Raw genomic sequence first — 144179 nt, forward strand, 5'->3', positions numbered from 1 at the left:
AGCAAAGACATTAAAAGGCAGTACCTAGTACTGGTAGTCCCTAACCCAGTAGAAATTCAATGACACAAAACTTTTAATAGCCAGGAGAGGGGCAAGATAGGGGTAGGGGATTAAGAGGTACACACTACTATGTATAAAATAAATAAGCAACAAGGATGTGTTGTACAGCACAGGGAATATAGCCAATATTTTATAATACCTTTTTAAAATAAATTTGTTTTATTTATTTATTTTTGGCTGCGTTGGGTGTTCGTTGCTGCACGCGGGCTTTCTCCAGTTGCAGTGAGCGGGGGCTACTCTTCGTTGCGGTGCGCCGGCTTCTCATTGAGGTGGCTTCTCTTGTTGCAGAGCAGGGCTCTAGGCACGTGGGCTTCAGTAGTTGTGGCACATGGGCTTAGTTGCTCCGCGGCATGTGGGATCTTCCCGGACCAGAGCTAGAACCCGTGTCCCCTGTATTGGCAGGTGGATTCTTAACCACTGAGCCACCAGGGAAGCCCTATAAATACGTTTAAATGGAATATACTCTATAAAAATATTGAATCATTACGTTGTATACCTGAAACTAATATAGTATTGTTCAATACTATAAAAAAATAAATTAAAAATAATAAATTAAAAAAAAATTTAATAACTAAGATTCTTGCTACCTGCTGTCTCTGATTGGCTGTATTGTATATAAAAGTGCAAGGAGAGACGTAAGCCAGAGGTAATTTAAGGTTTGAGACAATGGTGATACTGCTGGCAGAATTGAAATTGCCTTCACAGTAGGTTTGGTGTGTTGGGGGAGGGGTGTTGTGGAGAGGCAGAAGCATCATGAGTTATAATTTTAATCTGTTCAGTTTCAGAGGATATTGTTGTACATATTAACCAAGTGCTAATGTCCTGTAGTCAATTTACTTCTTCAATTAATTACACAGTGGGTAACAGCTTCAACTCTCTAGTAAGACTGCCTGGGTTTGACATCCAGGCTCCATCATTTGATAAGTGTGACGGCGGGTAAGTTACTTGGTCTCTTGAACCTCAGTTTCCTTATCTGTAAAGTGAGGGTAATAATAATAATAACAGTAAGAGTAGTATCTTCCTCCTATACCCAATGTGAAGACTAAAAGAGAAAGTAAATGCAAATACCTTGGACTAGGTCCTTATAAGGTAAGTACTCAAAATGTCTTCTTGTTTTTATGATTTATACACTACCTACTTCCTATACAATAGGTTGTCATATTAAAACACATATAAATAAGACTTTAAATAGAACAAAATCTAAGTTAGCAAAGAAATAGAGAAATTGTTGCAATTCATTACTAACTTTAGCTAAGGCGATGCATGTAGCTCCCAAAACAAGACAATCACACTACTTGTACAATTCTTCTTTTAAGGAAACATGCATTCTGCTATGTCTGGATAAATACAGAATGCAACCCTTCCACCCCAATCCAAGTTGAATTAATTAATCAGTTAGGTGTGGTTATTTAGCATTATCCATTTAATAATTTGCCAGTGTCTCACAAATACAATTTTAGTTTCAGCATAATGAATACTAAATTTTTAACAATAATCAAAAAACATTTTCAGCAATTTCTTTAGGCCATTACTAGTTCAAGATAATAAATTATTTCTTCAGATTAGAATAATGCTTGCACCATCTCTCTAATGTATTTTTGATGGAATCTGGACGCGCATGACTGATCCGTGAGCAAAATGGAAAAACTGCTCATTAGCAAGGCTTTGAGATAATCAAGACTGACACAGGCTGCAACTACATCTCTTAGACTAAGGTGAACATCTTGTACCTGACATTTTTTTGCCCTCTTTAGTGGACTATTTTTGTTAGGTTGACTTCTAGTATGAGTGGGCAGAAACATCCAAAAGATCCTCACAGAAGCAAATTCCTTATTACACATGTATACACATCCTCTTGGTTCTGTTTCTCTGTAGCACCCTGACTAATACATATTCATATACATTTTGTTTCTCCATTCATCCATTGATGGACATTTGGGTTGTTTCCACCTTTTGGTTATTTAGAATAATCCTGCTATGAACATGCGTGTACAAAGGATATTCAGTTTTTATTTCTCGTAATTTAATTTTGGTCTAATTGTTATGGGCAGAATAGTTGATGCCACTAAGCTAAAGTACCTACACGAAGGTGAAGTTTTATACTTTCTACCTCTCTACTAGTCCCTTCTCTGGTTCCCCTTCTCTTCCCTAATCCCTAAATTTAGATGCTTCCCAAAGTCCTTGACCCTCGTTTCCCACCAACTTATTTCCCAGGGCAATCTCATCCCATCTCATATAGTTGTCTCTCAGATTCAGCTTGTTTTGCCCACTTTTCTGCATTCCAGTCACAGATTTCTAGCTATCTTCTGGTCATATCACAAAGATTCCTCACTAGTAACATTTCAAAAACAAACTTTATCATTTTCTTGGTAAATATGCCCTTTTTAAAAATTTTATTTATTTTATCTTTGGCTGCGTTGGTTCTTCGTTGCTGTGCGCGGGCTTTCTCTAGTTGCGGCAAGCGGGGGCTACTCTTGGTTGTGGTGCATGGGCTTCTCATTGCAGTGGCTTCTCTTGTTGCAGAGCACGGGCTCTAGACACTCGGGCTTCAGTAGTTGTGGCTCACGGGCTTAGTTGCTCTGCGGCATGTGGGATCTTCCCGGACCAGGGGTCGAACCCGTGTCCCCTGCATTGGCTGGTGGATTCTTAACCACTGCACCACCAGGGAAGCCCACAATATTCCCTTTCTTTTAATGGCACTGGAGTTCTCCCAGTCCTCCAGTTCAGAATCTTGGTATCTTCCATGACTTCTTTATAGTTAACTGGTTGCCAACACCTACAGATTCACCTATATTCCACCACCCCCACCTTCCCTTTTTTCTATTCTCTAGATCTCTATTCAGGCCCTTACTACCTGGTCCTTACCTTCAGACTCTTGCCCTCCCAATCAGTTTTGCCTACCATTGCCACAATAATATTCTCAAAGTGCACTTTTTTCATATTATTTCCCTGTTCAAAACGCTTTCAGTGTTCCTTCATTATCTTAAAAATATAGTCCATATTCCTTTGTGGCATTCAAGTCAAATCATTGATTGACTTGGTCTCAAGTTACCATTTTACCCTTATTGTTCAATTGTTTACTTTATATTCTGATAGAAATAAACAATGAGCCCTGCACTTCTTTAGGTTAATTTTGCTCATATAGTTTCTGTTTTTGAAAAATTTTATTATGAAGAATTTCTAACATACACAAAAGTGAATAAAATAGTATAATGAATCTCTCATGTACTCGTCACAAGGCCCCAGCTATCATCAACCACTGGCCAACACTGCTCTATCCAGACCCCATCCACTTTCCCAGACAGCACGTCATATCACCCACAAATATCTCAGTATGACTTTCTAAAAGTTAGGGACTCGTTTTGACATAACCACAACACCATTAGAACACTAAAAACATTAACATTAATTGATTAGCATATTGCATTAAAAATCTGTTTTAAAAACACAATTTTGACATTTATGAGACAATTGAAAATTTTAACAATTTCAAATTTTGAATTGTCTCGTAAATATCAAAAAAAGGGGATTTTTTTTACAGTTTTTAATGCAATATATTTCAAATGGAATGCATTTCTCCATTTCATCCTGCTGTCTTGCATTTCTAAATTCTACCCATCAGTCAAGGCTCGGTCACTTGCCACCTCCTCCACAAAGGCTGCCTTGATCTCATAAGCTGAAAGTTAAATCTGCTTTTCCTCTTGTCCACTTACTCTATCTGTTAGCCCCTAAGGACACAGCAGTATGTCATTTACATAAATATCTTCCCTGCGAGACCACAAGCTCCTTGAGGTATGAGTTAGCCCTGTCCTGACCAGTACAGGTAAGAATTATGTCTTGCACCACTAGTGCTGCCTAAAAGTGATGTTCCGCATGCACCCAACAATATCACCCTCATCTAGGAATTTGTTGGAAATGCAACTTCTCAGACTGATCTCCATTCCCACTGAATTAAAAACCCTGGGTGTGGGTCCCAGTAATTAGTGCTTTAGCAAGTCATCCAGGTAATTCTAATGCACACTGAAGTTTGAGAATACACATAGTAGGAATTCTATTTTTTTTTTTTTTTTTTTTTTTGTGGTACGCGGGCCTCTCACCGCTGCAGCCTCTCCCATTGCAGAGCACAGGCTCTGGACACACAGGCTCAGCGGCCATGGCTCACGGGCCCAGCCGCTCCGCGGCATGTGAGATCTTCCCAGACTGGGGCACGAACCCGTGTCCCCTGCATCGGCAGGCAGACTCTCAACCACTGCACCACCAGGGAAGCCCACAGTAGGAATTCTTTAGACCATCTACAAAATATGAACCCAGCTATAAAGTATCTTAACTCTACTGTTAAGAAAATGAATAGTATTGTCCAAGGGTAACTCCACTGGGTCCTTTGGTGATCCAGGAAAAAGTTTATAAATGTATAGTTCATGATCATTTCTAGGGAAGAATGCATAATGAGACTCATGGAGGGGGTACCTGGAACAGATGTAGCTGGGTCACTTATAATAGTGTCATTATGGAATGCCAGTATTCCTGGGATGCTAGCCAGAGTGGAGGTAATTATTTTCTGAAAGTCACTAGGGTATAAACTTGGTCTGAAATAAATCCATTTTACATTGCAAGGTGACACTGGAGAGATCTTAAATACAATTTATTTTGCAGGAGGTAGATAAGCTTGTGGTAAAAGGATAACGACCATGCACAGAGACATTAAAGGTCAACACCTCCAAAAGAAATTTTTGTTTATTGCCTCTGCTCCAGTGACACAAGCTAAAATCAAATATCTCTGAATGATGTTGAATTGCAGTGAGTGCTATAACTCATAGATGAATGGTTCATGTTATAAGAATATATCTTATGGTTATATAATATTTGGCATGGCAAAGCATATTGAAGAAATTCTAGCCTCTGTCCTACAGGTTGCAATCTAAGTAAAACAGGCAAGATTTACTGAAAATCAAAACCTCAGGAAAATCTAAATGAATCAGAATAAGAATGTTCTGGGAAGAACTGGAATCATTCAACTACTGGAATTAACTAAAAATAAGGCAACAAGTACAGGGTTTTGAGACTGGCTATCGGGTTAAAAGATTTTTTTTTAATTGAAATATAGTTAATTTAAAATGTTGTGTTAGTTTCAAGTGTACAGCACAGTGCTATGTTCTTTTTCAGATTCTTTTCCATTATAGGTTATTATAAGCTATTGAGTATAGTTCCCTGTGCTATACAGTAGGTCCTTGTTGTTTACCTATTTTATATATAGTAGTGTGTATATGTTAATCTCAAGATCGTAATTTATCTCTGCCCCCCAAACAAAAGATTTTTTTTAATCTAGTTGTTAAGAGGAAAAAAGGCATTAAGACAAACAACTTGTGCTGAGGAGACTGGAGGACTGAAGATATTTCTGAAGAGACTGAGGAAATGAGGGGATCCTGGGCATAAGCACCACGGACAGTGAGTGGATGGGATCCCAGTGAACCTTATGTTCTACTTAACTTGTCTGAGTCAGGGATGCCGTTGAGAATCTTGTGAAAGCTATGGCCTTCTTCAAAGAAATGTGCACATGCACTAATATTTTGCATATGATTTCAAGAAGTTCAACGACCTCTAAATAAATCAAATTCAGGTAAGGGACTCCTAGCCTACTGACCAGATTTGGCTAATATTAGACCCCAAAGCACACGCTCCTAAAGATTTCTTTTGTTCAGACATGCTGTTACTGGCACATGTCAGATGACTAGCAGAGTTCTAGTCATCGTACAAAACATGAACAGAACATGTTAAATGCAGAGTTCTACCACAGCAGGAAGAAAAGGTATTGATCCTAAAGGGGATGGTGGTTGGCTGTACAATTTTCTGAAGCCCCTCATTATGTGGAGCACACCTGGCTTGATTCCGAGATACAACGATGAACAGTACGGATTTGGGTCTGCTCCCTTCGAGTTGTCTTTGCTCTCAGGCTATAGGAGAAGGTTGACGTTTGTGACCGATTCAAAGAGTGAGCTCAATAAGTATTTAGTGTGAGGGTGGGACAGAGGCAAGGAGAGAGAGAGAGGAAGAAGGAGAGAGGGAGGAAGAGGCAGGGGTGTCACAGTGCAAAGGAGAAGCAACAGAGGAATTGAGTGGAAGACTGGAATTTTATCACTTTGCCCTACTTCTACTCTACTCTGATCAAGAATCTCACAATTGGAAGTCAACTCCATTTATACACATTATTTGGGAAAATAAGAAAAACTAATGTTAATTATAGGTAAGATTTTTGGGGTGTCTACCATGGGCCTTAGATAAAAAAAGAAAGAAAATGAGATTATAAAAGGATGAATGCCAGAACACACTAAGCCTACATCCTTAGTGTGTAGTATAGGCCCCAAATAAGGTAATTGAGAGAAAATGCCTTAGGGTAGAAGTGAGAAAGTTCTATAAAGAAGGGTAAACTACACATAGGATGCAGGATGTACAGGAAGAGTATGGTGTCTTGTATCAAGGGAGAGGTGAATTAAGATGGAGCTTCTAAAATTTAATGCGCATAAGAACCACATAGGAAGCTTACCAAAATGCACATATCTGGACCATGTTCCCAAAGAGTCTGATTAGCTGATCTGGACTGCGCCTGGTAATCTTCATGCAGGTGGTCCATAGACCACACTTTGAGAAAGACAACCTGAAAAGGAGGAAGAGGAAACTATCCATTTTTGGATCTTGATCTACAGAGCTTAGAAATGGCTTTGCTCCATCACTTGGTGAATCGATCTGGGAGAAACCTTGAACTCTACCAACCTTTACTTCGAAATGACCCAGCTTGTCAGGCAGGCTCTGTTATTGGTGGGAAAAATCCACTCGAAGATTATTAGTACCAAAAAGAACCAACCTCCTGAATCTCCCTCCTGCTGTGACCCACATAGGAAAAGTTCTGGGGAGCATCTCCACCCCAAGCAACGGGTGGCAGATGGCAAACTGAGGAGGACCAAGGAAATGCTTTAAAACAGGGTTCCCACAGGAACAAAATCATAAACACGTATCAGTACTCTAGAGCTGGAAGTGAATAGTTTACAGGTACAATGGGTCAAGTAAGCACTGTTCTCCTTTTCATCATGTGTTCCATTTAAAAATTTTTTAGGAATTGCTTTTAAAATTGAATTTAATTTTATAATTATGTAAACTATTTACATGGCTTCTAATTCAAATCTAAAAAATAAGTGTATTGGAAGAAATTTAGTTTTTCCCATTCCCTATACTCTATTCCCTTCTCTCCTTTATAGATAACCTTAAAACATTTAAAATTGTTTATTCTTCTATTATCTTTAAACATAAGCAGATGCTTACAGATATTACTCTTTTCTTAGATAAACATTTTACATAATTTTCTCTACCTTAAAGGAGCTTTCCTGATTGGACACCTTATAACATCGTCTCTGTGGAAAAATGCATTCGAGTTTAGATTAACTGCCTCTGTATAAGTTAGCAGTCATATCAAGTTTTGTGACTTAATAAATCCATTCATTCAAGAAACATTTACTAAATAACTATAACAGGCCTAGGGTTAGTTCCAGATCTTGTGGGATCTAAAGCTTCTCTAATATTGGGTCCTCTCTTTAAGAAAAAGACTATAAAATTAGTATTACAACTTGCAGCAGCTCTCAGCAACAACCTGCCCTGCCAGGGGCCCACGCAAGATTCTCCAGCATCATGGGAAATCAGCCCCTGCATGGGCTTGTGCTAGGGACTGTACTGGTGATTCGTATACACAGCAAACATGATCCCTTATTTTGTGGAGCTTGTACTGTGGTGCAGGAGCGAGAGATTAAACACATAAGCTCAAGACAAATATACAATTACAAATTGTAATTAAATTCCTGTTATGCGCTAAATTGCATCCCCCCAAATTCATATGTCGAAGTCTTAACCCACAGTACTACCGAATGTGACTATTTGGAGTTAGGGTATATAAAGAAGTAATTAAGTTAAAATGAAGTCATTAGGGTGGGCCTTAATGCAGTACGACTGTTGTCCTTATAAAAAGAGATTAGGACACATTTGTACAGAAGGAAGACCGTGTGAGGACACAGGGAGAAGATGCCACCTGCTAGCCAAGGACGGAGGCCTCTGAAGAAATCAACCCTGCCAACACCTTGATCTCAGACTTGTAGGCTCTAATTTCTGTTATCTAAACCAACCAGTCTGGACTTCCCTGGTGGCGCAGTGGTTAAGAATCTGCCTGCCAATACAAGGGACTCGGGTTCGACCCCCTGTCCGGGAAGATCCTGCATGCCGCAGAGCAACTAAGCCCGTGAGCCACAACTACTGAGCCTGCATGCCACAACTACTGAAGCCCACGTGCCTAGAGCCTGTGCTCCGCAACAAGAGAAGCCACCGCAATGAGAAGCCTGTGCACCACAACGAAGAGTAGCCCCCGCTCACCACAACTAGAGAAAGCCTGCGTGCAGCAACGAAGACCCAACACAGCCAAAAATAAATAAATTAATTAAAAACGAAAACAAAACACCCAGTCTGGTACTGCATATATTAGCCCTGGAAGACTAATACAATCCCTAAAAGAAAAGAGTGTTGGAGAGAAAGCACTATTACAGGAATGGTGAGGAAGCTGATCAGAGAAGGCAACTCTGAGAAAGTTCTTATAAGCTAAGATGTGAAAAGACGAAAAATGATGAACTATGGGGAAGAAACCGATTTTGCAGATCCTGTTAAAAGGCAAAAGAAATCAAGGTGCTTTGCTTTGGTTAATTATCCCACAGTCTACAGAACCAGATGGTCCCCAGGCGACAGTCTTCTAAAATTATCCACCTAAGATGAAAAGCTAATGTGCAGCCAACTTCCATACAGTCCACAGACTCTGAAGGACTGAATGAGCAGGAAGTTGAATTTTTAATTATAAGACACAATGTATTGATATCATTCACACCTTGATTTAAGGATATTTCTGAAGAAAATGTATATGATGAAATATGTAGCTCAAACACTTCTTAGAAAAAGAATAAAACAATGTCCTTCCTTCTGGTTCATTAAAGAGATTATGGAAATTATAGAACCTGAATATGCAAAAACAAAAAAGCCAGGAGCACAGACTCTGATTAGTCAAGGCTAATGCCTCACAGAGTAGTGATATACTTGAAAAAATTGATTTCCTTGGCAAGGAAGTGTATGTCTTCATTTTAACTCAATGAATAATAAGAATTACAGAATCACAGGATAGATATGGGAGTCCCTTATTTCTTGGTGGGATGCCACATAAACTACTTCTGACATATGCTTATTCAATTTGTCTTGTGAAAGACTGAATATACAAACGGACAATGGCTGGACCAAATATGACAACAGAACTTTGACCACAGCCTCTGAAGCAAAATGCCAAGAATGGTCAGGACTTGGTCAGTGACTGTTAGCTTCCCTATTTTTTGCCCCTGGCTTCAACTCAGGACCAACCAGAGAAGACAAAATATGTTTCCCAAACCAATCACCTAAGATGCTCTGTTTCTTGTAAACTCCTCTCTAGCTTGCCCATGCCAACAACCTCTTATCAGAACATACCTGAGGCCTTCCTTCTTTTCACTATAAAGTGTTTCCACTCCTCTGCCCATTTTTGAGTTTGTGTCAGATGCATGAGATGGTGGCTGACTCTTGCTATAGTGAGCAGAATAGTAAATAACCTCTGTTTGCTCTCATTTGGGTGGCTTTAATTTATTTCTATACATGACTGTTCCCAGAGAAGAAAATGTGTGCTGGGTCCCAGGGCCATCAGTAGAGGATGGGAATCAGAGCCCCCTTCAAGCCCTGAGGTGCCCACCTTCATGCCGCTTGATATTTCCTTCAGGGAAGATATCAGTGACTGGGAAGGTAAGAATAGCCACTGAATCCCCACTGTGTCCCTGCTGTCAAATGATGGGATAAGCCAGCCAACAATTCAAAGTGGTGAATGTATCTGTGAAGTTCTTAGTGATCAAGCAGCTGGCCAGATGTGCTTCAGTGTCAACCAGTCATGATCCAGGTAAACTGGAGTTCTGGGTGGTTGAAAGCATTTGAAACAAGCTGGTTATAGCATCAGCTTTTATTCATTTTGCAGCTGTTTAAAAATCTCACCAATGTTGGCCTTGAGCAACCCAGCCAAGGCTTAGACTAAGAAGAAACATTGCTCTGGAAACAAAATTTCATCTCCAAACAGGGCTCCTGCACTAAAGAAATGACCTGGGGCAGGTTACGTGTTCATTTCCTCATCCCCAAAATGAGGATTACTAGACCTCTGTGAAGTTAAACTTGGATAATAAGATGGAGTATTTTTAAAGGTAAATAATTGGCAGAGCATAAACGCAAGACATTCTAAAGCACAAATGAGTTTTCAGCACAATTGATTTTATCCCAGCGTTTACATCACTCGGATTCAGATTAGCACACTACTGGCAGAAGGAGGGTGAGTGTAATTCATGGGCTGCCTGAGGGAAGAGCAAAATGTGGGGAGAGCCAGGGCTGGCTGACTACTCCCTGGTTCTCCTCCCACTGCAATAAGAATAATAAAGGAGACTGGTAAGGTTCTCACTGTGGACAGAGATTAATATTCACTTCCTGGAAGCCTTGTAAAGTCACTTTCTGAAAAATGACCTGGTGCCATTTGCCATCCCACTTAGTGACTATCAGACCCGAGTTCTCATCCACAGAAACCAGGCTGTATTTTAAGCTCCTTCCAGGTGAGCAGCCCAGGAAACTCAGTGAGCAAAGTTGCCATCATTACGTCCTGTTTTATGAGGAGTGCATTTCAACTGCCACCATTGCTTCACCTCTTCTGGAAATTAGGGTGGTTTATTCCTTAATTCTAGAGATAGATTCTCTGAAGCCTTGATAACAAGATAAATCACTTAGTGCAAAAATCGAATTTGACAGGAAATCCAGTTACACCCAATAGCTGACATATTAAATGTCACTGAAGTTTCTTTCAGGTTGACTTTTGGCATAGAGAGGGGCTTAAGATCAAAAGGAGAACAGGTTATATATGAATGCTTTATTCCAGTGATTCTTAACCCTGACTGCACATTGCAATCATTTGGAAAATATTTTTAAAATGCCAATGCCTAGGTCCCATCACCAGAAATTTAATTTATCTGGGGTAGGACAAAGACGTGAGATGTTTGGAAGCACCCCAAATTGACCCCTTGATTAATGGTCAATCAAGACATTTCCTCTAGGAGAAGCCACAGAGCCTGGGGAGGTACCTGTAGACACTGGATCCCCGTAGCAAGATGCCGTTAAATGATGGGGCAGGGCTCCAAGAGAAGCTCAAAGTGATACATACAGCCTGTGAAGAAGATGCCTAAGTGGCTGGGAGTAGCAAAGACAACACTATGAATGGTAAAATAAGTCAGGTTACCTACCTCCACCTTCCGCCACCTGGTGGGGCTTGATAGCTTTCACAGGCATCCTCGCAGAGAAAACTTTGCTCTCTGAAATCCAGCATCTCATTTCTGACTTGGATTCATAGTTCCTTTTGAGCTGCCCTTCTGTTTATTCCAAATCTACGTGTTTGTTTTGGTGCTTCCCAGGTACTCGTAATGCACGCTCTGTTTTCAGCAAACCATTTTCCTGATTGGTCAAAAGCCCTTTGAAATCTGTCACGTGAGCAACTCTCCCGTGCTCTCAAGTGTATTTTCTAGTCAATAAAAATATGCCTCATTCCTAACGGTTCCACTACCCAGGAGATCTACTACCCAGTGATCTCTAGCTCTGCTTTCTGGCATCATGGTCAAAAAGCAACACATTTACTTCCAGATTTCATATATTCCATGTATTTCCTTCTCTGTTCCATATCCATCATATTATTCTCTTTGCTAAAGAAATCTCAAAATATTTTTTATTTAAAAGTCTGCAATCAGAAAACAATCTGTCGTATCATATAAATTTTTCATGCCCAGATATTTACTCATCCATTTTCCTGAAAGACCCAATAAAATAGTCAAAGAGCCACAGTCTATTTTAAATTAAAATGCATGGCTTTAAGGGCTATTTGACATGCAGTAATTATTTGCATAGTCTTCTAGCCAAGCATAGAAATTGCTAATGTCTCTGCCCTTGAAGGAAATGAGCTGTGCAAAAAATTTCAAGCAAACATGATCCAACTGTTCACACAAAAGAGAGATTGCATAAGAAATGCATTGTGTCTCTACCCAAATTTCTCCTCTACTTGTCACAGATCAGCATGTACTTCACCTCTCTGGCACCAGTTAAAATCATAAACAGATGAGCTTTTCCGTAGAGGAGGGCAGACATGCCCTCTCCACAGATGGTCAGTATCACATGTTGCAGTAATGGCTGGACACGCCATGAAGGTACCATATAAAAACAGTGGGACTCAGAGAACTTCGGCTCCACTTGCTCTATGTGTAGAATTGCCTGTCTTTCAAGATGGATTTCCTTCATAGGAACGGAGTGCTCATTATTCAGCATTTGCAGAAGGACTACCGAGCTTACTACAGTTTTCTAAATTTTATGTCCAATGTTGGAGATCCCCGGAATATCTTTTCTATTTATTTTCCACTTTGGTTTCAACTTAATCAGGCAGTTGGAACCAAGATGATATGGGTAGCAGTCGTTGGGGATTGGTTCAATCTTATTTTTAAATGGTAAGCCTTCTGTTTTGTTTCATTTTTCCTAAAGCTTATTCTTAAATTTGTAGCTTGGTCTTAATGATCACATTTCAGATGTGTATAGTTTTACTTGGAAAATCTTTCAAACATACCAGTTAACTTGAAACACCTATTCCTAAATAGAATGTACATAAAGGCATAGAAATGTATACTTGATCTGACTTAGAAGAAAATTCCAAAAGCCTGTTACATATATGATGTGATTAACCAAGAAGTGAGTTAAACGAGCAGCATCATAATGAACAGATTGATAATTCCAGGAACCACTCTGATATTTCCAGTCTAAGTATCCTAAGCACCCAAGGACTTCCCCTGCAAGGAAAACTGTCCCTGTTTTTATTGGAACCTAGGCTGCCCAAACTCCAGATGACTGTCATCCTCTGTATTGAGACACAGGCCAGAAAGCAAGTTCTTTCAAAGTCTTTTAATCACGAGTTTTCCCCATCAATGTTCTGCTTGACTCATTTTTATAGGAGAGAATCGTTGGTCTCCAATTAAGTAATAGTTGTATATTTAAATATATATGCATATTTATATTTCTTTAAATACAGGATATTATTTGGTCATCGGCCTTACTGGTGGGTCCAAGAAACTCAGATTTACCCAAATCACTCAAGTCCATGCCTTGAACAGTTCCCCACTACGTGTGAAACAGGTCCAGGTAAGCAATTATAGCAGCTGCAGGTTAATTAAAGATATTCCAATAGAGAGCCATTGGGCATGATGATCAGCTAATAACTGTACGATATCATAAAGCGTACTAAAGAAAATGTCATGCATGAGGATGCTAAAAGTTCATAAACAAAAATTGCTAATGAAAAGGACAAAAGTTTTATGAGTAAGAAAATTTCATTTTTTTATTTGTAAAAGGGTTAATTAAGAGAATATTCCCCAAATGATTTTTTTTTTTTTTTTTTTTTTTTTTTTTGCTGTACACGGGCCTTTCACTGCTGTGGCCTCTCCCGTTGCGGAGCACAGGCTCCAGACGTGCAGGCTCAGCGGCCATGGCTCACCGGCCCAGCCACTCCGCGGCATGTGGGATCTTCCCGGACCGGGGCATGAACCCGTGTCCCCTGCATCGGCAGGCGGACTCCCAACCACTGCGCCACGAAGGATGCCCCAAATGATTTTATAGTTGGTGTTTTTTAGAAAAATGTCATGGTTTGATACTGAAACAAACAAAAAACAATTAGCTAGAACAAATTACCCCAAAACTATATTAAAATTCTAGAAATGTAGCTTTATCTGCTGCTGTGCAATTTTAAAAGTTATTATAGATCTTCTGAGAATCACATGAATGAGGAGACAATAGACACAGTTTCCGTAAGAAAGATAAGGACTTCCTGGTATTACTATTGCCTATAGAAATTCTCTCTAAGCTTATAATTATTTCTTTTAAATTTCTTTTTTCTCTTGTGTATACAGTATATAAGTAGACTTCTTGATCCATTTTCTTTTTTATTATAAGATTCTGTATGAGTGTAAAGTCTTTACTATGGGAGTTGAGTTTAAGATTTTTAAAAAGGTTTTTAAATATATATAAAGGTAAACTACACGTTGTTTTAATTTCTAAGACTGTGTTATATTGTACCTCACCACAATTTGTTACATAGACTAAAATTCTTGGCATTTGACATCCTGAGACTAACCCTGAATACAGTCAATGTGTAAGTTCCTAATAAGTTTTCTGAATATCTTTATTTTTTGCTCTCATAAGAGTAGACATCCATCTGTTATAGTACTTATCAAACTATATTATAGTTAATTCTTTAATATCTGGCTCCTCCAATAGACTGTGCATTCCATCATGTCAGGGTGGTGTGTATTTTATCTTTGTGAAAGCAATGTGGGATGGATGGATGAATGGATGGATGGATGGATGGATGGATAGCCTTTCAGACAATTGAAATGGTACTTTGGTTTACCCCAGAACTTCCCAGCATGTGTTCTGTCTTATGAGACATTTTCTGAAAAAAAGAAAAGAAAAGAAAAGAAAAGAAATAATACGTTTTACATTCACTCCTTGAAGATTTACAAGTCATGAAGCATATAAAAGGCTCTGAAAATTCCTGTTTAAGAAATAGACTTGAAAGAAACAGATCTATAAGAAATAGATTAGTCTTTATTTAACTTAGTGTTTTTCACAGAGACTGGTGTTGGGCTTTCCTGGTGGCGCAGTGGTTGAGGGTCCGCCTGCCGATGCAGGAGACGCGGGTTCGTGCCCCGGTCCGGGAGGATCCCACATGCCGCGGAGCAGCTGGGCCCGTGAGCCATGGCCGCTGAGCCTGCGCGTCCGGAGCCTGTGCTCCGCAACGGGAGGGGCCACAGCAGTGAGAGGCCCGCATACCGCGGAAAAAAAAAAAAAGAAAGAGAGACTGGTGTTTAACCTGAATGAATCTCCCCTTGGTAAAAACTCAGGGAGGACATCAAAGTAAAGTGATTTTTTGAAAAAGATCAAGCAACATGGGAAAGGCATTCTGGGAATAGAAAGGCTACCTGTCTGCTGATTTCTTCTGCCAGGATTAATACCCCTTTATAGCTTCCCTCATCCTTTTAATGACAAAGACTCCTTCTGCAGCGGCCAGCCAAAAGATAGGCATGGGGGTAGCTGTTGGTACCCAGTAGTCAGTTGGTAAATCAGACATAGCAATGATAGCCTTTAGATGTTTGACTTTTCAACCCAAGGAAAATAAGCTGATTCAAGATCCAATCCAAGTACTCCAGTTTTCTCATCAATTAAAAACAATTAGATATGAAGAATGACTAAGGATGTGGCAGATTTTCTGATACAACTGCCTGAGTTCTTACTTACCCTTGAACATTTTGATTTCTGGACTTTGATGAACTTGAATAACCTGGGGAAAAATTTTGAAATAGTATTTTGAGGCTCAATTTGACTCAGTTTTCTTTATTTCTACCTATTTCTAAACCTTACATAGAGCCTGTGCCCTGTGGCTTTTTTTTCTGAGTTATTTGTAATTTTCATGGCTAATGTGCTATTCTATTGTCCATTTCTGATAGTGATACTCTATTAACCACCTTTCAAATGGATTGCCACTTTCTTGTTGCAGGAAGTCCATCTGGCCATGCAATGGGCTCATCATGTGTCTGGTATGTCATGGTGACAGCTGCCCTGGGCCACACCATCAGTCGGATGGATAAGTCATTCCCCACTCTGCACAGGTCAGCTTTGCTCCAGTCTCTGTAGCCCTGGAACATGACAGTTTCAAACACAGAAAGTCTTTTGAAAAATTCAGCTTAGTGTATTTTTAGTTATTGAAATGTGCTTATTCAATTCTGTCATATCCAAAATAGCAAAATTAATAGAAAATTAAGATTCTGCTTTAAGATAATACCTTAATTAGTTCACGGCAATTACATTATAGGGTTGGATATGTTTAATTGACTAATGACTTTCTAAATGTGCCTTTGGGTACATTAATACAATAATCCATAATACAATAATCACTTTGGTAGCTCACAAATAGATCACCTAAAATTATATAATGATGTATTTTTGCATGCACATTCCCTTGCTTTAAGATTAACTAGACATTTGAGAAGCATCATTCCCCTTGAATGTATCCATTACTTTCGTATAATTATGCTTTCTTCTTTGAACAGCCAATGATTTTGAAGTCAATAAAATATATTCTAGCTTTAAAGACTATGCAACCTTTTTAATTAAAAACATTCTAGAGACAAACTTAAATTTGAATGTTAGTAGATTTAATGTTAGTAGATTAACATTCCGAAAGGCCTAGACCTGTAAGATTATTCAAAATTTTTGTAGAAATTAGACTTTTTCCTTCTTTTCTTTCCTGATATACTTTATCATTAAAACAATTCTGAGCACCACTTTAATCATAAATTATTAGGCTACCTGAGATAAGATTTGTCAGTTAATTGCATAAAAAATACTGAAACGTACACCATTATATAAGTTATTTATAATAAAAAATTTCCAAGATCCATCTCATATTCTACTTTTTAGAGTAATATTGGGTAATATACAAAACAAGTAACCAAAGGAATTTGGGTATCTTTAAAGTTTATCCTGATGAGACTGTGACCTGTATGCCTTAAGGTATTCATTATCTCAAACAACAACAGTAGAGAGTTGTTGTAATTTAAAGAAATTAGCATTTTCTATCCGTAGACAGTTTTTCAAAGTAGGAATCTAGCTAAGCCTCACCTTTTCTCTGTTAGTTCATTTGCTCCTCCAATTCCCAAACCTGGAAAATCATTTGTTTCTTCTAAAAAGAAATTCTCTTGACTCCTCTTTGATTCTTATAACTGCAACATCTCCTTCAGCCATCAAAATGTACTGAGTGCCTACACCTTACCTAAACATTACCACACCCTTATTGATTCTTCTTCCATATGGATAACTCCTGCTTACTTTCTCTTTGAAAGTCTTGTTTCTCTCTATTCCATAATTTTTCAGTAATCAAAGTTTGGTCCAATTATCAGGAACAAATCATTCAGAACACTCAAGGATTCCTAGAACTCATTATTGCTAACTCTTTTTTTATTAAAATGATGAGCATTGCTTGGATTTAAATATTTTTATAAGTTTTCTGCACACTGCTGCTTCTAATCCAAGACATATAACCCATCGGTCACTTTTCTGTTCCTTATTTTCTATGTGTCAAGAAACAAGGAGCCAGGACTCTTGAGAGTCTGTGAAATTAAACCCAGTGAAAACTTGCCCTTGATGGAATGCTCATGTGTTTCCATCAGCGTGGCAGCTGCCTCTCCAGTGAGTTTTCTTCAAGCAAAGAGAGGCTGAGAGAGGAAAGAGGAAGCACATATGACAAAGAGCAAAAAATATATATAATTCATTCTTGATCGCTGTGGACATTAATAATTCCCCCAAACTTGAATTTCCCCTACTTCATTAAAATAATTATCAGGATGCCAAGTTGGCTTCCTTTTATAGCATTTATTAAAATCTCAGGATATAGCACTGGTTAAGTTTAATGCATTGATGAATGTAGAAACATCTGTTAAAGCTTTTCAAATCCTATGGAGTACATAGAAAAAATTTTTGGAAGAAAAAACTCCAGAATCATGATATTATATCACAGCTAGAAGATTCCTCTGAGAAAGATCATCTGGTGTCACTTCCCCCACCCCCCGCATTTTTATGAATGATACAATTTCTTTGCCTTTTATGCTTGTATCTATTCTTCCATCGTAGACTCACCTGGTCATTTCTTTGGAGTCTTTTTTGGTTGATTCAAATCAGTGTCTGCATCTCCAGAGTATTCATAGCAACACATTTTCCTCATCAAGTTATTCTTGGAGTAATTGGTGGTAAATATGATCACTTACCTTTAGTTGTGTCATTGAATGCTTTAGTGTCCTTTGTTTTATGTTGACTCTCTCTGCTAATGTTCCCCAATCTCAGGTAATCCTATCAAGCCACTGATACTTAATGCTACCCTGGGAGCTTAAGGGGTTCCACACACCTCTCAAATTCTCCATGGACACAATGGCACATTCTCACTCAGTAGGATAAACCCATTACCTCTTCATGAGATGGGCTTCTCTGAAGTGTGGCTAGAGCTGAGTCCAAGTCTTAAACCACCACTTAGGACGGCGTGCTTGTGTCTCGGTCTGGGGGACTTAATAAGGCCTTCCAACCTGCACACCATGCCGTTCTCTCTGAAACACCTGCAGCGATTATTACCTGACCGTGGACTTCATTCAGCAGCTGCTTTGTATTTCCAAGGCAGCGTTCACCATGACTGAGTTTACACTGTTCAGCCCCATGTACCTTTTGAAGGCTCTCTACGTTAATTGGCTGTGGCAATTGAAACATGAATTGCAAGCACCTAGATCAGTGCTCTGCCTGTGAAGTGGTTGTCACTCAGTGCCCTGGACTCCTGACCCATGCCCCTGCACTAATGTGGATGGTGAAAAGACACGGGGCAAGTGTGGTTTTAGTTACTGCCTTAAAAAAAGGCTTTGGAAAATGGATAGAACCTAGGTTTCTACAGCCCTTTATCATTGAAAACTATGGCTAAATTCTTTAATGCAGAGAGGAATAATTCCTGAGAGGTTCAAAGGCAGACAGTTATCTTCAGTGTCTCTTTCCAATCCCCAGGCATGCTTGTGGCAGAGGCCTTTGAACACACTCCAAGGATCCAAACGGCCAGCCTGAGCACATACTTGAAGACCAACCTCTTCCTCTTCCTGTTTGCACTTGGCTTTTACCTGCTTCTCAGACTGCTTGACATTGACCTGCTGTGGTCTGTGCCCATAGCCAAGAAGTGGTGTGCCAACCCTGACTGGATCCACATTGACACCACGCCTTTTGCTGGACTCGTGAGAAACCTTGGGGTCCTCTTTGGCTTGGGCTTTGCAATCAACTCAGAGATGTTCCTTAGGAGCTGCAGAGGGGAAAACGGCTATAGGCTGAGCTTCCGGCTGCTCTGCACCCTGGCCTCGTTGACCACACTGCAGCTCTACCATTTCGTCAAGATCCCGACTCACACGGAGTATTTATTTTACATGCTGTCTTTCTGTAAAAGTGCGTCCATCCCACTGACTGTGGTTGCCCTGATTCCCTACTGTATTCATATGTTAATGAAACCAAGTGAAAAAAAGATTAATTAGAGTTGTGCGGAGGGTTAGTGCCGTGTGGCCCCAGGGTGACCCTCCTCCTCCATCCTCCAGTGAGACCATAGGGCAGGGAGAGACTGGAAGCTTCCATTCGGAGGTCACAAAATGGCGGCCATAGGACCCAATCCATTCACATGTATGATTAGTTTGGCCTTCGGGGTGGTCTTTTTTTTTTTTTTCCTATTTTAGATCAGTTGCCAACATTTAAAACCAGGATATTTGACACAAAAACCTGAATTTCTGTATTTTCCCAAAAAATCTGACAATATGGTAACACAGGGCCTGCATTCCTACCTGGAGACAATCCACTGTTGCTGACTGCCCCCAGTAGGAGACGTGCTCTTTGCAGGCTGTCACAGTTTTCAGTACCCTACAGGCCCCCCAGCATATCTTAAAGTCAGGCTGCTTCTGGCTCCTGTGGGCATTTTAACGGCAATCAAGCCTGATCCCCTCAGTGTTCAGATAAGGAAATAGAGGTTTATTCAGGTGAAAGAGCTCACCGGTATCACACCACCGTCAGAACAGGAATTAGAACCCAATCTTCTGACATGTATTTCCATGACACCATGTTTTGTTTCTTCAAGAGGTAAAAATCTGTAAGAATGAATGCTTTTACATAGGTTCTATAATGTTTGCCATGTAAATCAGCTATTTTTTCAGAAATGACATTAAAATACCATATGCTGTTTGACTTAGACCATGCAAGCAGGGTCTTGATGGGGCCAGCAGTAGCTCTAGTTATGGTTACATATCCACAGGAAAGGAAACAGGCCAGGTTACTGTCTGGACTTGAATCTCTGCTTAACTCCTGGTCTCTGTTTTATGGTAGTGCTTTCCAATATTTTAATAAATTCTGCTGAAGATGTTCGGCTTAGAACATTATTTACCCCCCAAAGGGTTCTCTCTTCACTATGACATCCTTATACTTTATTTTTAGGAGCTAATCTTTCAAAACCAGGGAAATCAAGTGCCTTTCTTAAGGTCATGCTCTAAGCCAGGAAAACTATGAAATGCTTATATCTATTAGCTTGGTTCTGTGTGTACTGAACTGTGATGAAAAGCCACAGCTTTATTTCAGAAAATTATTATTGATGGAATATTAATATACTAAAAATTTTTCAGTAAAGTTTTTTTCCCCTCATTGGACCTAGTAATTCTGGACTTTAAGTTGATAACTAGGGAATTCCCTGGCAGCGCACTGGTTAAGAATCCACCTGCCAATGCAGGGGTCACGGGTTCGACCCCTGGTCCGGGAAGATCCCACGTGCCACAGAGCAACAAAGCCCGTGCGCCACAACTACTGAGCCTGTGCTCTAGAACCCGCGAGCCACAACAACTGAGCCCCTGTGCCACAACTACTGAAGTCCGCGTGCCTAGAGCCCGTGCTGAGCGACAAGAGAAGCCACTGCAACAAGAAGCACGCGCACGGCAATGAAGAGTGGCCCCCGCTCGCCACGACTAGAGAAAGTCCACACGCAGCAACGAGGACCCAATGCAGCCAAAAATAAATAAATAAATAATAAAATAAATTTAAAAAAAGAAAGAAACCGCTTAGGCAGCAAGAAGAAGAGCTTCTCACAGCCTTGGCAAAAATGCCTGCCTTTAATAATGATGGAAAAGACTCTTCTGCTTCCAATTTATTTGCCAAAACTAAGTGGAATTGAGCTTATTTGACTTAACTGTAACTATAACCATATTTTCATAATGTCCACATATCTACATATTCAGAAGAAAAATGTCAATATCATGAGCTTTCAAGATGAGAAAATCTAGACAAGTGACTTGAGAAACATACATTTGAAAAGATATGCAAATTAACAAGAAGAGTGTGGAATCCCTTCCCTTTGACAACATTTTGAATGGGTATCTGCCTTAGCGGGTTAAGTTGATGCCTTCTCTATGCCTATTTCAGTACAACAGAAGGGTGATTTAAAAAATTACTATAAGGTGCCCTTTAAACTCAAAGTTATATCTCTAAATGCTTTATATTTATTCACACCCTGTAAATAAATTCAAGATCAAACTGGTACATATACATACAAAAAAAACTTGGTATAAGAGAAAGTCAAAAGACTTGGTATTTAAAATGTGAGTCATTTCTTAAGGATATGAAGACTGTATATTCCAGCACGTCAATTGAACTTTCTGCAATGATGGAGATGTTCTGTATCTGTATGGTAGCCACAGCTATTAAACTCTTGAAACACAGCTAACACAACTGAGGAACTGCATTTAAAAATTTTATTTACTTTTAATTAATTTAAAGTTAAATAGTCATATGTGTCTGTGGCTACTGAATTGGGTAACACAGATCAAGTCCCAAAGTGCTTTCCCTAAAAAAAAAAATTTTTTTTATGTTGTCACCTGTACCACATTCCTGTGAGACAGCATGAATCGATGTTAACTGCTTTATTCTATATGGAGAAACTGAGGTGTCAGTGGTTTGTTGGCGGAACATGGACAAGGTATGTTTATTCCAACCAGGAGATCTTTTGATTAGCCCATGGATGTTACTTTCCAGATGAAAAAAATAATAGTTACTGTCAACAGGTTCAAAACATGCATGGTGATAAGTAATTCCCATTGTGATCTTCACACATTTTAAAAGAAATTTTAACATGTGTGGTAACTGACACGAAACATTTCTGGGGCTCGAAGGATTAAAGTGACCATAAAAAGTTAATAGTAAACTCTGCTACATTTTCGAGAGAAATCCTCTGCAGATCTGGGAGTCTCTCTCTGTGCAACTCTCTTGTCTTACTCTGTCCTGTGAGCTCTGACTGCTTTGGTGTCCCAGGACTCTTAGCTCTGTCACCTCAAATCAGGGAGTCTGAGTTCCCCCTCCCTGAACTGTGCCCCAGAAACCCTTGAAGGGTGACAAAACTGAGTGGAGCTTTATCCAATATTCACATGGCTGGATGACTTTCTGACCAAGTTTTCCCGTTTGTCTGGGTCTCTCATACCCATATGCTGGATATCAGTACTTCTGAAGATATTCAAAATCTATTCAAAAAGGATCGCTGGTATCTAGTTGCACCTGAGGATTTGGCCCTTGTTGACTGACTGTCCTAGCCTCTCTGGAAATTGCAAACAGCTTTCTGGAAGAATGGACCTCAACGCTGCCAAGAAACTAAGGTGGTGTTCCTAATTTTTCCTTCCCCTTACCTTTAAGGCTTTCTGATGGTGATTCCACACTGAAGGTAAAGTAGTGCTACTTGTTTATTTTTTGAAGTCTTCATTTTGTTTTTCTTAAAAAAAAAAAAAAACAGTTAACAACAAGAAAGGTCTGTAAGAAGCAACACTCCAGCAACTTCTGCCAAATGACAGCAACTCATAAGAAAATTCTAAGAATTAGAAACGCTTCCTTTTAGCTCTGCAGAGGACAAATGCAATTTATGTCAAATGTGAGGCTGATGTGGTGTGGAGTACTAATTACTGTCTTTGCTGTTCTTTGATGGAGATCACAGTAATGACTTGGAAGAAATCGCATCTCATTTCTTTTGGTAGCACAGATGTGATTGCACTCAAGGAGGGAAGAAATTCAAAGGTTGGGGTTATAAAGGTTAACACAAAGCTGACTAATTATTTGGTTTTTAATTTCTTAGAATCTTTTCTTCGAACATTTTGCCAGGTGATTTCTGAATCTATCTTCTGCTTATAAACTGTGATATTTTCCCCTCAATACACTATGTCCTGAAGAAGCTGCTGGGACCCAGGGAAGGTAATGAGACGAGTGGCAGCTGTGGTCCTGCCGAGCGGGATTTGTGGCACAGACCGGGGGCTGCCAACAGGAGCGATTGCTCTCACCCACCTTGGCCCATTTCCAGTGCTGGCCCAAGTGAGAGCAGAAACCACTGCCCTGGGACAATCTGGCCACTCCACAGGAGGTGCAGTCCACATATGTGCCTGGGAAAGTAACCCAGAGCTGATTAAGATGAAGAGCTTCCTTCTCCTCTAGCTCCCCGCTGCCTTCCATATCAGTTGGGCCAATCATGCCCCAACTTCTGTTCAAAGACTTGACTTCTTCTTGAATTCAGTCTTGGGAACAGTACTGGCCAGACTGTCATCCCTGCTCACACGCACTGCCATTAATGGAAGGGGTTTTCTAAAGGTGGGCATTGAGTTCACCCATCACTGCCTTTCTTAGATGCCACCCTTGCCCTCAAACTCAGTAATTCTTCATTGAAAGCATCTGATCCTCGAGATCTCTTTTTCTACAGAATCATTCCAAACTCCGCCTTTTTATAATTTTTTTGAGTGAAAGAAATTGTAGTGGCCCTGCTGCCTTTCTATTTGAAGATTGCATTGACTTAACAAGGGGGAAGTCAACGTTCCTGTCTGAGTTTGTGAGATTTTTGTGTACATCTTATCCTTTTAGCGTTGGAGTATCGGTGCCCTGCTCATGCTGGCCAATCAAGAGATGGTACCGCACATCCCTATATGGATCCCGAAAGGTGTCAGAACTCAAGGGGGCAGGTGCTAGAGAATTCACAGACAGATAGATGTACAAAAGACTTCTTGGAGTCTGGCAGCAAGCACCCGGGATGGAGTCCTTAGACTGGGTTCTAACCTGTCTCTGCATCTAACCACTGGGATACTGGGAGTCCATTTAATGTTAGTGGATTCAGTTGACCAGTTTCTAAGATGAGGGGCTTAAAATGGACTTAGAATGAAAGGTTCCTTCCAGCTCTGACATTCTGCAACTCTGAGGATTTCATTCAATAAAACTGGAAGAAGAGCTAGAGTACATTAAATTTTACTTACATGCAAATGAACAAGGCTGTAAATTCTAAAGTGTACTCCATTTTGTAATTTGCTACTTTAATAAACAATTTTAGACTTATGTAATACATTTAAGTCTTTAAAACACCCTATTCCTATTAGTATCTGAATTGTATCGCTATGAAAGGAGATGCATGGAGACGTGAAATAATGTAACTGATCTTAGAGGGCAAAATTATTCATATGAAAGTATTCACAGACTTCCTGCTCGAATATCTTAACAAAAGAAATCCTGTAACTAAATCACCAGCTCCATTTCCCCTTCCTTAACATCGTAAAGAAGAAATTCTTCTTGCTGGAAGAGATACTAATGGGGTATGTACAGTAACAGGCTGAGTGAGAAGGGAAACAAGAAAATTCACTCTGTGGGAGGAAGGGTTTAACCAACTTGCTATGTGAGGAAAGTGCTAGAACTTTGAAATAGCATTTTAGTAAGTTTGTTGTGGACTAATTGTGGATCTCTCAAAGAAATAAAGATAATATTTATTTTTTAATTCTATATGGCTGTTGAAATGTACTTCTTGAATACAACAAAAATTCTAACACCAAATTTTATGATGCCAAGGTTTCTGAGGATGACCGTGCTAAATTAAATTAGAGATTCAGTTCCACGTAGCTTCTAAAATCTTCTCAGACTCAAATAGGGCCCCTTCGGTCTTTGCTCTTTTTTCTCTCTAACCCCCTCTGTCCACTCACCTGACAAACACTTATTAAATGCCTTTAGGTGCTAGAGAATCAAGGATAAGGTTCAATATAGGCCTTTCCCTGGGGTAGATCTCCACGGGCTCCAGGCTCTGGGTAGACTCCAGGGATATCTCTGGCTTGTGGGCTTGGAAGGTTTTGGATTGACACTGTCTCCAGCTACAAATTAGCTGGTAACATTATTCCCCGTCTCTTCTAAACCCCTGCCTGCCCCCCTTTCAAATTCATCCTCTTCTTGAATCACTTTCTTTTCGACTCTGGCTATATCTTGCCAATGGAATCCAGATCGTTCCCAGTCTGAGACCAATTTTATAATGGGAGAGGATGAGAAAGCATAATCACAAAACACTAAGTTTCTAAGTAAAGGCCTCATTCACTTAAAGTGTAATAAAGCAGGGTATATGGTATGTTCCCGAAAAACCACTAGAATGAGCTGCAAAGGACATCCATCCAGTGACATCTCCTTCTCATAGCAGTGACTTTTGCAAAAAGACTGAGTAATTTCTTCTTTCACTCAATGTTTTTGGAATACTTCTGGATATAAAAGTCATACTTTGAGGTCATTTGTGCACACATCAATACTTCAACATTGCTCTATTGTCTTTATACTTATGTTTCAACGTTTTTTATTAATAAAAATCTAAGTGTATCTACTGAGTGTGTTAATCCATAATCAACAACAAAAACTACAACTATGACAAATTACTTCAGTAGCTTATACAAGTGAGAGGTGTTTTTTTCTTGTGTAACAGGTTGGCTGGAGGTGGGCAGTCCAGGCTGCAACAGCTGCCTAAGGATGTCCAGGAGTCAGGCTCTGTCTTTCTTCCTGCTCTGCCATCCATAGTGTGTGGCTTCTATCCAAATGGCCACAGCATGGCTGCTGTGCATCCAGGAAAGAAGAGAGGGGAATGCAAATGGGCTTTCTTAACCCAGGCTTTGTTCCAGAAGGGAAAGCCTCCATAGAGACTTGTGTCTATATTTCATTGACCAGAACAGTCACATGGCTTACCCTAGCTGCAAAGGAGTCTGGGAAGGTAAATATTTTACTTTCCAACCTCTGAGACAGAGGCCCCTCTATCTCAAGGGGTAAGCAAGGGAAGGGGTGTAGGATTGGGTGTCAACCTACAACTTCTTACGTCTATAACAATGAATGCAACTTACAGCTGCCTTCCTCCTCTGCAACCTACTAAATGGTTTCACAATAACACACAAAAATTATGAAGGCAAGATGCTTTCTAAATAATGAAATGGTTTGTGAATGTTACTATGGGGTATATTTAAATGATTAATTGAATTTTCAAACTCTAAGGTTTTTTTTTTTTTTTTTTTTTTTTTTTGCGGTACGCGGCCCTCTCACCATTGTGGCCTCTCCCTTTGCGGAGCACAGGCTCCGGACGTGCAGGCTCAGCGGGCATGGCTCACGGGCCCAGCCGCTCCGCGGCATGTGGGATTCTCCTGGACTGGGGCACGAACCCCAGAGAGAGTCCCCTGCATCGGCAGGCGGAACACGGCAGGCACGAACCCCAGAGAGTCCCCTGCATCGGCAGGCGGACTCTCAACCACTGTGCCACCAGGAAAGCCCTTTAAGGTATTTTATGAAAACATTGCTCGTCTCTTACTTTGATTCCATACTTGATATACCAGGAATATATACTCTCAACCAGTAAGATAGCACAATTTTCTTTCTTTTCTGTAGTCATTCTTAACTGTAGACACTAGCTCTGGGTCACCTTCAGTGAACAGCTCCCTTTCTATCTCCAGCTATTCTGTTCTTCTCACATCTATCTCTTTGTATCTGAGAGTAGGAGCTGTACCTGAATTACAGGAAGGAAGGAACTGCCAACTCACTGGCTATATATTCTTCCTTTTTCTACTGCACAGTTTGTCTTAGGACTGATTTATTGGGTTGAGTAGTTGCATCCAGACAGCTACATGCCAATCACATGTACCCTGGTTACTCATTATGAGCCTTAGGATACCATACAACTCACTAATGAGCACATTATAATGTTGGCCAGTGCTAATTAGATGATAATCATGTGCATTGCTTTATTTACAGTCTACCCATTTAAATTAATTTGACATTTAATTGAATACAGTGTGAAAGAAATTGGAATTGTGTTTCAAATTTCGTTTAAGTTAATTTCACCTGACGTCTCTTATAGGCAGGTGAGATTATTCACTTGATCTGGAAATTTTCAGCAAATACAAATGGACATAATGCTTATTTTATAATGGCACACACGCATGTGTAAATTTATCTCAAAATGTGTTTGGAAACAGCAACCAAATTTGCAATTTTTTATCTCCACTAATATCCTTATGTGCTCTGACTGCAGAGAGATTCTGCATGCATAAGAGATATTAATAGATCCAACTCTTAGTTGGAAACATGAGGCAGGATCCTAAAACAACCTGAATAGAATATTCTGATATTATCTTAGGATAGGAAAGTTACATTTAATTCATGAATAAATATGTGGCAAACTATACCTAATTATGATCCTATGTATTTTCCTCTTTCAGGACATAGCATCAAAAAATTAAAGGATCTACCTTTTTAAGTGAGTGTATGATTGCCAAAAAATTGCATGCATGACTGCACTACTAAATTCAAAGTCTTTTTATTGAAACAATTTCCTAACAGCACATGTAGAATAGACTTAGAGTAACTGTATGAAAAGGTGTTTCTATACAAAAGGATCTGGAGGCCAACTCTTCTATTTTTTTCTCAAATAGTAGCATTTCTGGTTCATGGGTATCTGCTTTCATGCAGTTTTGAGACACTTACATGACAGAATTTCTTTAGGCCTCTCTCATTCTTGAGAATAGTTTGCTAGGTATACAATTCCAGGATGGAGATAATTTTTCCCTCAGAATTCTGAAGGCAAATCTTTATGTCTTCTGACTTTTAGTGTCATTGTCAAGAGATCCTATGTCATTATGTTTCTTTATTATATGTCTCTTAGAAAATTTTAGTATCTTCTCCTTTCCCCCAGTTTTCCAAAATTGCATAATAGTGTGCCCAGGTAGGATCTTTGTTTATTTATTTTATTTGACACTTGGTGAACTCTTTCAAGTTGGAAATTCACATCCTTCAATTATAGGACATATTCTTGGACTATTTAATCATTCTTCCCCTCAGTTTTCTCTACACTGTCTTTCTGGAACTGCTGTTAGCTAATTATTGCATCTCCTGAATTGTTCCTCTAAATTTTATTTCCTAACTCTTCATCTCTTTCTGTCCTACCCTCAGGGAAATTTCCCCAACTTCATCTTCCAATCCTTCTATTTTTTTCTTCTGTAAACTTTTATTAACTGGGGTAACAGGGAGAGTTTGATCACAGCAGAACCCATCCTGAAAGCATTAGAAATTACAGAAAGACGAGATGAGTGTCAGACACAACAGATTAAGCAAGTCCCTCCATCACCTGAGAAACAATAATATAAAACTGTAGAAACCAAATCTTTGTGAGTGATACAGGATACGGAACAAAAATGAAGACATTGGAACTCCTGGTGTTGCAAAATAAACTTGCAACTTCATTTCTATATTTTTGAAGTTGTAATTCAATGTTTTTCCCAAATCATTTCAAGCCTTCTCCAGTCAACATTTTCCCTCTCATCAATAACTTCCAAGGACCTTATTTAAAAAATAACTCTTTCTTTAAAATTTTTATTTATTTAATTTATTTATTTTTGACTGCGTTGGGTCTTTGTTTCTGGCTGTGGGCTTTCTCTAGTGGCAGCAAGCAGGGGCCACTCTTCGTTGCAGTGCGCAGGCTTCAGTAGTTGTGGCACATGTAGGCTTCAGTAGTTGTGGCACATGGGCTCAGTAGTTGTGGCTCGTGGGCTCTAGAGCACAGGCTGAATAGTTGTGGCTCATGGGCTTAGCTGCTCCGTGGCATGTGGGATCTTCCTGGATCAGGGCTTGAACCCGTGTCCCCTGCATTGGCAGGCAGATTCTTAACCACTGTGCCACCAGGGAAACCCCTAAAAAATAACTCTTAATCATCCATTTTTCTCACCCCACACATTCTATTCCAGGAAACTGGCAGCCTCCCAGCACAGAGCTTATGTTCCTCCTCTTTGAAATGCAAACTTAAACAGATTTTGGTCTTCTTTCTTCAATATTACAAGATGAGCACATGCTTACTGCAAAGCTTAATTCCTTCTCATGGCATTTTTATTCTGCAACTTACTTGTCACTGCCATTTGTCATAACTTAACTAGAATGCTGTCCTCCACCCTCTCCCTCCCTGACTTTGCAACCATCAATGCTCCTGACCTAACTAGTTAACCTGTTAAACCACCTGTGTGGTTATTTACCAGGAAACACTGGACCAGAAACAAATAATATACCTCAATATACAATAGCTCAGGCTTAATTTGTAGGCAGAATTTCATTTGTTGGCCATAGGAAGAAAACACTTATACAAGGTAAAATTCACTATTTTCATTTCATGCTGGGATTTGAAGAAACAAAGGACAGCAACCAATGTGGAGGGGGACAAGGCTTGGGATAGAGCCCCCTGCTCCAGGGACACCAGCAGAATCTAGTCCAGTAAATGGGGACTTCACCACCCACATACTACCCCTTGAATCTATAAATCAACATCCCTGACTGGTAAGCTCCTGCTAATACTTGCCTTTTTCTGCCCCTTTCAGCCTGAAAGCATCCAGAGTATCAAAGTCCTCCTTTCCCCATCTTCATCCTTAGACATAAATGAATCTGCTTTCACATGCAAGAAAACTTCAGTCAAAAAATACAGTTGGTCTTCAGTCCTTCTGTTCTTCTCCATATGATCTTGGCCCAGCTCAGTAAACATTTGTCGAGTGCCTGTTCTCGACCAGGCTTTGTGTACACTGAGGGTTCAAAAATGCAAAGGATGGTTCTCTGTCCCTGAGAAATTCAAAGTCTCATTTCCTCCAAGTCTTGCTAATACCCACGTAGTAACTGGGACTGGCTCCTGCATGGAGAAAGCACTGGGTGATGGCTGAGCAGCTGCTTGACACTGGATTCTCACTGCCACTGACCCTAGTTTCTTTCATTTTCTATATACAGACACTTAAAACTAAATTACTATTGAAAGTCATTAGAAATTAGCTCGGATGCCAATGTATGACCACGTCTGTAAAAGTAAAATATCACTATTTCTGCTTAAAGAAAAACAAACAAAAAAAAACCCCACAGCACTTCTGTAATTGGTGCACCAACTGTGCATGAAGTTCTCAAGTCAGGTCAGCTGATGGGGGCTCCTGTGGTGACTAGTTTGTAGTAGGCTCCTTTCTGGGCCATCAGTTCTTCATGGGTCCCCTTTTCAATTACTATCCCCTGTGACATGACAGCAATGATATCCGAGTTCCGGATGGTGGACAAACGATGGGCAATGACAATGCAGGTCCGACCTTCTCTGGCTTTGTCCAAGGCGACCTGCACCGTCTGCAAAGGGAAGATGGAAAGTTGATGCAAAGACGCATGCTTGTTCCCTGGCCCACCATCACGAGAGTTCTGTTTCATACCACCTGATTAACATCTCTATATTCAGGGGTTAAACCCAAAGGCTTGATAGGAGAGAGAGGATTAAATAAATATTTGCTGAATGCAATGCATCAGTGACTTAAATTGCAGTCTACAGCTGAAAAATTTCAGTGAAGCCAGAATGAACCAAACTACAAGATCACAAAGTAATTTTACAATACTTGAGGGTCTAGTTTGCTAAAATGAAACCAAGGAAACAATGTAAGGTAACAGTTAAATGGTCACTCCTGGGCTTCCCTGGTGGCGCAGTGGTTGAGAGTCCGCCTGCCGATGCAGGGGACACGGGTTCATGCCCCGGTCCGGGAAGATCCCACATGCCGCGGAGCGGTTGGGCCCGTGAGCCATGGCTGCTGAGCCTGCGCGTCTGGAGCCTGTGCTCCGCAACGGGAGAGGCCACAGCAGTGAGAAGCCCATGTACCGCAGGGAAAAAAAAAAAAAGGTCACTCCTGATACTGTTCCTCATTGAGGACATTTTAGCTCTCTCCAAAACAGAATCCTGACTTTTAAGGAGTTAATTCTAAATGGTAAATTTCATAATTGTGTTTCGCCCAATTACATTTCCTTTCATGCAAACTGCACATCAGATACCGCCTCTAACTTTGTGTTGTATGCTTCCCACCTGCTCTGCCATGGAACTTTAGAACTATAAAATATGAAATACCTATCAGATGGCCTGGATTATTTTATTTTATTTAAGAAAGCTCATTATTTACCCATGAAAAAAGTGTCACCTAGCCTAAACAATCTTAAAAACAATTCTTAAAGTGAAAAAAATTTTTTTATTTGAAGCAATCCTATTTTAAATCACTTTCTCTAGACTATTGTCTTTGGGCGCTACAAAGGAGTGGCAATTTCTACTATTAATGAATCAGAAAATTAACAATACTGCCATTTTATAAGGACAAATATTACAGCAAAAAACTCATTTATAATGATCTAAGACTTCAGAAAGTCAGTACCTACCTTTTCACTTTCTGTGTCCAAGGCAGAAGTAGCTTCATCTAGTAGCAAGATTTTAGGATCTCGTATGATGGCCCGAGCAATAGCAATGCGTTGTTTCTCCCCTCGAGAGAGTTGAGACCCCTGGGACCCAACATTAGTTTCATATTTCTGGAAAAAATATGGTAAGTTTGAGAACCAGAAACAGCCATTGTTCCTGTGCTGTAGGGAGCCCACATCAATGACCCCTCTGAGGATTTAAACAATTTTTTTTTTTTGTAATTGGGAATAATTTGTATAAAGGATGTCAAATCCATTTAGGCATATTAAAAAAATATGGCGTTTTATGACCTTTCATGTTGGGAAACACGGGGACTTTGTATCCCTTTCTCTGCATTTCTTTTAGGTTTGTATTTTTGATCTCTTTCTCCTTGCGTATGAGATCCTCCCTGATTTAAGATTCCCTGATTTCCCAACTCCTGTCTGGAAGATCTTTCCAAGACAGAATGATCCTAGGCAAATAAGGGCCTTCAAGAGATCTCCTGGTCCATTCCCTTGTTGAGGTAGCCTCATTCTGGAACACAAGCCTAACTTTCAATCTTCACTCTTGCTGCATACCAGCTCTGTGATCATGAACAAATTATTTAAATTTCTGTGAGCTTCATAACTAGTTAACATATTTGTTGTTTTAGATGAAATTATGAAGGAAAATCCCTACCTGACGCCTACGTAAAAAACAGTTACATTCACAGAGTATTTACTATGCATCAGGTACTGTACTAACTATTCTAGCCAGCTTATCATTTAATGTTTACAGAAATCATTTTCTCCCGATTACTATTTTTCAGTTTCCATGTCTTAATTTTCTTAGTGATCAACCACCAAGAAAGACCCTTGGTGGATGGAAAAAAGCAGAGTCAATATCACACTACATTCAAACTTGGCTCTGGGAAAGTGAGGAACTCCGAGGCAAATGCAACTTACCCACCACGCACAGGAGTTGCTGCCAAGTAATGACATGATCATGATGATAATAGTAACAGCAGCAGCTTTCTTTCTGAGGCTATTATGTGTGCTCTCTCATTCTGTTATTTTTTGCATTTTGTAGACGACTGAGTCTCAGAAAAGTAATTGTTACAGAAGTAACTTTACACTAGAAAGTGGCCAAGCTTGGATTCAAATCAATGTCTGTTCCAAATCTCAGGACGTTTTTCCGTTATGCTAAGCTGATGCTCAATGTGGTACTGCTTCACTTACAACAAGGAATAGAGCATCCTTTGCGTTGGATAACATACTACTTTCCAAAACTAAAGATTATGTTGATGAAGGACATTCATTTTGCGTAAAAGACTGAGACGATCTCAGGGCACTGGGAAATAAGTTGTGTTGCCTTTGACCTTCTCCGTGAGCCACAGTCATAATACTTTTTAGTCATTCTACCTCTCTTCCTCCCTGTCTGCCATAGGGAATGACTCTGACTTGGTACCCACCTCTGGAAGGGACATGACAAAGTCATGCAGCTGAGCCTGCTTTGCGGCTTCTATGACTTTTTCCGTGGGGATTTCTTTGGTGTTGTCTCCATACTTGATATTGTCCACTATGCTACAGGCAAACAACACTGGTTCCTGGGAAACGATTCCAATCTTCGAGCGGAGAAACTGGACGTTTACATTTTTGCTGTCATGCCCATCTATCATCTGCCAAATAGAGGTGACAACCAGGGCACTGAGTTTTAGAATTCCAGCAGTGAGGAAAGTTTGTATCCTAGAGTTAGTGTTATGCAAGATATTTGCTTTGCTTAACAGACAACAATCTAAGGATTCTTGGAAATGAATTATGTTGCCTTTGACCTCTGGAGGTGGTGTCTGTCAGAAGTGCTGTCAAAGTTGTGATCAGACATGGTTGTTTGTTTCCCAAATTCTAGTTCTACGGGTAGTATTATACAAACAGGAAAGGCACTCCAGACAGTATCTAGTTAAAAAAAAAAACAACTTCCCCTTATCCTTTGGTGCAGCACATCCTCTCCAAGTACACAGAATTGCTCAATTTTGAGACTCCATGGGTTATGAAATGGGGTTTCCTATGTAAAGCTGTTGGACAATGTAAGAATCAAATCTGTTTCCTTGATTTCACTGATACTAACCTCTGAATAATTGAGACAACAGACCCCAGTAAGAAAGGAGTACATTTATTCACTTAGTCAACCAACAAACATATATTGAATTACCTGCCACAAAGGCACCATGCTAGACAGTCTTTTGTATGCTATATAAAGAAAAAATAATTTGTAGTGAGGTGGATGGACCTAGAGTCTGTCATACAGAGTGAAGTAAGTCAGAAAGAGAAAAACTAACACCGTATGCTAACACATATATATGGAATCTAAAAAAAAAAAAAAAAAAAAAGTGGTTCTGAAGAACCTAGGGGCAGGACAGGAATAAAGACGCAGACGTAGAGAATGGACTTGAGGACACGGGGAGTGGGAAGGGTAAGCTGGGATGAAGTGAGAGAGTGGCATGAACTTATATACACTACGAAATGTGAAATAGATAGCTAGTGGGAAGCAGCCGCATAGCACAGGGAGATCAGCTCGGTGCTTTGTGACCACCTAGAGGGGTGGGATAGGGAGGGTGGGAGGGAGACACAAGAGGGAGGAGATATGGGGATATATGTATACGTATAGCTGATTGACTTTGTTATGAAGCAGAAACTAACACAACATTGTAAAGCAATTATACTCCAATAAAAATGTTAAAACAATAATAAAGAAAGAAAGAAAAAATCTCTGTTTTTTAGGAACTCATGATCTATCTAGGCAGTTAATTACAGGAACTCGTATGTCTACCATTTGAGCTCTTTCACTTAAAAGGCTTAGAATAGTAAAGGTACAGTATGCCTCACATACTGTAATACTGTAAAGTATTTGGCCCCATGATTTCAGAAAAAGATTATATTAAATGGTGTAAATATATGATGTTTTAGATAATTTTTTCACAGTGTAAAAAACAAACACTACTAGAAAAAATATAAGGCATTCTTCAACAATTAGCCCTCGCTCATCTTCCTCTATGCGTTTTCCATAGTACTTATAGACTGCAAAGCACGATTTAACAATTAAATACTGGAGCTGCTTGCTAATTGTTGTCTATATGCTAGTATTGTAAGCTCCTAGAAGACATAAGACATGCTTCATGCTCCTTAGAATTTCTCACAGGGCCTAATGCAGTGCTGGGCACATCACAGGTACCCAATTAAATGTTGAAAACGTTGAATGTTTGCGTTTGTTAGTTTCCTTAAAAGCAAAGAGGATTTTTAAAAATTGCATTAACGGTGGTATTTTTCCTACTGAAAAATGTTTGTAGAAACATTTTACGATGATGTAACAAAATATATTGTGTCTATGAAATGCAAGGAATCATACTGATTTCTTCATGGGCATTGCTTTCTACCTGTGACCAGAACATTCACTGAGTACATTCAGAGAAATATACTTAATATACATGTTAATGTTGAAGAAGTCAAACATGAAGGATTCAGGTCCCTGCATGTCATGTAGTTCACAGTCTACCTGGGTGATAGACATGAAAGATCTGACATTTGGGGAAACTAGATCCTCTCCTTTGTAGAGATCAGACTCCCAGTGCAACGTACTTTCTAGATTAATCAATCACCAAATACTTTCAAACAAATTAAAATCTCTTTACCTAAAATTAATAAAAGTGATTATAAACTACAGATAATCAACTCTTACTCCTTATTTTCATAACTTCCTGGATTTTACCACTATCTGTTTGCTTGCTTTCTTGTTTTGCTTTATGCAAGGGAAACTTTAGTTGCCTCTTTCAAGTTTCTTTCAGCATTTCTCATCATGTTATCTATCCTCATTGCAATGAAGATTATACTATTCAGGGATATCAGAAAGTCCTTTTTCAAAAAAGAAGGATTAAATAATCAGTCAGACCCACACCTCTGCATCATTTCTTAGAAAACTACTTGCAGGTGCACTCCAACAAAATGAGACAGAAAACCGAAGAAAGAGGAAGATACAGGAACTAGGAAATAATGGATCTACTGCAAAAGATACTGCAGGAAACTCATAGGCTGACAGTTGTTCAGCAGGTGTAGGATGTAATTAGTCCAGGCAGTGGCAGAAATAAGGGAAAGAAGCAGGTTCCTCTGAATAGGTATCAGGAGAGAGACATTGGAAGAAACTAAAGATTTTATAAAGGCAGAGAATGCAAGAAAAAAGAAAGTCTTTCAGAAAAACAATCAAGAAAGAAAAATGTAATGCTAATGTACCTCACTACTTAACTATGAGATGAACAATATTTACTTAGCCATAATAAAAGTTGTTAATAGATTTTCAACTTTTAGAATCAACCTAGAGTAAAAGCGTGAAAGATAATAAATGTTATAAACAAAAGGTAAGCATTTTATATATATATTTTAAATGTGGTACATATAGACAATGGAATATTACTCAGCCATAAGAAGGAATGAAACTGGGTCATTTGTAGAGATGTGGATGGACCTAGAGTCTGTCATACAGAGTAAAGTAAGGCAGAAAGAGAGAAACAAATATCGTATATCAACGCATATACGTAGAATCTAGAAAAATAGTTAACCTATTTGTAGGGCAGGAATAGAGACATAGATGTAGAGAACAGACACATGTGGACACAGTGGGGGAAGGGGAGGGTGGGACAAATTGGGAGATCAGGTTTGACATAAATACACTACCATGTGTAAAAGGGATAGCTAGTGGGAACCTGCTGTATAGCACAGGGAGCTCAGCTTGGTGCTCTGTGACGACCCAGATGGGGGGTTGGGGTGGGGGAGGGGGAGGGAAGGAGGTCTGAGAGGGAGGGAATATATGTATACATACAGCTGATTCACTTCATTGTAACAGCAGAAACTAACACAACATTGTAAAGCAATTATACTCCAATTAAAGAAAAAAAGATAATATAAAAGTATAGTTATTAGGACTTGAGAGGTAAAAAGAGGGAGGAAGAGGTGAAAATAGAGGTAGAATTGCTAATATTCTCATCTTAGAAAATGAGAATTCAAGAGATGTTATCTATAGGTGATCGAAAAGAAACAGAATTGTATTGATTAAATTTACAAATAAAAGAACTTTTAAAAGTAATGTAACCATATTGGGAGGAGGTGGGTAAAGGGAGGGGGAGAAGTGAGGGTAAGCTAAATTTCCATCTCTTGAGAATAAATCAACAGAGGGTCTAAATTCGTTAAATCGTGAAACAGCAGCATAAGCATATTATTTAGGGACTCTGAGGTAATCATTGGGAGATCTAAAAACATAAAGTGGTTAAAGATAGTTGCCTTTGAGCAGGAAAATGGAGAATGGGGGGTGGAAAGGGTGGAATAAGGGGTTGGTTTTGTTTTGGTTTTTTTAACAAATCTTTCTTATTTTACTTTGTGCTCCTTTGCATATATTATTTGGAAAAAATAGAAAGGAAAAAGAAAAGAAGAGAAAAGAGGAAGAAATTCTGTGGAAAATAAGCAACAAAGCAAACCACCAATTTTTCAAACATCCTAACCAAAGATTTATGGAATATGACTACCAATGTGAGGTCCTTATATTATTTAGACTTTAGCTTCTTGAACCAGGATTGTCTCGGATTTTTCATACTAAATTCCCTTTCTTACTCATTTATCATTGTGTTTCTTATCACCCCCACTTTTTCCATTCCCAGTCATTAGTTTCCTGATTAGTCTGCACTTTCTGCCCCATTTACAGGTAAGTGAATGCTTCTGTTAAGTACACTCATCTCCAGCTTTGCAGTTTTCTTTGCCTAACTGGGCAGCAGACCATCTGGAACTGGGAAGACTATAATGTTAGAAATTGTGAGGTAGAATCAGGTCAACCAGCAAATGACTGGAACTGGAAAATACTGTCCAAGGCAAGCGCTTTGGAATGAGTCTGGCAAGACACAACCTTGAAGATGACTTTTAGGGGTTGGAGATACTCTGCAGAAAGCCAAATTCTCAAATGCATTGAGAATTCTGCATTGCTTACCACCTTCCCTTGGTCAGGATCATAGAAACGTTCCAACAGCTGAATACTGGTGCTTTTACCACATCCACTGCTTCCAACAAATGCCAGGGTTTGCCCTGGACCAACAGACACTGAGAGGCCATTCAGAACTTGTATATCAGGTCGGGAAGGATATGTAAATTTACAGTCAACAAAGTCAATCTGCCCCTGGAAGTTGTCCTGTGGACGGGAAGATTAGAATTATATATGCTCTACTAGAATCTAGACTATTGAAAATGCACATAAGCCTGAGTTTTAAATCCTTGCTTAAGATACCTTCAACACCAAGCTGCTGAAGTGCAAAGTACAAAGACAGCAACTTAATGAAATGGCATTCTAGTCCCTATTCCAGCAGATGTAGAATAAAAGGAGGCTTGAGCATCGAATTTAAAGATATTTGATCTCTTATTCCCATTCTAACCTAAGGGGATTTCCTTGTCACCCATTCTTTGACATTCTGCATGGAAGAAAATAGAGGATATGATTACATCACAGAAGCCAGTAACTGTGCAAATTCCTACAGCTCTGTTCCCCCAGAGATTTAAAATAATAGCATTACACTTGAAATGACTTACACAGAAAGTTACTTGAGCCCTGAATTGCAAAGGTGAAATACCTTGAGTTGTACTCTCTGATGTGTAAACTCTAGAAATGGATAGACATTTAATAAACCACACAGAGACTTACCTTTTATTGAGCTGAAGGAGAAATAGGGCATTTGACCAATTTAAAAAGATTTCTGAATTTAGTTGACTTTACTGGGGTTTAGGGGTTTTTGGCTCTCTTGCACATACTGGGATATTAAAAATTAGGCAGGGAAGATTAAAAAACACCTGTAGGGACTATCAATTAGAAAAAGTGATATTTCATTGAGATCAAAATAATTTTCTGGGAGTCCACATGAACTCATGTGGAACACAGAGAAACATGAATTAAATCAGTATTATCGGACAGGAGAAACTGGTTTTTCTACATTCCGTAGCAGGATATCAGTAGAAATCCTGGTGGTTGGGTAGGTCTCAAAAGACACGTAGCTTCATTCATTCCGGAACTGTGTTTTATAGTACCTGTGTACTATAAAACAAGTATTCACTGGATATCATTGCCTTATTCAAGTTCCAGCTTTATGAAGAACTTTTAATGCTAAGGTACTTCATTCCTTTACGTTTGTAAATCTACTGTCTGTCCATTCCGAGGGCATATGAGTTCACCCATACACTGCAGAATTTAGAAGATCAGTGGTCTTGAATAACCAGCCCCAATGGCTGCTCTGCACACACACAGAAGCACAAGCCTCCCCCACTACCCTCTTACCCCTCTATACTTACCCATCTTTCACCCGCACTACTATACACCTTGATTGTGGGTTGTCGGTCCAGCAGTTGGAAAAAGCGTGCGGCTGAGATCTTAGCTTTGGCATAACTTGGGGTATAAGAGAAGGCTCTCCCAAGAGCTGTCGCACTCAGTACAACTGAAGAGATCACCCTGTAGTTGGACAGACACCCAGGTAGAAAGGGCGCGGTGTGGTTGGTGTCACGGCCTAAGAGGCAGGAGTTTGGGGGTCTAGCCCTGGAAAGGACCGAGCAGCCTTGAGCAGGTCTCTTTAGACTTGTCTGGGAATGGGAGATTGGAGAGATTAGCCTTTTTCAAATTGTGTTCTAGAAGAAAGGGTGAGGGGAGGATTGAACAAAGGGGGCTCAGATCTCCAAACCCTGCTTCAACTACAACAGCATTTTTAAAAAAATTTGTTTAAGGAAAAAAGACTTCTTAGGAAAAAAAAAAAAAAGAGGGAGGTTGAAAGATCACTGGGTTGGGTTGCATTTTTACAATGTTAACATTCTATGAATCTATGATTAATGTGTAAAAGACAATTATTGGCGATACAAGCACCAATTCTGTACCAAGCAAGCATGTAATTCATGCTTCAGACAACATGATGCAATTGCCTGTATCCTTCTACTTGTCCCAGCCTCAATGTGTGCATAATTAACGAGCAAATAAGTGAATAAATAAATGAATGATAAACGTGATAAGAGATAGCCCTTTTGCTCTATAGACCATGCTGCGAGGGGCGCCCCCCGAAGTTGTCCACCTGCACTGCAATGCACCATGGGGCCTGCCTCAGTGTGGGTGGGGTGGTGTGGGGTGTCTCTGTGTGTTTTACTGCTCAGTTCATAAGCAGAAATTGTTTTAGGCCAGACTGGCAAAGCCAGACATCTCTAGGAGCCCAGTCCAAAACTTAAAGCTATGACAAGCACCCGGAATAAAATAGGAAATGATGGAAGGTCATCTTTCATTTTTTAAAGAGAAGCCAGAAATTGGGAGCTTTCTGCAGTGTCCCAATTTTTACACGTTGGCAAATAATTCTTCAAAAGTCTTACATAAACTAAACAAGTCAAGAGTTTGTGATTTCTGATTTGGGGTTAGTAGCTCTACATATGCAAAAATTTAGAAAGGAGACTTTCCTGGTTGAGGTGGGCATAGTGGGGCAGGAGAAAAAAATTTCTTCTATATTTCTAGAAGAAGATAGAGGGCGAGCAGACAGAACTCATGGCTGGAGAAGAGATTTCTTTCAGGGCTGATTTTCCTAATGCCCTCCAAGGCTTTCTCAGACCGTCTCCCCCGCATTTTTCAAGGTTCCCTGCCCCATCACGCCACACCCATACGCATGTGCACCCAGTCCCTTGCTACCTTGACACACTTAGGTGTCTGGAAATGTGAGAAACTGGACTCAAAGCTAAACTTATTAGAAGAGCAGACTCCAGCTATAAACAAAAGAACAAAATTCCCCTGACTAGTCTTTGCTGTCTCTACCTAGGAAGAGTCAGCTAGACATGTGCCTTCTTTACAAGAAGTAGAGCTCAAATAAGGTAGTTCTAGGAACCATCTTATTCAAGCACTTTAGATTTTCTCAGCATTAACCAGTATGGTAGATTGTGAAAATGCTTAATTTGTCCTATTACTCTGTACACACCCTTTTGCAATATGATTTTTTTATTCCTCTGCGATATTGTGACTTATGATAAGAAAACTATATTGGTCTTTTGTCAGTTCCTGGCACAGACTCCTAAACCCTTGGAATTTCCCAAGTTTTGAGAGGACCGAGGTGTCTTTTGTTAATGAAGTGACTTTGGTAAAAACTCTAGATAACCTAAGGATGGGGCCTGGTTGCCTGGAGAGCCAACCATGCGATTAGAGGGGTGGAACTTCAGTCCCTTCCCCAACCTCAGGGGAGGGGAGAGGCTGGAGATTGAGTTCAATCGACAATGGTCAATGATTTAATTAGTCAGGTCTACGTGATGGAGTCTCCATAAAAACCCAAAAGACAGGGTGCAGAGAGCTTCTGGGCTGGTGAGCACGTGGAGATTTGAGGAGAGTGGCATTCTTGGGGAGGGTATGAAAACTCCAAGCCCTTCCCACATACCACACTCTATGCATCTCTTCCATCTGGCTGTTCCTGAGTTGTATCCTTTTGTAATAAACTGGTAATCTAGTAAGTACATGTTCCTCTGAGTTCTGTGAGCCGCTCTAGCATATTAATCAAAGCTGAGGATGAGGTCATGGGAACCTTGGGTCTACAGCTTGTTGGTCAGAAGCACAGGTGATGACCTGGACTTGCTTTGGTGTGGAGGGTTGGGGGAGGGGCAGTCTTGTAGGACTGAGCCCTTAACCTGTGGGAGGACCCAACGCTATCTCCAGGTAAATAGTGTCAGGATAAATTGAACTGTAGGACAGCCATCAGGTGTCAGTGCCATGTGATAGCCATGTGAGAGAGTAAAGGAGAAACACTTATCGGATCCTCTCATCAAAAGATGGGGTCCGTTCCTCTTTTCTCTGAATCTGGACTTGGTCGTATGACTTTCTTTGGCCAAAGAAGATATTAGAAAATGTGATGCATGCAGAGTTGGCAAGTGCTTGCATGTTGGGTCTTGCAATCTTCTGTTGCACTTGGAACTCCGAGAGCACAATGTGAAGAAAACAAGCTCAGCTGCTAAGAGGCCATGTGGAGAAAGAAGGGCACTCAGAAGCCTGACTGAGTCAGCCCAGTCCAGAAGAACCACCCTGACAGCACACAGAGTCTGTAAGAAATATTAATCTGAGCTGTTTAAGACACCATGTTTGGGATGGTTTAAGCAGCAGAAGCTAACGGATAGAACCAGACCATTCCTCCCTGGAGGGCTGATCTTTTATGACTCTGGCCAGGTAGTCCTCACCTGAACACATAGCTGAAATGGAGCCCCTCATTGGGAATTAAGTAACCTCCATATCTGTAGGAAGCAGAATTAGCAACAAACACAATGCACTGGGAAAAACCAAAGCAGAATCCGTAAACATTTGCTTTTCGGATGGCTGTCTTGTATGGCTTCTCCAGTTCAGTCTCAAACACTTCTATAAACTGCCTCTCCTTTCCAATCCCAGCCACAGTGCGAATATTACTGAGGGCTTCGTTTGTAATCTGAAGAATGAAAAAGAGTTTTAGAAATAAAAGAGCAGAGATAACTGCTTTCATGACATTTTCAACCGTTACATGGATTAGATCTGGTGCAAATGACAGAAGGCAGTATACAGCACAGATGGGGGCATCATCTGGGAACATAGAGAAGTTGCTGGAGATCAATTTGACTGGACCCTGAGACATTCTATCAGTTCAATACAAGTTCTACTTGATCCTAACATGGCTTTGTTGCCTCTACTTGTTGAGGAAGAGAGAAGAGGGGGAAAAACGGCACACAAGGCTATCTTTGTGAATTCATTTGAAATGTTCAAAATGGTATCTTTAAATGTGTCTGAGAGAAAAAGATTGTTTAATAATAGAAACCTAAAATATTAGATTCTATTTCTTAAAAAATTATGACCAAATACTATATAAGATAGATTAAAACTGAGTATGAAGTTTATCTTTTAGTCTATACTACAAATTTGTATTTGTTTCAATCCCTACTCTAAGGTAAATAACCACTGTTTCTGAATTACGGTCCTATCCTAAAAAAGGTACAAAAGTGGGCTACTTCCTATTATCGGCATACGAAATTCTTTTGGCTTCTGCCTACTTGGGCGATGTTCACATTCCCTCTTTAAAGAGAAAAAACCTAGTTTAGAGTAAATTTGTTAAAAGGTGAGGGTGTGTATATGTGTGTGTGCATGATTCTTTATCCCTGATATCTGTCCATGCCACCATATCTTCATTTACCTCTGATAACCAGATTTAATTAGAACATACTCTTAAAAGTGCATAGCTGGGCTTCCCTGGTGGCACAGTGGTTGAGAGTCTGCCTGCCGATGCAGGGGACGCGGGTTCGTGCCCCGGTCCGGGAAGATCCCACATGCTGCGGAGCGGCTGGGCCCGTGAGCCATGGCCGCTGAGCCTGCGTGTCCGGAGCCTGTGCTCCGCAACGGGAGAGGCCACAGCAGTGAGAGGCCCGCGTAGCGCAAAAAAAAAAAAAAAAAAAAAAAAGTGCACAGCTAAAGCCTAAGTGTATTCGAGACCTAAACTGTGTATATCTCATGGTTCTCTTTGGGAAAGACATTTGCCACAAGTCAGGCAGACACTGAAGTGTGAAAGTTAAAAGCATGTGCCATTAAAAAGATAGTAACTCCTCTCTGTGTGGTTGGCATGACCTGCAGAAACCATTAAGCTGAAAAGACCAAATAAAGAGGAAAGTGAACTATCCTCCCTTGCAAAGGAGAATACTACACCTAACTGGGACGTATAAAAAATAACTGTTTGACAGGAAACTGAACATGTAACCCTCTGTGTTTTCCCCACTATTTCTCCACACCTGCTCAATCTCATATCATCAGAGGCATATATGAAAAAGGCTAATGGGAAGTTTCTAACCATGAATGTTTGTAGGCTGACAGTTTCCTTAAGTCTGTTTGCACCCCTCATTCTTAGCAGTCTGACAGCCACTCAGCCATAAGCAGTCTGAAAAGTGGGTCTGGGAGATTACCTGTCCTGCGACCTCCAGAGCCTGCTTGTCATGAGTGGCAAATCCCATCAACATTTTGGTCTGTATGGCTCCCGATAAAGCCAGGAAGGGGAAGAAGCACACTATGACCAGGCTTAGCTTCCAGCTAAAGAAGAAGGCGATGATCATGGCCACGGTGATGTTAGTGAAGGAATTGACCATCATCCCAATCTGAGAGCCGGCAGCCTGCAAACCAAACGTGATCAACCAATTTCAGACACACAGTCTCTAACTAAATCATGAAAAAGCTATTTTGTAGCAAACAGATAGGTTTTAAAAAATTATTTTGATGAAATATACATAACAATGTTTACCATTTTAGCCATTCCTAAATGTACAGGACAGTGGCAACAAATACCTTCAAAATTGGAACTATCACCACATTTATTCCCAAAACTTTTTCATCATTCCTAACAAAAACTATACCCATTCAATTTAACATCCCTTCCTCCCTCTCCCCAGCCAGCGCCTGTTAACCTCTATTCTATTTTCTATCTCTATGACTTTGCCGATTCTAGGTACCACATATAAGTGGAATCATACAATATTTATCCCTCTGTGTCTAGCTTATTTTATCAAGCATAATATTTTCAAGATCCATCCATGTTACCGCAGGTATCAGGATTTCATGTATTTTAAAGCCGAATAACATTCCATTGTGTGTATATACCATATTTTGTTTATCCATTGATCTGTTGATGAAAACTTGGGTTGTTTTCACCTTTTGGCCATAATGAATAATGGTGCTATGAATATGGGTATATAAGTATCTGTTTGGTCACTGCTTTCAACTCTTTTGGATATGTACCTAGGAGTGGAATTACTGATCATATGGTAGTTCTATGCTTTAAAAAGGGAGGGTCTTTTCATTAAAGAGCCCCCCCACAATGCACTTGAAGGCTGGATTAATAAAAGTACATCTTATTCACACCTTCTTGGGAGCTCATGTATTGACTAATCTCATTACATGGGTATCAGAGCTAGACCAGTCAGCGTGAGATTAATTCTAGTGATAATGAATAACCTATAAAAGCTCCTTGCAGATTGAAGATTACAAAAATAGAAGAGATGAGATTATGGCTTATTTATCTAATCTAAGGTCAAGAATAAGGTGAACTAGACACTAGAATACTCAAATGTTGAGAGTAAAATTAGTAAAAACTTTAAGCAGTAAGACAATGTATATTAAAACCTTTCAAAATGATTATACATTTTGATCCAGTGATTATATTTTGAGAACTAAAAATATAATCAAGGGTATGCCACAAGCTTGATGCAAAATGATATAAATTGCTTATGTGGGGAGGGAGGACCTAAACGGGGAATTCTTTAAGAAATGATGATATATTAAAATGGTGAATTAAGCATTCATTAAAAATTCATTGTAGAAGGATATATAAGGACCAAAATATGCTCACATCACATTGTTTCAGGAGAAAAAAGAAAGATTACAAAATAATATGTACGGTGTGACCCAATGACTGTGGGAAACACATTTTCTATTTATACAATAGAAAAAGCGTAGAATGATCAAAATGAAAAATTTACAGGGATTTTCCTCTAAAGAGGATTCCATGTTGCTTTGAAATTCTCCATATCATGGTTCATATTGTTGGTTGAACTGGTAGAAGTCGAGATATACAGTACAGCACTACCAATCCAGTGAGTTTTTTCTTCCAAGAGCCTCACAGGCAAACCATGACTTTTCTTTTTCCTCTTTTTCTGATTTTCATGGAAAGTGAGCAGTGGTGTTGAGAGGCAAACTGAACTCTCATCCCTTTAGCCCAAATGCCTGGTTTTAGAAGGTGTTGCCTCATCTTGTACACATGTTTAAATCTCCTGAACAAGGCTACAGGTTCTGGGGTTTAGAAACCACAGCTTAGTCTCCCTGAGTCAGAAAAGACAGCCCTTGGAATGTGTCAGGATTCTAGATAGCAATCATCTCCCGTCTTTCCCTCAGGTTCCCAGCTGGGCTGCTTAGAACAGCTTCTTTTCCTAAGACTAACTTACAAGCCAGGCCCCTGTGGAAGGAGGCTTTTTTCCACACACACACCCTCTGGGGGTGCCATTAAGTCTTGTGGAATCTGAGCCTCTGGGCCTAAAAAAAAAACCGATCTGAGAAAGGAGGGAAAGTTCTTCTCAATTGCTAGACTCAGGAAATGCAAAACTCTGACAGATTTTGATTCATGCCATAACACTGATTCTGGGCATTACCTAGGAGACAGTATGCTTTAGCTGTTGTTTGTCAACTTTGGAAATGGGCAAAAGTGTAGCTCTGGGGTATCCTCCCTCGAGTTCCTGTTTTATAGGAAATATGTACGTGGTTATTGGAATTACGTGATTATTGGAATACATAAAGGAAAGAAAGTCTACTCCGGTTACTGCGTGCCTGGTTTCCACCACGGCTTACCCCTTGAACTTGAGAAGCATCTGTAGCAAGCCTTGTTGTCAGTGCTCCAGGGCTATTTCTGAGGTCATCAAACCAGCCAATGTCTTGCCCTAACATTGCTCTGAAACCCAATTTACGTAGCCTTTTTGTGAGGAGTTCCCCGGATTTAGCAAAAGCATATCCCTGAAACATAAAGGAGTCTTTAGTGATATTTTAACAGGAAAAGGGGGAAAATAACTAAATCGCTTACTGAAAAATAAAATTCCTTACCTGCAGAAATTGAGTGCAAAAAGATACACAGCCTATTGCTACAAAAAACAGGCACACATCATGGATCTGTGACCTTTGTTCTTCTTTATCAGGAATTGAAAAAATCTTTGCAAGACAGTAAGCAAGGAAGTAACTTTAGTATTAACAAATAATAGCAAAAGGAATCAATTCAAATATGTTTAAGAGAAATTTCTCTTAGGCTTTGGGTTAAAAACCAGTTCACTTTAAACATACTAGTGTTAAACCAAAGTTAACTATGAACATGTGCACTTAATTCTCTGTGGGGAAGGAAGGCTGGTGAACGAAACCCAGTGGTTATGACTGACAGAATTTTTGTCTCGTTTCTTTGCCTGATGTAGGCAATTTTATTGGCTTTTCTTTGATACAGATGAAAAATATGATGAAATGCCTCAAATTCTTTATATAATAAGGCAAGGAAAAAAGAAAGGAAGGAAGAAAAGAAGAAGGAAAGGAGGAAGGAAAGAAGTGGGGAAGTTACTTGAGAATCTGAGAATATTATTCTGGGACAAAACTCAAAGTAATATGACCTATGTCTTTCCCCAATAATAAAGATGGCTTTCATACTCAGGTACCTCGCCTATTATTAGTTTTATAGATTACTTATATATATATACAAATAATAGCATCATTATAAAAGCAGCTGGCACACACACAAAAAAGCAACTAGCTATCAAGGCATTGACTGGAATTGTCTTAGGACAGAAAAGCTTCCATCCATCAGAGGCTGAAATTGTTGCTTCTAAATCACCAGAAGCTGAAAACATTCCCCTCAAAAAACTATGGAAATTATGAGTGGGGTTTTTTTTCAGTCTATAATAAGTGGTAAACTATACTCATAAGTATATTCTGAACTTACAGGCACATGCTCAAGTAACTGACTGGGACCCACGCTGTTGCAATAAGAAAATGGAAAGAATAGCTGCATATTCTAATGACATCGCCCCCTACAGTGAAATAGATTTTAGGTGCATCAAAACCCTCCTAATTCAGACTAAGTGAGGTAACTGTGAGAGTTCAGAAAAGCTATTTATTAGAGAGCTGCACAATAAATCCTTACTTATTGCTCTGCATTAATTTGAGTAACTAGAACAATGCCAGAAAGCAGCTGCTCAAAGGAAACCATTTATTCAACAAATATTTACCGAATGCCTGCTATATGCCAAATAAATCTCCTGCAAACAATGCAAACTACTCCATTAACAAATCCTTTTTTGTAAAGCAGAAGTAACCCGTTGAAATGATCACAAATTCCAAAGTAGGGGGAGGGGTTCTAAGTTAATGAGATGTACTCTTTCTAGGACAGAGCTTTTGGGCCCGTTATGGTTCTTAGCAATAAAGAATACATTCATTCTTAATGAATGAAGTGGGTTCAAAAGATGCCACAGTCATTCACCCCACCATGGAATAACTCATGTAAGTTTACTTTACAGTTTACAAACACAAGGACTTAAAGATATATTTCAGTTTGGTTTTAAAAATCACTATACAAATCCCCATAAACCCCACACGGTGATGCCACAATTCTCATTCCTCTCTAAGGTCACCTATTATAATCATGGACTATCGTACTGCATGTTAGCCAGTTTAACTCTTATTTTATAGATGGGAAACTAAAGCCCACAAGATCGAGTCCTTTGTCCAAGTTCATTTAGCTGGTGGTTATTATTAGATAAGGAAATGCCTGGTTTCCAGATTCCAGTGCAGTGGTTTTCTTCTGGGCACGCTCTCTTGGCTCTTGATATTACCCGTCTTCTCAGGGTTAAAAAAGAATGTTTGGCTAATATTAAATTCAAGATTGGGCATCAGCTGTCTGTAACCTCCCCCCCCCACCCCCACCCCCACTGACAAATTCTACTGCATGAGTTCTTTGTACATTCTTACTGAAATGCAACCCAAAGGGCTGCCCATCCCCCGGTTCTTCTGTTTTTAGACTAGCTGTAGTTCAAGCACACATCTACATCATTTTGTAAAGGTAAGTTTGTTTAAGGAGAAAATGAACATTCTCTAGACTCTTGCTATTTACCAGATGCAAATGTGTTACTTAACCTAATTTAACTTAAATGAGGATTTCCTTAAATTAGGATTCTTAAAACAACCCAGTGAGGTAGATTTTCTCGCCCTATATTATAGATAAGGAAGCTAAGACTCACCAAGGGGAAACCACTTGCCCAGATGCATGCAGACAGCACAGAGCAGAGACCTGCGGCAAGCCCAGGGCTGGCTGACTCCAGCGTTCATGCTTTTCCCCAGCACGCTATGTCCAAACTGCAGTGCTTGGAACACTTGGCACCTTTTCCGAGTCAAATAAACCCAGGGAAAGTGCACCAGAGAAATTATGCTTTACGTGTACATTGAGGCTTCGCTAGATTAGCAACCAGGCCCCTAATGCCCAATCATTTGCTGGGTCCTCGTTCCAAACTGTGGTCTCAGTACCAACTGTGAATATTGTGCCCTTTAGATATGTCAGAATGAAAACAGTGCAATTAAAACCAGACTGTTATCTGACTCATGATTATACCCTACGAGATGAAAGAAAGCATCATGAACCCACTGATGAATATGTGATAATTATGCTAAGAGGCACACAAAAACAACCTTCTTTATCAAAGAAGAAAAATAGTAAAGCTTTATCCTCTTAGCAAATATAACCCTGTGAGAGCCTTAACGATGAGCAGATTTTGGATTTCACCAACTAGATCCTGCTACTCTGATCCTTCGGTCCTTAAGTGAAAAGCTGAATTGCTCAGGCTAGGATTTCCTGGTTGTGACCAGAAGAATCACAGAGAATATTCTCACCACCAATAACCAAGGGCAGGGGTTATAACTGGATCATCAAATTTTTTTTGACTTGGCCATTTCATAGACCACTAGAGCTGGAAGTTATCTTACAGATCATCTTTGCCAATCCTTCCTTTTATAGTTAAGGAAACTGAGACCCAGAGAAGTGGCATGATGTGACCCCAGGGCAGAAAAAAAGTCTCCTGGCAGGGAACCCAGGACTCTTCCCAAAGCAGTTCATACACAGGGTTTGGGTGAAGTTGAGTGAATGCATTCCATACTCTGCATTTATAAGAGAGAAAGAGATGATCAGCAAAGAAGTTGGCATCCTGGAATTATTTTAAAAGTGAACATCTAGGGCATAGTCTTGGGTCTTAACAGATTCAGTGCCACCCCGTACACGCTCTACATCTGCATCACTGCTCAGTGGAATGCATTTCCAGAGCCTGTCCCTGGTAGAATGTCAGCTTTATGAGAGCAGGAGGGCTCTGGTTTTCTTGCTCCTCCTAATACCAGCAACAGTGTCTGGAAAACAGTAAGTGATGCGTAAATATTTGATGAATGATGAGTGGATTTTTTTTTTTTTTTTTTTTTTGCGGTATGCGGGCCTCTCACTGTTGTGGCCTCGCCCGTTGCAGAGCACAGGCTCCGGACACGCAGGCTCAGCGGCCACGGCTTACGGGCCCAGCCGCTCCGCGACATGTGGGATCTTCTCGGACCGGGGCACGAACCCGTATCCCCGCATTGGCAGGCGGACTCTCAACCACTGCGCCACCAGGGAAGCCCTGATGAGTGGATTTTTTGGTTTAATGTCTGTCTTCCTCATAGACTGGAAACTGCATTAGGGAAGGCACCCTGACTGACACTGTGTTCCCAAGTCCCTAATCTAGGGGAGATAACCAACAAATACCTATTGAGTGAATAAAAGAACATTTCTATTATGTTTAGGGTATGGCATTTACTAGATATTAATGAATATAAATTAATTATTAAAATATTTTCAGCATAACCAGAAATTCAGTTCACCAGAGTTGGCCCCTGTGTTTCCAATTTCCTACCTTTCTGATGATTTCCTCACTTAACACAAGGGGGCAGTGTGAACATTGAAGCGGTGGCTGAGGCCATCCCTATAGGATTGATTTTTTTTTTTTTTGCGGTATGCGGGCCTCTCACTGTTGTGGCCTCTCCCGTTACAGAGCACAGGCTCTGGACGCGCAGGCTCAGAGGCCATGGCTCACGGGCCCAGCCACTCCGCGGCATGTGGGATCTTCCCGGACTGGGGCACGAACCCACGTCCCCCGCATTGGCAGGCGGACTCTCAACCACTGTGCCACCAGGGAATCCCTATAGGATTGATTTGATCTTGCTTGTGGACTATACAAGTCTTTCTATACACCTCATGCCTGAGGGGACTTAACTTCTGGTCAGGAACTCTGCCAGAGAGACCGCAAGAGAGAAAGAACAGCAGAGGAGGAAACTAAAACTTAGGACTCTCACAAATCCTTCAAAAAAGCTGGTGCTAGTCCTGGTCCCATCGCCCAATGTGACCCTGTGTCACCTTGAACAAGTTGTTACAGTTGTCTAGATTCTAGGTTTGCCGCCTTGTTGATCTCACAGGATTTGTGTGTGTGTAAATTTCAACTAAGAAGATGTGATAGCATTATTGAGAACTAATTTTGCAATGATAAGGTTTTATTGGAACTTGGCTCTGCAGTCACACTGCCTGGATTTAAATACCAGATCCACCACTCACTCCCCTAAGTTCTTTACACCTTGGTTTGCTCCTTTGTCAAATGGGAACAATAAGGATACCTACCACAGGTGGTTATTAGAAAAGTTCAGTGAACTATCGTATACCAAGTTCTTAGATAGCGCCTAATTATTGTTTGTAGTCATTATTATTATTGTATTATAACAATGAAGTCAGATGGAGAATATCAAAACTCCTAGGAGGTGAGAAACTGAAAAAAGCTTATCCTTTATCCATGCCTTATTTTACTTCTCTCTTCCTTTTCCTGTTTTCTCCCCACCTCCCCATTTCAATGGTGCAACCAGCGGAAGAGAAGAGCATAATACAACATGCATGAACACCTGCCATTACAAGTCAAACTTTGTACCTCAGCTGTTCAGCAAGATCAAAATGGCCCCCCAATCTTTTTGTATTATTCAACCAACCTGCTTTGCATTCTGATTTGGTTTGCATATAGGTAAACTGCCCTCTTTTGACACTAAATTTGCAGCCACAGTGCTGTTGTTTTTACAGACACGATGCCTGTTGGAGGGTGCTGCCAGCCCAAATGAAATGCCGCTTCACCTTCTTGCCTCCTGTGTGATGGAGACTCGAGACATTTTTAATCCTTTAGAGATGAGAAAAAAGAGCTAAAAAAAAAGCTTAAAAATAAAAAAGAGCTAAGTCCATTACAACAAAGAGCCAACCTATCAAAAACGACAATATCCACTGATAGACAAACCAAAGGCAGGAGGAGAATAAAGCTGGTCCAGCTGTTTGCTTACCCCAAGAATCTGGCTGAAGAAGAAGGCATAGAAGGGTGTGACTGTCCCATTGACAGCTGCGCCCACAGCCCCTACCAGCATGTAGGGCCATTCTGGAGCATTAACTTTCAGAATCCTCCTAACTGGGGCAGGTTCAATTTCTTCTTCCACAGGAATGTTCTTGTCCTTGAGGGAAGAGGGAGTTACATTAATCATCTAAATTTCTGCATATCCTCTTTTGTTATACAGCAGACCCTTTGGCATTCACAGATTTGAGTCATGGTTTGATTGGTGATGAGTGGTGTTAAAGATCTATGAGACGAAGTGATTCGTTATTTTGTGAAAAATCTTTCTGAATTGCTTGCCACCATGCTGTGACTTGGATGGGATAGATCTTAGAGTGTCTGCTCATCTGAAGGTGAGCTCGTAGTTCTCATTTCACAATTGCATAGGTGTTAACTCTTGGGGAGTAATAAATATGTTGGATCTGTAAGAAAAATAACCCCCCAATTTTAAAAAGTTTTTGTGCTATAGTGGTATTTACATATTTGAGGACTTGTGAAATTTTCAAGATATGTCCTTCATAAATGTCAAAGCTCTAAAATCCTGTAACTGGCTAAAGCTCTAAGACAGGCCAGTGTATCTAAACAAGGCAAAATAATTTTAAAAATGTATTAAGTGGTGTCGACGGTTATCAATTGCATGTTTTCTCTAAGGTTTTCCTTAATTAATGCTCAGAAGTAAATGGTAATCAATTTGGATTTCTAAATTCTGCGTTTTCTTCACAAGGAGTAAAAACTATTTCAAAATTTCCCTATTCCAATTTCTTTTTTTTTTTTTTTCGGTACGCGGGCCTCTCACTGTTGTGGCCTCTCCCGTTGTGGAGCACAGGCTCCGGACGCGCAGGCTCAGCGGCCATGGCTCATGGGCCCAGCCGCTCCGCGGCATGTGGGATCTTCCTGGACCAGGACACGAACCTGTGTCTCCTGCATCGGCAGGCGGACTCTCAACCACTGCGCCACCAGGGAAGCCCCTCCAATTTCTTTAGTTGCCATTAAAGTGTCAGAGCTAGCAAATTTTTATCCTCTTAAAGGCAAATATATTCAGAACATCATCGTTTTTACCATCATTTTTCCTTGTTATAGATATTGTTCAGTGCTTGGTCTTTAGGCCCATTATTCAATAATCTGTTAAATTTATTGCCCACTTTGTTTGAGAAAGGCTTTTAGGTGACGTATATAGATCTGTATTGGTTTATTTTTTACTTTTTCTATTAAAATATACTAAAAATGTCTACAGCAAATTGACTACAAAACTATTAGTGCTCTCTTTCATTAATACGCATTTACCCCTTAGGGAGTTGAATGCCAGGAACAGAAGACAGCAAGGAACTTCAAATACTATCCTTTTGCTTCCAAAGTCAAAGTCTACATTACCAAGTCAATTGAAATAAAAGGCTGGTGTCCCTCTCATTCTAGTTGCAAGCCAAATAGGATGGACGAAGGCAGCTCAGCTGGTGATAGATTTGTCAATGCCTCCGTCTCAAGTTCTCTCTTGGCCTGCCCTCAACAGTTGCACTTGTCATTACTACTCACTCATGCAGCAAATCCTTCAATGATTTCATCTCTGACGTCTTACTAAACTCTAGGAAATCAATGCAGAGAGGAAGACAGGTGGCTGGGAAAGCATGAGGGAAACAGGTGTAGAAAGAATGGGGTTCTTGGATGAGCCTCATATGGCCACTCATGGAATATATCACTGAGTTCTTTAACTCTCTGAGGCTCAGTTACCTCCTCCTCGAAAGGAAAGTTGCATGGGGAAGACAATTCTCTATGGGTCTCTCATGATTCTGCACATCTTGTGAAAAGAGGCATTGACTTCCTTTGTTCAGGCTATCTCTTCAAGGAAATTTGTACAGCAAATAGCCTTGGAGGACAGAGGTAGTGTCTCCATCCCAAGAAAAGGACAGATGTGCTTATTGCCCATTATAAAAACATCAGGTTCCTCAAGCCCAGGATTCCTCTCCCCGTTCATTTGCTGGTATCATCTGGCTCTCTTTGCATCAACTTAACGGGAAGTGGGGTTGGGCTGGGGAACTAGTGCAAATGCTCTACTCTGGCTCCTGCTTGTGCTCTGAGTAAAAGGTCGTTTGTCTCCGACGCAGAGCTCTTGTGTATTCTGCCAGCATCCATGAAATTGGGTCAGGCTATAGCTTGCAATAGAGCAAAATATCAGACCCTTTACCGTTCTAAACAGTGGTTGGTGTCCAGTTCTGGATGCTTACCAGACTCATGTGGGTCGAAGATTAAAATTACAGACACCTGGGTCCCATCAACAGAAATTCTATTTTAGGAAGCCTAAGTGTGAATTTGTGTTTTAAAAAATACTCCTCAGGTAATTCTGATGACAAAGCCCATTTTTTGAGGTCCTCAGCAGTACACAATCTCCAAAACTCCTTCCAGAACTAAATGTTTGGGGTGCCATGTTTGAACGTTTTGAAAGTGTCAGCTGTGCTATACCATCTAGGGGCATTAAACTCCAATATTTCCTGGAACCACTGTCCCACAGGGTGGTCCACCCACAGTCTGACATGATACAAATCTCCCTGTTCTTCTGATATCTGAAGGTATCCCTAAACCTTAACAACAAAACCAAAGACATCTAAAAGCAGTATGAAGTACCTTTTGTCCAGTAGTTAACATTCCAAGATAGGCTAACAGGAAGCAAAATTTAATTAATTTGAATAATTTTCTTTTTTCCCCTTTCATTAAAAATTTGACTTTAAAGGAAACTATGCCCCAACTCCCAAAAAGATGAGGCTATTAAGACTGAATGATGCAAAAATAGGAAATCTGTCCCTGAGTAATTGACTTTTGATTGACTTTTATTTAATATTGCTAAAAGACAGTAGAAGAATAAAAGAAAATTAAAGTCACTATGTACAGAAGGGTTTTTACCTCTGGGATTTTGCAAAGCTAAAGATGAATTTACTCATCTAAAAAAAGCTAAAAAGCTAAAGATTTTATATATATATATATATATATATATATATATATATATATATACATATATATATATATATATATGTAGAGCAAACCAGTAACTCACAGAGAGATACAATTATAAAAGTTTATATATGCCTCCTCACTGCAGGGTTCCTGCCTCTATTGTGTCAATGTCAAGTTGCACAGTGCTCATTTATTTATCATATGTCATGAAGGATCCTGCTAGCAGCTCCAGTGCAGGGAGAAGGACAGTGGCTCTTGTTCATCTTTGCATCCCTAACACAATACCTGGCAGGTGATAGGTGTGCAATCAGTGTTTATTGGATGAAAGAATGAATGAAGCTTTTATGCCCGTGGCGCATACATGCAACAAAACATTTATTTAAAAAACACTGATCACTCACTTACAATGTAGATGGTACAATGCTAGACAATGAGCTTTTTCCAGCTTCCTTCCTTCCATCTCCTTGTGTAGGTCAGGTGAAAATATAACTTCCTACTTAAATCTTATGTCCCGATTTCTATACTTTGTTACATTGACTTTGTCATGCCAATCCATAGGGGTCTCCTGCCTCGATAACGACTTTAAGATATGATGATAGGAAATGGTAACTATGACCAAGAAGCAGGGACTCTCCAAATAACCAAAAACTGATAGTCATTTTTATAGATCCTCTGCCCTATCTCTCAACCATTGCCTAAACCCTGTCTCCAAATTAGCTGTGATGAAGCTATGGATTTCTAATATTTGACCTTGGCTCAATCTCCTATATATTCTACCTTTTTAGTTTCCCTAAAAGAGATGCCTAGATATCAGAGACTGGAACCTCTAGCCTGCAGGTTTCCCCTAATCCTACTCTTAATGTTGTCAGCATTGTAACTAAGATCTGATTCCATTTATGAGAGCCATGAGTATAGCTTGGAGAAGAAGAGAAAACAGGCTGTAGTCATGGCTCTGTCACCAGCTAACTATGAGATGTTGGGTCAGACACCCCACTCAGAGTTTGGAAGGACAGACTTTTAAAACCATTTCCTGAAGTTTTTGGAGTCAAAACTCTAAGAGACCACAAGGTGGAGATACCTCCTTTATATAAGTAAAACTTTTGCACTGCCACAGAAGGTATAACATCTCCCCATTAACAGAAGGTCAGTTTAGAGCTTCTTCATCAAAATAAGAAAAAAAAAAAAAAATTTTGCCAGTGCTTAATCTTACAGAATTTAGTTAACTATTAAAAAACTTTAAAATGTACTTGGATGAGAAAGTCCATACTTTAACCAAACAGGATTAAATTTTATTAACCCTGATTCTGTTGTTTACTTTTAAAAGATACTTAATTTTTAAATCAAAAAGATTCTAATATAATTATCCTACAAATGAGCAGTATTAATATAAGCATAAGACCTTTATTCGCTTCAAGCTTTAGCAAAATCGCATTGGTGTCCCTGTCACTTTCTTCCTTTCTTCCTTTTCCTTCCTTAACTAGAGAGAGAAATCAGAGTGTCAACTTAATAAAATTACACTGGGTTATGGAACATTTTTGTTTCTCTAAAACTAATCTCTGTATTTGATTTAGGTTTCCATTTATTTAAATATCTCCCTTCGGAGTTTTCCCTGACTCATGAGAACTCTGGGAACATGATCTTCAGACCTCCAGGAAATCTGATTGTTCTCTGTAACAATGCTGAGCCATCTACCAGCTTCAACAAAAACAACAAAATTGAATTTTCTTTTCCTTCCTTCCTAACGCTCTTGCTTTTATTGTCGAGTATTTACCCAGAAATAGGGGGAAAAAATTAAAATGCAAAAATTGAATATTATTGGGACTTCCCTGGTGGCACAGTGGTTAAGAATCTGCCTGCTAATGCAGGGGACACGGGTTCGAGTTCTGGTCCGGGAAGATCCCACATGCTGCGGAGCAACTAAGCCTGTGTGCCACAACTAGTGAGCCTGCGCTCTATAGCCCACGTGCCACAACTACTGAGCCCACGTGCCACAACTACTGAAGCCCGCGTGCCTAGAGCCCATGCTCCGCAACAAGAGAAGCCACTGCAATGAGAAGCCCGAGCACCACAACGAAGAGTAGCCCCTGCTTCCCGCAGCTAGAGAAAGCCCGTGCACAGCAACAAAGACCAAATGAAGAAGCTTCAAGATGGCAGAAGAGTAAGATGCAGAAATCACCTTCCTCCCCACAAATACATCAGAAATACATCTACATGTGGAACAATTCCTACAGAACACCTACTGAACGCTGGTAGAAGACCTCAGATCTACCAAAAGGCAAGAAACTCCCCAGGTACCTGGGTAGGACAAAAGAATAGGGGCGGGATCTGCACCAGTGGGAGGGAGCTGTGAAGGAGGAAAGGTTTCCACACACTAGGAAGCCCCTTCGCGGGCAGAGACTGCGGGTGGCGGAGCGGGGAAGAAGCTTCAGAGCCGCGGAGGAAAGCACAGCAACAGGGGTGTGGAGGGCAAAGCGGTGAGATTCCCGCACAGAGGATCGGTGCCGACTGGCACTCACCAGCCCGAGAGGCTTGTCTGCTCACCCGCCGGGGCAGGCGGGGCTGGGAGCTGAGGCTCAGGCTTCGGTCGCAGCGCCGGGAGAGGACTGGGGTTGGCTGCGTAAACACAGCCTGAAGGGGCTAGTGCGCCACTGCTAGACGGGAGGGAGTCTGGGGAAAAGTCTGGACCTGCCTAAGAGGTCCAGGTTGGTCCACTGAACCAACCTTAGCCACTGGGGGCAGACACCAAAAACAATGGGAACTACAAACATGCAGCCTGCGAAAAGGTGAACCCAAACACAGTAAGTTAAGCAAAATGAGAAGACAGAGAAACACACAGTGGATGAAGGAGCAAGGCAAAATGCCACCAGACCTAAGAAATGAAGAGGAAATAGGCAGTCTACCTGAAAAAGAATTCAGAATAATGATAGTAAAGATGATCTAAAATCTTGGAAATAGAATGGGCAAAATGCAAGAAACATTTAACAAGGACCTAGAAGAACTAAAGATGAAACAAACAACGATGAACAACACAATAAATGAAAGTAAAAATACTCTAGATGGGATCAATACCAGAATAACTGAGGTAGAAGAATGGATAAGTGACCTGGAAGATAAAATAGCGGAAATAACTACTGCAGAGCAGAATAAAGAGAAAAGAATGAAAAGAACTGAGGACAGTCTCAGAGACCTCTGGGACAACATTTAACGCACCAACATTCGAATTATAGGGGTCCCAGAAGAAGAAGAGAAAAAGAAAGGGGCTGAGAAAATATTTGAAGAGATTAGAGTTGAAAACTTCCTCAATATGGGAAAGGAAATAGTTAATCAAGTCCAGGAAGCACAGAGAGTCCCATACAGGATAAATGCAAGGAGAAACATGCAAAGACATATATTAATCAAACTATCAAAAATTAAATACGAGTAACAAATATTAAAAGCAACAAGGGAAAAACAACAAATAACACACAAGGGAATCCCCATAAGGTGAACAGCTGATCTTTCAGCAGAAACTCTGCAAGCCAGAAGGGACTGGCAGGACATATTTAAAGTGATGAAGGAGAAAAACCTAAACCAAGATAACTCTACCCAGCAAGGATTTCATTCAGATTCGATGGAGAAATTAAAACCTTTACAGACAAGCAAAAGCTAAGAGAACTCAGCACCACTAAACCAGCTTTACAACAAATGCTAAAGGAACTTCTCTAGGCAGGAAACACAAGACAAGGAAAAGACCTACAATAACAAACCCAAAACAATTAAGAAAATGGGAATAGGAACATACATATCGATAATTACCTTAACTGTAAATGGATTAAATGCTCCAACGAAAAGACATAGATTGGCTGAATGGATACAAAAACAAGACCTGTATATATGCTGTCTGCAAGTGACCCACTTCAGACCTAGGCACACATACAGACTGAAAGTGAGGGTATGGAGAAAGATATTCCATGCAAATGGAAATCAAAAGAAAGCTAGAGTAGCAATTCTCACAGCAGAAAAAATAGACTTTAAAATAAAGACTATTACAAGAGACAAAGAAGGACACTACATAATCATCAAGGGATCAATCCAAGAAGAAGTTATAGCAATTGTAAATATTTATGCACGCAACATAGGAGCATCTAAATACATAAGACAAATACTAACAGCCATAAAAGGGGAAATCAACAGTAACACAATCATAGTAGGGGACTTTAACACCCCACTTTCACCAATGGACAGATCATCCAAAATGAAAATAAATAAGGAAACGCAAGCTTTAAATGATATATTAAAAATGATGAACTTAATTGATATATATAGGACATTCCAATCCAAAACAACAGAATACACATTCTTCTCAAGTGCTCATGGAACATTCTCCAAGACAGATTGTATCTTGGGTCACAAGTCAAGCCTTGGTAAAGTTAAGAAAATTGAAATCGTATCAAGTATCTTTTCCGACCACAACGCTATGAGGCTAGATATCAATTACAAGAAAAAATCTGTAAGAAATATAAACACATGGAGGCTAAATAACACACACCTTAATAACCAAGACATCACTGAAGAAATCAAAGAAGAAATCAAAAAATACCTAGAAACAAATGATAATGAAAACACGATGACCCAAAACCTGTGGGATGCAGCAAAAGCAGTTCTAAGAGGGAAGTTTATAGCAATACAATCCTACCTTAAGAAACAAGAAACATCTCAAATAAAAAACCTAACCTTACACCTAAAGCAATTAGAGAAAGAAGAACAAAAAAACTCCAAAGTTAGAAGAAGGAAAGAAATCATAAAGATCAGATCAGAAAAAAATGAAAAAGAAATTAAGGAAACAATAGCAAAGATCAATAAAACTAAAAGCTGGTTTTTGAGAAGATAAAGAAAATTGATAAACCATTAGCCAGACTCATCAAGAAAAAAGGGAGAATATTCAAATCAATAGAATTAGACATGAAAAAGGAGAAGTAACAACCGACGCTGCAGAAATACAAAGGATCATGAGAGATTACTACAAGCAACTCTATGCCAATAAAATGGACAACCTGGAAGAAATGGACAAATTCTTAGAAATGCACAACCTTCTGAGACTGAACCAGGAAGAAATAGAAAATATGAACAGACCAATCACAAGCACTGAAATTGAAACTGTGATTAAAAATCTTCCAACAAACAAAAGCCCAGGACCAGGTGGCTTCAGAAGTGAATTCTATCAAACATTTAGAGAAGAGCTAACACCTATCCTTCTCAAACTCTTCCAAAATATAGCAGAGGGAGGAACACTCCCAAACTCATTCTACGAGGCCACCATCACTCTGATACCAAAACCAGACAAAGAGGTCACAAAGAAAGAAAACTACAGGCCAATATCACTGATGAACATAGATGCAAAAATCCTCAACAAAATACTACCAAACAGAATCCAACAGCACATTAAAAGGATCATACACCATGATCAAGTGGGGTTCATTCCAGGAATGCAAGGATTCTTCAATATACGCAAATCAATCAACGTGATACATGTTGCTCAATAGATGCAGAGAAAACTTTTGACAAAATTCAACACCCATTTATGATAAAAACCCTGCAGAAAGTAGGCATAGAGGGAACTTTCCTCAACGTAATAAAGGTCATATATGACAAACCCATAGCCAACATCGTCCTCAATGGTGAAAAACTGAAAGCATTTCCACTAAGATCAGGAACAAGACAAGGTTGCCCACTCTCACCACTATTATTCAACATAGTTTTGGAAGTTTTAGCCAAAGCAATTAGAGAAGAAAAAGAAATAAAAGGAATCCAAATCGGAAAAGAAGAAGTAAAGCTGTCACTGTTTGCAGATGACGTGATACTATACATAGAGAATCCTAAAGATGCTACCAGAAAACTACTAGAGCGAATCAATGAATTTGGTAAAGTAGCAGGATACAAAATTAATGCACAGAAATTTCTTGCATTCCTATACACTAATGATGAAAATTCTGAAAGAGAAATTAAGGAAACACTCCCATTTACCATTGCAAGAAAGAGAATAAAATATCTAGGAATAAACCTACCTAAGGAGACAAAAGACCTGTATGCAGAAAATGATAAGACACTGATTAAAGAAATTAAAGATGATAAAAATAGATGGAAAGATATACCATGTTCTTGGATTGGAAGATTCAACAATGTGAAAATGACTCTACTACCCAAAGCAATCTACAGATTCAATGCAATACCTATCAAACTATCACTGGCATTTTTCACAGAACTAGAACAAAAAATTTCACAATTTGTACAGAAACACAAAACACCCCAAATAGCCAAAGCAATCTTGAGAAAGAAAAACAGAGCTGGAGGAATCATGCTCCCTGATTTCAGAGTATACTGCAGTAATCAAGATAGTATGGTACTGGCACATAAACAGAAATATAGATCAATGGAACAGGATAGAAAGCCCAGAGATAAACCTACGCACATATGGTCACCTTATCTTTGATACAGGAGGCAAGAATAAAGTGGAGAAAAGACAGCCTCTTCAATAAGTGGTGCTGGGAAAACGAGACAGCTACATATAAAAGAATGAAATTAGAACATTCCCTAACACCATACACAAAAATAAACTCTAAATGGATTAAAGACCTAAATGTAAGCCCAGACACTATCAAACTCTTAGAGGAAAACATAGGCAGAACACTCTATGACATAAATCACAGCAAGATCCTTTTTGACCCACCTCCTAGAAAAATGGAAATAAAAACAAAAAAACAAATGGGACCTAATGAAACTTCAAAGCTTTTGCACAGCAAAGGAAACCATAAACAAGATGAAAGACAACCCTCAGAATGGCAGAAAATATTTGCAAATGAAGCAACTGACAAAGGATTCATCTCCAAAATATACAGGCAGCTCATGCAGCTCAGTATCAAAAAAACAAACAACCCAATCCAAAAATGGGCAGAAGATCTAAATAGATATTTCTCCAAAGAAGATATACAGATTGCCAACAAACACATGAAAGAATGCTCAACATCATTAATCATGAGAGAAATGCAAATCAAAAGTACAATGAGATATCATCTCACACCGGTCAGAATGGCCATCATCAAAATATCTACAAACAGTAAATGCTGGAGAGGGTGTGGAGAAAAGGGAACTCTCTTGCACTGTTGGTGGGAATTAAATTGATAGAGCCACTATGGAGAACAGTATGGAGGTTCCTTAAAAAACTAAAAATATGACCCAGCTATCCCACTACTGGGCATATACCCTGAGAAAAGCAGAATTCAAAAAGAGTCATGTAGCAAAATGTTCATTGCAGCTCTATTTACAACAGCCAGGACATGGAAGCAACCTAAGTGTCCATCGACAGATGAATGGATAAAGAAGATGTGGCACATATATACAATGGAATATTACTCAGCCATCAAAAGGAATGAAACTGAGTTACTTGTAGTAAGGTGGATGGATCTGAGATTGTAATACAGAGTGAAGTAAGTCAGAAAGAGAAAAATAAATACCGTATGCTAACACATATATATGGAATCTAAAAAAAAGAAAAGAAATGGTCAGGGGCTTCCCTGGTGGCGCAGTGGTTGAGAGCCCGCCTGCCAATGCAGGGGACACAGGCTCGTGCCCTGGTCCGGGAAGATCCACATGCCGCGGAGCGGCTGGGCCCGTGAGCCATGGCCGCTGAGCCTGCGCGTCTGGAGTCTGTGCTCCACAATGGAGAGGCCACAGCAGTGACAGGCCCGCGTACCGAAAAAAAAAAAAAAAAGATCAAAAGAACCTAGGGGCAAGACAGGAATTAAGATGCAGACCTACTAGAGAATGGACTTGAGGATACAGGGAGGGGGAAGGGTAAGCTGGGACAAAATGAGAGAGTGGCATGGACATATATACACTACCGAATGTAAAATAGATAGCTAGTGGGAAGCAGCCACATGGCAGAGGGAGATCAGCTCGGTGCTTTGTGACTACCTAGAGGGTTGGGATAGGGAGGGTGGGAGGGAGGGAGATGCAAGAGGGAAGAAATATGGGGACATATGTATATGTATAACTGATTCACTTTGTTATAAAGCAGAAACTAATGCACCATTTTAAAGCAATGATACTCCAATAAATATGTTTTAAAAAAAAAGACCAAATGCAGCCAAAAATAAATAAATAAAATAAATAAATTTATTTTTAAAAATTGAATACGATTGAATGTTATGCTGTGTTTGAAACATCAGGGCAGTGTTTAGTTCCTTCTCTCTTGAAGCTTATTAAACTCCTTACATAATGCATCTTGTAGTTATGAGTGGCAGCATCATGGACATAAATGAAGAACCTGTTTCTAGAACTAGAAGAGGTGCTGAGTCCTTAATTGCAAGATGCAGTAAGCAACCATGCTTGCTAAACATTTTCTCTCACTGGATTCATCCTTCTGCTCCTGAGACAAGGTGTTCTTCTATGAAATTTATTTAAACCAACTCTATTAGATACTGAGACCTCTATCTATTTATTATCAATATATTAAAGCCAAAAGAGAGCCTTAATAATCCTTCCATCATAGTTATAAGATTGTTAAGTAGTACTTTATTCCAAATTTGGCATTGTGAATCAGTGTTTATAATTACTCCCAAAATGGATTCTCATACTGAAATTCTTTAAAGACAATTTAAAATTACATCATGTACAATGGATGTGCTTGTAATTAAAACATTCTCTGACTTATTTTCTTTATATATCTTGTGGTTTGGACCTTATTTTACTATAAAAATTTAATTTTTCATCCTAGTTTTAAAATCCCTTGATGTCCTACTACGTGCAGCTCTGTAACTAAACAGAAAGATCAAAGAGTCTGTAGATCATGGGCAGGTTGGAACGGGACTCAACAGATTCTAGGTTTACATGTGTCAAATAAACAGAAATGTTTGCTAGGTCACATGGTTACCAAATAAAGGACCTTCTGGTTAGGTTTGACAGAGCTATTCTCAGGGCAAGGCAAAGTGCCCAAGTTGATACAATCATAAATAATATATAGTCACCAACTTTAAGAAGCTTATAATTTAGTAACAGGATAAGACAACATGACCTGAAATAAGCCTCAATAAGAAAACTGCCATGAAAAGATTCAAATGAAGAGTAATGGGGGATCGAAAATGGGAGTATCAGGGCTGAAGAATGAAGTTCAGTGATTAAGCAAGGATTTGAGGAGGAGGGATGGTCACCTTATGTGAAAGTTAGACTGTACCCACCACAGCAACAGACATCCTGATGAGAAAATTTAATATTGTTATATGTGTTGATTCTTCTCCTATCTCTTTCATTTTTATGTTGTTTTGAATGATGTTAAAATTAATAGTGTTAATTTTAAATGCACTCTTAAACAATTATTATAAAATTGTATGAACTGAACAAATGCCCATAAAACCTAATCAGTCCCCATTAATTTAAAATTTGTGATAACTTGTATATCAAACATTTCTGTTGTCAAACACTTTTGGCAAGGTTACTATAATTTAAGAAGGAGATTTAAAATTTTACAAAAATAGTTTTCAGATATCCTTAAAAATTTTTAAAGGATACGTACATAATCAAATAATCTGCTAAGTACCTGTAATTTGCTTGTGTTTATTAGAATGGTTCATCTAAGAACTATCAATTAAGCCTTAATAGCTCAGTTTTAGTTACCATGTATTCTTAAAAGTATTTAATTAATTTGTGTTTCTTTTAAAATATCATGTAAAACATTATGTAAAATTTAGAGTTTCCATCAGGTCTTAATGGAGTCTCCCATTTGGTTTGACTTAGTGAAATAATACTAGATAAAGGCCTTGAAAACTCATCTTCGCTTAAAGGGCATACAGTAGTCTCCAGGGGAGACTTCTTCCATCCCCCCCTGAGCGATCGGTACCTGACCTTTCTGTCCTCTTCATAAGTAGACTTATGATCTACAAGTGCTAATGGAGGTTCAGGTCCCAGGTAAGAAAGCTGAGACTTGGACCGTTGCCGGATGGAAGCTCTGTAAGTAAACAGAAAGATGAGTTAGCCTATAAATTATGGGCAGGTTGGAACAGGACTCAGCTGGTTCCGAGTTTACATCACTTGTGTCAAATGAACAGAAATGTTTGCTAGGTTACATGGTAACCAGATAAGGGAGCTTCCTGATAAAGTTGATAGAGCTATTCTTAAGGCAAAGCTAATCAGTTTGGTTGCTGTGGACAGCAGGCTAGACCCTGATTCAGAGTATAACCGAGGAGGGAGAAAGAGAAGGGGGGCAAAGTTGTTCCACTAGTCCACCAAAAAAATGTCCAAGACTCAAATCCATTCCAAACCCACATGGTTCTACTAATTGCTATAATGGCAATGGTCCATCACTGTTACCTCCCTTCTGTTTGTAGGCTGTAGTTTTGTTATCTCTCCTTCTCTCCCTCTCTCTCTTTCTCTTTCACCCTGATGTTTGCTTTAGCATAATGCCACCTGGATACAAATGGACCAGTAGGAGGAAAGAGGGCCACTAGTGAGGTTTTCTCCAGGCTATATACTGCCCATAGGGATGGATTCAGTTAACAAATCTCTTATTGAAATATAATTTAACTTGGTGTGTTCATTCATTCACTCGACAGAAGCTTACCGTGCACCTACAACATGCAAACCAGTGCCAGGTGCTTTGGGGGATACAAAGACTGGTCAATTAGAGACTTCTCCCTAAGGGGCTTTATAGAAGAGCAGTGCATGCATCCAACCCTGATGTAAGGGAGAATGTGGTAAGTGCTATAAGGCAGATTTAAATAAACAGTATGGAAATTTAAAGGAAAAAGGAATGTATGTCAGGTGTTACCATAAAAAGTTTCACAGAGGAGGTGGTTAAAGTAGGTTCTGGGTATCTGTAGGCTGGAGGGAAGAGCATTGTTGATTGACAGAACAGTATAAAGAGAAGCATGGAGACAGAGTTACTAGTTATATATACTTAGTATAGAGCAGATACAGGAAGTAATTGATTCAAATTGTTTTGTTTTTTTCCCTGAGATTTCTGGGAAGGAGACTCCTACTGTCCTCTAGATTAAACTTGAAAGTATGTGACACTGGAAGCTGTTGGCAATTATGTCAAGGAAAGAAGCTTCCTGAAAAATGAATACTGAAAAATAAGTAGAGCAGAGAAGGAAAGAGAAAGAAACCGTATGTATCTTGGACAAATCATCGAAGCCCCAGCCTTGCTTGATGCCAAAGCCTCCTTGGACTATTTATTGAGTTATGTTAACTTATTCTTTCCCTTTAAAGGTTAAACCAGGTTGGCTTAGGTTTTCAGCCATTTACAAATAGAGTCTAAGTGATAGAGGCAATCCTGAAGACTTGAGAGGACAGAAGTTACACTATCAAAGCACTTAATCTGAAGAAGTACGGCGTAAAGAGAATGATTTAGAGATGAGGAGACCTGCATCGGCTGTGGTAGTGTGATCTAGATGGAGCTATTCATAAGTCTCTCTCTGTCATCCGTATGCAGGTGAAGTTAGACTAAAACAAATACCAAGGTGGTGCCTGCCTATTATTGATGCTCATCTAGCCTTCTTGAGAAGGCAGCAACGCATCAACTGCATGACTCTAATTTGTTCCCATGTTCTGTTGATGGCATCGCCATCCCCTTAGTCACCAGGTTCAACAGGCACATTTATGTCAAGTCCTCCATCTTCCTTGCTCTTGCTCAAACTATTGCCAAGTCTCACTGTGATCAGGCATGAAACCACACCTCACCCCAATTCCCTGCTACCACACTGGCCTCCGGGACACCCCAATCCCCTCCCACTTGGCCTGAAACTCTGCAGCAATAGAGTCATCTCTTCAAGTTAGGTTAACTAAGGTTGAGAGGTCATCTCCCAAAAGTATGAGAAATAGGTATGTGTCAGCTAGAGAGAGCAGAGTGCATGACAGGGCTGAGACTTAAGGTTATGGGCCTAAATAGAAACTCAGAGCAGTAGAAGCCAAGGTAGGAGTATGTGCAGAAGAGGGCATCAAAATATAGCTGCCTACAGCCCAGTTCTGAGCATGGAAGACCTTGATCCTCGTCCCCTCAAATTTCTACTACTTCATCTTATATTTCTTAAATCTCTCTTTCTCTCATTCCCTGTTGCCCACCATTCCACTTGTCTAGCATAAGCTGTCCCAGTGAGACCATGGGCAGTAAGGGTGTGAGACAGGGGCCTGACCTGCCCCCTCCGGTCTGCCATAAACACCAGCATTAGAATTCTATCACACCCCTTTTCAGAAACCACAACATCTGCCCCTCCCTTCCTCAGAAGCTGAGTGCCACTTCCCACCACAAATAAAAACAGCTAATTTGGGAATATATGTTGTCTCTGTCAACATTATTATTTAGGAAATTACTGTCATCCATGAAATTGCTCTTGAACCTAAAATACATTACTAAAGAGAGACTTAGGCATCAGAAGGACTGAAGCCAAGGAAATATGATACAAATGAACATTTCAATGAGTCATCTTAAAAAAACGATCTGTCAGCATACACAATAAGATATTTTTAACAGACCTTCTTACTCAAACTTATAAATCTTTCTCTGCAGGAGGTTAATAGCTACTTTCTGTGTATAGGTGGTATTTCTGTGTTTCTCTTCCCAGTCACCCAGATGGAGAATTTGTGAGAACTAATAGCTAAATAGGAAATATTTATATTAAAAATGGTTATCTGTTCCTAATAGTAAACTGTAAGTAAACTATGTAGAATGGGAAAAATTTTGTTCATCTGAAACATTAAGAAAATATTAATTTTCTTGTTGACATGACCATGAGATAAATCTCCTCTTTGCAACCTTTAATTTAGTGATCAAAAGAGTTGCCTAGTCATTTTCTGTGTTTAAGAAGTTAGTTGGTATCTTCAGATTGTGATTCTAATGACCTTTATAATTTTTTTTCTTCCAATCAGAAAAAAAGCTGGTTAAACATAATACCAGATGTCTATAAAAATTGCCTAACATTTTTGGCAATTTTTATATCTTTTATTTTACAGAGAAACATGAAGCTATTGTTTTATTACTTTCCAAATTCAAAAAATTCAATAGAACTAGCATTTCTTAGAATTTTTCTGAATAGACTTGTTCTTAAAAGGAAAAATAAAAATCAGTGAATATTAAAAATAAGTAAATCTGTGTTTGAACTACTTGGAGTTGTTACCTGAATATTATATTTTAAGCTTCTTTAACCGTTTTTCAATAAACAATTAGCTGCCTTGAATGAGCAAGTCCTAAACTGAGTCTTTGTTCAGAGCACAGCCTTGAATTAAATGTCCTAGAAATGGTAAACTCCACGGTGGAGAAATATGCTGTCAGTCTGTTGCCTACAAATAGTTTCCTACCTTAAGAAAAAAAGATCTTGAATAACATTTTCACAAATATAGACAAATACTCCTGGGCAGAATTATTCTTAATACATAGACTTTTAACATTAAAGGAACTATTTTTTTTTAAACTTTTAAACCAGAATGAAAAGCTAAATTTATAGTCTTGCTATATAGCATGCTCCAAAAATATGCTTTGGAAGTCAATGCCCACGTATTGATCTAGGAAAAAAAAAATTCATGTTTAGGAAAATTCTCTTTAAACGTCAGACAATGACGCTCTTATTTCATCTAGTTAGAGAATGATTTGACTTTGGATGGGTAACTCTGGGAGCAGAAATACTTGTAATTCAATTACAGCTCAGCAGGTTGAAGAATGAAGCTAAAGGCATCAATTTGACCTCCATTTAAGACAGTGCTTCATACCACAGTTAGCTTTGGGAGACAAGTCTGAAGAGATTTTTTTTTAAATCCCCTTTCTAAGCTTAATAAACAATGTTTTAACTACAGAGCATCTTTATCATGACCCCTACCCTCAATAAAATGAGAAGCCAAATTTAAACAAAAAATTTCTATGAATTGGAGACAGAAATGTCAATATAGCAAGCAAGGATTCATTTGCATGTTCATTATTACACAAGACCTGGGGCTGTGCTTAAGTAAGGGCTCTCCAGGTGGTACCTGAGGTATTGCCAGAGGATCTTAGCTGCAGTGGGCTCCTAAGAACATCTGAAAACTTTAAAATCTGCCCCGTGACTTGAGCTTACCTTAAGCTAGCTTGGTAGCTCCCTCTGCTAAAGGTCTGTTTTCTCTCAAGTAAGGTATCTTCAGTTTCTTCTTTTCCTATTCAACACAACACAAGTGATCCCTTAGTGCATACAATAAACAGAACCATATCAAAATAAAATGATTATTTACTATATTTCCCTAGCATATCATTACTATGTCTGATGCTAAAACAGTCTATTAACTTTATTGCAATAAATGAAAGTTAGCACTTGTCCAGCACATTCTAACAAAAACAACAACAAAAAAATCAAAATACTGAGCAAGATTGAATCTTTTGAACTATATGATAGCCTATGTGTTATCACCACAGAAATAGAAAACCTATAGATATAGCCGATATGAACCACAAAACAACTTATGAGAAGCCTACTAGAGGTGGCAAAAAAAAAAAAAATGATAGACGCACCAAGTTAAAAACCAAAACCAAAACTTTTCAGAATAAATCACATGTGTTAAACGTATACAGTCATTTTACCCAATAGCGTTCACAAATCCAGACGTGATATGGTAGAGAAAGTTTGGAATGTTTGGTTAACGTAGGTTGAGGTAAACCACCAAACCTGAAAATTCAGATTGAAAAAGAGAAGGTACACTAGGGCCTGAAGTATCTACCTACATTAGTGAAAATAAGCATAAACCTTTTTAGCCATTGGTTAATTCACTCAGCCAACTAGAGGAGAGCTCCTACTGAGTGCAGGACACTCTAGGAAGACTCTCCTATTTGCAAACTGTGAGGGAAAAAAGGGATGGAATTGAAAGTTCTTCCACAAAAGACCTGTGTTTTAGCTCTATGACTTGATCAATAAATAAACCTCCTGAGCATTGTTCTTTCCTTTATCATCTATATAATGTCTCCCAGGGCTTTGAGGAGAACAAATAAGATACTGTGTATTAAAATGCATAGAAATCCAAAAACATTATATATAGCTAACTATTTAATATAATGTACAAGCATAATGGAAAAGGCACTTGCCCTTTATGTCTTTTTCATTAAAGGCTTGATCTCCTTGACTTTGCAAAGTCATTAGAGTGAAGTAAACTCCTTTCCTTTCCAACAGTTCTTCATGGGTGCCTCTTTCCACTGCTGTACCACGTTCAAAACCAATAATGACGTCTGCAGCTCTAACCGTGGATAGGCGATGAGCAACAGAAATGATTGTGAGCTCATGCTGAACCTGTAAGAGTGTACAGTGCACAGTTAAGCCAGACTGTAAGACAGAGCTGACATTGACATTTGGGCAGTCTCTGAATCCACAAGTAAGGCAGAGCCTCAGTTCCTGGGAAGATCCTTAAACAGGCTGTACAGACATTAGAAAATGCCAGCGTGCTTTCTTGTGGCTAATAAACGCCATCACATCACATCACACCAATCAGCAACTGGTCCGGTTGCTGCTCTTAATCAACAGCTGAAAACCAAAATGGAAATTTCTTAAATCACATATTTTATGTTAGACTTAACAAGATTTAAAATTTTACACGTGCAGCTTTTAGAAGCACATCATAATGTCTTCCATTCAACTGTGAGGAACATAGTGGGGAGCCAATATGTTCCAGATGGATACACTGACCCATGAAGTCCTTCTCTGTCCCTCCTTCTGTCTCTCCTCTCTCTACAGCTGCCTTTCCTACAGCAACACAAGAATTTCCACACAGACTTATGAAAGGAACTCAGACTTTCAACAAACCTTACTCAGTGCCTCTTGCACCATGGCTTCACTCTCATTGTCCAGTGCCGAGGTGGCCATGTCCAAAAGTAGGATCTTCGGGTTTCGGACAAGGGCTCTAGCAATGGCTAGTCTTTGTTTCTGGCCGCCACTCATCTGGCCTCCTCCTTCTCCAACAAGAGTGTCAAATTGCTAGGAAGAAGGTGACATCAGTAATGAAGAGGAAGAATTTGAAGGATCCTGACCGATTCTTTACAAAGGTCCTTTCTAGCTTCCTCCTCAAGCATGAATTTTCACAGGTCCGCCTTTCACTTAAAAAGACTCTTTCCTGAAACAGGGTATTATCTAATCAATATTTGTGTATAAAATAAAGATACTGATTTATCCTTTCATTCTGGGATGGAAAAATGTTTCTCTTTAGCTCAACTTCAAATAAAATGTTTCCACCACAATAAAAGTGGATCAGGGTCCTGAAAATCCATCTTAGAGGATTAGAGCATGTATCAAAGCATTGTCTCTTTTCTCTAGCTAGACAACACAGAAAAACACAACGCTAAAACTGTCTATATATTATGAATGAAAGATCAAAGTAGCTTTAAAATCATTATCATGAATAGCAAACAGTTACTGAGTATCTTGCATGTCTAGCGTTATACTGGAATCTCACAATGGGGCACTGTGGTCAGACTTTTATCTTGCTTATTATTAGCCAACATGAGTTGAGCGCCTACCATGTAGAAGGCATGAATCTGAGCCCTCTACACATATCATCATATTTAGTCCTCACAGATGCCACATGAGGTAGGTACTATTATTCTGCTCAACTGATGCATAAGGAAATACTGGGGCCTAAGGGGGCAAAGTAACTTGCCCAAGTTCATAGGCTTGTAAGTAGAGAAGCTGGGATTTGTATGGAGGCAGACTGATTCTAAAGCTTTATACTTTTTAACCACTAGACTATATAATACTCACAGCTGAAATCCTATTCATACAAACATTTTAGAAGGCTGAGTAGGAAGTATTCTAGAGCACGGACTCTGGAGCCAGACCACCTGGATGAGATCCTTGTCTCTCCTGCCTTGAGCAAGTGATTTGATCTCTTGGAACCTCAATTCTCCATCGGTAGATGCAGATAATAATAGTAGCTGCCTGACAGGATGATTGTGAGAGTTAAATGAATTAACAGATGTAAAGTGCTTAGAACAGTGCCTGATATGTAGTAAGCGCTAACTATGTGTAAACTAGCAATAATAACTCTTCCATTTAGCAGATCACTGGCCGCGAAATCCGTACAAATATATTACTAGGGAGTTGGTTTTTGTTGTCGTGTTGTATAAAATGAAGATGAATGAGGAAATTTTGAATATGTGAGATACAGTACTGAAGACACAGTATTAGCTGCCCAAGCACAAGAAAATTAGAGAGGAGTGACAATGATAGCCATCAAAAGGGCATTGTGAAAGTTACTGCCACATGACAAACTTATCATCCGCTTAGACAAATGCTTAATAGACAGAATAAGGAAATTGTATCTGGGTCAAAGGAGCTTTTAAAAGAACGCTACCCCCGTTTGGTAGGTTTTTGATATATTAACAACAACATATTTTCAGACAAAGGGGAGAAACTCAAGATACATTTCTGGGCATAAAATTAAAACATGACATTAAGATTTTAATAATTTAAGAATCAAATGAAAAGAAATGCACATTACTGTGTAATTTTTTTGCCTTCTACGACTTCTGGGTTTCCCTCTGGAATGAGAGGCTAGGGATACCTGTGGCAGGTCCATGATGAAGCTGTAGGCATTGGCTTCCTTGGCAGCTCGGACTATATCTTCCATCGTTGCATCTTCTCTGCCATAGCGAATATTCTCTGCAATGGTGGTGGAAAACAAAACAGGCTCTTGCTCCACTATCCCGATCTGAGCTCTAAGCCACTGAATGTTAAGAGAGCGAATGTCATGGCCATCCAAGGTCACCTAGAGAACAAGAATACAAAGTCACTTCTCTTGGAATCCTTCAGAGTTCTGAGTCATACTATTAGGTTGTACTTGACCTATGGGGAGAAAAAAAAGAGACCAACGAGATTGTGAAAGAAACAATTCCTCTTACAATGTGGTTGTTAATATAAGGATGACAACATAAATTGAAATCAAGTATAGCTGTAGGACAACTCGCTGTAGAAACACAATTGGTATAAAGCTCACTTGATATAGTTTAACATGATTGGCCCAGGAGTAGAAAAGTTTTTAATTCCTTAATAAAGAGTAGAGTCAGTTATTCACCATACTTTGAATATTTTTATCTTTTGACTTGAGGCCAAAATGAACTTCAAAAGACACAATGAAAATAAGCAATGATCTCTATCTTGTATATATATGTTTAGAACAAAATCTTACTTTCTGGCCAGACTCATCAAATGACATTTGGCTGTTCAAAAGCAATTGAAACTATATGTAAATATATGTAATATATTTAATAAAATATATGTAATTGAAACTATATGTAACTATGTTTTATATATAGATATGTATGAGGTGTGTGTGTGTGTATATATATATATATATTTACCTACATTATAAGTGTGATAAGTAAATAAATATTACTATTAGAAAAAAGTAAAAATTTTACATCAAGAAAACATGATTTCTATATATTCAGAACATAGTTATGGTGGTATGTAGCAAAGAATACCCAATCAGAGAACAAAGTGTCTGTGAAGAAAGAGAACTCTATCACATTTGCCATGTCACTCTGACAGTACATGCATTATATAGAGCTCATTGCATGGAAGTCATTTAATATACAGTCAAATGATCCTATCTAAAGGCACCAAGGAGATGTTAACAAGAATGATTTTGAGGCAGAGTGAAAAGAGCATAGCCTTTGGCATCCAACAGATCTGGGTTCAGATCTCAATCTCTCTCCTTCCTCATTTGCAAAACGGGCATATTTATCTTTGGAGGTCACTGTGAAAATAAGTGATGATTTTCATAAAGCACTTGACATATAATATTGATAAATAGCAACTATTAATATTTTTTTTTAGTTTCAATCTATGTTGATAGACAAACACAAGGAGAAAGAAACAGTAGTTTTTTAACCTAACTTCTCAAAGCAATAATCGAGAGCTGTTCTCTGTTAATTCTGGTCATGTAAGCTTTCTTATACTTAGCGTTTGGAGAACCTTAGGGAACAATAATAATTTTGTTACAATAAGAAGAAAGAAATGGAAATGTTCCCTCACTGAAGAGGCAGCAATACCATTTTGAATGTATCTGCACATTCAGTTACATCACTGAGCATATGGACTGGTTATTTATCGAACACAACCACCATGGAGGGAATTAGTCCAGTTGGTACCGTCAAAAATCATTGTCAACTATGCAGATGTCAGGATGGTCTCAGTGTATGCTAGGCCTTTGTGTCTGACCAATGTATAACCATTTGCAATTTCCTATCCCCGTGGATTAAGAAGTTTCTAGAAAATACCCACCATGCCTTCACTGGGGTCATAGAATCGCTGAATGAGCTGCAGTGCCGTGCTTTTCCCAGCTCCACTGGATCCTACCATAGCTGTCATTTCCCCTGATTTAATGACCATGCTTAAGTTATTTAAAATCTGCAGAGAAAGGAAAAGAGCAATGTTCAGATTGCTGTCAATTAGGCTGCAAGTTAGAATGCTTTGTGAGGACACTGTGTATGTGTTTACTTATGCCCTCACAGCAATATCCACTGATTTCCCTCAATAACCAGAAAAATTAGTAAACAATGCCTAGGATGTGGTTTTAGCATTTAGCACATTACTTAGTAATAAACTGATAGCTGTAACCAACAAATAAAACACTGTTGAAGTAAATAAGCCAGGCCGAATTTGAAAAGTATGTTCTAGAATCTAATTTAAAATGTTTCTGACACGTCAGGATACCTCAAGGAGACTGTCCCAATTAGCTTAGGGGAGAAAGCCACTTAGCAGTAGAAGACTTTATTAAAACAAACTACTGGCATTGGGGATGGAAGATAAAACAGAAATGACATAAATGTATTTCAATTCAACCGGTATTTGTTGAACAGCTATTATGAACTAGCTCCGAACAGATATTATAAATGAAGCTTTCAGTTATCTGTTCAAAAGTCTTTACTGAGTAAGTACTACCTTGTGATCTATATTTCACAAAGCACTTTTACATATGTTGACATTTAATGTTTATATATATATATATAGTGCTACATTACAGTAATCAAAAATATACTTCAGAAATGTTATCAGAATATATGTAACTATGTTTTATATATAGATATGTATGAGGTGTGTGTGTGTGTGTGTGTGTATATATATATATATATATATATATATATATATATTTACCTACATTATAAGTATGTAGTATTAGAATTAAGTTGCATGGGATTAAGTTCTGTGGGGGTAATAGAAATAGTATTAAGAAAGGGTAGCTAACTATGGAAAACAGTACAAAGTTTCCTCAAAATATTAAAAATGGAACTGCCATATGATCCAGCAATTTCACTTCTGTGTATTTACTGGAAAAAAACAGAAACAATAATTTGAAAAGATACATGCATACTAGTGTTCATTGCAGTATTATTTACAATAGCCAAGATATGGAAGCAACCTAAGTATCCATCAATAGATGAATGAAGAAAATGTGGTATACACATATAAACACACACACACACACACACACACACACACAATGGAATATTACTCAGCTCTAAAAAATTAAATCTTGCCATTTGTGACAACATGGATAAATCTAGAAGGTACTATGCTAAGTGAAATAAGTCAGACAGAGAAAGACAAATACTGTATGATCTTACATGTGGAATCTAAAAAACAAAATAAGCAAACAAGCAAAACAAAATGAAAATAGACTCAGAGATACAGAGAACAAAGGAGTGGTTCCCAGAGGGGAAAATAAGTGAAGGGGATAAAGAAGTACAAGCCTGCAGTTATAAAACAAAGGCACGTGGATATAATATACAGCATAAGGAATATGGTCAATAATATTGTAATAACTTTGTATGGGGACAGATGGTTACTAGACTTATCATGATGATCATTTCATAATGTATGCAAATGTCAAATTGCTATGTAGTATACGTGAAACCAGCACAATATTGTACATCAACTATATTTCAAATAAAAAAATAAAAAGAAAGGGTGGCTAAAGATACTCTTTAAAAATGAGGGATAAGTCTCCTCCCAAAGCCAGTTCATTTGGGGAGTAGATCCTAGTTTTCCTGTGGGGTAAATTGGCTTTAAAGATATTTGCTCAGTAGGTGCGGGAAAACTGTAAATTTTCTTCACCATGTGCCCTGGACAATCACCTAGTACAAGACATGTGACCATAATATCACAAGATTGCCTTTCCTTCAGGGACGGATCTAGAGATCCTTGTGAACTTATGGATAGGAAATAAAAAACGTCAAAGACAGCAGCTTTCCTTTGCCACTTCATACCCTACCCACTCAGTGTCCCGCCTCCTGCAGGCTTTAAGGAGGTGGTTGATAAGCCATCCTTCTGGATTGTTCTGATTGTTTTGCAGTTTGTTTAGCTTGTACTCACAGTGACAGGATCTGCTACTCATCTTAACAGAGCATCACTCAGTTGACTTAACCTGAATGTGCTACCAGACTGTGTTCCCACCAGAGAGATTTGCATATATTATTATCACAAGGAATACGGTTTGTGGCCTGAGGAATGACAAGACACCTGAGGTCACTTCCAGAGAAACGTGTCTCCCTGCCTTGTTCCTGGAAAATAAGTCACGCTTCATGAAAACAATTATTCTGTGGCTCTGGAAATGAATCATCAAAGAAGAAATTGGCACTTACCTTCACCTCTGGTCTGGAAGGATAGTGGAAGGTCACATTATGGAATGCAATTTCACCCTTAATTCGATCCAACTTGTAACCATCTTCTGACATGCAGTCAATGAGGGGTTTCTGGAGTAGAATATAAAAGGAATATAGCAACAGCATGGATTATATGCATTTACTGTCCATCTCGGTTTGAACTGATTCATAAAACAGAACAACCACCAGGTTAAACACTGCAGTGATATGCCAAAGATAAGTTGCTTCCACATTAAATATGCATTAATGATAGTAATAATATTCACTACCATTCACTGAGAAATTAATGTGAGATTATTACTATTGTAATTACTATTACTATATAGTAGTATTAATATATTACATATATTTATATATAACCAAACTTACATAATTAATATACAATTAATTATAATTAATATAAAATGTCAATGATCATATAATTGGTATAAATATTATCACATTAATTTAATTAATTAGTATTTACTGTATACTACTATGATATATTATTACATAATGACAATAAAATAATAGGTTGGCCAAAAAGTTCGTTTGGGTTTTTCCATAAGATGTTATGGAAATATATAGTATTGATCTATAATTAATATATTAGTATATAATATATTGATATTATTATGGAGTATTGTAAATTGAGATACCACAGAAGACAATGTACAAGGTGTTTTAATATGCTTTTTTCATTTATGTAATCATCACTGTAACCTAACTAGACAGGTGATATGCCCATTTGTTCACTTGAGGAAGTAGAGGCATCTCAAGAGGCCAAGGTCCAGTAGTACCCAACATTTAAGTATCTATTGTAGATGATGATTAAAACTAACGTTCTCAAGTGGTGTCTTCAAATATACCAACTTTCAACTGATATGCTGAATTCCACCTCTGTTGTTGTTAGTGGTGAGCCTAATTCAGAACTTAACCATGTTGTTAGGTCATCAGACAAGAGTGAGGGTCATCTCCATCTACCAGAACACTCCAGGGTCAACTTCTTCCCTCTACCTCACTAGTGAGAGAAATTCATCATCATATCTCTATTTGGGGCTACAGTGTCATCTATTGCTTCTTCTTTGGTCTCTAGTAAAAATAATAAAATAATTTTTAAATGCCTTAATTTTTTGTAATCGTTTCAGGGGCCTCTCAGACTCGTCATCTTACTTGAGCATGCAACAACCCTAAGAATGAGGTAGACTTTGGATAGCTCTATGTGGTTTTCAACAATCTTTTTATACCCCAATAAATGAAACCCCCAAAATATAAAACAACATATTGCCACCTCCCCCCTTCTGTTCTTGAATTTTGACCTCTCTAGCTTGACCGCTGATGTCCTTCAATAACTTAACCAGGGAAATCCTAGCCAGGCTGCCAGGGTCCTTTACAAGCCTGTAGACTTTCTGTCACATTTAGAAGTTAATCTAATCTTATGAACTTGGTCTTAAAGTCCTGCGTGATCTGGCCCCTTCCCATTCCTCCAGCCTCTGTCTCTTGCTCACTCTGTTCAGTCACACTGACTTTTAGTTCCTTGCACTCACCAAGCCCTTTTCCAACCTGGAGATCTCTTCCATGGATACCTCCCTGCTCTCACCTCTCAGGCATCTCCCCTCCCACGAGTCCCCTTTTGCATGGCTGACTCACCTCCTTCGGTTCTCAGCTCAGAAACGGTGTCACTGTCACTGTCACTCAATTTATTGAGTGATGGATTGTCACTCAATCCATCCCCTATCCCAACCACTATCACACTGACCTATTTTATTTCCTTGCTTTTACTTATCACCATCTAATATTATCTTATCTTTGAATGTGCCTACTTTGGTATTGCCTATTTCCCATATGATATGAGAGCAGGGGCCTTATTTGTTCTACTTCACTCTTGCACTGCCAGCTCAGAATGGGGTCTGGCTCATGACAGCACTTATTTAAGTACTGCTGAATTAAGGGCATTGTGATAGTTTCTCATATTTTTTAACATTGAGGATAAATTCCTCGTGAGTTCATTCCTGCCCCCAGCCCCAACCTGCTAATGGCCTTTACTTTTGGCTTTTACATACCCGGTCCATTGTCTCAAAAATGCTGGTGGCTGCTGCACGGCCAGCTGCAAAGGCTTCCAAACAGGAAGAGGCATTGCCAAGATTTAAAGCTCCTACTATGACACTGAGGAAAATCTGTAATAAAAACAGACAAACATAGTTTTCATCAATTTGTAAATAGTCTTCACTGTCATTTGGGCTGCCCACGTGAACTCAAAGATTTCTCAGAAATATTCTTCTGTGGGAGTTTGAAAGCTAAATAGCTCTTTGGAAACACTAGGAACAGTTTTTGTTCTGCAAAGTATCTCCAATTTTTCTACTGTTTTGATTTAAAAGACTACATTATTTTTGATTGAACATCACTATTCTACAAAGAAGAACATGTTTTTAGATCAGTAAGAGGTCTAAACAAGGCAGCACATAGACACTGAGTGGGTTAGAGTAGTGATACGATAATTGATTCATTATATAAACAGCCTTATAATGTTAAAGACTTCTGGTTAAAGGGTTGTTGAAATGATAAAGACACTGTGATTAGCTTGATTGTCCTAGAGACTGGTACATGCAAAATATGCCTACTACTACTGCTACTGCTATATTCCTGCTACTAGTGAACTAGTTTTTAGGATAACTACTGCTATACTACTACTAGCAATAATAACAATAATAGTAAGGTATGTGTTTAAGTGCTCTACTCGTATTACTTCATTTAATCCTTACAACAGAAGAGGAAACAGAGGTGTATGGAGGCTGCCTAACTTACCCAGTGTCTCAACGTGTATTAAGGCGTAGAGCATTATTTGAATCCAGGCTCTTGACTGACATTTTGTCCAGCTCCCAGGCTCATCTACTGCTGCTGCACACAAGTGGAGTGGCCAGGCTCCTGTGCAGAGCTGGTGAAGCTCTTCTTTGACTCACCAACCTGGCCATCTCATTAAGTTAGGGGAAGGCTACCTGATCATGATCAGATGTTCCTACCCAACAGCACTCTGTTTTGCTTTGTTTTGTTTTGTTTTTAACATCTTTATTGGAGTATAATTGCTTTACAAGGATGTGTTAGTTTCTGCTTTATAACACAGTGAATCAGTTATATATATACACATATATCCCCATATCTCCTCCCTCTTGCATCTCCTTCCCACCCTCCCTATCCCATCCCACTAGATGGACACAAAGCACCGAGCTGATCTCCCTGTGCTATGCGACTGCTTCCCACTAGCTATCTATTTTACATTTGGTAGTGTATATATGTCCACGCCACTCTCTCATTTTGTCCCAGCTTACCCTTCCCCCTCCCCATATCCTCAAGTCCATTGTCTAGTAGGTCAGCACTCTGTTTTTAATCAGAGCTGTTTATAAAGAAGCAAAGAGGCAATTCGTCATGTTGGCCTCTAGGAGAAGCACAAGACTTCACCCTTTCAACCAAAGAATGAGCTTTAGTCACGTGACTCACATGGAGGCTGTTTCGTTGGCCACCATGTATTGAGGACTGGAGTTATTTTCTGAGCTAAAATAACGGTTGGCACCTGCATGAATGTAGTCTTTTTCGGGTAATCAAATGAACCTGGTCTGTAGTGGTTTCATGAGCTGGATTCTTCCCATGGGTTATAGCACATCAGGGCAAAATACTTGAGTCCCTCCCCATTCTCTTTCTCCCTTATGGCTGGACCATGGGGCTTCTCAAAGCCAGTCAGGCATCTCCTCCCTCTCAGTAACCTCTCTATTCCATATATCCAGATGCTGTGGGCCAGCTCCTTCTTGCCTTCTCCCTGAATTCTCTATTCTATGCATGGGGACAAACATTCTCTCTTCAACTGTGCTTCATCTGTCCATCTGTCCTTTTCCTTAATTATGGCAGGTACTTCCTCCATTGGCAGATTACTTACTCTCTCAAGCCCCAGTAGTTCATTATCTGTAACACAGGGATAATGATTGCATATACCTCAAGGGATTGTTATGAGAAGTAAATGATAATGTGTGTAAAGGTGATTAATCCAATGTCAGCCACATAAATAATAGTGATGATGATGATGAAAGAAGTGAGATTCCACACTTAGGAAGTGAGAAGATGAACAGACAGAGCAGTACTTGTGGTCTAATTTGTGTTAACACCACCCTCATCAGAGGTCTTTCTAACTGAGCAAAAGAAGCCTTCCACATGTCCTAGTTCAGGGGTCAGTAAACACTTTCTATAAAGGGCCAGTTAATAAAGAGTTTAGACTTTTTAGGCCATATGGGCTGAAGCTATTATTCAACTCAGTTCCTCGACTATGTAGTACAAAAGCAGTCATAGACGGTAGGAAATGAATAACTGTGGCTATGTTCCAATAAAACTTTATTTACAAAAACGGGCCACAGGCTGGATTTAACTTGTGGGCCATGGTTTGCTGATTCTAGACCAACTCACTAGTGGCCTGAACTGAAGTTTAGAGTCAAACCCTTGCTCAGCCTGGCTTTGCAAGCACTACCTCAAGCAAACATCTCTCTCGGGGTCCTCAGGGAAAGAGGGAGTGAGACAGACAGAGGTACACATCCTAATACCATCGCAGTAGCTAACACACATCATTTCTCACCCCAAATATCTCACTCTTCAGCCCTGTGGACTGTGGTGTGGGAAGAGGGAGGGCAAAAGAGACCTCTGGGGAATAATTTTTCTGTGGGTGTGCTGTGCTGGAGAAAAGGGGATCTGTTCATAGAAAATAAACTTATGGTCACCAAATGGGAGAGTGGGGGAGGGATAAATTAGGAGTTTGGGATTAATGGATACACATTACTATATATAAAATAGATAAACAACAAGGTCCTACTGTATAGCACAGGGACTTATATTCAATATCTTGTAATAACCTATAATGGAAAAGAACCTGAAAAAAATATATATATACATATACATATATAAAAAATGGAATCACTTTGCTCTACACCTGAAACTATCACAACATTGTAAATCAAGTAGAGTTCAATTAAATAAGTAAATAAATAAATTAAATTAAAAGGGATCTGTGGCCCCTTGGAAGAGGTTCAGAAACAGGAAAACAGTAGTTAATGGGTCAAGCCTCAGAGTCACAGGGATCTGAGCTCAAATCCCACCCTGTGCTATCTGGCATATATTTCTCAACCTCATGGCTCCATTTCATTTTTAACTGGTAGCATAATGGCATCAATCACAGAGTGAAGTTGTGAGTATTACACATGGTAATTATATTAAATACTTCACTCAGTGCTTGACACCTTGTATACACTGAATAATGTTCCTCTCTATTACTGCTGTTACTTTTTCATTATCGAGTCCTGAAACTTAAGAGGGGCATGAAAGAGCAGCCATCAGCACCATTCAGTGCCCTTTCATCTTTTTTTCGTAATAGATCATAGAGTATGTTTTTTGTCCATGTACAAGTGATACTAATTACAGTCATTTATGTGAAATACTTACCATTTATGCCCAATTACCGTGCAGCCAATAATGATTTTGTGCATCACAAAATGTGTTAGATTAACCTAATTGTTAATTAGTTTAATGCATTAAAAACACTCAACTCAGCTTATGCAAACTCAGCCTTTATAGTTTGTTCCTCAGAGCATGGCCAAAAAAGTGCATGCACGCTCAAGAGAAAGAGAGAGAGAGAGGGAGAGAGAGAACCACAAAGGGAATGCTTACTAATGATTATACTGTTAAAGAATGTCTCTCATCTTCCCAAAGAAAAGTTTCTTACGATGTAAGTGGAGGCTTGCAAGGAAAAGTTTAGGAAAAGGAGGTGAGGTTAGTTATTGATGATTAAAATGTTAGAGACACATAGTGTGCCATGTCTGCACAGAGTAAGTACTCAAGAAATATCAGTTGAGAGAAGGAATTCTTTATAGAAGGTATAGAGTAGCCTATAATCCAACGGGCAGGAAACTTGAAGGTGAGAACTTGTTCAATGAGTTAAACAAGGACGCCGTTAGACCGAGGTGGCTTTAATGCCACCTAATGTGGCAGCCTACATAAGCGACCAGAACCTAAGCCTGCATGCCTAAAGGCTAAGAAATCAAAACCTAAGGACAACCAATCACGAACAGCCAATTAGGCTTTCCCCAATAAGGCAACTACTTAAGCTACAGTCGATCAAATAATTCCCTTGCTTTGCTTCCTCCTCTTCTCTATAAAGTCTTTCCCCTAGCTTTTATTAATAGACCCCCTCTAACCACTTCTGGTTTGGTGTGCCCAATAGGAGTTATTTTTTCTCAAACAAACTTCTAAAAATTTTAATATGCCTCAGTTTATCTTTTAACAGAACCATAAAATTGGATCTTCGCTGAAGAGAGTTACCAAGGGTAACTCAGTGGTAATTCAGTGATTCCAACTGGAATTGTGTATTTTCAATACCATTTTTTCATTTTGCCCTCTGAACCGTTATTTGTACACACTTCTGTCCCCTCCTTGCAGGCAAGGAATCAAAAGAAGGATGTCTTTTCTCAGTGCATATCTTTCTGCAGAGCGAGCAAATACAAGCTGCTGAGACTAAAGTCAACTACTGGTATTTCTAGTTTGGTAAAGCTGAAAGTTCTTAAGAATCATTAGGTCAATAAAGACAAAGGACTTTACAGTCAGATTTTAGACCTGCAGTACTTTCACTGGCTTTTCAAATGTGCAAAGCTATATTAAAGTTATTAAGAAAGTGGTTAAATTACGATAATAGTAACACTTTCCATCTATGCTATCCCTTTAAGGTTTACAAAACATTTTAACATGATTTATCATATTTAATTTTTTTTAAACAAACTTCAAGTGATGCCAGCTGTTTATCTTTCAAAGAAAAACTGAATTTTAAAAAGTCATTCTTCGTGTATTACCATGCTCTTAATGAAATAAAGTCAGTGCCTTAGAGTGATTATGGTCTGACCTCTAATAATCATTTCTATTTGCAAGTGGAATTTCTATTCAACTTTCCCTAGATATGTATTTATATAAAAGCAGTAGGTCTTAAATTGCAGGCTTCTGGCTAGCAAATTTCTGGTGCACAAAATTTTGGTATTTTGCATTATTTAATTGATGCCTGTCCTACCTAGAATCTGGAGCCAAAATATTTTTTTAAGAATCTTATATGAGGGCTTCCCTGGTGGCGCAGTGGTTGGGAGTCCGCCTGTCGATGCAGGGGACGCGGGTTCGTGCCCCGGTCCGGGAAGATCCCACATGCTGCGGAGCAGCTGGGCCCGTGAGCCATGGCCGCTGAGCCTGCGCATCCGGAGCCTGTGCTCCGCAACGGGAGAGGCCACAACAGTGAGAGGCCCGTGTACCGCCAAAAAAAAAGACCCAAGGCAGCCAAAAATAAATAAATACATTTAAAAAAAAAAAAAAAAAAAGAATCTTATATGAAACCACTTCCATGCTTTTTAAATTAATATAATTTATTGAATAATTAACAGACCAAATGGAACATATATTTCACGTTTTACCTCCCTGACCTCATGGAGCTTACTGTGTGAGGGTGGGAAGGGACAGGAACAAATGTGAATAAATGCAAGTGTTCAGATTCATTCAAGGACTCTGAAGGAAAAGTTCAGCAAACCATGCAGGAGAATAAAAGACTGCATGAGCATGGAAGACCTGACTGGGGAAGTGCCATCCACTTGGGAATTTGAACAATGACAACAGTCTAACTGTAAGGAGAGGCGCTGTAAGCTAAGGAGGAAAGGTGAGCGGGAGAAAGAGCTTTCCCTGACTCCATCCACACCTGCTATTCACTGTCGAGGTCCCTGTCCTCTGCAGCATATAATACCATCGTCATTACGCATTATGTGATTATTTATTGTTTAGCTTCCCCACTAAACTGTAAATTCCATCAAGGCAAATATCACATTTCTTTTGCTCACTACCGAATTCTCTACACTTTGTATGAGTCTGGCATATAGTAGATGCTCAATAATTAATTCTTGAAAGGACAACTGAAAAGATATTGGAAATTAAAGTAGCCAAGGCATTAGCTATAGCATGGCTACAGTGCAAGTGAGAAATAAAATATACTTGTATTACCTGTCCAGTTGAGGATATTATTGGCTTTGTATTTTAGTAACTATGAGTGAGTGTATTTAACAACTATGTCCATTAGCACATATCTTATGCCATTATTAAGCTCAACCACATAAGCTGTTAATTTTTAGCTAGGAGATCCCTGACTTTCCATTTTCATCTTTTGGACTCAATCAGAAAAATCATTGTTTTACAGCTATAATATCTTCTGTTGATTGGAAAGCATGAAATCACGAGGCTCACGAACTCAAATGCTCAGCATCCCTTTACTATAAAAGGCACAAGCATTGCTGTTTCAACAGATGGACTCCATCAAGTTGTTGAGGCTTTCCTCCTTCAGACACTAACGGGATAAACAGAATGCCTTCACTGTGGACTTTTCTGAGATACCGGCAGGAAATGTTCTATCTAGGTCATCAAGACGGAAGTACCTGGACAAGGGTTCCTGCTGTATATTCTCCATCATCCAGGACGAGTCTGGAGCCGTACCAGAAGGCCAGAGCGTAACACAAGAAGATGAGACACCACATGAATCCAGTAAAGAATCCCATCACTATCCCTTTTCTAATTCCCCAACGCTGGGCAAACACAAGATTTTTCTCATACCTGTGAACAGAAAACATTTGAGTCTATTTCAGCAACAGCAACAGCAGCAGCAGCAGTTCAAGTTAAAATGTTTAGAACAGGCCACAATGCAGTGGTTTTAATCAATGCTTATAAAATCATTCCAAACACAGAGCAGCTTTAGGGAAAGAAAACAACAATAATGCCTGTGTAGTTCCTTAAAAGTTGCTTCAACCTGGCAATGACAATGTGCTGAAAGGATGATGCCTAACAAAGCCTCATAGTTGATTACTTCGTGGATGAGTACAGTGGGGTAAGCTTTGCCCCAAGAGAAGAGAATTTTCAACACTAATGTTTGACCATGAGGGGTCTAGTATTATTTGTGTTTGAATTCTCTCATTAAGTCACATGACATGAAAGATAATATCTTCCATAGTGGAGGAAATACGCTAATGCAATGTTTTATGAGAAGTAAGGTAATCACTTCACAAACAAAAGAAGCAAAAGAAAAAAAAATGAAAAGAGGATAATCAGAGGTTGTAAATCCTATTCTCTTTTTCATTTGGTGAATTTGGTAGCAACTGAGAATGTGATCATACTAGATCTACAACATACGCAATAAAAGTTTAGTTAAGTTGGTGGCTGTTTTATAAAATCAGTACCTGGCACCTGATAAGCACTCAACAAATACTAGATAAATGGAAGAATAAATAAAATCAAAGTTTTGACAACTGTGTTGTTTTGGTCATTTAGGTTTTGATTTCCATTAACAGTTAATCTACTAGAATGATGGTCTATAATATATCAATGCTAAATGTTATTTGATTAAATGGAAATCTTAGACTTAGAAAGAGCATATAGTACAGAAGCTGAATAAAACACATTGAATAAAAAAGTGCTCAGTTGGGCTTCCCTGGTGGCGCAGTGGTTGAGAGTCCGCCTGCCAATGCAGGGGACGCGGGTTTGTGCCCCGGTCCGGGAAGATCCCACATGTCGCGGAGCGGCTAGGCCCGTGAGCCATGGCCACTGAGCCTGCACGTCCGGAGCCTGTGCTCCACAATGGGAGAGGCCACAACAGTGAGAGGCCCGTGTACCGCAAAAAAAAAAAAAAAAAAAAGTGCTCAATAAAAAAGTGCAAAATTGCATTTTAGATCAGGTAGGCTTTTCCTTAATGTCAGAAGACAGTGTTTTAGACTGGCATGAAGTATGGTGTGTGTACACACACACCATCAGAGTTTGAAACAAATATCTAACCTAAGATGGCTTTCTAAAAGCCACCAACTGCATCATCTTCAAGAACACAGAGCTAAAGGCTTGGGAGTCTTTTGTAGGTGTTTGACCAATCTAACTGCTTAGCTTAGCCACCTCTTGAACAAAAGCTCCCTCAGGGTACCATAGCAAGGTGAATCTGCCACTTTATACAAAATGGGGAAGATTCAGGGTAGTATGCAGATCAACAAAGTTCAGGAAAGTGGCAGACATTTCAATTAACTAACCTTTCAACCTCTTTTTCCTCACCACCATAAGCAGCCACTGTTGGAATAGATGAGATGACTTCATCAGCCACTGCCCCTGCTTTGGCATAGGCCCTCAATTCATGGTCTGTAAACTTGGACACACTCTGAAGTCCAAATGAAAAAAATAAAATGTGAAGACCAGATAATTAGGTAAGTCACTCTGCCATTCATTGATTCATCTAGCAGAGCAAACATGTAGCAGTTTAATACAAGACTAGATTCCCACTGGAACAGCGTTTACCGAGGAAAGAATTTGGTCCAAGTTTGAGCCATGTTAAGCCTCATCCATGGGTGTTTGGTTGTTGACATATCAAAATGACTCCATTAAAAGTCAGCCTCAACGAAACTTCTCACAGAGTATGTACTAAATAGGGCATTCTATGTGACCACAGTGTTTCAGTCAACATATTAATGACGTTTGCAAGTCAAACCATGCCAGAGTTCATTGCTATTGTCCAAAGGCCATGTCACAGTTTACAGACAAATACCACATGCAAAGACCAGAGGCCCATGCAGGTGTCATATTCATTAGAATATAGAATAAGGGAGAGGTTCTGAGCATGCAAAGGCATATGCAGCAGAGGTAATTCCATAGGAGAAAGCTTCAGATAAATATTACACCACTTGACTCAAGTGTAGGGACTCAACTAACTAGTTTTGCTTTTTACAAAAGGAAAGAAAAAGACATTGCACTTAATATTAAACAAGTTAAGTTTTTCTAAAATTGGACCTGGACTGAGTCCTAGTTAGAATCAACCACCAAAGACTTCCCTGGCACAGATTAAGAAACAAGAAGGGGAAAAAGCAAATGTTGTGAAAGATTAACTGGCTCAGAAACCTAAAAATATATATAGTACCCAGACTAAGGAAGTTTATCTTCCAAGTTTTTCCGAACTTTTAGCAGCAAAACCCTTATCAAACAAAATCTTAGACAGAATTTTAACATATAAGTAAAAGTGGTATTTTATTACAATATATTTATTTCACAAGTCCACATTTTATAAATCTTGTGAATTGAAAGGCAACAATAAAGTAAGGCTGTTTTAATCAACATTAAAATTTGACTTTGGATGGTATGGCAGTTTTTGCCACAGTCCTCTTCTAGTTTATTTCTGAAATATGTAATGAGCATAGTAATGAGAAAATTAAGTAGTTGCAAATGTTATCAGTTTTTATTGTAACGGCACATTAAAGAATCTATTGATACTTCAATTAAACTGATATAAGAACTTAAAACATGTATATTGGGAAATATCTAACAGTTGTTCATGTTTCCCACTGTAGGTATATAAAAGTCATACAAAGGCATACAAAACCTATGATCAGTTCTAATATGTCATATTCTAATATGTCATATATTGCCCCCTCCACCTTTTTTTGTCCTGCTTTTGAATTGAGCTTAGTGAAATTGCTCGTATCATTTTACACAAACATGCACACACCTGAATTCAAGAAGAAACAAGTGCAGAGTTACAACATTCCAAATCGGTGACACATTTACAAGAAGTTGAAATATGGACACTGAGACAAGAGAAACTGTGCTTTGAGCCTATTTGAAATCAAGTTAACCAGTTTATGTTGTTGGTCTCCAACATGTTAAAACGTGACATATGGTCCATTTGAGTGTGAGTATTAATCTTTTGTGGGTTTGAAGAAAGAGATTAAATTTTTTTGGAGGGAAAAAAACGCTGAATCAAATGTTTGCAGACTCCCCAGTGACCCTCTGTGCAAGTTGAGGCTTTCCTGGAGTGCAGCTGAAAAGCATTTGGTAGGAAAGACTGTTGTAAAACTTGCATGATTTGGTGGATTGGGAAAAAAACAAAAGCTAATATCTCTTTAGTAATTAATTCTGTGCCAGATGCCATGCTAAGTGCATAACAAGGATAATGCCTTGAGTCATCACAATGACTTTGGGAGGTACTAACCTTATTTTAAAGATGAGGAAACTGACATTTTGACGAGTTGAACATATCTTTCTTGAGCCAGGTGGTAGAGCCAGGTGGTGGCCTAGTTAAGTGGAATGAGCTCTTTGCTATTGTCACTCTGTATTACCTGGGAAACATTTGAGTAATACAGCCAGTGGAGTGTAGAGAGTATTTTGCTAGAAAATACAGTCATGGAGATCGGTACCTGTTGCTCAATGATGTGAATGTATGTGCAGCTTTTCACTTAAATTCTATTCTCATTTACAGCAAATTATTAGTGTGCCTGACCCCATGACCTGTTATCTAATGTGGCTACTCTAAAAGTAAAACAGAATAATTTCTCAATCCTTGGGAGTGTTTTTTAACTGGGATGACCCCAAATTCCTACTCCTATACTTTTTCTTGGCCTGCATACCTGGGGAATGGAAACTGTGACTGGGATACTTCTCTGAATGGGTCAGATAACCCTCTCTCTGAAACTGATCAGATGGAATGGAGAACACAGTGTAATTGCAGAAATCTCTTTTATTTGTTGGGCCTTTCTGAGGGAAGCATCTGAACTTGGGAGACCACGGGAAGCCACAGGCACACTGCAGAGTGAGTGGGGATTTAGAATCAGGCTTCCTTGAATTTGAATCCTATTCTGTCATTCACTGGCTGTGCAGTTCCAGACAAGTCCCTTTACCTCTCTGAACCTCCATTTCTTATATTTAAAATGGCATTAATACTTTATAAGATTGTTGTAAATAGAGATCATGTCCTTGAGCCTCCTAATACTGCCTGGCAAAATAGTAAATATTCAATTAATGTAGTTGTTATTGTTATTAATACAATAATATTTGTGTTATTAAAACATTATTGATCCCTAATCTAATAATGGAATGTTATTTGATACTGAGTAATAATCAAACAAAATAAATCAAAATGGTGATAATGATGTTGACTAAACATACTCAGGAGAAGGGAATCAAGCTTCACATTTTTGGCTCTTTCTCAGTGCAAAAGTCTTCCCATGGAGAGAAATGAGAAGACATTCTTACCAGACCAATGACGGCTGCTCCAATCCCAATGAGAGGGCTGACAGAGATAATAACCAAGGTCAGTTTCCAACCCCGGTAAAATCCCAGCAGGAACCCACAGACGCTCGTGGTCATGCGCTGAATGAAAATGGCCATTTGGTCGGCAATGGCATCATTGATTTTGTTAATATCACTAGAAACAAGAGAGGCTTTGGTCACTAAAACTGAATTTGGTCAACTCAATATCTTGCTGAGAAAGTACAATCTTTCCTTTCTAAACACTCCTATTTCTGTACCCCATTGCCCTTGGGAAACTTAATAGCTTCTCACATCTTGGAAATTTTGCTGCACCTTGGGAGGGTAGCAAGCCTCTCTCCTCACAGCCAAGGGAGTGTGTCCTTAATCCAGTTTTCCTGACTGGTGTTCATTCAACATAGGCAAAGACTTTTGGAAATCCTCTTATTTGTCCCTTTCTTTCTTAAAGCTAATATCCTTGGTTTGTCCTAAACAGCCCTTCTTTCCTTTATACCTGCTAAATCTTTTCAGCCTCAAGGTTCTACTCACATACCACCTATTTCATAAAAATTTATATAATCCCCCAGGGAGAAGTAATAACTTCTTTCCTGTGTTACCATAGCAATGTAATTAATCTGTATACATGTGTATATGTATGTGTATGTAATTATTGCTTTCTGCTTATACGCAGTATAGAATTGTGGTTAACAGCACAGACTCTGGAGCCAGACTCTGAATTTAAACACAAGCTGTTCTTGGGCAAGCTACTTGGCCTTTCTGTGTCTCAGTTTCCTCATCTATAAAATGCGGATAAAAACAGATCCTACCTCAGTCGGTAGCAGTGAGGATTAGTTAATACACGTAAAGTATTGGGTTGGCCCAAAAGTTCGTTCGGGTTTTTCTGTAACATATGGAAAATCCGAACGAACATTTTGGCCAACCCAATATGTAGACCAGCGCCTAGCATACAGTAAACAATCAATGTATGTTAGCTCTGATTATTTGCTTGAAACCTTTATCCCTCCTACTAGGCTGTAAGTTCCTTGAGATCAGGAGCTCTGTGGTATATCTTTATGCCTTGCATAGGGTAAGTGCTCCAGAGTATTGGTTGACTATCATTACATTAAATTCATATTCCTGGAAACATTCCCATAATCTCTGGTCCAGATGGAGCAAACAAGGCTCAGGACTTGATAGCAAAAAAGGACCTTAGACATTACAGAGAGGTTACACAACTGTATTCTAGCAAGGTTAAGTATCTGTTCAAGGTCAAAGTAAGTAAAGGGCAGAATGAGTGCTGGACGGTAGGGGCCCCAACATTCAGTCTGCTTTTATCTTCACTACACTACACATTGTCTTTCATGGGACCTCAAACTTAAATTCAACACGGTTCAACGGTTCTCATTACTCAGAGCTCATTCAAAAATTATGGGGGGGGGGGCACTATTAATGACCCAAACTAGTATTTAAGTGTAAACTGGATTTAAATCTAGTTTTTCAGTTTGAATCTTTCTCAAACTATTTTGAATTTTTTTTTGTCATTATATGCGGAAATTATGTCAACAGGCAAAGCAAGATAATTCTTTCTAATCATATTGTTTTCCTTATGGGTACATAGATTGTGACATCCCTCAATTTCTTCTTTCGAGATCAAATAACCCTACATCCTTTAAACTCTCTTCTATAATACTTCATTTCTAGTACTTTAGTCCAGGACCTACAAACCAAATTACAGTATCCTGACTTTCAATTTTTAAGTCATTTTGGAGGAGCTTCAAGATGGCGGAAGAGTAAGGCGCGGAGATCACCTTCCTCCCCACAAATACATCAGAAATACATCTACATGTGGAACAACTCCTACAGAACACCCACTGAACGCTGGCAGAAGACCTCAGACCTCCCGAAAGGCAAGAAACTCCCCACGTACCTGGGTAGGGCAAAAGAAAAAAGAAAAAACAGAGACAAAAGGATAGGGACGGGGCCTGCACCAGTGGGAGGGAGCCGTGAAAGAGGAAAAGTTTCCACACACTAGGAAGCCTTTTCGTGGGTGGAGACTGCGGGTGGCGGAGGGGGGAAGCTTCGGAGCTGCGGAGGAGAGCACAGCAACAGGGGTGCGGAGGGCAAAGCGGTGAAATTCCCGCACAGAGAATCGGAGCCGACCGGCACTCACCAGCCCGAGAGGCTTGTCTGCTCACCGCCGGGGTGGGCGGGGCTGGGAGCTGAGGCTCGGGCTTCGGTCGGAGCGCAGGGAGAGGACTGGCGGCGTGAACACAGCCCGAAGGGGCCAGTGCGCCACGCCTAGCCGGGAGGGAGTCCGGGAAAAACTCTGTACCTGCCGAAGAGGCAAGAGACTTTTTCTTGCCTCTTTGTTTCCTGGTGCGCGAGGAGAGAGGATTAAGAGCGCTGCTTAAAGGAGCTCCAGAGACGGGTGTGAGCCGCGGCTAACAGCGTGGACCCCAGAGACGGGCGTGAGATGCTAAAGCTGCTGCTGCCACCACCAAGAAGCCTGTGTGCGAGCACAGGCCACTATCCACACCCCCTTCCGGGGAGCCTGTGCAGCCCGACACTGCCAGTGTCCCGGGATCCAGGGACAACTTCCCCGGAAGAACGCACGGCGCGTCTAAGGCTGGTGCAACGTCACGCCGCGCAACATCACGCCGGCGCTACGTCACGCTGGCCTCTGCCGCCGCAGGCTCACCCGGCATCGGTGCCCCTCCCTCCCTCCCCCCCCCCCACCCCGCCCCCGGCCTGAGTGACCTAGAGGCCCGAATCAGCTGCTCCTTTAACCCCGTCCTGTCTGAGCGAAGAACAAATGCCCTCAGGGGACCTACACGCATAGGTGGGGCCAAATCCAAAGCTGAAACCCAGGAGCTGTGCGAACAAAGAAGAGAAAGGGAAATCTCTTCCAGCAGCCCCAGGAGCAGTGGATTAAATCTCCACATCAACTTGATGTACCCTGCATCTCTGGAATACCTGAATAAACAACGAATCATCCCAAATTGAGGAGGTGGACTTTGGCAGCAACAATATACATATATATATATATATATATATATATATATATATATATATATAAAATTATTTTTTTCCCCTTTTTCTCTTTTTCCGTGTGGATGACAGGCTCTTGGTGCTCTAGCCAGGCGTCAGGGCTGTGCCTCTGAGGTGGGAGAGCCAAGTTCAGGACGCTGGTCCACAAGAGACCTTCCAACTCCACATAATATCAAACGGCCAAAATCTCCCAGAGATCTCCATCTCAATGCCAAGACCCAGCTTCACTCAACGACCAGCAAGCTACAGTGCTGGATGCTCTATGCCAAACAACTAGCAAGACAGGAACACAACACCATCCATTAGCACAGAGGCTGCCTAAAATCATAATAAGTCCACAGACACCCCAAAACACACCACCAGACGTGGACCTGCCCACCAGAAAGAGAAGATCCAGCCTCATCCACCAGAACACAGGCACTAGTCCCCTCCACCAGGAAGCCTACACAACCCACTGAACCAACCTTAGCCACTGGGGACAGACACCAAAAACAAGGGAACTACGAACCTGCAGCCTGTGAAAAGAAGACTCCAAACACAGTAAGTTAAGCAAAATGAGAAGACAATGAAACATACAGCAGATGAAGGAGTAAGGCAAAAACACACCAGACCTAACGAAGAGGAAATAGGCAGTCTACCTGAAAAAGAATTCAGAACAATGATAGGAAAGATGATCCAAAATCTTGGAAACAGAATGGAGAAAATACAAGAAACGTTTAACAAGGAACTAGAAGAAATAAAGAGCAAAGAAACAATGATGAACAACACAATAAATGAAATTAAAAATACTCTAAATGGGATCAATAGCAGAATAACTGAGGCAGAAGAACGGATAAGTGACCTGGAAGATAAAATAGTGGAAATAACTACCTCAGAGCAGAATAAAGAAACAAGAATGAAAAGAATTGAGGACAGTCTCAGAGACCTCTGAGACAACATTAAACACACCAACATTGGAATTATAGGGGTCCCAGAAGAAAAGAGAAAAAGAAAGGGACTGAGAAAATATTTGAAGAGATTATAGTTGAAAACTTCCCCAATATGGGAAAGGAAATAGTTAATCAAGTCCAGGAAGCACAGAGAGTCCCATACAGGATAAATCAGAGGAGAAACACGCCAAGACACATATTAATCAAACTATCAAAAATTACATACAAAGAAAAAGTATTAAAAGCAGCAAGGGAAAAACAACAAATAACACACAAGGGAATCCCCATAAGGTTAACAGCTGATGTTTCAGCAGAAACCCTGCAAGCCAGAAGGGTGTGGCAGGACATATTTAAAGTGATGAAGGAAAAAAACCTACAACCAAGATAACTCTACCCAACAAGGATCTCATTCAGATTCGATGGAGAAATTAAAACCTTTACAGACAAGCAAAAGCTAAGAGAACTCAGCACCACCAAACCAGCTTTACAACAAATGCTAAAGGAATTTCTCTAGACAGGAAACACAAGACAAGGAAAAGACCTACAATAACAAACCCAAAACAATTAAGAAAATGGGAATAGGAACATACATATCGATAATTACCTTAAATGTCAATGGATTAAATGCTCCAACCAAAAGACATAGATTGGCTGAATGGATACAAAAACAAGACCCATATATATGCTGTCTACAAGAGACCCAGTTCAGACCTAGGGACACATACAGAATGAAAGTGAGGGGATGGAGAAAGATATTCCATGCAAATGGAAATCAAAAGAAAGCTGGAGTAGCAATTCTCATAGCAAAACAAAATAGACTTTAAATAAAGACTATTACAAGAGACAAAGAAGGACACTACATAATGATCAAGGGATGAATCCAAGAAGTTATAACAACTGTAAATATTTATGCACCCAACATAGGAGCACCTCAATATATAAGACAAATACTAACAGCCATAAAAGGGGAAATCCACAGTAACACAATCATAGTAGGGGACTTTAACACCCCACTTTCATCAATGGACAGATCATCCAAAATGGAAATAAATAAGGAAACACAAGCTTTAAATGATACATTAAACAACATCGACTTAATTGATATTTATAGGATATTCCATCCAAAAACAACAGAATACACATTCTGCTCAAGTGCTCATGGAACATTCTCTAGGATAGATCGTATCTTGGGTCACAAATCAAGCCTTGGTAAATTTAAGAAAATTGAAATCGTATCAAGTTAATTTTCTTGATACGATTTGAAAGCTAAGAGAACTCAGCACCACCAAACCAGCTTTACAACAAATGCTAAAGGAAACACAAGCTTTTTGAGACTAGATATCAATTACAGGAAAAAATCTGTAAAAAATACAAATGGAGGCTAAACAATACACTACTTAATAACCAACAGATCACTGAAGAAATCAAAGAGGAAATCAAAAAATACCTAGAAACAAATGACAATGAAAACACGACGACCCACAACCTATGGGATGCAGCAAAAGCAGTTCTATAAGGGAAGTTTATAGCAATACAGTCCTATCTTAGGAAACAAGAAACATCTCAAATAAACAACCTAACCTTACACCTAAAGCAATTAGAGAAAGAAGAACAAAAAAACCCTAAAGTTAGCAGAAGGAAAGAGATCATGAAGATCAGATCAGAAAGAAATGAAGGAAACAATAGCAAAGATCAATAAAACTAAAAGCTGGTTCTTTGAGAAGATAAACAAAATTGATAAACCATTAGCCAGACTCATCAAGAAAAAAAGGGAGAAGACTCAAATGAATAGAATTAGAAATGAAAAAGGAGAAGTAACAACTGACACTGCAGAAATACAAAGGATCATGACAGATTACTACAAGCAACTCTATGCCAATAAAATGGACAACCTGGAAGAAATGGACAAATTCTTAGAAATGCACAACTTTCTGAGACTGAACCAGGAAGAAATAGAAAATATGAACAGACCAATGACAAGCACTGTAATTGAAACTGTGATTAAAAATCTTCCAACAAACAAAAGCCCAGGACCAGGTGGCTTCACAGGGGAATTCTTTCAAACATTTAGAGAAGAGCTAACACCTATCCTTCCCAAACTCTTCCAAAATATAGCAGAGGGAGGAACACTCCCAAACTCCTTCTACGAGGCCACCATCACCCTGATACCAAAACCAGACAAAGATGCCACAAAAAAAGAAAACTACAGGCCAATATCACTGATGAACATACATGCAAAAATCCTCAACAAAATACTAGCAAACAGAATCCAACAGCACATTAAAAGGATCATACACCATGATCAAGTGGGGTTTATCCCAGGAATGCAAGGATTCTTCAATGTATGCAAATCAATCTATGTGATACACCATATTAACAAATTGAAGGAGAAAAACCAAAGGATCATCTCAACAGATGCAGAGAAAGCTTTCGACAAAATTCAACAGCCATTTATGATAAAAACTCTCCAGAAAGTAGGTATAGAGGGAACTTCTTACCTCAATATAATAAAGGCCATACATGACAAACCCACAGCCAACATCATCCTCAGTGGTGAAAACCTGAAACCATTTCCACTAAGATCAGGAACAAGACAAGGTTGCCCATTCTCACCACTACTATTCAACATAGTTTTGGAAGTTTTAGCCACAGCAATCAGAGAAAAAAAAGAAATAAAAGGAATACAAATCAGAAAAGAAGAAGTAAAGCTGTCACTGTTTGCAGATGATGTGATACTATACATAGAGAATCCTAAAGATGCTACCAGAAAACTACTAGAGCTAATCAATGAATTTGGTAAAGTAGCAGGATACAAAATTAATGCACAGAAATCTCTTGCGTTCCTATACACTAGTGATGAAAAATCTGAAAGTGAAATTAAGAAAACACTCCCTTTTACCATTGCAACAAAGAGAATAAAATATCTAGGAATAAACCTACCTAAGGAGACAAAAGACCTGTATGCAGAAAATGATAAGACACTGATTAAAGAAATTAAAGATGATACAAATACATGGAGAGATATACCATGCTCTTGGATTGGAAGAATCAATATTGTGAAAATGACTATACTACCCAAAGCAATCTACAGATTCAATGCAATACCTATCAAGCTACCACTGGTATTTTTCACAGAACTAGAATAAAAAATTTCACAATTTGTATGGAAACACAAAAAACCCCGAATAGCCAAAGCAATCTTGAGAAAGAAAAACAGAGTTGGAGGAATCAGGCTCCCTGACTTCAGACTATACTACAAAGCTACAGTAATCAAGACAGTATGGTACTGGCACATAAACAGAAATATAGATCAATGCAACAGGATAGAAAGCCCAGAGATAAACCCACGCATATATGGTCAGCTTATCTTTGATAAAGGAGGCAAGAATATACAGTGGAGAAAAGACAGCCTCTTCAAAAAGTGGTGCTGGGAAAACTGGACAGCTACATGTAAAAGAATGAAATTTAGCACTCCCTAACACCATACACAAAAATAAACTCAAAATGGATTAAAGACCTAAGTGTAAGGCCAGACACTATCAAACTCTTAGAGGAAAACATAGGCAGAACACTCTATGACATAAATCACAGCAAGATCCTTTTTGACCCACCTCCTAGAGTAATGGAAATAAAAACAAAAATAAGCAAATGGGATCTAATGAAACTTAAAAGCTTTTGCAGAGCAAAGAAAACCATAAACCAGACGAAAAGACAACCCTCAGAATGGCAGAAAATATTTGCAAATGAAGCAACTGACAAAGGATTCATCTCCAAAATTTATAAGCAGTTCATGCAGCTCAATATCAAAAACAAACAACACAATCCAAAAATGGTCAGAAGATCTAAATAGACATTTCTCCAAAGAAGATATACAGATGGCCAACAAACACATGAAAGAATGCTCAACATCATTAATCATTAGAGAAATTCAAATCAAAACTACAATGAGATATCATCTCACACCAGTCAGAAAGGCCATATCATGAAAATATCTACAAACAATAAATGCTAGAGAGGGTGTGGAGAAAAGGGAACCCTCTTGCACTGTTTGTGGGAATGTAAATTGATAGAGCCACTATGGAGAACAGTATGGAGGGTTCTGTACAACTAGAAATAGAACTACCATACGACCCAGCCATCCCACTACTGGGCATATACCCTGAGAAAACCATAATTCAAAAAGTGTCATGTACCAAAATGTTCATTGCAGCTCTATTTACAATAGCCAGGACATGGAAGCAACCTAAGTGTCCATCAACAGATGAATGGATAAAGAAGATGTGGCACATATGTACAATGGAATATTACTCAGCCATAAAAAGAAACAAAATTGAGTTTTTCATACTGAGGTGGATGGACCTAGAGTCTGTCATACAGAGTGAAGTATGTCAGAAAGAGAAAAACAAATACCGTATGCTAACACATATATATGGAATCTAAAAAACAACAAAAAAATAATCGTCATGAAGAACCTAGGCTGAGGAATAAAATAAAGACTCAGACCCACTAGAGAATGGACTTGAGAATACAGGGAGGGGGAAGTATAAGCTGGGACAAATTGAGAGAGTTGCATGGACATATATACACTACCAAACGTAAAATAGATAGCTAGTGGGAAGCAGCCGCATAGCACAGGGAGATCAGCTCGGTGCTCTGTGACCACCTAGAGGGGTGGGATAGGGCGGGTGGGAGGGAGACGCAAGAGGGAGGAGATATGGGGATATATGTATATGTATAGCTGATTCACTTTGTTATAAAGCAGAAACTAACACACCATTGTAAAGCGATTATACTCCAATAAAGATGTTAAAAAAAAAAAGTCATTTCGTTGAAGCCATGAAACCTATGAAAAAAGCCATGCTCCCTATAAAAGCGCAACTTAAGAGACAAAATGCATCAAAAGAACTGAAAATGTGTTTCCAATTGTTATTTAATTTGGAAACAAGTGTTTCATTAGCGAAAAATCACACATTCATTAAAATGTCCTACCAGCCACTTACTCAGAAAATCTTGTATTCAGCTCTCCCACTGAATTGCAGTCGAACCATCCTATTTCCATTCTCATTATTCTCCTAAAGTACAGTTTTCTCATTTTCTGTATCTGGCGAGCTGCAGCAATTACCCAAAAGCATATCTGTAAATGGAGCAAGAAATGTTTAGCATTGTGATAAAAATGGTCATTAATTCCTTCTCTTTTCAGAAGAAAATATTTTCACTATGACAGTTGAGAAAAGGACAAAAGTAATTCACAATATGCCTCTTGTTGGGAATTAAGGTGTGAGCTCTGACATCTGCTGAAAGTGGGGCTGAGCCGATCCACTGTAAACAGGGAAGCCAGAGGCTTGGGTTTGAATCCAGCTCGGCCACTTGCAGGGTTAACCATATTAAGCTTCACTTCCCTCATGTGTAAAAGAAGGCTTATCACACCAAAAATAAATTATTGCTCTTAAATCACTACTTTTTGCATGCCACTTCTGATGAATTTTTCCCCTGAGAAGCCTTCCAATAAGCATTCATACATTGTTTTCCAGCTGTTGGACAATGATTTTCAGAGAAAGTAAGACAAACATTATGACATAAGCAGGGAATCTTGCTGACAGTTTCCCCCATGCAAGCAAAATAAGACTGTCATTAAAACTCCAGTGCCAGAATGGTGAACATTGACTCATTTCTCTTTACAACTAACACTAACTTCCTGGAATTCTTAAGTGAATGGAGAGTAGGGGGGATTTATTATTTTTCCTACGTTAGTAGGAAAAAGATGAAATACTTTTCTTCCTTAATAAGAGTTAACTCCAAGCCCTCCCATAACTGAAATCTAGAATATGGATTCAGTTTACAGAACTTGGGTTGGACTGCAGTTTGGTGTGACTTTAGCAAAAACAGAGAAAAAGAAAGTCAAGCTTGCTTTCCTCCAACTCCCTACTCCCAGCTTTTTCCAGGTACGAAGAAGGTTCGTACTTGCTCTCCCTGTACGAACACACCCACAGCTGTCTATTTCTGAGTTTAGACGACAGGATGAAGCAGGAAGGGCAGGGGAGAACAAGACACTGGAGCTAAAAGTCTATTCTCCATTTCTCTGGACAAGCGTTCCTCCCCAACTGAGAGGAAGACTCCTTCCCCACCGTCTATTGTCTGCCTGAAATAAAGCTGTAGTCCTTGGGGCTTCTGAATAGCTTTAAAGAACACACTTTGCATTTCATTGTCACGTCTTTGAACCCAGCTGCTGATCTATAAATAAAATGGAGGCGTCACTAACTTGAATATATCCTGTGACAAGTACCGCGACAGCGATGCCAGCATAGTAACTGGCAAACTTGACCATTTCACTTTCAATGTCCAGAAACCTTCAAAAGAGGGAAAAAATGGTAAGACTCACAGGTAGGATCTAGCTAACAAAGATTGCATTTGTGAGTACAGAGGAATTTAAAATATATATATTGTATGTTTCTATTAAATATGGGTAAGGCGTTTTACCTGTGTAGAATTGCAATCAATCGAAATCCCCAAACAGACCTTATGGTATCCACCATAGCAAAGATGCCTACCTCCTTCATTTTTACAGGCAGAGATGCGAGGGTTGTGAAATAATTCATGGGCATTTGTTGGAAGACAGGGGACCCTAGATGGCAGCCCAGAGCTCTGTCCACTGAGGCCCCTTTCACTCATGCTCATCATTAGTGGTAGTGCAATCACAGCTAGAGAAATGTTCTAAAAAGCCAGACAAGTGTCTGGAAAGGCACAGGTAGAGAGATGTGTGCTGTAAATCAGGAGGCTTACTGTTACCTGTCCAGCAATCTTAAGCCAGCTTTTCAACTCCTTCCTCTCTCAGAGTAACACTAGGAGAAATGTGTGTGTCATCTTCCCATAGAGAGAGAAAAACACTTTATTAACCCAGTCTTCGTGCTGACCAGAGCCCAGGAATCCTCGCTCCCCAGGACAATTTCTAAATTGTCAAAGAACTTGTGGGAAAGCAAGAAAACTACACAGTATTTTCCCATTACAAGTATCACACTGTGACACAGGGTTTGGAACTGGTAGGGGCAGGGAGGGGAGAAAAAATGATTCTGAAATCGCTTTCGGGAAATAAGAAATTTTATCATTAAAAAATTAACATATTGGTTGTTGATATACCCGATCCTCAGGGATAAGCTAGATGATGTCCATTTCTTTAGAGAATCAGAAAGTAGCATCTTTAGCCTAAATGCTCTCAGTCTACCAGCTTTCTGCTATCAGGTCTTCCTTTTGTGACCCAAGCTTGAATTGTTCTCTCCCTCTACTGAACTCAGACCAAGTATTTAAGTATAATTTATTTAACTCAGAACGAACTATTATTCCATGGCAGATTTTATTGCCATCTTGCACTATTATTCAATATTTTTATTGAATATATTTATATCGAGTATATTCATGTTTCTCTTGCTAGTAAATTGCAAGCTACTTGACAGCAAAGACTAGGTAAGCTGCTTGCTCTCACTCCCGAAGCCTGGTACAATACCTTACACATTAAGTAGGTACTCAGTGAATGTTTCTTGACTTTTCTTTCACTTGCAAAATACTAATGAGGAAGGGAAACAACTGCCTTGGTCAACCCCTCTGACAATCTCCAAACCAGCTAATATGTCTGTGTTCACCACATTCCCAGTCTTTCATGATGATTTAAGGGAACCCCCAGAATGAAAAAGATCTAGAAAGTCATAAACTTGTATACAAGTATCCATGATCAGAGGCCCTTACAAAAGCTAAGTATCTTTGTATAGACTGTATAATGCAGTATTTATGAGTAAAGACTTCTAATGTATAAATGAGTGCATAATATATATGCTATTGATACTATGTATAAAATAGATAACTGATGAGAACCTACTGTATAGCATGGGGAACTCCACTCAGTGCTTGGCGGTGACCTAAATGGGAAGGAAATCCTAAAAAGAGGGGATATACGTATACGTATAGCTGATTCACTTTGCTGTACAGTAGAAACTAACACAACATTGTAAAGCAACTATACTCCAATTAAAAATTTTTTAAAAAATAACTGAGTGCATACTCTTGGTTTCTGTTTGTGAAATAAAATTTGGGTGTCCAAAAACAGAAAACTATGAGCATTTGTCAAAAAGTTTTCCTTAGATTCCTTGTGGTGCATTTATTTTACAGACACTGTAAGCAGAGGTGAGAGTGCCTGTCGTGAAAAATGCAGCTGCCAGTCATGAATGAATGTACTCGACTAAGAGCTCTGAGCACTGACCCAGCTGTGGGATTTACTGGAGCAAAGTTCAGGAACATTACATCACTGTCGGGGGGTGTGGATAGGACATGTGTAGTTTGTGATTGTTTTCACTCCTGAGGTACCCCAGAGATGAATGGTTAACTCACTTCTATTTGATTCTGGGAAGAAGTCATTAGAGTCATTAGAGTTTTAAAGACTACTTGGGAATATTTCTGGGACAACAGAGCAAACCTATCAGAAAAACTGATAGGAAGGAAAAGGGGACGTCAACTTGGTTCCTTTGACTGCACATCAGACTTCATCATCTGCATGGTGGAAAGCTCTTGTGGTTATAAAATCCTAATAAGGATTCTGTAAAGTTTACAGGTTATTTGGACCACAGACTGTCTTTCTTTTCAACAAAAAGAAAAACAAAACAAAATTGATACATGCCTACTTGGATAAATTAAGATTCCCCTGACGCATTTGTTGAAGAGAGAAGAGGGGAGAGAAATGACAATTAGAAGGAAAAGGTAAAAGATATTTAACAACGATATGAGGTCTTTATGACAAGGTGCATTGCCTCACCAGGAGCGCTCCTTTCAATGGTTCTGATGCCCTGTAGACCCAGTAGCATTGAAACCTTAGAGTGCATATCAGTGTCAACCCAAACTGGCAGAAATGTGTCCATATCCTACTTCCAAAATGTTGAAAGGTCCATGTTCATTAATGCATGGGACATTGACCTATGGACAAATGGTTTATCACTGGGTAAAGTTGCTTTATAGAATACCCACACACTAGGGTAGCATATTGCCAGAATGGCTAATGCAATTGTGAGAAATATTACAGAGACATTATATATGCCCTTTATCTAATTTTCCCCCAATGGTAACATCTTGCAAAACTATAGGACAATATCACAACCAGGATGTTGACACCGATACAATGAAGAGCAGAATATTCTCATCATTCAAAGATTCCTCTTGTTGCCCTTTGATATATACACATACTTCCATCTTTCTCACATTTCTGGAGGCCAGAGGTCTGAAATCAGCTTCACTGGGTTGAAATTCAGGTGCTGACGGGGTTGTACTTTCTCCAAAGGCTCTAGGGAAGAATTTGTTTCTTCCCTCTTCCAGCTTCTGGTAGCTACTGGCATTCCTGAGCTTGGGACATCACTTCAAACTCCTCCTTGATAGTCACCTTGCCTCTTTTTTTCTCTCTATAGTCAAATCTCCCTCCGCCTCTTTTTAGTAACTGTCCCTTTAAAAAATACTAGTGATTGCATTTAGGGCCCACCTGGGTAATCCAGTGTAATCTCCCCCAACCCAAGATCTTTAAGTTAATCACACCTGCATAGACTCTTTTTTCCATAAAAGGTAACATTTGCAGATTCCAGGGATATCCTACATATTTTGGGGGGCCATTATTCAGCCTACTGGAGCTACAGTCAAAATATAGATACTGGGGCTTCCCTGGTGGAACAGTGGTTAAGAATCCGCCTGCCAATGCAGGGTACACGGGTTTGAGCCCTGGTCCGGGAAGATCTCACATGCCGCGGAGCAACTAAGCCCATGCGCCACAACTACTGAGCCTGCACTCTAGAGCCTGCGTGCCACAGCTACTGAAGCCCACTGCGCCTAGAGCCCATGGTCCGCAACAAGAGAAGCCACCGCAATGAGAAACCTGGGCACCGCAACGAAGAGTAGCCCTCCGCTCAACACAACTAGAGAAAGCCCGCACGCAGTAACGAAGACCCAATGCAATCAAAAATAAATAAATTAATTAATTTTTTAAAATATAGATACTATTAAGTGTTGGTAAGAATGTGAAGAAATTGGAAGCCTCACACATGTTAGTGGGAATGTAAAATGGTACAGCCACTTTGAAAACAGTCTGGAAGTTCTGCAAATGGTTAAACATTTATTTATCATATGACCCAGAAATTCCACTCCTAGGTATATACTCAAGAGAATTGAAAACATATGTCCACAGGAAACCTTGTACATAAATATCCATAGCAGCATCATTTGTAATAACCAAAAAGAGGAAGCAACTCAAATGTCCATCAACTGATGAATGGATAAATCCACTCATTATATCCACACTATAAATGTATTATATCCATACAATGAAATATTATTCATCAATAAAAAGAAAGGAAGTATGATTCATGCTACAACGTGGATGAACCTTGGAAACATTAGGTTAAGTCAAAGAAGCTAGTCACAAAGGACCACATATTATATGATTCCATTTTCATGAAATGTCCAAAATAGGCAAATCTACAGAGACAGAAAGTAGATTAGTGGTTGTCTAGGGCTGAGGGGGGATGGGGAATTGGGGAGTGAAATTTAAGGGATATGGGGTAGGGGGGTTGTGTGCTAATAAAAATGTTCTAAAATTGATTGTGGTGATGAATGCACAGCTCTATGGATATACTAAAAACTATTGAGTTTTATACTTTAAGTGGGTGAATTTTATGGTATGTGAATTGTATCTCAATAAAGCTGTTTTTCAAAGTACATTGTCTTACGGTGTCTAACTTCAAAATAGTACTTGAGTGCATAAGCTAAATGTACATTGCTAAGAAAATAGACTGGAATCCAAGAGAAAGTACAGACTTGGATTTTTGCATCGATGCATCCATATGTGGGGCAGGTAAGGACACAAACTTCCCAATGGCTGTGGTAGTGAGCCTCCAAGGAGCTTGATTGTTTTTGTCTCCTGGTATTCACAGTCTTGAGTAATCCTCACCAAAATTATACCAGGGCTGGTCTGTGTGACCAACAGAAAATGGCAGAAATGATAGTATGTCACTTCCACAATTAAGTTACAAGACATTGTAGCCTCCATTTGAGCGTCTACACTTTAACTGGGTAAAAAAAAAGAAAAGTATGGGGCTTCCCTGGTGGCGCAGTGGTTAAGAATCCGCCTGCCAATGCAGGGGACACAGGTTCGAGCCCTGGCGTGGGAAGATCTCACATGCCATGGAACAACTAAGCCCGTGCAACCACAGCTACTGAGCCTGTGCTCTAGAGCTCGTGTGCCACAACTACTGAGCCCACGTGCCACAACTACTGAAGCCGATGTGCCTAGGGCCCATGCTCCACAACAAGAGAAGCCACTGCAATGAGAAACCCACACACCGCAACAAAGAGTGGCCCCCGGCTCGCTGCAACCAGAGAAAGCCCACGCACAGCAACAAAGACCCAACACAGCCAGAAAGAAAGAAAGAAAGAAAGAATTTCCTTCTTTCTTCTTCTTTCATTCTGTTACCCCATTATTTGACTATTCTGAGCAAATAAATTCTGAGAAGCTACTCAGGAGGCCTAACGTTCTGTAATCCTTTTTAGCCTTATTCACCAAGAGCCATTTGGAAGGAGGCTCTAGCCTAAAATTCCATCCAATGGCTTACAGTTGGTATGTGGAAACCAATACAATGAAAGAGAAAATCCAGCTCCTACATTATACATGCATGCTTATGTTGATAAAATCATTGAGTTGCCTTGTATAGTTCAAGACCAACACACCAATTATAATAGGTGGAGACATTGTACTTTTAATGATATACTTTTTCCAAGAAAGAAAGTTGTGAAAGAGTTGGGTAATTTTGGAGGCATGTTTACTACTTACAGGTAAGAAAATGTCCCCTCCCTCTCTTCTGTCCCACCCAAGTCCATTTTCACAGTGATCTTACCACACGAAATCTAAACGTTTATTCAGAAGTGCACAAACAGTATTCATGTCAATGACCACAATAGCTCACGATTAAAATATTTAACTCGTCAATGGAGTTGCTGGTAAAGGAAAGGCCTGAGAAAGGTGTTGTCTACACAATCAAATATCTATTTACATGTTTGGTATCATGTGAATTCAGCCAAAGCCAAGGAATTTCTGAAAACCCCTATTTGCTCTGAATTATTTGCTCACTCTCAAGTATAGGACCCAGTAAAAATGAATAAAGTAATGGGTAGCCACGGTGAATTCCTTTCTAATGGATGCCAGTGATGCAGACGTTAAAGGCAGATTCATTCTTTAGTTCATCTAATAAATATTTATGAGCATTTGAGACAAAATATGTCTCAAATTTTGGTCCCTCTAACATTTATTTCCAATTTTTAAGACATAACAGGATATACTTTCAGGAATTTTCCCTTGAAGAATTTATCTTCATGCGTTATTAATGATTGGGGTCAATTTACATCATACATAAGTCTGAATGGATTTTTTTCAAAGGGGGAAAACGGATTAGCTTACATTTTGTAGTCATACCACTCTGTAAAAATCGTTCAATTCTGTTCCCCAACATAAATGAAAGACTTAAAAGACTGTCATTGGGAATTCCCTGGCTGTCCAGTGGTTAGAACTCTGCGCTTTCACTGCTGAGGGCTCGGGTTCGATCCCTGGTTGGGGAACTAAGATCCTGCAAGCCACGTGGTACAGCCAAAATAATAATAATAATAATAATACTGTCATTGAAGACAGTCTCTCTTTTACGCAAATTGTTCTGAGTGTTACTTCCAAATTTAGAAGAGAAATATACATATTTAGACATTGGAAATTTATTTCTTATGAGTAGGCTTATTATTTGTTAAGTCTAATTCTGCACATTGTATGTTATCCTGTACTTTCCTGTCAAGTGCTAACCAGTTTATAACTACGTACTTATCTGCATGGTCGTTGATTTCATTATGGTCTCACCAACTAGACCCAAGCTCCACAAATACAAGGACCATGATTCATAAGGTACCACTGAATCCATGATGCTTACACATTTTCCTGGTACATAATTGGTGTTCCAAAAATTTTGGTTAAATTAGTAAATGAATGAAAGACGCTAACAACAAATAATATTATGGAAGAACATCAGTGATTTAGAAGGATTTGTCATAATCTGGAATCAAGTCTGTAGAAACATTTTTAAATGAAGGAGAAAAATATAAATTCACTTGGGGGTGCCATTCCAAGTGTCTTTCTAGCTAGGATGTGCCCTGCCCTTGGTTCTTGAACCTGAGTGGGTTCATACGTGCAAATGAGCTTGTTCTGGCCCTGAGGCAGCATGAGGCAGGCTGCAAATTCCATGCTATGACAGTGAATCAACTCTGTGTACACTACAGACTCACTGATTACAAGGCAGCCTGTCGGGCTTATCACAGACAGAACAGGAGCATGGTGAGCTCTGGTTAATTCTGCATGGCTGTCTTCTATTCATAGCACCATATCACTCTTCCACAGAAACTCAACTGCTAACTGAGACCAACGGCCCCTATTCCAAGTCCTAGAGCACAGGAATGATGAAATTCCTATTGCAGAGAGAAGGCTGGGGATCAAGTGAGTCATCTGGCGTGGCCACAGCAGCTGAGGAACAGAAGGGAGGAGAGGGAGGAAGGAAGGAAGGAAGGAAGGAAGGAAGAAAGAAAGAAAGAAAAGAAAGAAAGAAAGAAAGAAAGAAAGAAAGAAAGAAAGAAAGAAAGAAAGAAAGAAAGGAAAAAAGAAAGAAAGAAAGAAAGAAAGAAAGAAAAAGAAAGAAAGAAAGAAAGGAAGGAAGGAAGGAAGGAAGGAAGAAAAGAGGGAGGGAGGGAGGGAGGGAGGAGGAAACAGGAAAGAGGAAAAAGGAAGTCTTGGATATGAGACATGACAAGGACTCAAGTAAAATTCATGGGTCATCCTCCAACTGCATCAAGTATTGGTAGTGTCATCCTCAAGCCTGTGGTCTACAAAGTGGTGAAATCTGGGTGATGTATTTAATGAGCAATTTCCAGTTCTGGGTTTTGCTGTTGTTGTTATTAAGCTTTAAAAATCCGGTAGGACAGGAAGAACTTCAGGGCAGAGTAATTTATAGAAATAAGAGTAAATTTATGTTTCTTTTTGCTCTGTGTTAGACACCACTCCAGCTCGGTCCATCAGGTTCTCTTCACACATTTTGAATTACAATCTAAGATACAAGCCAAAAAGTGAAAAGTAAAAAATAGCAGCCTACCCACAGCGCGTTCCATTTGTCACGTTCTGGTAGAGGGAGCTGTTGGTCCATACTATCGTGTTATTCACACATGCTTTTCCAGGGATCTTGAGTTCTTGTAATTCCATGTCATACTCAATAGAAACATCTGTCATTGTGCCAAAAATCAGTAGCACGCCTGGATAGGCTACTCCATGGAGAAATGCACATAAACTTCCCACAGACATCAGCCAAATGTCAGTCTTTGAAGAAAATCGAAACTTGAAAAACAAAGGATTCAGAGATCATCTATGGGTGAAAAGCAGGAGAGGTAGGAGGACTATTTAATTTTAGTTACTAGATTCTGATAAATAGTATTCAACACCAAGTCTTAAGGGAATCATCTTAATCGAAAGGTAGAGTTCTCACTAATATTGAAATAAACGGTATGTCGATTATCTAAATCATTAGACTCTTACATTGTTAGTTCATGTTATCTCTCTCCTAGTCTCTTAATTCATTCTCTTTATCTCAGGAGCTGACTTTAGTTCTTAGATATTCATTCCCAGCTTAAGGGGGAAACAATCACTGGCACAGATGCTATTGCCATGTAGATATTCTGTGTGGGTTATTCAGCAATTGTATAAATTGGCTCCCAGAACGGATACTGACAATGAAGAGTGCCTGTTTGTGCCCAGAAATGCCTCCACTCTGCAAATTTGAGAAAAATACCTACACTATGGAATTTCTAAAGACGTCATAAGAATAAGTATACATGACGTGATTACTATGATAATTTTCCTTACTAAAATGATAATTAGGGGTTTAGAGATTATCTTCTACAACACTTTTATGATCTACCAGATAGAATTTGTGTGTTTAATCAGCAATAAATTTCTAATTGCTATTCAACATGTTATCACGTAGACAGTTTATGACTGAAAAAGTGATCATTGTAGTTAAAAAACCTGCCAATGTGACTATAACATTTCCTCCGCCACTTGAACAACTCACAGTGGCAAAATCTGTGCCATAAATCAGCACAGCTTTATTACCAATTGAAAGAAGCCAATTTGACTGCTGCCACCTTTCTTCTTCTTATCTTCTAACCTGAGGAGGAAAACACAGGGGTTTAAAGACCATCCTTTCCAAAACAATGAGAAATTCTTCCTATATGGTGATTTTTTGAGTCATTCTTTAGTAAGAAAGAAAGCCCCCACTAGCTGTGAAATTCTTTCCAAAACTTGTATCTTAAAAACTAACCAGGGGGCTTCCCTGGTGGCCCAGTGGTTAAGAATCCGCCTGCCAATGTGGGAGACATGGGTTCGAGCCCTGGTCCGGGAAGATCCCACATGCCGCGGAGCAACTAAGCCCATGCACCACAACTACTGAGCCTGCGCTCTAGAGCCTGTGAGCCACAACTACTGAGCCCATGTGCCACAACTACTGAGCCTGCACTCTAGAGCCTTCGAGCCACAGCTACTGAAGCCCGCGAGCTGAGACCCTGTGCTCCGCAACAAGAGAAGCCACCATAATGAGAAGCCCGTGCACTGCAACGAAGACCCAACGCAGCCAAAAATAAATAAATAAATTTATTTTTAAAAAACTAAAACAAAAACTACCAACAATGACCTACTGTATAGCACAGGGAATTCTGCTCAATATTCTGTAATGGCCTAAATGGGAAAAGAATTTGAAAAGGAATAGATACATTTATAAGTATAGCTGAACCACTTTGTTGTGAAACTAGCACAGCATTGTTAATCAACTATACTCCAATATAAAATAAAAAAAATTTTTAAACTGGCTATTACTTTCAGATTTACCTCTTCTAGAGATTTCAGTATAGCTGTATCTCTTGTTCAGTAGAGATTCACTGAGGTCTTTCTCAGAGGTGCTAAGAAAAAATTAAAAGTACTCTGTATTCCCTGTTACAGTAGCAAATAACTATTGGACCTCAGCTTTGAATCTCGGCCTCTTTCCACCTACATTTCCCTATAAGTTGAGGTGGTTGGTTATCTGATTTATAGCTTCCTTCTCGCACTTAAAAATTTTACAACTACATTAAATATGACAAAAAATTTTAAAAAAACTCGCATACTTCCCATAAACTCATATTTACTTATTATTTCTTATTCATTTTATTGCTCATAAAATTGTACTCAACCCATCCTTGAACTTTTCAACTCCAGGGATCTCCACTTCACCTGAGTCATCCATTCACGAATATACCCCAGGTCTTGTTTTCACCAGGAACTAGTCTACTCTATCGGCTCTTTGGGACTGAGCATGCATCTTGTTTTCTCACTTCCTTCCTCCTTCTATACCTATTTGTCATCTCAGTTGAGACCCGCAGTCCTTTAAACTCTCCATTTACTTACAATCACTAAACCCCATCAAGATGTTGCTTCCTTACTCAGGCATCCTAAGTCCCACTGCTGGCCATTTGGACCACACTTTCACCATCATCCTCAATCCTTTTCCCCAAATCCATCCTTGGAAACCCCACCTCTGCATTCAGCTAGCTGTTCCCCCATCTCTTCCTGAAGCCAGGCTGCTGGGCCTGCTAGAGACAACCTCTCCACCATCTGAAAGGTGCTGCACATGCTGTGCTTAGCACTTGGCTGCCCTAAGCTTCCCTTCCAGCTCAGAGTAGAATCACAGATCCTTGCTGACACATCCACAGCCCTCCGTGGTCTGGCCAGTTGACTCTCTGACCTTGTTTTCTCCTACTTCACTCCAATTTTCACCACCCGAGCCACCTGGCCTCTTTGCTGACTTTTGTCCATGCCAAATTTGTTCCCACCTCTGGGTGTTTGCACTTGCTACTTCCTCTCACCAAAATGCTCTTTCTTCAGATATCTGCATGGCCAACTCCCTCACCTCCTTCATACCTTCTCTCCAAAGTCACCTTCTCAATGGAACCTTCCATGGCCAAAGTCTTTAAAGTTTCAACTCTCCCCTACATCATTTCAAATCTCCATTTCCTTGTTTACTTGTTTCTTCTTAGAAAGGGAGTGATAAATTATCACTAGCTCCCATGCTATATATTTTATTTATTTATAGTGTTTATTATGTATCCTTCATTAAGGGAGGGAGCTCTTCAAGGGCATGTGAGTTCCTCAAGGACAGAGATTTTTGCCTACTTTGTTCTTTTCTATATCCTCAGCACCTAAGCCCAGTAGGTCCTCAATTAATATTTGTGAAATGAATGAATGAATGAATGAGTATGGTCTCCAACCTCAGCTCAACCCACAGCACTGTACTTCATCCCTCTACAGATTGTTCCCATTCCCCTCAGCAGCTTTATCAAATTTTCACTGTCATCTTCTCATCCTACGTTACCACACTTATCAGGAGAAAGGTTCGTATCCTCTAAAAACCAAAGCACTCAGTCAGCTTTCCTGCTCATCCTCATTGCAGCTCATTCATCAGCATCCATCCCCTCTTCCATCTCTTTCCCACCCCGTGAGAAAGAATGGTTATTCTGCACCCAGCTGACCCTACCTTCCAAGTCCAAAGCTAATGTTACCACAACTACCACCTCCCTCTGCCATGAATTACTTAAAATGTCTTAAATACCTTCAACCTCTCCCTTTCCACCACCTCTATTTCAGAAACTTAGCTGGTACCTCCTTGTTTTCTAAATTAGACTCCTTTAATTCTGCCCTCATGCCGAGTATGATGAAGTGGCATTTGTTTTATAAGAGAATTTAAACTCTTAAAGAGAAACATCTAATAATTACATTTTAGGTTTCTACTATTTGCTTTTGGGAAGAATTGGGCTTTCTTCTCTGTGCCCATGAAATCATACTTGTCCAATTTTTCCTCTGCTCATTTAGGTCAGAAATTCTGTGGTGTTCCTGGACATACAAGGGAGATTTGGGCCTAATCCAGAAGGAATATTCCCAAAGGTTTTTGAAATCAAATTACAGTAATGTTTTAAAGAGATAAAGAATGGATTATATATACCATTTTGTAGGCAGTGCAATGTGTGAAAAATATTGCTTCTGCTTTGTGCCTTTTATGGGAATATTAGGAAATTATTTTGAAGATGTGATGCATTGTTGAGTAGTCACTTACTTTGATTTCTTATCATTGTCATCTGTCAGGATAAAAACAATACATAAAGCAGTTAATAATAATGACAAAATGAAACATAGTCATTAACAATTTTGCTCTGGAAAACCATTTCTATAATTACTTTTATTCATGGAATAATGCAAAATAATTATTTGCTTTTTCATCTCTCTCTCCATATTATAGAAGACATTTTTTTCACATTCAGGACTGCTGCCTTGACTACGTTTCTTGACTTTTCTCCAGAAAATGAAATCTTTTTACCTTCTGGATGTCAACTAAAGACCAACATTTCTAAATTAGCTAAAGAAAGTCTGATTTTTTGAACTACCAAATAAAATGAATATTTATTTCTTGTTTGGTTCTTTATAAACATCAGAATTTGTCTACTTAAAATGCGGACCACAAATCAACTAAACAATAAGATATCATTGACACCCCCATGCCAGCAGAAGCCATAGGATTTAGCCACATACTATTTTCCCCAGCATAGGTCAGAGCAGACGGAGGGGAGGAGGTGAAAGTGGGCGCTCAGGGTCCTGAGTGTAGGGAAACCACAAGGAAAGGAACCCGAGGTGCTAATGCCAACCATTGTCATAGGACAGCACATCCTGGTTCCCCTGCCATTTAAATTTCATGTCATTTCATTTCATTAAGAGTAAAGACGTGGGGCTTCCCTGGTGGCGCAGTGGTTGAGAGTCCGCCTGCCGATGCAGGGGACACAGGTTCGTGCCCCGGTCCGGGAGGATCCCACAAGCCGCGGAGCGGCTGGGCCCGTGAGCCATGGCCGCCGAGCTTGCGCGTCCGGAGCCTGTGCTCCGCAACGGGAGAGGCCACAACAGTGAGAGGCCCGCGTACCGCAAAAAAAAAAAAAAAAAAAAAGTAAAGACGCATTACAGTGTAGATAGAGATTAACCTCTTAGGTTTGGGAATCAGAACCAGATTAGGATTACGGCTCCATTAATTATTAGTCACACAATCTTTGCCAAGTTTTCAAAAATGTATCCAACTCTCTGTTTCCTCTTCTATAAAATGTAAAATAATAGGGTTTAAAAAAATAATAATAATAGCTTAGAATCATCTGCCCTCACTACACACCATGTACTAGTGCTACACACATTACCTCACTCTGGCCAGCAGAGTCTTTGTACTGTTCCTCTCAGGGAGCAACACTCACTAAACATTTACTACTATAATCAATTATAACAATATACGAATAAAGGTAATAATAATAGCCAGTGCTAGAACAACCCTACTCTACCCAGGGAAGAGATATTTATAGGTGAGATGCTTTCACTCACCCAGGATTTGTGCATTCTTACCTAGCACTCTCAGCCATTCCACTAGATGGATTCTAGGGAGAAACACCTAGAGTACGTTAGAAGACCATCCAGTAACAGTTCTACTTATTGCCATTGATTTTTCTCTTCTCCTTAAACCTTCACTAGCTTGTTCCACTTTTGTTCTCCCCTCTCTTTGTACAAGAGACAGTAAGAGAAAAAAGCCACTTACATGATCTATCTGACTCAAAACCATGATTGTCCTCTCCAGATTTCTTCACGCTGCGAAGAATTACTGAGTCAGACATGGTAATTGCAGTCCACAGCCAACAACTCTAGAAAATAAAATAAAAGAATCATTGCGCTTATTATTTATTTTCTCCTCCTTAACCAAAGTAGCCAAGTGAAAGAATAATTTGGTTCAAGAAATTCTCTTCATTAACAATCTCAGACAAAAGTAGATTTTTTTAATTGGTTAATAACCCCATGAAAGAGTCTAATTATTAGGAAAGATGAACCCGAACCATTGATTATGACTTTCTCTGGTTGCTGGATGGATAGTTGTTTTTTATTTATTTGTTCTTTCTGCTTATCTGTGCTTGCTTGTTTGATTGATTGATTTTTTTAAATGAGTAAAAATAAAAACAACTAGAAGGGCACAGCCAACTGGTGACATTCTTGGGTCAGTAGAGTTGACCAACAACACCCAAATACTGGTGGGTAGGTTTCAGTGCTCCTTTGTAAATGCAGCCCCTAGACCCAGAATATGGAAAGTCCAGCATGGACCAGGAGAACTGCTACCTAATTCATTTTATAACACAAGGATAACCTTGACTTCAAAACAAATAAAAATGTTATAAGAAAAAAAATAGAATTATAATTATTTTTGAAAGTAGAGTTTAGAATGCTAAATATGTTCAATATAATCTAGCAGTTTATGAAAAAAACATAGTGAGCAACATTGATCCCAGAAATGCAATGATTGTGTAATGTAAAAAAATTGGAACATCCTGCTAGATGGAGAAAAAGTATTCAGTAAAAATTAATATCCATTCCAGATGTTTAAAAGCCCATAAAATTAGAAAAATCATTCCGTTGCAACCCAATGAATGAATTTGGGTACTGATCAGTGACAAATACTAAAACCATTCATTGAAATACTGGCAAAGATTAAATATCCAATAGTGCAAAGTGTTGTGAAGATATAAAGACATTACACTAAGTTGTCAAATCTCCTTAAGCTTCTCTTAGCCATGACAATTTCTTATAAATTTCTTCTTTCTGATGATCTTGACAGTTTTGAGAAGTACTGAACAGTTATTTTACAGAATGTTCCTGAAATTGGGATTTATCTGCTGTTTTTCTCATGATTAGACAGGAGTTGTGTGTTTTGGGGAGGAAGACCACAGAGATAAAGTACCCTTCTCATTACGTCATATCAAATGTACTATCAAGATGATGGTATCTATCAACATGATTTATACAAAATAAATTTTAAAAAATAAACTCATTATTAAGAAGCAGAGTGAGAGGGACCTCCCTGGTGGTCCAGTGGTTAAGAATCCACCTGCCAATGCAGGGGACACAGGTTCAATCCCTGGTCCGGGAAGATGCCACATGCCATGGGGCACCTAAGCCCGTGTGCCACAATTACTGAGCTCATGCACTGCAACTACTGAAGCCCATGGGCCTAGAGCCAGTGCTCCACAACAAGAGAAGCCACCACAATGAGAAGTCTGCACACCACAACAAAGAGTAGCCCCTGCTCGCCGCAACTAGAGAGAGCCCATGCGCAGCAGTGAAGACCCAGCACAGCCAAAAAAAAAAAAAATGCAGAGTGTGAAACATTAACTATGTAGTTTATGAGGTCAGTTAAAAAAAAAGAAATTCAGAATTCTTTTATCCAACAACAAAATTTCTTTAACATAGCAATATTACATTCAGGCTGCAATGTTTGCTGGTTATAACATTTTTGAAATTTTGACCAAAATTTTTTTTCAAAAAGCAAAGAAAGAAACTCTTTGAAAATGAGAAAATAATAAAACAACATGAACCATAGTTGTAATATTGCATTTCCTAATTTTAAAATGAGACTTTTGTGTGTGTGTGTGTGTGGTACGCGGGCCTCTCACTGTTGCGGCCTCTCCTGTTGTGGAGCACAGGCTCCAGATGTGCAGGCTCAGGGGCCATGGCTCACGGGCCTAGCCGCTCCACGGCATGTGGGATCTTCCCGGACCAGGGCACGAACCCGTGTCCCCTGCATCGGCAGACGGACTCTCAACCACTGTGCCACCAGGGAAGCCCAAAATGAGACATTTTTTAAAACTCCAGTCTCCAATTATTTTTTTTCCTGGCTTAGCTCTTCATTTAAAAAGGTTTCTTTCCACTGGTGTGCAAATATTTGGCAGTGTTTAGAGGCCATTGGCATAGTGTCTTGCTTGTGAACTTTGGAGTTCCACAGATCCCAGTACTGCCTACGGCTTCACTCTATGTTGTTGGATACGTTTTTTAACCTTTTTCCAGGCCCCGATTTCTCCATGTTTTAAGTCAATGGAATACTACTCAGCCATGAGAAAGAAGGAAACCCTACCATTTGCAACAACATGGATGGAACTTGAGGACATTATGCTTAGTGAGATAAGCCAGACAAAGAAAGACAAATATTGATGATCTCACTTTTATGTGGAATCTAAAAAAGCTGAACTTGTAGAAACAGAGAGTAGGATGGTGGTTACCAGGGCCCGGGGAGTTGAGGGGAGTTGGGGAGATGTTGTTAAAGGGTACGAACTTGCAACTAGAAGATGAGTAAGTTCTGGAGATCTAATACACAGCACAGTGATGACAGTCAACAATACTGTATTGTGTACTTCAAAACTGCTAAGAGACTAGATCTTAAATGTCCTCACCACAAAAAAGAAATAATAATTATGTGATGTGATAAAGGTACTAGCTAAAGCTACAGTGGTGATCATATTGCAATAAATAAATGTATCAAATCAACATGTTGTATACCTTAAACTGACACAATGTTATATGTCAACTATGTATCAATTAAAAAATTAACTAATTAATTTTTTTGAAGGGTGAATTTGCCCTTTTGCTTTAGCTGGGACATCATCTTTTCCTGCTCTCAGACATCTGCACTTCTGGTTCTTGGGCCTTCAGATTCCAACTGGAACTACACCACTGGCCTCCCTGGGTCTCCAGCTTGCAGATGGCAGATCGTAGGACTTCTCAGCGTGTATAATCACATGACTCATAATAAACCTCTTTCTATGTATCTATATATAATCCTATTCTTTCTGTTCCTTTGCAGAACGCTGACTAATTCAGTTAGTATTCTATGAGATTGTTTATTTCTTATAGGAGAATAACACAGCTTAGCTGTGAGTGCCAGGCCAGCAACCAAATATCTGGGACTGTTCTTTTGTTTGTTTTCTTTCTCAACATTCAATGCATCACTCTGGACTTCAGTAGTCCACTCCAAGGAGCTATGTTTTAAAAGACACACTCTCTCCAGTGCTACAGGACATGCATCGGTTGCTCAGTCAGAAACGGAAGCTAGGGGACTTCCCTGGTGCTGTAGTGGTAAAGAATCAGCCTGCCAATGCAGGGGACACGGGTTCTAGCCCTGGTCCGGGAAGATCCCACATGCCACGGAGCAACTAAGCCTGTGCGCCACAACTACTGAGCCTGCACTTTAGAGCCCACGAGCCACAACTACCGAAACCCACATGCCACAACTACTGAAGCCCGCGCACCTAGGGCCCATGCTCCACAACAAGAGAAACCACCGCAGTGAGAAGCCCAGGCACTGCAATGAAGAGTAGCCCCCTCTCGCTGCAACTAGAGAAAGCCAGCGTGCACCAACGAAGACCCAACGCAGCCAAAAATAAATAAATAAATAAATAATAAAAAGAGGAAAAAAAGAAACGGAAGCTAGTTGTTGCCTTACCTCTGGTCAATTCCGTGATGACTTTTAAAGGCCATTGTGTTGAAAATGGTAATTACTTGTGTGCACCCACAAAGATAGTAGCAATTTTATAACACTACATTTGGAGAAGTGCAGTGAGATATTAAAATTACTAGAAAGAATAAACGAAGACTTTGCTTGTGGTATTTTCCAGAAAAAAACGATGTTTCCAAAATTAGATGTTAGATGAATGGCCTCATACCATTATAAGTGTACCCTGATGTATCATTAGACCATGTTTTCCCCACTGGTTAATTCTCTTTTTATTAGATGAGATCCTGGGAAATTCTTAGAGCAGATGCTGGAAAACATCTCTGTTAGTCTCTGAAACCTGGAAACAGTGGGAATCTAGATTTCAGTGACAAGCACATTTGTTGTACAGGGTGGTGAGAGCATGTCTCTTCCTCACTTGGTACATTTATGATTTAAGAGTGCAAGCAGATGTCATGTCATCTAATTCTACTCTCTCAGCTATTATCTATAGCATTTAAGCTAACAATTTGTTCTTGAGCTTCCTGAAGCGTGTGAAAGGTACTTGGGTATCATGCATTGCAAGAAGCTTTAATTAGGGTTTCTTAACAATTTACAGTAACAAAATTGTACTTTAACCCACACAAAAGAACTCAGATTTGAAAATAACTTACCAAGCTATTTCCTTTTCACTCTGCCTTTTTATATAGTAAATTATTTTAATCTCTAAAAACTCTCTTTGGGAACAGATTGAGAATTTTCAAGGTCTCCCAGAAAAATTGTCTTTCAATAAACTTAAGAGAATCTAGGAGTTAAAAGTAGGAAATCAAGCTTTCTAAGCACTGACCAACAGATTTTGGCCACCTAATCATGGAATCCCCCAAGAATTCTGAATCGCCCACGCCAACACCAGTTTCCCCCTCTGCCAAATGGTACGTGGTCTATACCCTGAGTACTACCTGCGCTTCTGTTTAACTCTCCAGGGTCAAAGTTTCTTTTTCTTTGATAAAATGTGTAATCTTATCAACACAGAAATCTACATTAGAGAACAGTCTCCTGACCTTTATTGGTAGTAATAGCAAGGATTTTTCTACCTTAGAACATTAGCAACAGCATTCTGGAAGACAACTGCCGGGGAGGAGAGAGAGTAGACAGAGAGCAGCACCTGGATGGTCGCCCGAGAGAACCTGGGACAGTGAGAGACCTCAGAGAAGGGGCTAAGGGAGCAGCGGCACAGGGGGTTGAGGCTGTCAAAGCTGGAGGAGATACACGTTCTATAGGCCGTGCCAGGAGCAAATCAAAGATCCTGAGGAGGGCTTCCCTGGTGGCGCAGTGGTTGAGAGTCCGCCTGCCGATGCAGGGAACACGGGTTCGTGCCCCAGTCCGGGAAGATCCCACATGCCATGGAGCGGCTGGGCCCGTGAGCCATGGCCGCTGAGCCTGCGCATCCGGAGACTGTGCTCCGCAACGGGAGAGGCCACAACAGTGAGAGGCCCGCGTACCGCAAAAAAAAAAGATCCTGAGGACAACACAACATGTCAGAGCCCATCACGGGCCATCACACCAAGGCTTCTAGTGTGACCTCAAGACACCAGCCTGGAGCAACAGATGAGTGGGCTGACCTTCACCAAAAGCTGGGTCAACGCTAGCAACTGGCTGATGATACTGCAGAACAATTGGGAAAGAAAGGAAGGGAGGGAGGGAAGAAGGAAGGAAGGAAGGAAGGAAGCAAGGAGGGAAGGAAGGAACAGGTTGGGGTAAAAACAGTTCTCCCAGTAGCTGGAATCCTTCCAGGCTGAAGGATATGATAATAATCAGGACATTCAACCCACTGCCTGTTTTTGTACATCACGTTTTCTTGGGACACAGTCATGCCCATTTGTTTTCATTTTGCCCTTGGCTGCTTTGGGGCTACAATGGCAGAGTTGAGTTGCTGTGACAGAGACCATTCCCACCTTCCCGCCAATGCCTCAACCTTCACTGTCTAGTTCTTCACAGATATGTTTGCAGACCCCTGCATTATAAAGTCAGTTCAGGACAGCCTGAAGCCCGGGGAGAAATCTTTGGAGAGCTGATTTACCCAACCTAAAAATCTTACGGCACACCAGCCCTCCAACCTTCCCGTCCTCATGGAGCTTACCTTGTGACAGGGCAGGCAGATGACACGTAAGAAGTAAGTACTGTGACTGTGAGTAAAAGACAAGTACAGGCATCCCCTAGACCCTCAAGCAGGGCCCTGCCCTTGTCTAGAGAGTAAGGGAAGGCTCTGGAACCAGCACAGTTAGCATGGGACCTTGAACATAGGGAAAGTTAGCCAAGGGAACAGGAGAGAGAAGGCCGTTCCAGGCTCATGCAAAGGCCCAGACTCAAAAGACAATACATAGGTGCAAGGACCCAAGGGTGTCCAGTGAGTCTGAGGGAACGTGGATGGGGCAGCTCTGGAGGATGTGCCACTTCATTCCTCAGGGCCTCATAATCCTTAATGCTGAGGACTTAGGTCCTTATCCCCAGGGCAACTGGGAACTAGTAAGGGCTTTTAGGCAAGAAAAAGATATGATTGTATTTATACTTTCAAAAAACTCAACACTCTGATAAGCCCACACCCAGAGAAACAGGGAGATCGGGCTGGGAAGGACAGAAATCTCCCAGGCCCAGCAGCAGTGCCCCCTCGTTTACCAAGGTCAGGAGCATATGCAGTTCATTTCACTCCTGGGCAGACAGGCCTGAGGTGACCAAAGGAAACAGGCTGTGTGATGCAAGACAGCCAGGCCAACGGTGCCCAGGCTCTTGTCACTTTAGGACACAGCTTCTCAACTCTACCAGTGTTCTCGGCTTTGAATTTTCTCTGTGGAGATCTGTTCTGCATTCCGGTTCATTTTCTTCCGAATGATATTTTTGAAACACGTTGATCTTGCCTAGACTGAATTCAAGAGGAAGAGGCTGAGATTTTTCCATGTTTAGGCCTCGATGGTAAGGAGGATCTAAATGCGGTAGCAGCCACTGAGGGGCGGGAGGCCAGTCTCGAGGCTGGAACAGCCTCCGGACCTCACATCACACTGTGAATATTGGCTTTAGCTTTTCACTCGTGAAGTCTTCCCCTCTGTAAAACCATTCAAGGCTGCCAGCACCACACTCTCCCCTTCCCTGAGCTGCTCAGAGAGAACTGCACCTGCTCCTGGTGAATTTGGAAGCCCCTTTTGAAGCCACAAATTCCGATTGTTTTAAAAAAAGCCCTTAACAAGTCCTTCACTGCTGACATTTAGGTATGTAGGAAGGGCACCCTGATTATGATCAAACCCAGCAAATGATTTCTTTCTCCAAAGGATCATTAAAGGAGAAAAGAAATATTGATTTATACCAAGAAGCGAGAAAAATAGAAAAATACTGCCTTGCAGATAAGCAGGTGTGTGTCAACAGTGTGGATACACTGTCCCGGGATAAGATGAAACAGAGGCCCTTCAGCCATGGGGGCTACAGTTGACTGAGAAGGGAAAGAAATACACAGTGATCCTCAAGGGGCAGACGGATAGGCCTGCTTCACAGGATCGCAAATGAGACGGAGAACTAAGGAACTGCTCTTGAAGAAAACAGGATTTAACACCAAAGTTCCTCCCTGCTCTTCTTGGTCTCTATAGGTGTACTTCTTTCACCTTCATAAAGCAAAGTAAACCTAATACTTGATTCCTGCTAAGGAATTCGGCATTTTCTAGCAATTTCAGTGTCTTTTAAAACCACAGAGTGAGCAGTGTTTTTTTCCTAAATTACTTCCAAATCCACTTCCAGCATTCATCGGCAAATATTTGTCACCGTTACTCTTAGTAGCAGGACACACAAATTATTCAAGGGCTCAACAATCTAGTGGGGGGAAGGGCATGTAAACTGCTAGGCAGGGAGATGGAGGCTTCAAACAGATAATGACAAGAGTGGTACAGGCAGAGTAGGAGGGTAACTAAGTCTGGGGGAGGGGGGCATAAGGTGAGGGTTGGCTGCACACAGAAAGAACCTCTATTAAGAAATAGCCAGTAGGGGCTTCCCTGGTGGCACAGTGGTTAAGAATCCACCTGCCAGCTGCATAGCACAGGGAGATCAGCTCGGTGCTTTGTGACCACCTAGAGGGCTGGGATAGGGAGGGTGGGAGGGAGGGAGACGCAAGAGGGAAGAGATATGGGGATATATGTATACGTATAACTGATTCCCTTTGTTATAAAGTAGAAACTAACACACCATTGTAAAGCAATTATACTCCAATAAAGATGTTAAAAAAAAAAAGGAATCCACCTGCCAATACAGGGGACATGGGTTCGAGCCCTGGTCTGGGAAGATCCCACATCCTGCAGAGCAACTAAGCCCGTGCACCACAGCTACTGAGCCTGCACTCTAGAGCCCGTGAGCCACAACTCCTGAGCTCACGTGCCTAGAGCCCGTGCTCTGCAACAAGAGAAGCCACTGCAATGAGAAGCCCGCGCACCGCAACCAAGAGTAATGCCCGCTTGCTGCAACTAGAGAAAGCCTGCACGCAGCAACGAAGACCCAACGCAGCCAAAAATAAATAAATAAATAAATGTATTAAAAAAAAGAAATAGCCTGTAAATAAGTTAATACCTTAAAAATTTAGTAATAACCACTATTAGATCCCAATATTGAGTTCTAAGTACAATCATTATAATTTGCTTCCAAAATGTCTAGAAAGCTATTCCCTCCTTCAAAACATTAGAAAAAACGCACTTTATTCCCAGTCTTAAATGTGAATGATATTTGATCAATATGTTCAAATCATCAGCAGCATGTGATTTCTACTGTCTAAGGAAACCGAAAAATGGAAATAAGATTCTAGAATCCAATTTTTCCCCTTCTAGCCATGAATCCAGAGCTTATATTTTCTAGCATCTGAATTATTGAAAACTAGGAGAATGGAGTCGGTATAGTTCTGTATTAAACCAGCACCAGCTTTCTGGGGTAAGATTTGTGGTGATCAGTGCATACAGAATTGTGCTTTCATAAAGCCAAGTTTAAAAAGTTCAGTAACATTTTTATTTTGCGCTGATTATTCAATCTATTTGCCCATTTGCACCACACACACCCACATACCACACACACGCACACACATTCTCAAGACAATTGATGCATAAAAAAAGTATTACTATAAATGAGATAGCAACAAAGATTTATCTGTATTATATACAATATTATGAAATCATTAATGTATTCTGCAAGTTCCTAGCCAAGCCCTGTAGCATTTTTTATTGCATAACAAGAGGCCAGCCTTTAATGAATCAGAAACACAACACGCCACAAAGTAAGACTTAGAGGAAATGAATTTGCAGAACATAGTCTTCACATGCTCTAGACGGTATACGTCACTTACCTGTGAACGTGAAATTGAAGAAGCCAGAAGAAACAATGGACTCCACTGTGGAGAGTCAAAAAGTTTTCTAACCCATTCCAACTTCAGTTTTCATCATTGTAAAGCACTGAACAGAATTCAAGCTTTTTCGAGAACACTATCTATTTGCTTAAGGGTCAATGCCCTGAAGGCCAGCCTAAGCAGAGTTCAGTGACATCTGAGGAAAGGTTGAACACCCTCAAAATAATAAACACAGAGTGCACTTGGGAATCCCTCTGAGGGTGTCAACAGGCTTTGCAAGTGTTGATTCAGCTTCGAAGGAGAGGTGAGACGCCAGCCGGGGGTGCCCAGCAAGAACACTGTGATTCTGGCCATGTCCAACTCTTCTGTTTATAGGACATTATTTTTGAAGAGTTGCTTGAAACCATAACAAGGCAGAAAAAAAATACCTTAAAGCTTTTCCTCCTCAATTTAAAAGATCACTCTTGGAAAATCTTTAGGTTGCAGGCGCTGATATTCCTGCCCCAGCCCCAGAGTTTCATGGAGACAGATAACCTCAAAGAACACCTGAAACAGCCTTTTGCTCAAAACTCTGAGTGCTCAGATGACCCTTGTACCCTGGTCTGAACAGTCAATAACCTCAGGCTCTACCCACCAGATGAAGCCCTGTGTAAGTAAAGATTAATGATTTTTTAAAAGGTCCAAATGAACAGAAAACCAAGTCAAATCAACACCTATACCTTCTCCAACAGCTTTGTGCTGCCCCCCACATCCGTTCCTCTCTCTTCTTGTTGGTCCTTCCATCTTCTCAAATGCTCTTATTTCTTCTTTCTCTCCCTACCTGAGTGAACCCTTTCCTAAACACTCCTCGCTATGGCCTTCAGCAATGAATAGTAAATACCCAACATTGGTCATCACTTTATTGGGTACCTGACTCAGCTGAAGAGTTTAACTTGTACCACCTTATTTGGACTTCTCAGTAACCGTAGGAGTTAGGTGCTATCATTGTTATTCCCATTTTATAGTAGAAGAAACTGAAGCTCAGAGAGGTGAAATAATCCACCCAAGGTCTTACAACTAGTAGGTCAAGAACCTATGCTCCTGACCACTGTAAGCTAACCCTCTTCCACCCCATGCTCTGAAATGCCGTGGAGGGACCAATGCTTCCCAGTTTGCAGAAAGCAAGATCAAATTAAACAATAAGATCAAATTTTCTCAATTTAAAATTTTTTGGCCATAAGTTTCTCTTTGAAATTCAGCTTCCACTACTGTTTGTCTCTACTGGAATCTATATACAAGATTTCGATAGTTTGTGATTTAGCCCCAAATTTTGTGTTATTATATTTAGATGTTAAAATCTCAATATATCAAGGTCAGCAAAGGCAAGAAAGATTTCTTGATGTTCCCCTATCTAAACTGGTTTGAGAATCCCGGGGGTAGGTTGACTTCTGAGACAATGCAAATATAATAATATTGGGTTTGGCACCAATTAGGACCCAGGAGAAACAACTTGACACAAAACCAAAAAGGCAGCACAGCTGTGGGATTGTACCTTTGATTGGGGGAAGATTCTCAATAGAATTTTGCTAACTTTGTTGTGGTGAAATTGTTGACAATAGCCAAAGGGTGAAAATGCTCAGGAGAAAACTGAGCAGAGCTTCTCACTGGTCCTACTGTCCTAAGACCTCCCTTTGTGGGGCATATAGACCAGGAGGACGATAGAGCCTGGAGTTTTAGAGCAGGAAACAACGTTGCAGATATTTCATCCACCCTTCAGCTTATAGATGAGAAGTGAGGACAGAGCAGTGACCCCTCCAGAGGCCCTGGGAGGGTTAATGGCATCTTCCTTTGCTCTTTCAACTCTGGCCCCTTGACAGGGTTGGCCCAGGCAGAGTGAATACCGTGTTAATCATTCCTATTTTGTTCCAGCAGTAGGTGTGTTTTCTTTATGGTTTATGGTCTGAAAACAGGTAAGGTCGTGTTCCCTGCTGTCCTCCAGTTAAAACATCAGCTACTGTTTGAGTGCTTACTATGTGCCAAACACTGTTCTATCCTCTGAGTTACAGGAATGAGCAAAACAGATGAGAATCCCTGTCCTCGGGAACCTTATATTCTGGTGGGGGGAGGAGCTAGACAGTAAAAAAATAAAACATATATGTCAGATGGTGATAAATGCTATGGAGGAAAACATTGCAGGAAAGGGATGTGATAGGGAGCATGCGTATGTGTGAATGTGTGTACGTGTGTGTGTGGCAGACAGGGGAGGGGACGGAGAGTGTTGCCATTTTAAATCAGGTGGTTGGAGAAGATGACATGTAAGGAATGACCTGGGATAAGGAAGAAAGTACGTGAGTATCTGGGAAAACAGCAAATGCAAAATCCCTGAAGCAGGGGCACACCTGGTAAGTTTAAGGAACCACAAGAAGTCCGTGTAGCTAGAGTAGAGTAAGTGGGCAGAGCAGTAGCAGGCGGTATCATTATGGTGGAAGGAGGGCAGTGGTTCTCAGGCTGTGGCCACTAGACTAGCGGCAGCAGCATCACCTTTTGGAACTGGAAAATCTGGGTCCTACCCAGACCTACTGAATCAGAAACTCTGCGGACGGCCCCCAGCATGCTGAAGCTTGAGAAACTCTATCGTAGAGCCTTGGAGGTCACTGTAGACAATTTGGACCATGTTTCAAAATCATACACCAAAATGCCTCAGGGAAGGCCCCAAACCATGAAGACAGAATTCAACCAACAGTTTAAAAAATTATATTGAGGATCATTGTGGGCACTCACTATGGAAGAAAGAAAAGAAGTTACCATTACTTTCATTCCTTGAACCATTTAAGAACAAATTATTGAACATCTATTTGCAAGACACCATGTCAGGTGTTATGCTGATTTCCAACTTGTAAACATTAAGTTAGTGTCCCTGAGAATGTTCAAATCTTAAAGGGAAGATAAGGCTCCACATAAAAAGCAATTAAGGAAAACAAAAAAAGAGGAAACAACATCAAATGTCAAAATGTTCAAAGCATCTCAAGTATTTAAAATGTGACACATCAGTGGGGACAGGAATCATCAGAGAAAGAGTGTCAGAAGAGGGGAAATTTGAGTTATGTCTCAAAGTAGGAGAAGGTCCAGGTCAGAAATAAAGTGTGAGCAAGGTCATAGAACACATGCAGGCAGCATTGAGAAGGACCAGATGTCTACTGAGAGGAGAGACTAGAAAACGGTGTTTTGTTTGTTGGCAACAGTGGCATCTAGTTTGCTTAAATAGGGAAAGACCGGCAAAGAAGGATTTTGATTCCAGCAGGATGCATTGCAGCCAGTCTAAGACTGGAACTTCAGTCCAGGGAAACTTGCACATGTACAACAATGATGGGCTCTTTTGTTTGGTTATTACCACTTTGAAAATCAATATAAATTGCAAAAAGCCAACTTGAATCAGTTAACACATAACTGGCTACGTTTTTGTGGTATGGAGATTAATAGAGAGAAAAATGGCTAGATTAGGGCACCCTTGGGTAGCTCTGTGTTTTGTTTTTTTTTTTGCTGTACGCGGGCCTCTCACTGTTGTGGCCTCCCCCGTTGTGGAGCACAGGCTCCGGACGCGCAGGCTCAGCGGCCATGGCTCACGGGCCCAGCCGCTCCGCGGCATGTGGGATCTTCCCGGACCGGGGCACGAACCCGCGTCCCCTGCATCGGCAGGCGGACTCTCAACCACTGCGCCACCAGGGAAGCCCAGCTTTGTGTTTTTAAAGCCAACTGTGTGGAAGTGTACAATTTCTGTTTTTTCTTTTTTCTTTTATTTTTTTGGCTGTGCCATGAAGCTTGCAGGACCTCGGTTCCCCGACCAGGCATCAAACCTGTGCCCCATGCAGTGGAAGTGTGGAGTCCTGACCACTGGACCGCCAGGTAATTCCCCGGAAGGGTAAAATTTCTGTAGTTTAGTTCATTACAGAGGGAGGCAGAATGGTACTGTGAAAAAAGCACAGGTTTATGGAGCCACAAGAACTGGGCTGGTATTCTGGTTCTGCCACTTACTTGCGATGTGATTTAGTTAAGGTAATGAGACTTGTTAATGATACTTGGACTCCTATGAAGTCCAATGGGTCTTGAGTGAAGGAAAATTGGTGGCAGGGGAAGGTGCTCTGCTCCACAAGTCACTCAGGGGCCCAGGCTGACAGAGGTGCCGACATCCTCAACATGTGGCTTTCAAGGTCTCCTTGTACATTGGCATCTAGCCATCACACAAGGGAAGAGAAAATATGGAACATTATGTGTGGACAGTTTCCACAGCCAAACCTGAAAACAACATCCATCACTTCCACTGCATTCCACTGGCCAGGACTCTGTCACATGGTCACATCTACCTGCCAGAGAGACTGGGAGATGACGTCTAGCTGTGAGCACAGGAGATTTGGTTAAAAGCTAGCCAGTCTCAAGAGATGGGCTTTGGAATCACAATGATTTGAGTTCACACACTAGCCAAGCGACTTTGGGCAGGTTATTTCATCTCCATTGGCCTTAGTTTCTTCATCTGTAAAATGGGAGTGATGTATAGGGTGATGAAGCCTGTCTGAACTTCCCTGTGCCATAGATCCTGAGCAAATATGCTGCACGTGGGAAAGAAAGTGTTTTGGATCTGGAGGCAGAGCAGTTTCTCCTCCAGCATGGGTATCACCAAGTTGATCTGACTCCTAGAGACAATTCCCTAAGATTAGGAAATTTTTGTTTAGAGTCTAAGATTTTAGTCTATCTGGATGGCACGTGGATGTACACACCAACATCCCCCAAGCCACCGATTAGACATCCTCCTTACTCACATCCTACAGCTGGCTCTGCCATGAAAAATATATGTTTAAAAAAAATTTTTAATGAAGTTTCTCGATCCCATTTTGTCTAGTCAAGGGTGCCCATGATGAGGTATCAATAGTCGTGGAGTAGAAGCCCTTCCCAAGAAGTCAATGAGATCTATGGCTGTGTGGGGATTATTGGAGATCAGTGTGGTAGGATAACACTGTGAACCAGTAATCCATGGATTTTTCCTCTTCTACTTTCTTTTATCTGGTGACTCACTCCCAGGCAGGAAGGGAGGTGAAACTTCTATCTACCTAAATTAGTATTTTCCTAATTTTGTTTTATAGATGTGTAAAAAAGACTAGCAGAAAATACATGAAAATATAAAAGTGATTATCTGTAGGTTATAAAAATGTGAAGGTGGGTGAGTTTTATTTTCTGCCTTGTGCTTTTCTGTGTCTGCTAAATTGGATACAATAAGAGAAAACTATCTCTTTCTGTAATATGCAGGTTATTACATAAAAAGAATAAAGTTCATGACAAATGGTAATGCCTAAAAGGATGCTTCATAAAATTTATACTAATAAGGATTTTTTAAATATATCTAGAGACTCTGGGCACTCTCCAAATACTAGCTGCAGTTCAGTCTTTGCATTGCTTCCCTAAAGACTTTACCCTCTGCAGAAAAGATAGGGCCTTCATCTGGACATCACAGGCAAGGTTTCTGTGGATTCTAGGTCTTTGTCTTCATTGCAATGTTGGTTTATCCTAATGTAGACCGGCCAGTGTGGTGGTGTCTGAAGCTCCTACTCAGTGGTATGGCCCAATGGTCCCGAACCTGGAGGTAGCCCCAACTCCCTCTGCCCCTGACCCCACTTCTCCCACAAGCTGGTTCTAATCTGAACAGCCCTTGTGATCCCCTTTGGCCCCGTGGACAGTCTGTCCCAACCCTGTGCCATGAATGGCCTTGGCTCCTGGAACTCCTCCAGGCCCTACCTGTTTGACCATTTAGAGTAAAAGACGTGACACATACAACCCTTCATGATGGGCTTCAAATCATGCTTCCTTTAAGATGATCGTGGGAACCAAAGTTAAAAGTAGTGAGTTGAGGGCTTCCCAGGTGGCGTAGTGGTTGAGAGTCCGCCTGTCGGTGCAGGGGACATGGGTTTGTGCCCCGGTCCAGGAAGATCCCACATGCCGCGGAGCGGCTGTACCCGTGAGCCATGGCCACTGGGCCCGCGCATCCGGAGCCTGTGCTCCGCAACGGGAGGGGCCCCAGCAGTGAGAGGCCCGCGTATCGCAAAAAAAAAAAAAAAAAAGTAGTGAGTTGAGTAACCTCAACATATTTTTAGATGCTTTATGCTCCCCCTTTAGAATTAACAATACCAAATAAGACTGTTTAATCACACTCTTAGCAAGTTGTAGCTTACAATTATCTGAATGAAATATTTTGAACTCCACAGCTATTTATCTTCTTCAGCACTCAGTACTTGGTCAGAATTTCTATTTTTGTTTTCCTCTCTAATGAGGAAAACCAGCCCAAAAATATACACACAGTTGCACACACAGTTATAAAAATTATGAGGGAACATCAATAATTGGAGAAGGGAGAGGAATAGGTGAAATTAATAAAGAAGAAGAAAATCAAAGAGACTCCTGATACAGAATAAAATTCATTAACAAGTGGTTGTGTCTTTGTAGCTGAGTCATCATTTGAACTGTCAAATGAATGTATTTCTCACTGGAGAGGGGCAGGCCTGCCTGAGGCCTTGGATGAATTGGCTTTGCTTGTCTCAGCTTCACGTGGGACACCTCCATTCTTAAAGTGATCTATCAGTCCTGGAAACATTCTTTTGCTGGGGTGGAAGAGGAGGCGGTAAGACATGGGTGGTTGTTCATCATCAGTCACAAGTTCACAGTAATCCATGCCATGTGGTTATAAATAGGGTGTGACAGGTTATCTACTACTCCCTAGCTTAAAGCAAGGCAATTTATTCTTAACTCAACATACATTGGCAACAAGGAACCAGTCTTACCAAATCAGTCCGTCATGCCTTTGGCCAGCAATCCAATAGCCACATATGACCAAGATCCAGTTCTCTACATAAGCTTGTCAATCCAGGTGGATGTTGGTAAACTAGTATTTTTAGCTTTGGGGAGAAAGAGCGAAGACAGACACATTATTTTTATTGCTGTGTTGCAAATGGCTGTTGAGGGCTCCTCATTTCCACTCTTACTAACTCTAGGCAATGGCTTATGACACCAGGAAACTTAACTTGTGAAACAGTGCTGTAAAGGTGTGAGCTATCTAGACCTCATTCACTCATTCATGGCTTCTCGCTGACACTTGTCCAGGTGCATGTTTGAGAATGTCACGATTTTAAATAGCAATGATGAAGAGTGATTAAATAGGGGCCCCTGGTCATGAGCATCAAACCTCAAACTGACATACAGCAAAATATAGGACTTGCAGCCAAGTTCAACTTGCATGCAACTCTGACGGAGAAGTAGAGGCAGCTGTCCTAATACTAGAGACTCTCTTCCCATTCAGCCCAGGGGTTTCAGCAGACCTCGTGTCAGAGTCCACGCTCCTCTCTCCTGGGATGCAGTCAGGCATCCTTCCTTTAGACTACAGCCCATCCCACACTAGCTGGTTTGCCACATCCTCACTTCTTTATAGGGTATGGAAGGGTGGTTGCTTGCATTCTCAGGAATTCATTTCAAGATCTCACATGGTCCTTATGGGCATATTCTTTCTTTTTTTTTTTAATTTATGTATTTATTTTGGCTGCGTTGGGTCTTTGTTGCTGCATGTGGACTTTCTCTAGTTGCAGCGAGGGGGGCTACTCTTCATGGCGGTGCGCAGGCTTCTCATCGCGGTGGCTTCTTTTTGTTGCCGAGCACAGGCTCTAGGCGCAGGCTTCAGTAGTTGTGGCGCGTGGACTCTAGAGCTCAGGCTCAGTAGTTGTGGCACACGGGCTTAGTTGCTCTGTGGCATGTAGGATCTTCCCAGACCAGGGCTCAAACCCATGTCCCCTGCACTGGCAGAAGGATTCTTAACCATTGTGCCACCAGGGAAGTCCCCTTATGGGCATATTCTAAGGACAGTCACTAGTTCTTGTTCTTCCTCTGGACTGTTGTATATGCCTTTATTTTTAATATAAATGAATGTGTGTGTAGTGTGTGTATGTGTGTGTGTGCACATGCATGCCAAGCAGAAACAAAACTCACAATGTATCATATTCTAAGTTATGGTATTTCCCTCTAAGTCAGAATTTAAGAAATTTTGTCTGGGGGACTTCCCTAGTGGCACAGTGGTTAAGAATCCGTCTGCCAGTGCAGGAGACACAGGTTCGAGCCCTGGTCTGGGAAGATCCCACATGCCTCGGAGCAACTAAGCCCGTGCGCCACAACTAGTGAGCCTGCACTCTAGAGCCTGTGAGCCACAATTACTGAGCCTGTGTGCCACAACTACTGAGCCTGCACCTAGAGCCCGTGCTCCACAACAAGAGAAGCTACCGCAATGAGAAGCCCGCGCACCGCAACGAAGAGTAGCCCCCGCTCACCACAACTAGAGAAAGCCTGTGCGCAGCAACGAAGACCCAATGCAGCCTAAATAAATAAATAAAACCTCATTTAGACAACAAAAAAAAAAGAAATTATGTCTGGTGATCATGAGGTGATGACATACTAAAAAATGAAGAGCCACATACTGAGGGCAGCAGGGTGGAGAGATAGAGTCTGGGTCCTGATGATATACTTGAACCACTGAACCAACCTGAAACCAAATACCTCCATATTTCATGTACTGTGAAATCACTGCTCTTATTATTTAAGCCACCATTACTAGGATATTCTTTCATAGGCAGCTAGGTATATGCTAACAGAAACTCTTTACATTCCTAGAAAGCTCCAGAAATTAAATTGCATTATTACTTTTCAAGGAGGGACACAGGTACACAATTTTATACATTCTGAAGATTTCATCATAGAGAATTCAGAAAATGGCACAAGAAAATAAGTAAGAAAAAAAAAGGAAGTGACAACTCAACTAAGTGACTCTGCAATGATTCATCTCAAATCTTCATTCCAACAACTTCTCGTGGCCTCTCTGAGTGATTCCCCCACCTAAGTGATTACTGACTTCCCTCTCTTCCTTCAGCCTGATTCCTGATGTGTCACTGCCAGCTCAGATCCACTGGTAAAACATTAAGCTCTGCTCTTCTCCGTACTTCTACTTCCCGGAACCCTTTCTTCTCATCAGCCTTGTAAAATACCTATACCTGATACAGTCAACCATCCAAGGTGACAATTTGTCCATAACCTCACTGAGAAGGCCCCGGTGCAAATAAATGCTGCCTAGATTAGCCACATCTTGGCATGACCTTGTGATTGAGCTGGTTTCTCCAACCTCTGCTAAGATTTCTACAACTACTTAGAGCCTGAAAAAATAATCAGTTGTGCTCAAACTGGTTGCTGTAAGTAGCTCACAGTTAAGGAAGCTGTGCTGAAGAGTTTGGTGGCCAGTGAGGCATGGTTGTGGCTTTATATCAGTGAGATCATAGGCAAGCCTGGTATTATTGACTATAATGTTTAAGGACCAGTCTTTAACACCTGATTATATTTGGTTTATTATTTGAGTGTTCTTGGACCATGTGTGATCAGACTGGTATCTGAATAAAATAACATAATGTATGATAAAAAATACTTACACCTTTTTCATGCATGAAACCCCATTTATCAATTCTAATATTTCCTATGATATCCTAAGTTTCAGAACATTCATATTTAGCTTTTATAATAAGGCTAAAATTCACAGCAATACTTAAGTTTATACATCTTTCCTCATAATTTCCAACGTTGCTTCTCAATTATCACCTTCAAATCTATAAGCCCTTGAACTACTTATAACTCCCAACACTGAGAAACCATTTCCTCTTGTCTTTACCCTCCTGCTGGATTCACATTTTTCAACTTCCCCTTGCAAGGGCCTGCAGCTGTGTTTTTTGACACAGCTGTTAGATTTTGTCGTAACTCCAATGACCTTTGCTCTCATTTTTATTTTACTCACATCATCATAACATTTCTGATAAATCCCTCTTTATAAACCTATGGCCTTTTGAACTTTTTAAACAATCTAATGGGTTTAAAAGGGGAAAGGTGGGGCAAGGGATAAATTAGGAGTTTGGGATTAACATATACACACTATATATAAAATAAATAACCAACAAGGACCTACTGTATAGCACAGGGAACTATAGTCAAAATTTTGTAATAACCTATAAGGGAAAAGAATCTGTAAAAGAATATTTTTATATATATACATCACTTTGCTGCATACCTGAAATTAACACAACATTGTAAATCAACTTCAATTGTAAATATCTCAATAAAAAAAACTTTTTTTTAATCTAATGGGTTTAGCTTCTCTCCTTCATGGTAATTCCTAGGTCAACTTGAGCATAAAGAAGATTCCTCTCTTGCCCTTGGCTCATCTTGGCATTCAGTTCCTTCATCCCAGAGCAGTCTTTGAACAAAGTACATCATACTCCTGACACATATGAGGGGAAAGGGAAAGTAGGGGTTTACTCCCATTGCTGTAATGTGGACAGGTGCCCAAGAAATACTTAATATTGTTACCCCTTGGGAAAAATCACAATAGGACTGCTTCTGATCCCTAATCCACTCAATCTTTTATTTATTCATTCAACAAATATTCATTTATCAATGACTATTAGCTTAGCATCTCGATAGGCATTATGGATAGAGATGATGAGCAAAACAGGCGTGATCTCATGAAGTTTATAATCCAAAGGAGAACCAATAATAAATAATCACACAAGCATAGAAATGATGATAAAGGTCATAAAGTCTATTAAGGAAATGTTCAAGAGGCTATGGGAGAGTTGAGAACAGGGATTTAACTTAGATTGAGGATTTGGAGGAGGCTGGCCTGAGAAAGAGAGGGTGAAGGGATTGGCCAGGAAAAGAGTAGAAAGAAGAGGACAACAGTTAGGGGAAAATAGTTCATACAAAAGCCCTACGTCAGGAGAGAGCCTGTAGATTTGAATGACTAAAAGGACCCCACTGTGGCTGGAGAGTGATGAGAAAGGGAGAGAGTGGCACGGCCTGTGGCTGGACAGGTGGGTGGAAGGCTAATCACACAGGACCTTGAAAGCCACACTCACGAGTTACGATTCAGCAGAAGAGTAATGGGATCTGATTTTCATTATTAAACATTCACTCATGGCAGGGTGAGTTGAAGGGGGCAAGCATGGAAGCAGAGAAACAGGTAGAAGGCTATGGAGTAATACAGGCAAAATATGATATGGCAGCTTATCTTATGATGCTAATAGTGGAGTTGTCAAGAACTGGCCACTTTTAAGAAATATATATAGGGTTAATTATTACTTATTAATTATCAAAATTAATAGAATTTGTGGGTCAAGAGGAGTGGAGAGTCAAGGATGACTCCAAAATTTCTAGAATAAATGAATAGATGGATAGAACTGTCATTTACTAAGATGGGGAAGAACTGAGGAGAAAAATAATTGTAAGTGTAAGAACTAAGTGTTCAGTTTTTTATAAGTTTATTTTGAGATATTGTGAGATATTAAGGACAACTGTGAATAGCAGTTGTGTCTGGAATTCAGCAAGTAACCATGGACTGGAGATGTTAATTTTGGAGTCTTTGGAGTACCTGCAGTATTTATGAGTTTGGAAGAATATAAAATCCCCTTGGGCTTCCCTGGTGGCGCAGTGGTTGAGAGTCCGCCTGCCGATGCAGGGGACATGGGTTCGTGCCCTGGTCCGGGAAGATCCCACATGCCGCGGAGCGGCTAGGCCCATGAGCCATGGCCGCTGAGCCTGTGCGTCCGGAGCCTGTGCTCCGCAGTGGGAGAGGCCACAACAGTGAGAGGCCCGCATACCGCAAAAAAAAAAAAAAAAAAAAAAATCCCCTTGGAGAGTATAGAATGAAAAAAAATTTTTACAATTGATTCCTGAAGGACTCCATCATTTAAGGTTGGGCCAAAGGAGACTAAAAACTGACTTCTAGAAATGTTGATTAAAAACCAGAAGGGTCTATAGTAGTGGATTCTGTTAACTAAGTTTTTCAGATAATCAAGCATCTTTTCAGCATTTATCAGAGAATCAGAAATTGAGCCAGAAAAAAAAAATCCTGCCATTATCCTCTATAATCATCAAAGAAGAAAGTATGTTAGACTGCAAAAGTTGTTTTTTTCACTGTTAACATTTGGCTGCTTATTATTCCAGTCCTTTTCTGTGCACTTAAAATTGATATGCATTTAAAAATAAACTTTATAAATATACACCGTATTTAATTTTATATCATCCTTTTCCACAGCACTGTAACAGTTTCCTATGTTATTACATATTCATCAAAAACAAGGTTTATAAAACCTGCATTATAGTCTCTGATATAGATTTAACACAATCCGTTTAACCACCATGCTCAACATAGATTATCGCACTTTTTTTTTTTTTTTTTTTATTGCGGTACATCACTGCTGTGGCCTCTCCCGTTGCGGAGCACAGGCTCCGGACGTGCAGGCTCAGCGGCCGTGGCTCACGGGCCCAGCCACTCCGTGGCATGTGGGATCCTCCCGGACCGGGGCACGAACCCGTGTTCCCTGCATCGGCAGGCGGACTCTCAACCACTGCGCCACCAGGGAAGCCTCGATTATCGCACTTTTTAAAAAAGTTTGAATGTACTTTTAAGACGTATGAATGATGACAAGTAGATAAATATTTGATAAATGTTTGGCTGCAAATTTGATTATACCCTTAGGATAATTACTAAAAGGGGAATTACTGAGGCTCAGGACTCAAGCATTTTCAAGGTTCTAGAAATGCATTTTTTTCTTAGGAAAAAACACTGTTCACAGTTGCAGCAACACTGAATATTATCATTAAAATTTTAATTACATTTTAATTAAATTTAAGATGTAATAGAAATAATATCTCATTCTGCTGTTTTTTTTTTAATTAAAGTGTAGTTGATTTGCAATATGGTGTTGGTTTCAAGTATACAGCAAGGTGATTCAGTTATGCATATATATATATTCTTTCTCAGATTCTTTTTCATTACAGGTTATTAAAAAGATATTGAATATATTTCCATACGCTATACAGTAAATCCTTGTTGTTTATCTATGTTATTTATAGTAGTGTGTATCTATTAATCCCATACTCCTAATTTATCCCTCCCCCCTACCTTTCCACTTCAGTAACCATGAGTTTGTTTTCTCTGTCTCTGCAGCATTTTATTTTATTTTTTTAATTTAATTTTTTTTATTGGAGTATAAATGCTTTGCAATGTTGTGTTAGTTTCTGCTGTACAATGAAGGGAATCAGCTATATGTATACCTATATCCCCTCCCTCTTGGACCTCCCTCCCACCCCACCTCCCACCCCCTGCCCCATCCCACCCATCTAGGTCGACACAGAGCACCGAGTCTGCTATCCAACTGGAGATATACAAAAGGGATTCAAGCGTCATCCAAGTGGACTGGTAACACCAATGAAGATGGCAGAATAGAGACCACAAGGGGCTTGTCCCTCTCCAGAAACATCAAATTATCTGGCAAAAACTGTAAGGATCAACCTTATTGGAACTCTGGAAAACAGACAAAGTTTTACAGCAACCAAGTAAACATTTAACCAGAAGAAGGCCACTAAAACATAGAGAACTCTGTGGCATTTTAACTTAGCCTTGCCCCGCCCTTCTCCCCACATGGTGGTCTTCAAGATAACAGTTTGAGTTCCAAGTACGAGTACCTGGTACTGGAGGGAGTAGAGAAAACCTTGTTCCCAAGGAATCACGTTTGTTTTGACGTGTCTATGGGTTCCTTGAAGAACAACACAAGAAGCCTGCCTTGCTTCACCTATCTTGGAATGCCCTCAGGGTGGAGGACGTTCCTCGAAAATATTGGCAGCCAAATGAACAAGCTGCTGCCACCTAGGACAAAAATCAACAGTTGAAGCAAACAATAGACGTGACAAAAGGAAGAAAAAGCTGGGGCGTAAGATTCTGGGGAATAAAGGCTTTGCAAAACTTCTGAGTATACCAGGGAATCTAGAAAGCCATGCACATGCCCAGGGCATCATGAATGCTCAGAAAAGACTTAGAAAAGACTGTAAGTTTTCACTTTTTTGCTGGGGGCAGGGGCTTATCGCAGCATGCAGGATCTTAGTCCCCCAACCAGGGATCAAACCCATGCCCCCTAGAGTGGAAGCACAGAATCCTAACCACTGGACCGCCAGGGATTTCCCCACTTTTAGCTGAACTTTAGGCTCAGCGTAAGCAGGAAGTGAAGGCTAATTCAGAGTTGTAAATGGCCTGGCTAAGCACTGAGGATTGGCCCAACACAGAGCCAATCTGCAAAGACCTGGAGACAATTTTCTTTTCATTTCTTTTCTTTTTTTCTTGGTTCCAGTCACTTAAAGAAGTCACTATCAAACAACTAGCTGACTACTAAGCTAAAGAAATGGAGACTTCAGAGATCCAACAAAGAATACATTCTTTACAAAAATAGCTTAGAAAAGTCACTAAACAAACAACTACAACCCACAGCAAGGACCAACAACAGATTCTAGGAAGAAGAGTGTTTGATTTTCAGAGTTTTCTGTTTAGAAAGAATAGTTTTCTTTCAACAAAGGGCGCAGGAACAACTGGATATCCACACGCAAAAGAATAAAATTGGACTCCTACCTCACACCAAACACTAAAATTAACTCAAAATAGAACAAAGACCTAAATATAAGAGCAAAAATTATAAAACTTGGAAGAACATATATAAGCAAATCTTCACGACCTCAGTTTTGCTGCGGTTTCTTAAATATGATACCCAAAGCATAAGCAACAAAAGAAAAAATAGAAAAATTAGACTTTATCAAAATTAAAAACTTTTTTGCATCAAATGACACTATCAAGAGAGTGAGATGACAATCCACAAAATGGGAGAAAATGTTTTCAAATCATATATCTGATATGGATCTAGTATCTAGAATATGTAAAGAACACTTGTAACTCAACAACAAAAAGATAAACAACCCAATTAAAAAGCAGGCAAGGGACTTGAATAGACATTTCTCCAAAGAAGAAACACAAATGGCCAGGTAGTACATGAAAAGATACTCAACATCTTTAGTCATTAGGGAAATGCAAATCAAAATCACAATGAGATACCACTTTACACCCACCAGGCTGGCTAAAATTAAAATGACAGGTAATAAAAAGTTCTCACAGGGGTGTGGAGAAATTAGAACCCTCATACATTGCTAGTGGAAATGTAAAATGGTGAAGCCATTGTAGAAAACAGTTCAGTGCTTCCTCAAAAGTTAAACATAGAATTACCATATGACCCAGAAATTCTACTCCTAGGTATATATATATTTTAAAAAACAATAGACATACAAAAAAAACTGTACAAGGATGTTCATAGTAGCTCTATTTATAATAGCCAAAAGCAACCCAAATATTCATCAACAGATGAATAGTTAGACAAAATGTGTTATAACCATACAATGGAACATTATTTGGCTACAAAAAGGAGTGAAGGGGCTTCCCTGGTGACGCAGTGGTTGAGAGTCTGCCTGGCGATGCAGGAGACACGGGTTCATGCCCTGGTCTGAGAGGATCCCACGTGCCGCGGAGCGGCTGGGTCCGTGAGCCATGGCCAATGGGCCTGTGCGTCCGGAGCCTGTGCTCCGCAGCGGGAGAGGCCACAACAGTGAGAGGCCCGTGTACCAAAAAAAAAAAAAAAAAGAAACCGCCTGCCAATGCAGGGGACATGGGTTCAAGCCCTGGTCCGGGAAGATCCCACATGCCACGGAGCAATTAAGCCTGTGAGCCACAACTACTGAGCCTGTGCTCTAGAGCCCGTGCTCCACAACAAGCGAAGCCACCACAATGAGAAGCCTGCGCACCGCATCGAAGAGTAGCCAGCACTCCCTACGACTAGAGAAAGCCCGAGCTCAGCAACGAAGACCCAATAGAGCCAATACATAAATAAATAAATAAAAATTTAAAAAATTTTTAAAAATAAAAAGAAATACATGGGCCAGATTGGTTTTCTTGACTAATATCCAAAACACATGAATTGACGTTGGGTGCTGTTGTCTTGCAAATACAGGCTCAATTCCATAACCATAGGGAAAGCATTTGATGCACTTTATAAATAACAATGAGGCATCTTACTTTTTAGACATCATTATGGCAAAAGAACAGAGACAAATTGAAAGCATATTTAGAGTGTAAAACACCTACAGCAAAACTATACCTTCCATTAGGTAAGCAGTCTGTTCTTAACAAGATATTCATCTCAGGCACAGGTTATGAGACTGGAAGCTAATCTAGTATGGCCCCCTCTTCTGTAATGCTTTAATTCAGTTTTGAATTTTCATTCAGGAGAACATTGATAAAATAGATATGTTTAATATCTCAAAGTCAGTCTTTCTTTTTAATTTACGTAATTTCTTTAAAAAATTTGCAAAAAATTTTATATAAATAACAAAGTGTGGTTATATCATGTTTTAAGCTTTCTATAATGGAATATTTCAAGCATACATAAAAGTAGACAAATTAGTATCCTGAAGTCCCACGTACGCATCACCAGCCCAGCCACACTCTCATTCATTCCTCCCACTTCCATAGTATTTTGAAACAATTCCCAGACATCATATTTCATCCACTAACATTTCAGTAATTAACCTAAATGATAAGGACTCCTTTACTGATAACTCTAATACCATCATAATATCTGAAAAATTAACAAAAATTACTTAATGTAATCAACTATCCCAGTTAATTTGTTTATTTTTTGTTTATTTATTTTTGGCTGCATTGGGTCTTCATTGCTGCGCGTGGGCTTTCTCTAGTTGCAGGGAGCGGGGGCTGCTCTTTGTTGCAGTGCGTGGGCTTCTCATTGCGGTGGCTTCTCTTGCTGCAGAGCACGGGCTCTAGGCACGCAGGCTTCAGTAATTGTGGCACATGGGCTCAGCAGTTGTGGCACACGGGCTTAGTTGCTCCGCGGCATGTGTGATCTTCCCTGACCAGGGCTCGAACCCGTGTCCCCTGCATTGGCAGGTGTATTCTTAACCACTGCGCCACCAGGGAAGCCTATCCCAGTTAATTTAAATTCCAGTCTCATAAAAATTGCCATAAATAGATTTATTGTTATTTTAAAGTATGTCCCCTCAGGATCCAGATAAGGTCTGCATACTGCAATTGGTTATATCTTTTAAGTCTCCTTTAATCGGTAGATTCCCTCTCCACTATTTTGTGTGTGTTCATTTTTACTGAATAAATCAAGTAGTTTGTCCTTAAGATTCCCTCATTGGTTTATTGATTATAACCCCCAAGATATAGTTTGACTTGTTTCCCCTATTCTCTATATTTCCTATAAATTGGTAATTGGATATAAAGGCTCTATGAGATTCAAGGGGTTTTTGGTGGCAGGGTTGGTGTTTGGTTTTTTGGGTGGTTGGGGATATGGCAGGACTTTTTCCTAGCTGGCACTGTGTTGGGTCATATCATTTTCATTGCAGTCTTTTTTTTTTTAATTATTTATTTAGTTTTGGCTGCGTTGGGTCTTCGCTGCTGCGTGCGGGCTTTCTCTAGTTGCAGTGAGTGGGGGCTACTCTTCTTTGCAGTGCGTGGGCTTCTCATTGCAGTGGATTCCCTTGTTGCAGAGCACAGGCTGTAGGCATGCAGGCTTCAGTAGTTGTGGCACATGGGCTCAGTAGCTGTGGCTCGCGGGCTTTAGAACCCAGGCTCAGTAGCTGTGGCACACGGGCTTAGTTGCTCCGCAGCATGTGGGATCTTCCTGGACCAGGGCTCGAACCTGTGTTCCCTGCACTAGCAGGGATTCTTAACCACTTTGCCACCAGGAAAGTCCCCAGTGCAGTCTTTTAAAAATATCTTTTCCAGGAATTCCCTGGTGGTCAACTGGTTAGGACTCTGTGCTTTTGAGGGCCTGGGTTCAATCCCTGGTCAGGGAACTCCTGCAAGCCACACAGCACAGCCAAAAAAAAAAATCATATATATATATATGTATATATATATATATATATATATATACACACACATATACACACACACACACACACACACATATATATACACATATATATGTATCTTTTCCTTTTTCTCTTGTTTCATCCTCTCTTTGTTTCACCTACACCACCCATCTACAAGTGACCCATATTAACAACCCAGGGCATATCCCTCCATAGTTTCTCCCTGTTCACTTAAATATCTTTACACACGTGCACATAGAGATTCCCTGTCTACTTTACAAAAGTGAGGTCATGGAAAGCCTTCCAAGCCAAGTGGTAGAGCTGTAATTTGTTCTATTTAATGGCTTTAAAATAATATTCCATGTACACATCTACCATGATTTACTCAGCCATCCCACTTTTGGTGGCAATCACTTTGCTCTTTGGCAATCCTGGATCTTGTTGCCACCTCTGGTTCATATGTACATGTATACTGGCTTTGTTTTTTTGTTTTTTTTTTGCAGTACGCGGCCCTCCCACTGTTGTGGCCTCTCCCGCTGCGAAGCACAGGCCCCGGACACGCAGGCTCAGCGGCCATGGCCCACGGGCCCAGCCGCTACGCGGCACATGGGATCCTCCCAGACCGGGGCACGAACCCGCGTCCCCCGCATCGGCAGGCAGATTCCCAATCGCTGCGCCACCAGGGAAGCCCCTGGCTTTGTTTTTATAAAATGGATTCCCAGCAGTGGGATTGCTGGGTCAAAAAGTAATATGTATTTTTTATTTTAATAGATGTTTCCAGTTAGCTTTCAAAAAAAGGCTGTAGCGGTTCACATATCCACCAGCCAAGGATGAGATCACCCTTTCTCTGACAATATAAAACAGTCTCAAGGAGCAAAAAATAGTCACAGATGAGAGTCACATGTTGGGAGCCAGCAAGGGGCAGGGGTCATTCAAGGAGAGGAAAAAGCTCTGTGGACTTCCTTCATCAACAATTAATGAGCCAATGGTGAGTGATTCCTCAATAGGAAAGGCCCTACTTATTTATCCTTGCATCTCATGAGCCTAACACAGAGTGGCATAGAACAAACAGCTCAGAAGACCTTAAAACAGGGTCTGAAGACAGTTATCTCTAACTACCAAATGTTGTTTTTAACTCCTCTCCATTTCCTGATCCCAGTGAGTTCTTTCCTACTGGATGGCACTTGTATATCATCAAGCATCTGCTCATAATTTCCTTTGATTCTTTATCATCTCAGTTAAGATTCTGGGAAAAGGAAGTTGTCTTGGAAAGGAAGAAACCAGTAAACTTAGCAAGAGGATCATTCTTAAGCCAGGGGATAAAAAAATGTTTAATGCTCTACGTGTGTTGGTCACACCAGAAGGAGTAACCACCACCCTCCGTGAGAGTCACATTTTTCTTACTAAACCTCCACCCTTATTTCTCGCAAGTCTCCCTGTTGCTGAGAATCCCCAGTGTTTCTGATCTTTTCCCTCCATTCTCACCCACCTTCTCTTGCTCCATGTGCCTCGACGGGACAATGCTCACCAATATGATACTCCTCACCCCACCTTTCAAACCAAGACCTCTTGTTTGAGTAAGTTAAAATGACGTGTGTTCTGCAAATAAGAAGAATCTTTCTTCAAATAATCTACCAAATGTTCCCATGACTCAGTCCCTTATTATTATACCTAAATATCTTACAGTGTAGGGGAACAAAAGATTAGCCCAGCTTCATCTTACAGCTGGGACAGTCAGGAAATGCCAAATGAATAACAAAGCTCCTGGTTTTGACCAAGCCTGGCTATGCATTTATGAACAGCATTTGCAATTCAGCTCCTCGCTTGTCAGAGGCATTGTTGGTGTAGTCGGGGGAACCTTTATAGTGGAAATAAGAGAGCTGCCTGTTGACAAAGGAAGGAGGTAGAAATGACAGCCTGTACTGTTTTTACCAGGAAGCCATAAATCCAATTCATTATTTGTTATTCAGAGAAACGCACTCCACTGAGAGCGACCTTGGAGAGAGGACTATATTATTATGCCAGGAAGGAGGAAGTCAACACGCAAACTCCATAAACAGTCTTTTCTCTCTGGCAACCCTTACAAGAGTGACACCAGCCACACTCCAGGAATTGGATCCCCTACAGCCTGCAGTGCTGGGGTATGTGCTTTTTTCCATTTGACTCCCATTTTAAGAATACCTGTGGCTTGGACCACCCCAGCAGAGTGCCGTGACAAGGAAGTTGATGTATGTCCTCCGAGACAGTGTTGGATCCGGATATTCTCCTTGTGTTTTGGTGTCTGGAAAAGAGTGGAGAAGGCATCTTTGGGCAGAAAGCAGAGGGAAATATGGGGGACATACACACTTACAAGAAAAAGGAGAGTCATGTTTAGTGTTTTTTCTATGGCAGTATCTAGACTTACCCCTGTATAATTAGAGCCCAAGTATCAACATCGAAATTTACATTTGAATGAAATTCACAATACAATCTCTGTTTTAAAAAGGAACTAGGAAGAAAATGGAATTGCAATTTCATTCTTGATTTTTTACCTCACCTTGGATGACCAGGAGTCTAATGTAGGGAGAGTTCTGAACAAAAAAACACTTTCATATGTTGCCTTATTAAGGAATGGAAATGAAAGAAAGCTTAGCACTTAAGAAGTGAATTTGAATGCAGATATGTTAACAGTCCAGATAAGGCGCTGCTGACAAATGATTTCATTAACTGAACACCTAGATGGGATCATTTGGCAAAGGAAGCAAGTGTTCCAACCCTGGTGCCAGGGCTACTGAAGCTGAACTCCTAAATTGGGTCCACTGGAATTGAGGGATCCAGACACATGGCAAGAATTCTGGTTCTCAACATGCAGATCAGTCAAAACATCTGATTTTTTTTTTAAAGTCTACTTGGGAAAATTTTAAAACAGGGCACCAAACACGATTGCTGAGTCAGCAAAACCTACTGATGTTACAGCCTTTTCTTGGCCCTTTTCCCATCTCTACCCCATGACCACCCAGGTGTCTGTGGCTCTCTCCACCTCTCAGTGACAGTAACTTGCTTGCAGGAAAGGTCAGACAGTAATCATTTATACCTGTCTTCATGAGGATGTAAGTCAATGTATTATCTCTCAAAGAAGATTTCTATTTAAGCCTTACTCTGACATGTGAAATGTCAAAGGGGAAAAACTATATTTGGACATTTTGGACACACTAAATCTTTACCTGAGTAAATTTCAGTTTTGGTGTTTTGTTCTTTTGGAGAAAAAAGATCCCTGTGTAATTTAAAGAGTGATAGCAGTTGTCTAGACTCTACCTAGACAGATATGTTCATTCATCCACTCATCTCAGCTCAACCATAAGAAACTGCGTTTTTCAAAGAAGGGACACAGAAGCCTGGGAAATCTGAGACGTATAGCAACAAATCAGTATATAAAGAGACTGAAACTAAACAATCAGTGGCGTTTGTACCAGCTTGAGTGCCTAGGGTAAAGGTGACAGGCTTGGGGATGGGTGGGGCTGGTGTATCTATTAGCACCTGCAGCCTTGGTACTTTCCATTGCATCCCAGGATATGCCAGGTCAATTGTGATGACCCTAAAACAGACCAACTCTGGGCAGGGAGGGGGCGTCCTTTCCTCTTCCCAGTGGTCTCAGTTCTAGAGACCACTTCAGTAATATCTCCTTGTCATACCTTAAAACACAAATTAAGACTTATAAATAAGTCCACTCTCTCATTTCCTTAAAATGTTTTGATCTCCTTGTTCTCCAATGTATAACAACAACAACAACAAAAGTGGTAAAAATGAATCATCAGATACTGGTTTCCCCTACCTACACTCTTAGGAGGGAAGGAGTACTAAATCAGCAAAGGCGTGTTAACAGGGAGGAAAAAAATAACTAGAGATCATGAACAATAATCATAATTCAAAAATTAAATAATTAAAACAAGGCACTGGGCAAAAGAATGTCTCCATGTTAATTATTTCAGTACTCACAGTGAAAGTGGTGTTATTGATCATTTGTAATTCCCTTCTAAAAGTAATTACCTTTCATTTACTAAAGATACTGCTGATTCCTTTGGAAACACGTGACCCACAACTTCTTGGCTTCCTTCAACCGCAGAAGAGAGATTTAGTCATCACCCCAAGTCACAGCGAGGGTGACTCACAGAGCGAGGAGGGAACCTGAGGACTCCTCACACATTTAAGCACTTTGAGTCTGACAGGAGGCCAGGCACCTCCACACTAAGAGGATCTTCGACGTCAGGGTGGCACAACCCTTCTTTCCCCAGCACAGCGGGCAGATCGGGCAGATCACAAGCAGCCCAGCCAGTCCACACCAGCTTCTGTGTCCCCGTTCATCTTAAATAAGGTAACTGTCATTTATTCCTTCATTTCTCATGTCAGTCTTCAAACTGTTTTGTCTTACAAAATGAATCAAGTTGTCTTTCATGCTGCGGTCAACGGTTGCTATAAAAAAAAAAAAAAGTGATATGTTAGGAGGCTGTAACGGGCCCTGGGTCCATCTCACCACAGAAATGATCTCAGTATCCCTCGAGACCTGGCCTTGAACTTCCCCAGGTTTCTCTTTGAATGTTCTTTAGCACCCT

General features: G+C 40.0%; 2 protein-coding genes across 8 annotated transcripts; one reads left to right on the plus strand and one right to left on the minus strand.

Moving 5' to 3' along the window:
- Positions 1 to 6617: 6617 nt before the first annotated feature.
- On the minus strand, positions 6618 to 113197 carry ABCB11 (ATP binding cassette subfamily B member 11). Of its 7 annotated transcripts, XM_079923947.1 has the most exons (27): positions 112707 to 113197; positions 111198 to 111219; positions 108170 to 108224; positions 107157 to 107395; positions 99221 to 99308; positions 97962 to 98095; positions 88991 to 89162; positions 86005 to 86129; positions 84376 to 84550; positions 77956 to 78069; positions 75893 to 76003; positions 73533 to 73658; positions 71812 to 72015; positions 70059 to 70229; positions 69347 to 69548; positions 68352 to 68427; positions 64156 to 64258; positions 51293 to 51457; positions 45980 to 46084; positions 45731 to 45892; positions 43303 to 43506; positions 41566 to 41807; positions 38680 to 38836; positions 37334 to 37531; positions 32784 to 32990; positions 31318 to 31464; positions 29195 to 30255 (listed from the first exon to the last, which is right to left on the minus strand). In XM_079923947.1, exons 1-27 carry the CDS (start codon positions 112780 to 112782, stop codon positions 30055 to 30057), a joined length of 3981 nt encoding a protein of 1326 aa, XP_079780073.1. In that variant the 5' UTR covers positions 112783 to 113197; the 3' UTR covers positions 29195 to 30054. The 7 variants fall into 7 exon arrangements, 5 of the variants coding, with proteins under 5 accessions (XP_079780073.1, XP_079780072.1, XP_079780070.1 ...); XR_013828666.1 differs by lacking the exons at positions 29195 to 30255; positions 99221 to 99308; positions 107157 to 107395; ... (1 more) ...; positions 111198 to 111219; positions 112707 to 113197 and adding exons at positions 6618 to 6712; positions 15511 to 15553; positions 15738 to 15908; positions 19829 to 19922; positions 22494 to 22576 and having other exon boundaries at positions 97962 to 98043; XR_013828667.1 differs by lacking the exons at positions 29195 to 30255; positions 99221 to 99308; positions 107157 to 107395; ... (1 more) ...; positions 111198 to 111219; positions 112707 to 113197 and adding exons at positions 17410 to 17486; positions 19829 to 19922; positions 22494 to 22576 and having other exon boundaries at positions 97962 to 98043.
- On the plus strand, positions 12442 to 19322 carry G6PC2 (glucose-6-phosphatase catalytic subunit 2; the record flags this gene model as incomplete). Its single annotated transcript, XM_079923948.1, has 5 exons — positions 12442 to 12674; positions 13250 to 13359; positions 15770 to 15881; positions 17902 to 18017; positions 18811 to 19322. The coding sequence occupies exons 1-5, from the start codon at positions 12457 to 12459 to the stop codon at positions 19320 to 19322; spliced, it is 1068 nt and encodes a 355-aa protein (XP_079780074.1). The 5' UTR covers positions 12442 to 12456.
- Positions 113198 to 144179: the final 30982 nt, after the last annotated feature.

This window comes from Stenella coeruleoalba, assembly GCF_951394435.1.
Source record: "Stenella coeruleoalba genome assembly, chromosome: 6".
In the NCBI taxonomy this organism is placed as follows: domain Eukaryota; kingdom Metazoa; phylum Chordata; class Mammalia; order Artiodactyla; family Delphinidae; genus Stenella; species Stenella coeruleoalba.

Coding starts and splice junctions, on each gene's coding strand:
- ABCB11 (XM_079923947.1), bottom strand. CDS start 112,782: ATGTCTGACTCAGTAATTCTTCGCAGCGTGAAGAAATCTGGAGAGGAC. Junction 72,016..73,532: donor ATGACCCCAGTGAAGGCATG/GTGGGTATTTTC, acceptor CTTGTTCTCTAG/GTGACCTTGGATGGCCATGA. Junction 41,808..43,302: donor CTCTGGAGGTCGCAGGACAG/GTAATCTCCCAG, acceptor TTCATTCTTCAG/ATTACAAACGAAGCCCTCAG.